This window comes from Scatophagus argus, chromosome 18, assembly GCF_020382885.2.
Source record: "Scatophagus argus isolate fScaArg1 chromosome 18, fScaArg1.pri, whole genome shotgun sequence".
Taxonomy (NCBI): domain Eukaryota; kingdom Metazoa; phylum Chordata; class Actinopteri; family Scatophagidae; genus Scatophagus; species Scatophagus argus.
In genome coordinates, this window is record NC_058510.1 from 3,579,843 (window position 1) to 3,724,021 (window position 144,179).

The 144,179-nt window shown below is 40.4% G+C and overlaps 5 protein-coding genes across 9 annotated transcripts in view; 4 read left to right on the plus strand and 1 right to left on the minus strand.

The window, feature by feature from the left end:
- The first annotated feature begins 327 nt into the window (after positions 1-327).
- On the plus strand, positions 328-4,040 carry si:dkey-73n8.3 (uncharacterized protein LOC100150965 homolog). Its single transcript, XM_046371414.1, has 8 exons — positions 328-426; positions 800-915; positions 1,385-1,500; positions 1,893-2,048; positions 2,142-2,246; positions 2,515-2,724; positions 3,344-3,536; positions 3,899-4,040. Exons 2-8 carry the CDS (start codon positions 902-904, stop codon positions 3,999-4,001), a joined length of 897 nt encoding a protein of 298 aa, XP_046227370.1. The 5' UTR covers positions 328-426; positions 800-901; the 3' UTR covers positions 4,002-4,040.
- A 576-nt stretch (positions 4,041-4,616) lies between these two features.
- Positions 4,617-11,749, plus strand: zgc:112332 (uncharacterized protein LOC553712 homolog). Its single transcript, XM_046371415.1, has 7 exons — positions 4,617-4,863; positions 5,354-5,469; positions 7,909-8,064; positions 8,330-8,434; positions 9,265-9,474; positions 9,932-10,124; positions 10,296-11,749. The coding sequence occupies exons 1-7, from the start codon at positions 4,853-4,855 to the stop codon at positions 10,396-10,398; spliced, it is 894 nt and encodes a 297-aa protein (XP_046227371.1). The 5' UTR covers positions 4,617-4,852; the 3' UTR covers positions 10,399-11,749.
- A 921-nt stretch (positions 11,750-12,670) lies between these two features.
- On the plus strand, positions 12,671-14,869 carry sec61g (SEC61 translocon subunit gamma). The gene is made up of 4 exons (XM_046371222.1): positions 12,671-12,830; positions 13,214-13,317; positions 13,498-13,600; positions 14,695-14,869. The coding sequence occupies exons 2-4, from the start codon at positions 13,224-13,226 to the stop codon at positions 14,702-14,704; spliced, it is 207 nt and encodes a 68-aa protein (XP_046227178.1). The 5' UTR covers positions 12,671-12,830; positions 13,214-13,223; the 3' UTR covers positions 14,705-14,869.
- On the minus strand, positions 14,697-71,193 carry tpk1 (thiamin pyrophosphokinase 1). Of its 5 annotated transcripts, none has more exons than XR_006841418.1 (10): positions 70,932-71,193; positions 68,978-69,069; positions 64,365-64,439; positions 56,927-56,996; positions 48,247-48,319; positions 45,530-45,625; positions 39,105-39,255; positions 35,186-35,294; positions 15,999-16,142; positions 15,468-15,607 (listed from the first exon to the last, which is right to left on the minus strand). XR_006841418.1 is itself a non-coding variant. In XM_046371221.1 (9 exons), exons 2-9 carry the CDS (start codon positions 69,027-69,029, stop codon positions 15,604-15,606), a joined length of 630 nt encoding a protein of 209 aa, XP_046227177.1. In that variant the 5' UTR covers positions 69,030-69,069; positions 70,932-71,192; the 3' UTR covers positions 14,697-15,603. The 5 variants fall into 5 exon arrangements, 3 of the variants coding, with proteins under 3 accessions (XP_046227177.1, XP_046227175.1, XP_046227176.1); XR_006841419.1 differs by having other exon boundaries at positions 39,109-39,255; positions 70,932-71,191; XM_046371221.1 differs by lacking the exon at positions 15,999-16,142 and having other exon boundaries at positions 14,697-15,607; positions 70,932-71,192.
- Positions 71,194-125,320: 54,127 nt separating this feature from the next.
- The window catches only part of cntnap2a (contactin associated protein 2a), a 274,377-nt gene continuing 255,518 nt past the window's right edge, over positions 125,321-144,179 (plus strand). Inside the window, exon 1 of the mRNA XM_046371619.1 lies at positions 125,321-125,838. Within this exon, the coding sequence (XP_046227575.1) occupies positions 125,736-125,838 (103 nt within the window). The 5' untranslated portion in view covers positions 125,321-125,735. The remainder of the gene's footprint in view (positions 125,839-144,179) is intronic.

Here is a 144,179-nt window from a genome sequence, read left to right on the forward strand (position 1 = left end):
GCTTCCTGTGGAAAGCACCAGAAAAACCACACTGGTGACATGCTGAAATTACAGTCGGCTCACCTGTGGATCCAATCTCTCAGTTTCAGATTAGTTAGTTTTCCCCAGTGGTAATCTTTCATTCCTCAGATGCTGTTTCTAGTTATTTCACAGATTTTGCGTGCAGAGCACATGAGGAGCTTGACACTATGATAAACTGCTCAAAAAGGTTGAATGAAATCACCAATGAGTATATAATTTCTCTTAGCAACACATGGACCAGCAGACCTTAAAGAACCTATGTAGGATGACATCTAGTGGTGACGTTGCAGATTGCAACCAAGTGAAGTTAGACCATCTTTTAAGTTTGTCCATTCTGGGCCACTGTAGAAACATGCTTTGCAACATGGTGGCCACAGCTGATCCTTTAAAATGCTGCTTGCTCCTGTATTGATCACAAAGTTTTTAATTCTGTTTTTTAATGTAAAACTGAGGAATTTTCTTTGTGTTTGTCTAGTAAAACTTCTTTTACTAGACAACAATGATGCTTTTTGCTGTGTGCCTGCTGAGTCAATATTCAGGGTTAATTCGTACAAATACACAACTAGTTCTTTGTTACATAGGCTTATAGCAGTACTTGTCATGTGATGGCTAACCAGGAAGACTGTTTGAAATTCTTTCTGATTGATTAGTTACGAAGACTTTTAACAGGGGAGGATTTGTATCCATTTGTGACTTCCAAATGTATTCTAAATCCTTGTCACGCCATTCCTTCTCTCCCTGGGTCATTTCTCTGTCATCCTCTCTGGCACATCTCTAGACTCCAGTCTTGAGACATCAGCAGTGAATTAAGAAGCCACTCAAACGCAGCTGTCTCGTCACAAAGGAGGGATATTACAAGTTGATTTCACATAATACAGAAATGCAAGCAGTCAGGTAAGAAGGCTCTGACGTATGATATCATCACCAGGAAACAAAAAGGTTTGAAAGTAGAATTATCTCTTTGAATAATTCTGTTTTTAGCGATGCAGTAAAATTTCAGTGTGCAAGATGTAATCCAAATTTCTCTTTGTTTTTACGGATGGAGATTGCTGCTTGAGCTGGTTTACCCAGACACTGAAATGTCAAATGAAATCAGTTCAAAACCTTTGACTTTTAACTTCATTTTATACGATGACTATGGTTGCTGGTATTTACTGTTTTGCCTTAAGTGGTTAACCTCACCCAGCCTGTAATTTAGTTGCAGGAAGGTCAAATAAACATGTCACATAAACAATCATTTATTCCCTTAATTTGCCTTACAAAGTTCCATTTTATCCTGTTGGATTTCACCATCGTGTTTGGTGTTATGAGATACTCTTTAATATCTCTCTAATCATTTATACCTTCATATCACACTCCTCAGGTCTCTGTTTTATCCCAAGTGGTCCTCAGATGTGCGTCTAGATGGGAAGACAGCGATTGTAACGGGGGCCAACGTTGGAATAGGCAAAGAGACAGCTAAAGACCTGGCCGGCCGGGGCAAGTAAATTGGTCAGATGGGTGCCATGATGACTTACAGGCTTTTACTTTTACTCTGCCATTCTTTCTTGTGCCTGTGTGGAAATTGTTTTAAGCTTAACAAGCTTGTGCAAGAAAAACAAATAAAAGGAGGTGGCTCAACTCTTAAACTGCTGCCTTAAACAAAATAATGCCTGTAAGCATGTGAACCAAAAAGATAAAGCTAAAAACATATGAGAGCAAAGCAGAGAACTGGAATCAGAACTTGCCATACAGAATATATTGACACATAAACACTTGGCATGAAGACAAATGTTTAAAAGTAAGCCCAGCAGCACCTTAACTTGTTAAATTGCTTAATTTTCAGCATGAACGTACATGTACAAACACAAAGTCACAGTTGATCTCTGCAGGTGCTCGGGTGATTTTGGCGTGCAGAGACATGGCGAAGGGAGAGCAAGCTGCTCGGGACATCATGAGGGAGGTGAAGGGAGCCAAGGTAGTCGCCAGGCTACTGGATCTGTCCGACACCAAATCGATCTGCCAGTTTGCTGAGAATGTCTACCAGAGTGCGTGTCACACACACTAACCCCAGAACACTGAATACAGCACACACTTTTCTTGAACATTGTGATTAGGATAACATATCTTTTGTTTTCCAGCTGAGAAGGCTCTGCACTACCTGATCAACAACGCAGGTGTGGCTATGTGCCCTTACAGCGTTACAGTGGATGGATATGAGATGCAGTTTGGAGTCAATCACTTGGGTACGAGATAAAAATATCTTCTGGGGAGTTTGCGAGTTTTTGTGAGATGGGAGTCTCGAATTGATTCAACTAAATATCCAGTGGCCTTCACAACTTTTGATTCTCGCAGTGAAGCGTTAGCACACAGCAACAGACCACATGATCAATCACTAATATCTAAGGTCTTTGTGTATTTTTCTTCCCCAAACTTCACTTTGCTCTTTCTGTGTCTTATCTGGCCAAACTCCTCGTCTTTCCTTCTGCTTCCAACCTCTTTCCCCCTCTTCAGGTCATTTCTTCCTGACTTTCCTGTTACTGGACCTGCTGAAGCACTCGGCTCCATCCCGGGTCATTAACTTGTCATCGGCCGCTCACGCTGTGGGCAAGATCAATTTTGACGACCTGAGAGGCGAGAAGGACTATCACCCTGTCAGGGCCTACGCACAGAGCAAGCTGGCCAACATCCTGTTTACCAGAGAGCTGGCCAAAAGGACTGAGGGTAGGGGGTGTGTGTGAGTGTGTGTGTGAGACACAGATCATGCATCATGTACTTTATGTTTGTATTCATGTGTCTGTGCCTCTTTGTCTGTTTCCCTGTGCATAAAAAATTGATCTGCATCTCTTGCCAGTGTGAGAGTCTCATGCCTCAACCACAACTGCTCTGAGCAAGAAGCAAAGCAAATAGAAACATGTTTATACAAAACAGCTGTTTTACAGAAATGATCAATGCTCCACTGATCAGGGCTGGAACCAGATGTTGTAAAACACAGGGATCATAGAACGCCAACCAATCTGTGCATCATTTGGGAAGAACATGATATTTGTCAAGGGAAAAAAACATCATTGTGTAGAGCTTTTATCCTGTTTGATATCTGAATGTTCTCCATCTGTCATCATCTTTCTGAATCCATAACACAACAACCGATGACAATGACTGCTTTTCACTCCTGCCATCTGAAAAGAGGCAAAAATCATCTGATGTTGTTGTTTGTAGGTTACATAAAACCAGAATGTATCTGTAATACTAATCGTGAAACTTGCTTTTGCAGAAAGGACAGAAGGAATGTTTAGCTGACAAGGAGAGACATCTGAGAGAGTTTATGTCCCTTTACCCACAGCTCTGGGTGTGATGGCCTACTCTGTGGACCCTGGCGTGGTGAACACTGACATAACAAGGCATCTAATGCGCCCTCTTGTGGGCATAATCGAGACCTTCAGGTTTCTGGTCAAGACCCCAGCAGAGGGAGCCTACACCAGCATCTACTGCGCCGTCGCCCCTGAGGACGAGCTGCTCACCGGAGGATACTACAAGTCAGTGTGAAATGCTGTCGCTGCAGCAGCGATGCTCATGATCAGTCAGTTCAAATGACCAGGCCACCTGCCTGCGTCACACCACACACGTTTAAACAGAGACTGTAGCTGCCATCAACAGCTGACAGAATATCCAACAGACTTCTGCTTTGTGGGTGACGCCGCTCACCTGAGATTCCCCCTAACAGCTCAGCTACGCCTGAAAGCCATCTTAGCTAAACCTGCATGGGCCACACTGAATGCACAAAATGCCCACATGAGTTAAACTGTTAAAGGAAACACGTGTAGAAGCCATCATTCAAATCTTACATGTGCAAAAGAGGTAATTCCTCTGTCGTTTCTGTCCGTCCCCTTCCTCACAGGGACTGTGCCATTGCAGAGAGCTCCTGGGCAGGTCGGGACGATGGCACCGCCTTGAAGCTGTGGGCTGTGAGCTGCCAGCTGCTGGGCATCCGCTGGAGATAAACATACAGACTCAGTCAGGCTTTCCTACATGACATAAAGGAGGTTTTATCAGAAATGTTATGCTGATGCTAGGTTTACTGGATGCTGACAGGTTAACACGTGATGCAAAAGTAGGTGACCGGGATACTAACGCAGTCACGTGACTGTAAGAGGTCGATTGGGAGAAATCAAGGTTTATGAACACCGAGCAAAGAGGTTGGAGAAAGAAGTGCAAAAAGCTGCAACTAATAAAAAGATCCCTGATAGTCCAATCTGCTGCTCTCATGTGGGGTTTCTTTCTTTGGTTCAAGAGCAAGTAAGCTTATATAAGATAATTATTTTTAAAATTATTGACTAATTATTAACTAATTCTGGAAATAATCATGACTGAGACTGGCAACCCGCTGAAATTTGGCTTGGAAGGACCTCAAGTGGCCAGGAAGCACTGCTGCAACATGATCACGATACATCAGTGTTTCTGATATTACATAACCACACTGAGGCTAATAATATTAAAATATTCATCTAGTGGGTAACATGAGCTTGTACTTTAAGTGTTTCTTCATGGGCTCTGTTGTACGTGATGCCTGAGATGTCGTGCGTCCCTCTTCGGGCAGCTCAGTCCACAACTTGAGCAGCAGGAGGCAGCAGGGGAGCCGCCTGTTGTTCCCCAACCCTGTGAACTTGGGAATCAATTATGCGTCAGCTCGCTGCTGATTGGCCCAGCCGTGATACTGCGATGACAAGCGCGACGGGGTTGGGGGCGAGATGACAAGCACGAAATCCAGTGATGAACTGCCGGGAGGATAAATGCATGTCTTGCTGAAGTGTCTCTCTGTTTCCTGAGGTGGAAATCTGTTGAGTGAGGAGGAATGTACTGCAGGTAAGAGAAGAACGGCTCATAACAAGCACTGTTCGCAATGTTTGGGAGATTAACAGCGCACCGTCCACCAGATTCGGCAGGAGGTTAGAAAAAAACATCTAGATTGTTTTTTCTTGCTTGTAAATTGTTACGCAGAGCAATTGAAAACAGCCCATTGGTCACTGTTTTGTTTTTTTCTTTCCTTCTCCTGTGAGGTTTTCTTTGACTTTTGCAGGAAATCCGCCAGGTTCAGAGAATATAAATACAGGTCACTGAAAATAACACACAGTGTCATCGTGTTCAGTGTGTTTGATTCTCCCGGGAGCAGCCATCCAAATTTCTTCAGTTTTGTGGAAAATTCCTCAAAGGATCACGTTTCTCACTGAGTGTACGGACAGACAAAGTAGATTACTGGAGTGGACTGGAAACTTATCCCTGTAGTTATTATGAAACAGTATTCATGACTTTTTTCCTCTTTATTGAAGCTTTATTTGCTGTGTGTGTTGTTCAGGAGTGTGTGCTGTAACCACTGGTCATCTGAGGAGAGGCTGGATGGGAAAACAGTCATCATCACTGGGGCCAACACTGGAATTGGCAAAGAAACGGCCAGGGACCTGGCAGGAAGAGGTACTGCTCAGGCTTGTCTGTCCAGCTGTGTGTTTGTCTCCACTTGCCTCCACAGTCTATTTCTGGCTCCGCCGCATCGATGTGTTCCAACCCTGCAATTTCTCTTTTTCCTTTCTTTTTCACTAACGTTCAAAGTGTACCCATTCCACTCTTTTCCCTGGAGTTAAGCACTTCTAAAGCGTGGGTGGTTTAAAGCTATGAAGCGTGATCTTTACGTGTGACCTCAGACCTCCTCCTCCTCACAATCAGGTTTAATCCTCCTGGTTTGCCTGTTCAGTGTGTTTGGGTGGGAATATCAGGCTGGATCAAGTGATTTTTTATATTGTTATATATGTGAAGACAAATGGCAGACAGGAAAGAGATCTGAGCCCATGTTAACCAAAGCGAGCATCAAGCAGCACTTCGCACCAATTGAAGGATGAATGGCAGTGATGAAAGACAGATGAGGAATCGAGGGGACAGAGGAAGCATTGTGAGGGTCTGCTCCCCCCCGAGCCAGACAGGCAACAAAGGGAGATGGGGGGTGCACACACACACACACACAAACACATGCATGGTGAGCACACACACACACACAAGCACATGCAGGGTGAGCATTAGAAAAACTGGTTCCACATATGTAATTCACTTTGTTAATTCGTCTGCATTCTGCACACACGTTAGACAATTACTTTGCAAGTGAATTTTTTTCCAATAATGTCAACAACTTTATTGTTGTGAAATGAATATAAATACAGAACAAGTGAGAAATAAAAAGTGGAAAAGAACAGGATATACAGAAGCGTCACTGCAGAGAAACATAATATTACTTTGCTCCTTGCTTCTGGACAATTCACTGTCAAATTACAATAACACCCTTCAGGAAATGAGATTATGTCATAACATGATAACAACGTGATTCGATTTGGAAGGATTCCTGCAGGCGTTGTATCAGCAAAGACAAACTGAATCTAATTTTTTTTTTAATCATTTGGTTATAACATTCACTTCACTTCAAGTTCAAGTTAAAGGTCAGATACGTGACACTCACTGTCGTCTCTAGATATAAAATATGCTCTACCAGCATCTCAGGCCAAAACAAGTGCACACACTGTTCACACAGTAAAGCTGGAAAAAAAGAAATCTTGACACATGTTGCTGACAAAACTCAGATCAAACTGTAAAATGATCAAATATGAATCAGGATTTTGTTACTGCATATTTAGTTAAAATGTTGTGTGCTGCTCAGCTCCAAAGTGAAAGCTTATGACGAGTCGGCTGCCATTTTGTGGTCTGCTTTGAAACGGAGGCTCCTGACGCTCACGTGGCTTATTTCTGCTTCAGAGTGTTTCCAGCAACATGTTTTAGTGAAATGAAAATGTTGAGCTGTAACAGGAGAGAGTTTCTGTTGGAAGCTGACCTCAGGACAGAACGGGGTTCCACAGAAGTAGTGTGATGTCATCCTCGGTTCAGGACTCCATTAGTCCACTAAATCTTTGCACGTAGTTGTCAGCTGTTCTATTAATGTTCAAAATGTCATATATTTAACCTTTTAAAAGGCAAAGTAATGGTAATAATTAGATATTATTATATGGTCCAAATGTACAGAATATGATCAGGCCTCCCTTTCGTCATTATGCATGCACAACACTGTGTAATCATCTGCAGGAAGATCTCTAACTTGACTCAGTATGATCTTTCATTCTCGCTTTGTACTATTTTATTTAATTGAGTGAACTTGGCTCCCAGGGAAACGCTGGAACAATTGAGTTTTCCCACATGGGAGCAGCAGGGGAGAAACAAAGACAGTGAGACGGGATGCAGACGCTTCGCTCTGTCTGATTAATGACTCTCCTCTTCCATAATTGCTGGGCACAGCAGCTACTTTGTATGTATGAGTGTGTGCATGTTTGTGTGAGTGTGTGTTGGACAGGGTATCCACTTGTTGTTTGTGTGGGCATGCATGTGTTTTTGCCTGTGTGTCTGTGGGTGAGAAAGTGTGTGTGCACATGTTCTCAAAGCCCATCTCCAGGCTCATTAAGGAAAATGCGTAATTTGCGTCAGAGGCGAATGAGAGCGACACAGTTGAGAGGGTGTTGTGTTCATGTGAGCAGAGCAGTTGGCTAAATGAGATGCTGAATGAGACTTTAGAGAACATTAGAGGAGGATCAAAAGCACACAGAGACATTTAGGTACTTCCTTCCTAAATGATGTAGGTGTCTGTAAGCTTTGGGAAACTTTGAAGGATTTAAACCTTATGTGTGTAGAATATTTGACTTTATGTAATGTCAGATGTGTATTCAGCACAGTATAATGGCTGTTTATAGCTTTTATCTTGTGATATCTTAGTGTATGAAGAATTTAGACGATAATGAAAATAATCATTGCAGCCTAAGCTGTATGCCTTCAGAGTGGGAAAGGAAAAGAACATGAACCGATCATATGGCCTTTGTTTTTCAGGAGCACGTATTGTCATGGCGTGCAGGGACCTGGAGAGGGCAGATGAGGCACGGACGGAGATTTTGGAAGACACAGGAAATGAGAATGTGGTCATCAGAAAGCTGGATCTATCTGACACCAAGTCCATCAGAGCGTTTGCTGAACTCATCAACAAAGGTGGGTGACTGACCATCATGCGGCTTCACTTATTGCACACACACTTCCTTTCAATGTCCTCCTCCTGACACTGTGTTGAATAGGGCAGCTCTGGTTCAGGAAGCTCAGTGGTTTGTCCATTAATCACACGGTTGGCAGTTCGATCCCTGGCTGCTCCTGTCCACGTGTCTGTGAGCAGGAGAGTTTCAGGGAGAATCGCTGGACTCCAAATGTTTGATGTTACTTGCTAACTCTTCCTTGTGTTTGTTTGGGATGTTCTTTTCAGAGGAGAAACAAGTGAATATCCTGATTAACAATGCAGGCATCATGATGTGTCCCTACTCCAAGACTGCTGACGGCTATGAAATGCAGTTAGGGGTCAATCATTTGGGTGAGTCGTGCTGTACATTGATTTGAAATTTCATTTACATTTTTTGAGAATCCGGCGAGCAGTCGTGAAATGCAGTGAAGCAGTTTAGTTGGCTGTCACGTTTGTCAGTGAGAGAAATAATGGAGAGACTTCAAAGTGCCAACTGCTCAGCCAGCTGGCATCAGTGCATAATGATAGGAGGGATTTTCCTGCTAAAGAAGGTAAAAAAAATATTGTTTTTCCTTATTAAGTGGTATTCACAGGCTTGTGTACAACCAAACTGACCAACATAGCAGCCAGGAAAATGAACAGAAGCCACTGTTTTCTTCAAGCTGTCAGTGTTAGACTGTGGCTTCCTTCCAAATAATTCTTTGGTGGTATTTTTGCCACAAGCTAACAAAGAGAACACTGTGCTCGAATTTGGTCGCCCTCATGCATACATATGAATACAGACTGTACCTGCACATTCACAAACATCCTTTATATGTATATATGCACTTTAAATAAGGATCACCTCTGGTCATGTCATCGGTAAAACAGGAAAACACTGAACAATAGTAAGGGAAGCTCGCATCACATCTTTACGTGTCCTTCAGAGTTCACAAACACAGGAGCAGTAAAGAGAGTCCAGACAGTGTTTATGTTGTTTATGGTGAAAATGTTCTGGTACATTCATTAAACAGTCTATGAGTGTGAGTGGTGATAATTGCGTCACGTTTAAATTAGCCAATCGTATTGCTTTTCTGTTTACACCTGTCCTCCAGGAATGTTTTTCCAGACCACTTGAGGTGTAAAAATCATATCACAGTGTGGTAATGACACTGAAAAACCTGTCTTGTGACTTACCTCAGGTCACTTCCTGTTGACTTACCTGCTGCTGGACCTCATCAAACGCTCAGCTCCTGCCCGTATTGTTGTTGTGGCGTCGGTGGCCCACACCTGGACCGGGCTTCGATTGGATGACATCAACAGTGAGAGGAGCTACGATACCATGAAGGCCTATGGACAGAGCAAACTGGCTAATGTCCTCTTTGCACGCTCACTGGCCAAACGTTTGCAAGGTGAGGTGAGACAGTCACGTTTTTAAGGGATGCAGGCATAAGAACATGTTTCACAAGATGGAATACAAAAGAAAAAAAAATAAAATAGCTTAAAAAACTCAGATGCTGATTTTGAATTAGTTTTCTTAGGAAAGTCTTGAAGTCTATGGGCTTGATGGCTTTCTAAAGGGAGAATTTTTTAGATAGATAGATTGATCCCGAGGGAAATTCAAGAATATTATAAGATAGTTGCTGGAGAGAAGATAAGCAATTGTGCTTGCTAAGAAAGGTGAATCATAAACAGCACTGTATTCTGTTTTATATAAGAACATACTGATCACATTTTGATTTACACTTCTGAAAAAGAAGCATGTTTTGCACAGATGTGTAAATTATATGAAAAATCAGAGCAGAGCATGTGTTATCATTAACATCCAGTATGTGTGTAAAAATGTCAGTTCCTGTATGCTTGTTGCAGGAACTGGGGTGAGTGTGTTCTCTCTCCACCCGGGGGTGGTGCAGTCTGACCTGTGGAGGCACCAGCACCAGTGTATCCAGATGGCAGTGAAGATCTTCAGGATCTTCACCAAAACAACAGTGGAGGGAGCACAGACAACAATCTACTGTGCTGTGGAGCCACATCTGGAGAGCCAGAGTGGAGGATACTTCAGGTACATACAATACTTCAGCTAACCTTCAGTTGATTAAAGAGGAGCCTTCAGCTTCTGCTTCATATTACTGTGTGTGGACTAACAAAAGGGTGTAGTGTGTGTAGCTCAGAGTGAAGTACTCATGCAACACACAGTATGTAATGGCAATTCTCTGTCCCTATGTGTGCTTAGTGACTGCGCTGCTGCAAGGTGCTCACGGACTGCTTCTGACGATGACTTGGCCCAAAAGCTTTGGGAGATAAGCTGCAACATGCTTGGCATCACTTGGCAGTGAATAGTGAATAGTGCACAGCGAACGACATTCCTTTCTAGAGGCATTAATGTTACTGTTACTGTTGTGAAAAAGATGTATTTTATGACTTTAAGTACTTAACAATCCAAACATCACTGGATCACTGCTAAGAGCTCGTCAAATCTGACGTTTTGTCCAGCAAGATTGCTTGATGATTTAGCCATTTTCATAATATTTGTTAGCATTCACTGGCAGACAAATGATTTTCAGTACTTTCTGTAGAATATGAAAACTGTTGAAGGCATATAAAGTTTCTTTTTCTGTGCTTTTGCTAACTGATTTGTCAGTTTTGTCTCTGAAGTGCAGATGCTGTTCCATGTTATCTTGTAAAGATGTTAGCTAGCACAGTCTTACTTTGGAAGGGGCTCTCGTTGGCCCCAGGCTGAGAGTTGACCAAGGGATAACTTCTTTTCACGCACACATTGTTAACCCTGATTTAGCCTGGGCTCTGGGTTATATGGATCACACTGCATTTCTGCTAGCCTTAGATTAAATGTATGTTGGAACATTCCACAAAAGATTGAGTTCTAGAAAGATGCTTTACTACTCTACTTACTTTAGCCCTGTTTCATACCTTTTAGTCACGTGTTTAGTCAGGTTTCAGGGGATAATTCAGCAAAGTGCTTTCTGACCCTGCTTTGGAGCAGGCAAAAGTCAGTGTTAACGCACTGCACAACGTGTCCAGTTGTGCCAGTGTGAAGGTTTTCGTGGCCTAAAGCCAAACAGCATCTTATCTTGGGGCTAAGTTGGTTCCCAGAATGCTTGTAGCCTTGTGCCATGTGCAGTGTCAAAAGCCTTACATGATACTGTGGTAGACAGCTAAAGCAATCAAATGACAGCTAATATGAAGTAAGTGCTGCCCTGTTTTTGCGGTACTTAAAGTATCAAAATGCACATTTACTGATCAGTAAAACACAGGTCATTGGTCTACTTTGTTTCATTGATCTGTTTCATTGCACATCCTTGTATCATGCAATCTTAAGTTTAAGGTCTCTTCCTGAGGAAGGGGAACGTTAAAGCCTCTGTGGTATGGCTATGCTGGGGTAATATTTTTATCTCCATACCTTGCAGCCATGATATATTTACATTATGGTTTTCATTACAACGTTCAAACTGGGTATATTTTAATGTGACAACATATACAGAATGTAAGAATTTGACCTGTTATACTGGAAAAAAAATATTTGTTGGTTTACTTAGCAAGGACAGTGGACATTAATAAACATTAATGTAAATGCACCAGAGTTAACCAAGAGGTTATTTTTCATCTGTGGTCCCTATTGCAAAGTTGTGCTTACTTGTGACTTTTACATAAAAGTTACTGTGTATGTGAGATCTGAGTGTGTTTACTTAATGCAGTCATTTTAATCATTTTCCAACATGTTGGGTTGACCTTTGCAGATACAATAAGATGTGAATTTTTGAAAGTTAAAAGAGATTAGGTAAGTTTAGTGTATTAATAATGAGAGAAGTGAGGTTCTTAAATTCTTGAAGCCAGTGCCACCCAAACTGAATTTCAGTGTGGCTTACTCCATGGGTGATTCGTTAAAGTGACAAATTAAAAGAATAATGTTCACAAAAGCAGTGTGTAGAATGCAGTAGACTTGGCTTCTTTTTGTCTGTAGCTTGTCCCACTACATAATTCATTCAACAGAGAACAAAGATCAAGACAAAATGCCAGACTTTTATTTTAAAACCGTATCTTAATCTAAGTCACATGAGGAGGTATTTACAACTAAAGGAATGCGGCATGAGCAAGAGAGGTGGCTACAAGCAGTCTAGGACCAGTACTACTCTCTTGCTTAGCTCCATTGAATTACTTTTCTTTTTAATCAAGCCAGAGTATGATTCAGTATTTTATTTTTAGCAGATACAACAAACTTTAATTCTATTGAGCTTATGACACAAACATACAGTATTAACACGTATTCAAATGTAAGAAAAATAAGAGAAGACACAGAGCCATGTAATTAAATTATTACAAGTATAATTAGATTATTCAATTATAAAGATTACAAAGACAAAGGCACAGTTAAGTACAAATAAAATAGAGGTAAAAACATCTGTAATATATTAGTCTTAAATATTATTCAGGTCTCTAGTGATTTCCCATTTTGCAGCCTAACTAAAAAGTTGTGATAAAGTCGGACATAATTAAGATAATGAATAAAATGAGATTAACCTACGTTACTACTGCTGTAATCAAAACTGGCAGGCTTTCTCTGCATGTACACCTCCTAGCCTGTAGGCGGCCGTGTGGTCAATAATTCAAGCTCAAATAAAAAACAAGAGAAAGATCATACGCATGCGCGGCTAAAGTCTACGTCAGCTCTTCTTTTTTACTAGCAAGCTGCCTGAAAGCTACGTGGCTCTCACTCCTCTGATTGTCTTCATAGCTAACAGGATAGAAACAGGTAAGCTAGGTGCTACTTTATTCAAGATTTGTGCATTTTTTTACATATATGTAACCCACTAACTGCTGTAAAACGTAATTCACTTTTATTTGTTTTGTTTATTGGATTTCCAGTTGACCCAACGTTACGTCAACCTTGTATATTCTCTTACGATAACGTTAGCTAGCAACTAACAGAACAAACTTTCGGCAATAAGCACTCATATCTTTGATTGAATATTCAGCATAATGTTTGATGGAAAAAGAGAAAATGTGCGGTACATGAACGATTATTACGTCGAGTGGGAGTCGTGAAGAGAGTCAGGCTGTCGAAGTCAACGTCAGCACTGAAGGCAGTCCGAGCTTTAACACTGATAACGTTGATGGTTTTGATTCTGTCCGCAGCCTAAACACCATGGATCAAGTAATGCAGTTTGTCGAGCCCAGTCGGCAGTTCGTCAAAGACTCCATAAGGCTCGTAAAGAGATGCACAAAACCCGACAGAAAAGGTAGGTTCACACTTCTTTCCCTCAATTTGGCCCACTCTTTGTTGTGTTGATAGCAGCGTTTAAACCTTCCTATCCACTTTCAAACCCGAGTTGCTTTGATAACACATTTAGGATCCAACGAGCAGGATTAATTATCACTTGGTTTTTGTTGTATTTGACATTTGTTTCGTCTCTTTCCAGAATTCCAGAAGATTGCCATGGCCACAGCGATTGGGTTTGCTATCATGGGTTTCATTGGTTTCTTCGTCAAACTCATTCACATCCCCATCAACAACATCATTGTGTGAGTAGTAGTAACACACATCTTATTTACATGGGAAATTAAATCATGCAGTTGGTGTCTGATGGCTATTTAAGTGGAAGAGTTAGGAGAAGGAGGATTGTCTTGAGAAGGAAAGCGCGGTCTAAACATTTTGTCCCAATGTTCCACTGATATCACTGATGACTCCTCAGAGAGAGACGGGGTGTCTGATCACCAGGCCCACTCCCCTTTCCTCTGCTTTAATTGTCTCTATCTATTCATTGCAAAAATGTGTAAATAACAGTCAAATGCAATTCAGTGTATTATGGCTGTTCATCTGACACATTGAGATTTTTATATTGAGACTGAGATACTGATTCATTCTTTCAATTTTGAATAGAGTAGAACAGTTAATGAAAGTATTATGTCAATGGAAATATAGTCAAGTGCAATATCCATATTACAGAAGCTGCAATTCTTGTGATAAAGGTAAACTTGGTGACAAAATGGCACTGCTGCAAATGCACTAGCTTACAATGCTTGTTCTTTAAATGTTTTTTTTAGTGTTTATGATTTTTATGCATCTCATGATTCTGATGACTTTATTGTAAACACCCTAATTTATTTGCCAGAGCTAGAAGAGACTCTTATATTATTAATTGCCTGTTTAAGTGTCATTATCATCATTATTATCATTAAAAATAACCTCCAAAGGGGCAGCGTTTCCTGAACTTAGAATTATGTGTAGTGAATAGTGAAAAGTTTAGTCTTTACAGAGCAGATGAGAGGAAAAAAGAAGTCACACTGGTAGCACCCATGATTTTATTTTTGTGTACAGTAGGATGTCACATTTAAATACCATTCATTTAGGCAGCTGTCATCAGTCAGATTGTACAGTGTCCCAAAGTGCAGAAATTGGATTGTCTATTTTCGGAAGAAAATGGTGGTACAATGAAAAAACTTTTACAGCTATTACACATAATAGTGATAATTGTGTTTAGGGGAATAGATTTCTTAAGTAGGGAATAATTTGTTTGTTTGATCAAAAAAAACTGATTATCACAGTGAAATATGTTCCTGTATCATTTTGATTTTTCCAATCACTAACATCACATTTCTCTTTTGTCTTTTTCTAGTGGTGGTTAGATCCTGGTTGAGCAAAAACACAAACTTTGATATCGGGGGGCAGGAGAGGATCTGGAGACAAACGTTATCGGGCTGGTGTGATCGGGAACTGAAGGGATGGCATTTCTACATTCTGTACACAACATTTATATTTCGCTGTGTAAATAAAACAAATTGAAACCCAGAGATTCGCTTGTGCTGTCTGTCCACATCTCCTGTTTGTTAACTGCAGCATGCAGCACGTTACCTTACCTGTCTGACTTTCAGAACCACAGCATGAAACTGTTGTCAAAAGGCACAAATACTTAGACTAGATCATGTTAATGTGGCATCCACAAGAAGACCGTGGATCAGTCCTGATTAAAGGCACATACTGTAGACTGTGATATAAAGCAGATACCTAAGGAAGATATGCTGGCAGCTCAGTCATTAACTAAAAGCTATCTGGTATGAAAAATGTGTTTACATCTAGGTGACCAGACACTGATTGGGAGTCAGGTTCAGAAGCAGGAATTAATCCATACATGGCTCATGAACTGAACCTTTTACAATCGAGTGTTGGGTAAAAACTAAACATTAAACTAGTACAGTAGATACACAAGATACACAACTTTCAAGGGTGGTCACTAAGATATAAATACTAAAAATAGTCATCAGGTCAGTTTTGAATTTTCCTGCTTTCCACCATTATATCATTTTAAAAACAATTAAATGAGGTTTTTGACCACTTGAGATTAGACTATGAAACTAATTTATCAAGAAGAATAGATCCTCTGAGTCATCCCCTGTCCTTGCATATCCCCATGCTCCAGACCAGGGACTGGTCTGTTGTCACCGTCACAGGCTTCCTGGGCTCTCCAGGGGCAACGGGTTCATAGGTGTTGGAGGTGCTGACCAGCTTCCCAAACTGCAGGACTTGGTTATCTGGACAGAGGAGACAAGACATGTAACTAAATGCAGCAATGATGAAGACTGAATGATATCAGACCTCAGCAGCCACTAACAGGACTAACAGCGACCACTGAGGTGTATGAGTCACATTAGGCTTCTTGTTTGGCATTCCTACAAGAGAGGAATCAATTCAGTCCAGATGCAGCTCTTATACTAATAGGTTTTCAGCCATTTGATTAACACAGATGTAATTTCACGTTCAAGCACCAATGCTCTTTGTGCTCCGCTGGTGCTCTCTCCAGGAAAAAAGGATGAGTTTAAAAATTCAAAATGCAAGGTGATTTACTTTTTTTAAGGGTGAACACAACAATGTAGCTCTATCAGTCCAACTAGAAGTGATTTTATTCAAAAGAAAAATTTAGACCTGAAAGGGCACCTGGCCAACACTGACATCAAGTGGTCAAACTTGGTAGTTCAGTAGTATCTGCAGTGAAGGGGCATCTAGATCCATCTGTGAGCCTGCGTGAGTGGCAGGACCACAGTCAACAGTCAAGTTATTTCAAGTAACCTGAAATAAATATATAATTGGACCATGAATACACTTAATAACATATAAACTGTGAAGATAAACTTCTAAACAACTGCACAAAGTAATGTCAGGAAATGTAGTACAATTGAGTTTAAGTTTAAAACAATGATTTAAGAAAAAAAAAAAAGCCTAGCAGAAAAGTGAATCTGCATGTCACTTTTCCCATTAAGAGTTACATTTGTCCATGCAACACTGGCTCTGAATAAGCTGAGCTGACAAACGCCCTGAGAGTGGAGCTGTTGGATCGTGTCTAACATGTAAAGGGCAGACTCACCTCAGGAGGTTTACACCTGGGGCTTTCTGTTATTCATTCACCTTTATCTGTCACTAATTTTCTTAAAGTCTGCAGCAAATGAAAAAGTAAAACATTTCCAACTAAATCTCTGACCCTGCAGGTCATCAGAAATCTGGTTCTGCGGCAGCTTTCGGCTCTAACTCAAACTGTTATTTTAGCTTCCACCTGTTTATGGCTTCTTTTCAGTGTCTAAGCAGTCTGTAACTCAGCTCTCTGGCTGCCGTGAGCACTTATGTTACTGTTTTAGCCATCATGATCTAATTATCTGGTTTTCCTGCCTCAGTGTCAGTGGACCAGTGCTTGAAAGTGGGTTTGAGGATTAGTGCTCTGAGTGGCACAAATCACAGATGTAACTAGGTGGGCCAGATGAGGTTTTGTTCCTACCTGCCAATCATTTCCACCCTGTTAATAACTCTATTTTATGTTCATTTGTGGGAATAGCATTGCCATCTGCTCTTCTGAATATGCTGTACCTCAACTGTGTGCTGATTTGTAACTCTTAAAGGTGTAGTGTGAAAGATTTAGGGGGATTTTGTTACTGTGTTCAGGGCACTCCACTAGCATTTACTACATACAAAACATGTACAGTGTTGTATGTGATACCTTGAAAGACAAAAGCATTGCCTTAGCAAAAGTCTAAATTAATCATGAAGCTGTGAGTCCAGGGGCATTTAAAGGGATAAAATCCTCCCCGAAAATTGGGGGCCAAGGAAACTGTGTGCATCATTAGAGCAAAATATCTTTGATTGGACCAAGTTTCTGTGGGCTTTGCAAGAAATGAAGTCCAATACTCTGCACTCAGACCCCTGAATTCTGCATCTTACAAATGAAATACATACATACATTCTTTGTGAACAGGTTAGTACAGACAGTGGACTCTGTTTTCTTATAAAGATAAGGGAGATTAATTACTCAATCTGGTAAACAAGCGTTAGGCCTCAAACATCGTACAGTACATTGTACACTATTCACCTGAACCAACACCTGATAATGCATTGTTTCAAAATCCTCTAAAAGGGGCGACACACAGAGAGCATTAAAAAACAAGGAGTTTTTGAATATGCAAAAACAGTTGTGGGGCAATCGCTTCATACAAAGGCGACAATGAACACAAAGGAACAGACAGACAGGAGAGAATGAAGCGAATCACATGTCTACAGGCGCCTGCACACACATCAAACAGGGACAATAAAAAGACCTATTCCGCTTCAAAGACTGCCACACAAGCACGGTATTAGACCACCGTGACTCAGAACAGAGAGGAAAATAAGCCGTATGTGAATTTGTGGCGCTTAATAATTGAGTGGGTACAGAGTCACAGTCACTAATGCTACGGGTGTGGGAGAATAATGTCCAGCTGTGTCAAAGTGCTGGTCTGAAGTTTCCACTCTGCAGGGTAAAGTGTTTCCACCAGATTTGTACCAGCAGAGCAACAAGGGTTATCAAGAGCTGGAAAAATACAGAGAAGTCGAGGTGGATATTACTATGTGTGAGCGTGCAGGTACGCTTTTATAGCTGTCTCTGGGAGGATCAAAAAGTCCTGAACAGTCAAGAACAAAGAGCTTCTGTGTGGATTCTCATAAACAAATGGGAATTTTAGAGGCCCTGAAAATTTTGTTTCAAAATCAGCCTGATGTTATAAGCATTAATTTTCTGCCAAAGTTGGGGTAGATTTTTGAATTTGTGCTCTTCTCACTAGTTTATTGTGCACTGGGCTCAGAATTTAGAAATATCTGCATCAAGTTGTGGTAACAGTTGGTGGGTAATTTGCTGATTCTGCAAGCCCAAAATCAATCAAACCTCATCAGATCTACTTTGTCATCAAAATGTTTCAGTTTTGCTTTCAGATCTTTATGTGACCAGTTTAGTCATAATATTAAATGAAAAAAACAAACAAACAAAACAAAACAAAACACTCCTACAACTAACTTTTTCAAAAACACCAAAGTCACCAGTGTGTGTGGGGTGACAGGACTCCATAGCTATAAAGTTACCATAATAATCCTACCTCAGCACACCGTGATTATATTACAATCAGGAAATCGAAAACATCAAAAAATGAGTTTTCGTCGGCAAAAAGTGGTGGCTGGTGTAATTATCAAAACTACCACCAGAGGCAGCAGAGCTCTACAACAGGAAGCATTGGGAGTCAAGCTTAACACAGGATGGCATCGTGGCGCCTACATTTACTAACACACATTATCTCTCTCTGCCCCTCATACACAGCCATTTACAAACACACACACACACAAGCTCTTTACTGAGCACAAAGGGTTTTCAGATGGCTTCATTAGTAATCCCCTCCTCAAAGCTGATACCGATCAATAACGGCCCCCTTTGCAGAGGGGACCGAAATGAGCGTCACACCCTCCAGTGATAACAATGGAGATGTTTGCTGCTTGTAATTGCATTTCCAGCACCACAGCTGAAAGGGCCCGTCAGCTGTAAGTAGACCGTATTTACACAACAAATTACCCAGGGGAGAGGGTGGGCGAGGAGAGAAGAGACTCACAGACAGAGAGGGGAATTATGGGTGTCAGGGGCCATTTTTGAAAGGGAAAGAAGACTAGTGTTGCTCTATTTTGCCTTTCCATGTTTTTTTTTTTGTAGACAGCTTCTCAAACGACGCGTTAAAGGTGCGGCATGAAGCATTTTTAAACACTGCAACAGAACTGAGTTATAAACTCACAGATGAGTTTATAACTTTATAAACTCATCTGTGGTATATTAGTGCACTGTAATGACAAATGGGGCCGCAGTGAAGGTAGCTGGTTTGTATATGAAGCTTCCATTTATGTTAATATTTTTAAGAAGTAATTTTATTCCTTTCACAAATATTATTCCTATCTGTGAACCTCTGTTTCACTGTGCTTTACTGTACAGTTTGTACCTGTTAATCACTTGTAATGAAGAGTAAAATTATTCGCTGACTGAGAAATGTGACACACTGAGATAGTTACTGTGCCTCCAGTTGTTCCGGCACAAACAGATCATTTTCTCTTCCCATCATATCTCAAAGTGTTCGGCGTCAAACACGGGTCCACATTTCAACCGTCGTGCCATCGACAGGCAACGTGAACTCATTCAGTCAGGGGGTAGATCCTCCACTCCTTCACACCAATGTGCTATCAAATTTCATCACGCTTCACAGTTTGAGAGAGAAAATCGTTTTGTGTAAATCATGTTTGTTCAATACTGAGCTGTCCAATTACTAAAACGAGGTGAACGCCTGGCTGTGTTTTGCAGAGATTCTGCCGTTCTCTTGCCACCTTCAGAACGCCACTATAATGTAATGTCAATGAAATAAATAGACTGTGCAGAATCTATACTTGTTTAAGGTAAGACAGGAGAGTAATACGAAAAGAAATGCAGATATTTAATAGGTCCCACACTGATCCAAGGCCCAGATCAACCAAACAGGGAGTAGCATACAGGGAAAAATGACACAAGAAGCTCAAGACCTACAGGGTGTAGCGTTTCTGACTCAGAATCAGGATTTAGGTTTTTGAATCAAAGATTTATTACAAATAGAGGACTCAGGCTACTGTGTGCTATGGCCACGCCAAACACTACAAAAGACTTTTCCATAACAGCAATCCACAACACCGGAGAGAATTAATGAAATAAAATGAGGGGCCTCACCCACCCATCACTGACTGGGTATATTTCGTAAATATAACACGGAAGGTTACTGATACTCATTACATATTATAAAAGAAAGTGATGGCAGAACAGTTTCTCCTCTGATCTTCGCAGATCTTGTAGCTGACCTGTTTAGAACACAGCATTCAGCCGAGTTATATGGTTGCACAGTCAAATCTTTATCTTTTCATCAGGACCTGCCTATAGCACTGTCATAAGAGTTGGTTTTTCCTTCCTGGAGTCCATACACATTCAGTCAAACACATTTATACATACTAAACACAACAAACAAAGCAGCTCATCTCAATCGCAACTCATACTGGGGCGGTGGGAACTGAAATAACCCAGTACCAAGTAATAAAACTGAAACCTCTCCAGTCAAATTATCCCTGCATTAGATTCATTTTGTACCTAAATCTAGAAAAAAAGACCATGTGTATAGTTTTGCTCTCAGACAATAAGTGCAAACTTTCTTTGATTTAATACAACGTATAATTTGCCCAAGAATGCAGCAGCTTTAACCCATACAGTCTGTGGTGCATTGAATTCCAGCTCAGTGTAGCCTGCCAAGATGCACCTAAAACACTACAGCTATGCTACACTCTTGTGGTGTCCGATAAAAATTAATGCTTAAAATTCAGAAGGATTGTCAGGAAAAACACAAGCAACATTATAAAGAACCTCATCAAGCATGGGGAAAAAACAAAGGGATCAAATAAACAATGACAACACTAAAAAAACCCCCAAAACTCAGCAGATATACAACATGTACAAGTACCTACAAATTTGGTTGTGGCAATAAACTACAACAAACAACATGAAATATGTTTGATATGAAAAATAAGGTTGTTCTATTAAAGAAATTGTGTGCTGTGCATTTTATATCAGCCTGTAATTTTAATATAGCAGTGTCCTTCGTTTTCTCCAGCTGACGTTCTCCTTATATTTAAGGCTATTTATTGGCCACGACATGAGCCAAGGCGTGCACAAGCACTGTTAACACCATCTGCTGTGCCATGATAGCCGCTTCCATTAAATGTTTATGATGGCACTGCTGGGTTTGTCGAAGAGTGTAAGGTGACAAACACTGTTCTGGCTTAAGCTGACCTTCAGATAAGAAAACTCGTCTGCTGAGAATGTGGTATCAGCCAGTAGAGAAACAAAAGTGCAAACAGACGCAAATCACATCTTTATATATTAGAGGGCATTTGTGGGGATGTGTCGTCGTTCATGTATTTTTCTTGAAGGAGGAGTGGAGTAGATAAATTGATAGGGTTTATGTGTTTGCGCAAATTAATATCCTGTCAAGAATACATGAGTTTATTGTGTATGTGAGGGAGTGCTGTCTCCATGTAAGGTCAGAGCTAATGCATATTTGGTCCAAAATATGTGAATGTGTGCACTCCTCCTCTGCCTCCTTGCTAGTCTGCAGCTCCACTGGGGGTACTAGCAGCAGTTCACATCAGGCTGCTCTTCATTCCCCTTCTGCCCCCTCACCCGCGTGTGATGTGCACAGCGTCAGAAATCTACAGATCCATAAATATAACCATAAAACAGCAGTTTCCCCTCCCGCTGCCACATTGCACGGCTACAGAATACACACACTTTTCATTTCCCCTCTCTGGGACCTTGGTGAGTGGGAGCGAAGGAGAGAGGGAGGAAATGAGAGGGACGAAGAGTTTGGAGGGGTAAAACGGGGACAGAGGGACAGAGTGCGCCGGTGTCATTATGTAGAAATGTGTAGTGGAGGAAAGGAACATGTGTGGTGAGGGATATGAAATGAAAAAGCAAGACAGAGAGATAAAGGCAGGATAGATTAATTTCTTTAAACTCAATCCATGAAGGAATGAGACAAAAAACACGAGGTGAGACTACATACAGAAAAACGCCAGGCAGGGAAAGAAGAAAACATATGAAAGGAAGAGGAGAAGGTCAAGGTGTGTGTTTGCATCTTGAGAAACACAAGGAAAAGGAGAGATCTTACAGTAAAGATGTCTGCCTCTGGCAGGGACACTGGGTAAGACCTCAGTGAACCAAGTTTGTCAGACACATCTATCTGTGTGACTACAAGATAAAGTACATTTCTTTACCCTCCTTTGAAAACTATCTTTTCCAGTATTTAGAACACTTCCTGAATGCTGAAATCTCAGGCTGCACACATCGCTAACAGCTTGAGCTGCAGCACTTTATCTCAACAGCGAAAGCAAAACTTTAAAGACAGTCCTGTCACCTCCTTGTTGGATTTATTGTTCCTGAATTCATATCAAAATGCTTTTCCCAAGTTATGTCACAGATACAAAAAAGGAATCCAAATGCCTTGCCTATTTTTATAATAAGGCTGTTGTGTGTTCTGGGAGAGTTTGAACCAGATATCACAACACAAAATGTCACTTCAAAGATAAACACAAGGAAAATCCCTGCTGTCTTAGTCAGTGGAGTCTGTATATGTAACATATTCATGAAGCCTATCTCCTGTTAAAGCAAAGAGGCCATCAGGGAGGCTGTCTATGAATTATTTTCACTACAGCCTGCAAAGATGGATCAAAGGTCAGGAGTAGTTAGAAAAAAATGCCCTAATGGTGTTTTAGGATTAGGGCCTGGCGACACTGATGAAATCAAATATCAATATTTTTGACCAAATACCTAAATATCGAGACAATATTTTATTGATGACGACTGGGGCTTTCACAAAATATTAACACAATCAGATTTTTGATATATAATCATCACTGACGTGGAAATAACGACAAAGTGGGTAAAGGCAACATCTTTAGTCTGGTAAGCTCAGAAAATGACATCACTTTCCACTGTAATGCAGCCTTTAAGATCAGGAGAAGACAGCACTGATGCCATATCGTGATATAACGATATCCAAATTAAAGACGATATCAAGCCTCATATCACAATATTTACATAATATTGATATAAAGCTCGGCCCTTGACTGGCGACCAGTCCAGGGTATGCCCCGCCTCTCGCCTGATGCCAGCTGGGATGGGCTCCAGCCCCCCCGCGACCCTGACGGGTATAGAAAATGGATGAATGGATGTTCCATTGAGAAGTACTGGCTAATTAGGTGACATCCTACTCATACCGCATGTCTAAATAGTCAAAATATCGTGCATCTGTAACCTCACATTCAGTGTGAAATTAAAAATATGGAACATGTAGTGAAGTCCTTATTAAAACACATCCTCATTTGCATGCCGATATGTTTGTGAAGGCTTACATTTCATAAACAGCATGCTCTCATTAACAGTGCGGGCAAGCTTTCTAATCTTGCCCAAAGTTTACTTTTAATTAAGATTTCTCAATTGCTTCAGCACTCGGAGAGACTTCGCTGCAGAAATCCATCTGTGTTCATGTATTTGTTTTTTATCACACTCTGCACCTGTGTCAGATGTGCGTGCGTGCGTGTGTGTGTGTGTGTGTGTGTGTGTGTGTGTATGAGTCTTATGTTGCACTAGTTTATGGGCTGATGAGCAAGGAAGGAACCGGTGCCTTGAAAGGTTGTGCATGTCTCTTTGTTCAGCACAGGGAGAACGAGTCAAGAAACCCCATCTGGTTTGGTCGTTTAAAGGTATTTTTACCATTCTGAGGACATTTTGAAAACTGTGTTTGTATATTCGTTTGTGAGTGTATATTACATGTATTTGAGACTGGGGGAAACACTCATGAATGTTTCTGTATGCATGTCTCAGACTGTGTGTATCAGGAGTGAACAACATTATTCTTCCATTATGGTCCATGTAAATTTAGATCATGACATACATGATAAAATATATTTTCTGAAATGAGAAACTACTTATTGATAAAAAAAAAAAGGTCAGCAGTGATGTGGACAAACTGCTTTGAAATTCTTGATTTTCTTTATATATAAATGAACATCTGTTGGCCTTGCCAAATAAGTTCACACAATGCTGGTTAAGTCAGTCACGGCCAGATAAATCCCTATGTATCCCACTATGTGCTGTTTTTAAATGCACCACCTTTTCAAGGCGCTGGACCAGGTTGCAGCCATGGGATGCAGACAACAGCAACTAGAACTGTGGGTGAGTATGGCGTCTTTAACATGTTGACAGTCTTTGTGTGATTACTCTCACTGCCAGAAGAGGGAGACAGAAGTTTAAAGGCCTTCACGTGAACAGGTAACTATATCCTTCAAGGCAGCGGTCCCCAACCTTTTTATGCGCCACGGACCCGTTTAATATCAGACCGTATTTTCACGGACCGGCCTTTACGGTGTGGCGGATAAATACAACAAAATAAAAAGATAAGATCGGCATAAAACTGTAGTATTTTTTAAATATAACAACGTGAATCCAACGTGTACCCGCAACTTTATTAGTAGCGTCTTCGTAACATCGCGCCAGTAACATAACATTTGTAACATCCTCTCTGCTCTCAACACTCTCGGGTCGCTATGGCTGCTTCTTTGTGACGAGACGGTCCCACCTAGAGCCTTTCCCCTTTCCAGAGACGTTTGTTTTTTACTCATTTTGCTAGCTTGTGCGTTTATTGTTAGCGGTAACGTATCACGTGACCGAGACAAGCGTCTTGACATGCGTCAAGAGTGAGTCGTGGACGGATGTAACGAAGAGAATCCGGTCATTTTTCAAAATAAAACATCATTCAGACTCAGATAATCAATAAAACGGAAATAATGCAAGTTACTTATTCTTCGGCCGCGGTCCGGGGGTTGGGGACCCCTGCTTTAAGGAATGAAATGATATTTTATCTGTCACCGACAACTCTATAAACTCCATCTACTAATGAAGATCCTGTGATATGATTAAAATCTCGAGAAGGGCTACCTCAAAGATTAAAGCTATTAAAAAGCTACTAAGTAATTCATAAGGTGAATATGATGGCAAAAGATTCACTGCTCATTTTATTGGAGCAGTACACTCAAATAAGCTCCAGGAATCACTTGATACAGCCTGAAAGTCGTTATCCTAAAGATATTCATAACAAACCTAATCTGTGATACTATTTATGGCTTACATTTTTTCCAGCAAGAACCATTCAGTGTATCTGTATTCTGCAATTGACTCTCTTTATAGCATTAAAGCACACTGTTGTACAAAATTTAAGGTATATCTAAGACTGAGTCAGATGCATCTTAATATTACAATACAAAATTCTACACTTGACTGAATTTAATGTCACGTTATGAGTTTTGTACTGATTTATAACCCAACTCAACCCAACTGATGCCCGTAATTGTGTGGATGTAAGAATAGGATGATGCTGAAGTTATAAGGAACAGGGCTGGAACTGGTGTTGTGAAGTACTAGCAACTTATTTGCATATCAAACTGAATGGAAACGTCACAGAGGAAAACCTCTATGGGCTGACAGCCATTGTTCATGGTCCACACAAGTTTCTCTTGCTCTTTGTCGCATGTGTAATGAACACACACACACACATTTATCTACTTACCCATACATAAAAAGAAACTACCACACAGTGAAACACATACAAGAGCATAATGAAACAACTGCACACTAACACACACACACACGCACGCCCACGAATACAAAATACAAGCATATAAAAGATACATTCAAAAACACCCACACGCCCACCCACACACGCTACACAGGCAAGAGTTGGTTTGTCGATGACAGCTATTTAAATTTGTTGTTCATTATTATCCACGCTAAGCTGAAAACATCATGACGAAGCAGGTTTTAACACACACATGCGTGCGCGCGCGCACGCGCACACACACACACACACACACACACACAGTGCCAAAAGCCATAGCTCAGACTGTGTTGCTGCAGGATGAAGGCTTTTTAATATTAAGCTGTCAGATGTGAGAGGTCTGAGTCACAAAGAAATGACTAAGGAGGTTTTCTGCACGTCAGCACGTAAAACACACAAACACACACACACATATAGGATAGTTGTACTGTCAATCACAGAGGGAGACTTATTGTCTCACTGACCTTCAATAACCATAATTATCCATAACAGCTTTGCTTTTCACTTGTTGGTATAAAGTTTTGTGGTGATTTAAAAGTCCTCAAAATGTGCACTTGAAGGAACTTGATCTGCTGACAATAGCTCTTGACCCCCATTTACTTTTTAAGGAACATAATAGACAGCAGCCAATGAGGAGCACAGTGGGAAATGACTTCAAAGACAAAGCATAAAGCATGAGGCATGTGTTGGTCATTTAAGCTGCGGGTGCTGTTGTTTTGACAGAGCTCCACGTGGTATTTCAGCCACTGGAGGGATGTTTCTGTGTGTGAGACTGGAGGTTAAGATTTTGTGTATTTCACTCATGACAAGTTAATGCAGCAGCAGCGGCCTCTGACCTCCACCCAGGACAAAGACTAAGCTCCAAGTATAGGTCACAATCAAAGTTAAGAAATCGTACACATGCTATTCCTTCAATATTAGAAAGTCCTAAAAACAAACATTAGCATAAAGTCTCTATAACAGATAAAAAAAGAGAGCCAATATGTCTGATTTTGGAACTGATCAACTATGGGGGGCACATTTACAGCATGGGCTGATTTGGGTAAGAGATTTCCACATCTTTTAAGTAGCACTTAAATAAAACATTACTAGCACATAAAATCCCAAATCACCAAAAAGTAAGAATTCTTTGTCTTTTGGCATCAAGCCCTAGGAGACAGCAATAATATTGATTTAACTGTCAAAGATAATAAGACTGTCATTAATTCACATGTATAATTTTCACTTTAAAAATACACAGGCTGTAAAAGCCATGGGAGGCAGCTGTCCTCAAAGACATCGCCTGAAGCCCGAGGCAACAGATTTAACGTGTCAGATATTTAAACTGAGTAAAATGTGTTTGATTTTAAACATTGAGTTGTCTTCCAAAAGAAGACATATAGTCCTTTCATAACTTCCCCTCACAGTGCGTGTGCCTGTTAACGTCTTTTGTAAATGAAAATATCTGGGTATTACAAATCATTCTTATGACTGCCAAGGAATGTTTTATCTCCCAAAAGTAGCCTCCATATTACTAGAGTAAATGCACTGCAACAACTGCAGAAAAGCAATATCCATAAAAACAATAGAAAGGGGAGAAATTTTAATATTAAAGCTGAGACAGGACTTTCCACCAGGCTCTGGGTTTGACAATGTTTGAGAATTGTGGAAGTCCAATGCATCAATAAAGATTTATAAACTGTGTCAAAATGTCTTGATGACTTAATGTAAACCTGTGCACATGCAGTATATTCCAAACAAATACAACAAATATGTTTTGTCTTGCCTCTTTCACCCTCTGACACCAACTTCTCTCCCAGAGCACGACCACAAGACGAAACGTGACCCCATGTTTGTGGCAAAAGAAAACAGTCACGCTGCATGAATTCATGAAGACGTTTAATAAAAATACGCCTGCCTTTAAGACATGCAAGTTAAATAATATCATGGGTTCATGTTTTTGATTCAAGGACCCCATAGCTCTGCGTCATCCAACCAGCAGCTGCAATCTTTTCCTGAGTAAATATTATTATAACTTCATGTAGGGAATTTTCACAAACTAAATTTTTAGGCAGTTAAAATGTTGAATTCTGAATGGCACATGGTTTTAGTGGGTTAAATACCGAGCTTCTTAATCAATGAGCTGCTCATTACATATTATCTTTAATCTGTGTGTACATGTGCATAAGGCGTCAACTGTTCGCAGAAGCTAATAGGGGATCTTTGGTGCCTGCTTACTACATGTGTGGCCATCTCTGGTCCTCCTGATGCTTTAAGAGAAAACATTAATGCATCAATATGTAGGTGTGTGCTGAGGAAACAAATAATGCCCTCGGCTTCATGAGTTTACCACAGTGGTTTCTTATGCGGAAAACGCTGGAAATAATTCAGGTCATTTACATCTCAAGTACAGTACTTAGTGACTTCAATATGCAATATCAGCATGTGTATGAGGCCAAGCTGAATATATCTCTGACTCTGCAAGATTTAATGCCAAACACTGCTAAACATCATAATCAGAGTAAAAATAAAATCCACAGAGTGCAGTGTAACCCAGTCTCTCAATAGCTGCAGACATTCATGTGGCTTAACATTTACACATGAGCACAGTTTGATCTGAAGGTTGCTGTGCTCGAGCTGAGCATGTCAGTGGTTTCCAGTGGCTCCTGCTTCCTAGGCTGTTCTGACTCAATGGCTTCCCCGTTATGTCAGATTAATGTTTACAGTGGTTATTTTCTGCAAGCAGTCCTCTGCCACTGATTTTCTGCAGGGTAGAGCAAGGGCAATGGAAAGCACAAGAGCGAAGAAAATGAGCAGGGAAAAGCAGAGGTTAGGGCTATTTAATGCAAATAAATTGGCAGGGGTCTTCACGTGTTACTGCAGGCGACACCAATCAAGAATCAGAGCCTGGCCAGCAAGAGCTTGGTGAAGGTTTATGTGCCTGGGCATGACCAATCAAGAGTGCAAAGAACTCACCCTTAGTTTGCATAATCATTGGTATCAACAACACAGTTTGAGCTTGTACAGTAAAGGATATGAGGAAAAACGGTTTGAGTCTAAGTCTGCTACTGCTTCTACTCCAAGTATTTAAGGCTGAAAGAAAGTGCAGGACTTTGCAATGTTTTGGAACAAAATGAGGGCCATATTTAAAATGAGATGGAAAATTATGCTCGCCATTACTGACCCTGCAGTCCTTGTCATTTTATCTTTATACCTCCTTAAACAGCAGACTAAAGCAGTAATGGACTGTGTGTCCACCTTCACATATGCAACTAACAACATTTAAAACAGTCTGAGGGTAAGTGCAAAAGACCTGAAAAACTTCTTATCAAGTCTTCAGGTCACCCTTTAAGGGTTTTCACACTTTGTCTGTCTCTCAAGAAAACCAAACAGAGCTGTGTGCAGATATTTTATGAACAAAATCAGATCTTAGCGAAGCAAGTCGAACTCACACAGTGTGTGGTTCATTCAAGTCTGAAGTGAAACGTGTAATGTCAACTCTAACCCACGGCTTTATGTATTTGCTTTTACAGCTAAAAATCCTAAGGCTGAATTATATGCAGGTGAAATAAACAAATTGAGCTAAATACATCAGAGAAGCTTCCACAGATGGTCGTGGTATTATTTGGTCCAACGAAGGAACAGATGCACAGAATAAGGACAATTTAAACAAAGAAAACCAGAGAAGAGGAATTTGCCTCCTCGAAGAAAAAACAGTAATTACAGAAGAAGTTGCTGAGGTATAAGGTAAGAGTATGAAATTTGAGAAACTGTTGAATTAAAATAAAATTTTCAAAATAAAACACTGGCACACCATCAACTGCCAAGCCATCAAGCAGGCTGACTGGGAGAGAATTTGAGCCTATCTAGTGTTTGCAATCTCAGTTAATGCTGCCCAGGCTCATCTATGATTTCCTGTTCCAAAACACATTAGAAAAAAACAACTTCTCCTCAGAGAGGCAGCCTTTAGAAAGAGTGGAGACTGCCTCATTCCCTACCTCCAGGTTGTTGGTTAAAGGCAACAAACAGGAAGCCTGAAGCATGTCTTGCAACGGCAGACGCCACAAGATTCTGCCGCGGTGAGAACAGGAAAAGTAGCATCAATGAAAGAAAGTATTCTTTATTACAAGTAATCGTTTCATTTGTCTCAACTGAAAGAGGGTGTATGCCTGTTCCAATATATAGCAAATCATCAACATGACTGTGCAGGAAAATAGAATCAAATCTGCATTACTTCTGTCTGAAATTGTAAATAATAGGAGACTGGAGGAAAATGAATTAAAAGTAATAAATAAATAAACTGGATGAAGCATTTTTTCTGGCCAATGTACTGGCAAGCGTCTGCCGTGGTGAAGTGTGCTAGAGAAAGAAAGTGAATCCTTTCCAGTCTGTCTACTTACAAACTCACACTACTACAAAAAACACACCTGTGCCATCTTCTGTAATCTGATATCAAGTAATTGGAACAAAAAACGAAGTGAGCCCAGAAGAGGACTACCAGATGAGGCAATCAGGTAACAAGAAAATATCTGAAACTGACGACAGAGTCTCTCTCTCTCTCTATATATATATATGTGTGTGTGTGTGTGTGCGTGTGTGTGTGCACGTGCATTCAAGCTCCTGCTAAAGGCTCCTCGGTGCTTCCCAACACTTTTCATAATCCTCTACTTCCTGCTGTGTGTCAGCATGCTCAAACATCAAAAAGCGACTGAAATGTCTCTTTCTCTCCCTCTCATCTCATCACAGTTGTTTTTCATCCCGCTTTTCTTTCCCCAAATCCATCTTTTCCCCACCACGGCTGATGTCTCCCTTTATCTCTCTAATGCTCCTTCTTCACATCCCACCTCACTAAACCACCCTGCATATTGCATGTGCATGAACACAATTGCGCAGGGCCTTGTTCTCGGTCACATGACCAGTCACTTTGCTCTGGTGATTGCATTAGAGCCTTTGTTGGAGAATAAGAATTAGACGTGACACCACGCAAATTAGCCTGTAGCTTAAAGATACGTCTTCCACACAGGCTGCTGGCAACTCATGATCAACACATGTATATACAGTGAATATACAAAATTAACTTTAACTTCATTTAAAAATGTTTTTGCAGACGATACGTGTGATAGTAAGTATATTTGTTTTCCCCCTAGACAGTATGACATATTCAACCACAGGGCTTCTCCTGATTAAAGACATTTATATCCAAACAACTAGTCTGAGGAATTAATCTGAGTAATTAGTAAAATCTATATCACATCAGCCCACATAATTTTCCTCACGCAGTGACTGCAAAATAGTATAGAAACATCTCCTTAGAAGAAATGCTGTGCCCATACACTATGTGAGATATGTATTTATAGCCAACCTGGTATTAGAATGTACACATGTGTGTACTTTCTCAAGCTTGTGTTTTCACGTGTTGGTTTCTTTCCCTGGCGAGATGACAGAAACAGAGATATTCTGCAGACAGCCCTTTCTGCTTATCACATTTAAATTGGGGTGTGTAATGGAGTGTGTGCATGTGATGTATTGTCATGACTTTTAAAAATCTGTAAGGGGAAATTATATCAATAAGCAATACTGCCTTCAGTTACTGTCAAAGTCTGAAGTATATATAGAAACACACACACAATAACAGTCTTTACGGACAGTTTTCCATTAGTATTTTAGAACTAATGATTGAAAATGAATGCAACATATAGCAGGCGATAATTAGCCCAGTTGTCATGGTTTCAAATAACAAACGGGAAGAGACAGCAGCAGTGAGAGTGGATTGGAGTAAGAGCAAATTCCAAAGTAAAGGCAACGAACAAAGTGAAAAAGCACACACTCAACAACTACAACTTACTATGTGAGTGAGACCGAGGTTATACATGCCAGATTCATGCCAGCTCACGTCCATCCGTCTCTCCCGTCAGCACTCATCATCAGTGCATTAACTACACTCCACACAATGTCCACCCACACATAAGGGACACTTCATTACAAAGTTGTTCATTCTGCTCGTACTTTGTTACCTTTACTACACCGCAGTCCCTTCATTATTTAGTAGTACACTCCTCTCCTTTGGTATCATTACCGCAGTGCAGGCCTTTCATTAGACAGCAACAACAAAGACAAGAGCCGCGGCCATCCAGCAGCTTGCTCCACTGCCTCTGTAACGTCGCAGACTGCCCCTCCTGCTCTCTTTTTTCTCATTCGCTGCCCTACAGGCCAGACGTTTGGTCGAGTTTGTTTTGCAAACCTTGTGGATTCAAACTCTCCTGCAGGTGCGGGGTGACTACGAGCGAAAATCGATACAACAACAGCCTAAAATATTTACCCTGACAAAGATAAATTCTAAAGTTCAAAATTTGTATATTTTTTAAAGTATAAATGTTACCCCCAGGCAGCTACAGTACAAGTATGCATCAAATCTTGCTAAAACTATTGTTTTAAGTATGCTAAATCATTAGTGTTTATTTGCTGCATCATTTTTAAGACAAAGAACTAGCACAAAAAAGGTGAGTGCGGTCAGGGTGTTTTTGTATTATGGAGAACCCTGGAAAGCAGCAAACTCTAAGTAATAAACTAACTTATTATTTGCAAATTTCATGCATCGGTTTCTAAGGAGATTGCATCTGCCATGACCTTCAGGAGTTGACTGTGCCGCCAGCAGTATTTCCTTTCACAACGAAGCATGGGGCATCCAGCCATGTGCTCCAAGGTTCCAGCTTACACACTGTGGCAGGCCCTTGTGTCTTAAAGAGTCAATTAAGCAAAAGAAGCAAAGCTGATTTTAATAACTGGTAAAGTAGTCATAGTAGTAGTAGTAGTAGTGGTATTTTCTTGAGGCTTTGTACAGCTAAACTTCTGCCCCTAATTCAGTCTGAGGCAGGTGAATGGAATTTTGCTCATGTAGGTGGTGTGAGGTTTTCCCCATTTCCACAGTTCCCAGTGTAAAACATTTAAGAGAAATTTCAAAATTGCAAACTCTTACAACTCTTATGAGTGAAAGTGATTCTTTTGGGCCTTGTCTGTCTCCAAATCCTTACAGCTTCGCTATTTTATTCGACTAGCAACCATTTTGACACAGAAAACCATACATGACAGAAACTGAAGACTGACAAAAATTCAACAAGACAAAACCAGTATCTTCTCGCTGCAAGCTCAAGCTCATCTCTGTGAGCACACGTGTACCGCATCTGATCTAACTTCACAACAACATAAATTATTGATCAACTGACATAAAAAAAAATCAACACATCATATAATTAACTTGGTCCAAGGGTATTTCAGCTCATCCTGCACATTCCCCTGGAGTACAACAACCAGGAAAAAGAGAAAGTTTGCTCAATAACTGACTAGTCATCCCAAATGTACACTCTGGATCAAAACAGTATGAATCATTACTCAATTTTATTTTTTAAAGCAAAAGTTAAAACAAGCTCTGGATGCAAGCAAAAAGTCTCCTTTGGGCCAACAAGGCTTTAATGGCTGACAGCCTAAAACTCCCTTCTTTATAGAAAGATCATATATTTTTCATCACAGACTGGCTTTGAACCAAAGTGTGGGGGATCATTTCACTGGACTTCTAAAGAGTCTTAGGGTCCTATCTCCCACCCGGTGCACAGCGCAGAGCACGTGCTATGATTTTGGCTGAGGCGGTCGTCATTTTCACACATCGCGCTCATGTTTGCTTACGTAGCAAATGCATGCCCATGGGCATGTTGTTCTTCAAGCGAGGTGTGGTGACTGCACAACGCCATCTTGAGGCATCAGAAAGCTACTGCACCACTAACCAACATAAACCTGGCCTAAAGTCAGTGCCACAGCACAGTGATTCTGGTGTACAGAGAAGGAAGTTGCACTGAAGTCCCTACACAGACACAGATTTAAACAGTAAAATCAAATGCACAGATCAATAAAAGATGGCATTAGAATATGCACTCTTCCCATATGAACACTCACACGTGCAACACCCAAACATATGAGTATTTCCTAATTTTTGTTTCATATTCTAGTCCTTCCTCCCAAGCCCAATGGGAAATCATTACTTCAAGCCTTCTAAATATGCATGTGATTAATTAAGCATCTTGTTATCACTGGCTAATCTGCATAGGACTCTCATGTATAAAAGTCCCCCTCATTACCATTCAGAAGGCCATCTCACAGGTGTGCTGAGTAAATATACAACACACAGAAGCTGATCAAAAACACACACACAAAAAGGAAGTTAATAAACAGGGCTGAGGGCACAGCGCACACTTGCATGCTCAAACATGCACACAGGTATGTTGAAACAAGCGCGGACACACAAGCGTGCTCACTCAAGCGTATAGCCTCCCAAAAACATACGCACACGCAAACATAGACTGGACACCCACCAAGAAGCAGACACATTATGCAACCCCACTGACAGAAGGTCCAGGTTTCCCTCGTACTGGTGGCAGTTTGGTCTGTGCCAACTCATTAAGAACACAGCTGGTCATAAGGCTTAGAGTGAGGTAAGACTACAGGGGTCCTCAGACGGCTGTCTGATTGAATTTTCACACAATATTCAGGATTATATTTATAAAAAAACCAGTGGTATTTGTATCTTCAAAATATGAAACTTGTTTAAAATGCAGCTTCATTTGATTAAAGAAAATTAAGCTACTTTACTGTATCCTATTATGCATGTTGAAAATTCCACTGTGAATGCAAATTTAAATTTGCAGTATCTGCAGCTAATGGTTATGTGTAGGGAAGGGAGCTGCTCTTTTCTCAGCACTTCATATTAAATTCCCCCTGTGATATCAGGAGAGTAGCCTTCAGTGTCTGCTAGAATATCAAGAAGGCCCTCTCCTTCACTACAGACCTGAAACATTTCTCTTCAGGCTACCGCCGCCAGTCTTCCAAACACAAATCTTTTCTCACAGGTGCAAACAAAATTCACTTCTGGTCCAGACCTGTCACTAAAAGTTGGGATGCTGGGAAGCTACGTAAAACGTAAATAAAAATCACTATTCTGGTCACTATAAAATCATCATCGTGGCTTACAAATTTAATGAGGATTATTTCTTCTTTTTACTCTTTAGTGACATTGTCCTGACTGAAAACCGTCCCCTAAACAGAGTGGAAGATGTAACCTTACACTGTAAGGCGACTTCAGGGGCACTGATTCTAGTAACGATCAAATTTCATGAATGTGCTCCTCCTTGTGAACAGCTGGCATTCATCTGGCTGAAAACAGGAATTTATGACCAAGTTTGTCCAGTTAAAAGGTGGTGAATCTCAGGTGGAACATTCATATGAGCAAGCCTCACAGGAAAAAAGTTTTGAGGTAAGAACACAAGTGTTTTTCTTTTCTTCCTTTCTCACATCACACATATATTTCCTTGACAGCTGTAGAATAGCTGTATTAATAATAAATCACAAAATGTCTCTTTTTAACAGGAGACAAATAGCTTTAAAGTTCAGTGGTTTTTGACTTTGATTTTTTACTTTGTTTCAAAGTTCAAAAATGAACTTCTATACTTTAGTACATGTTGTTTTTATATAAGCTAGCAAATGAACTTCAGTGACAAAGGAGTAGAAGACTAATTATTGGCTGTTGAGCATAATTCAAATGCTAAAAATAAAATCAATGAAGTGACTCACTCAGGTTCCATTTGAGTCCGGTGGTGATTGTTTGGCAGGGTCCACCTACTGGAATGAGGCTGCACCAGTCGCCCTCCAGGCCTGTGTTCACCCCCAGTCTGTGGCTGCCCTGCCCACACACAGCATGAGTGAAAACGGATGAGGATTTATCTGCTCGATGGGTATGTAAACCAAACATGATAACAGGTGTAAGCAATGAGATAGAAAAAGTAAATATATAAAAAGAGAAAACAAATGTGGAGCAAGACTTTTCCAGCCCCGCATGAGAAAATGAGCTTCTCTGCACAGAGAACACAGCTCATTACAATAAATTATTGCTCTTGTCAGTGCTGCAACCCATTTTCAGTTCCTATCCATATTTAAAAAAATACCTTGCCATTTTGAATTATAGTCTATTTTACTGTGTGTCACAGGGTGTCAAAAGATTTTTACACTGACACAATGTAACTGTACAAACAACCAGCTTTTCACTTGAACACTGAAGCCACTGGTTATGAATACTTCACTTTGAGTCAGCGGGCAGTGTACACTGTATCATTTTATCAGCTTGGAAAGAACAACATCAATCAGTGGAGGTGGATATTTGACATTGTTAAGAAGTCTTAGAGATAGATGAAGAAATGTTTTTGAAATACAGCAGAAGTCTTTTTATGAAGTGCTCTACAAAAATAAAATAAACATGAACACAATCTCAAAATGTCACAATATTCTTTTGAGAAACTAGTGCTTAGAGGAAAAAAGCAAGCATCACAGTGTAGATGCAAGGTTGTATCAGACTCTTCAAGCTGAATAGTGACTTTGCTCTGAATGCACCAGTTATAATGAAACCTGATCCTGGAATGTGAAAAGGTCAAACAAAAGTTCTCTCATTCACAGTGTCCAAATCAAAGATAGAAAGAAACCACAATTTATTTCAGCACAAATACATGTTTTTGGAAAGGAAATGTTTCAACTGCAGAAAACCAAGCATGAATGCTCAAACTGTCAGACACCCAGGCATGAACACAAAAACACACAAAAAGCGTTGACAGCTAGAATACACATCAATCACCTAAAAAGATCACATAGACAGAGACAAAGACAGCAAAGACAGACACATTCAATTAACAGTTTGAAATCTTGAAAGTGTGACATGTTTAAAGCTTAAAGTTTCCTTTGCTTGGCTTCCTGGAGCTACGGACCCAGAGGGGAGGAATGACGGGAGAATTTGAAGCTTTGGAGAGTTTCGTGTTCAGGAAAGATCCCTGAGGTTGTTTTCTATACATAAGCACAGTCTCTTTGTGTAAGTTTGTCAGAGAAGGCTGTGTGATGAACAGAGGGAAAGGAAAACAAATGCACCTGCACATGAACGCACACCGACACACATCCTGTGTGCAGGAGAGCCTGTAAACAGAGAAAGGTTGCCCCTTTTGCTGGCTGTACAGCTCGATGGTGAGAGCAATAACAACTTTTCAGCTGTGACATGGAGAAGAAGAAGAAGAGGGAATGAAGGTGGAATTTGTACAGGGAAATTTCTGTTTTAAAAGCTGCCTGGTGACTGTTTGGTCAAATCTGATTTTTTTTTTTTAAATCTATTTAAAACGACTTAAGTTTGAGGCACAGTAAACAAAATATTGTTAGAGCATATAATGTTGTACATTTTACATGTTTTAGTTTCATCATATCTCCTTTGTGTTAAGACCACAACAATTTAGTGGTTGTGTTCCAATCTGTTCCCAAAATGTAGTTTGGAATTAAAAGGTCATTCTTATCAGTTGAGACACTTTTGCACGTCATTTCTTTCTACATGGAACAGACCATCTAGGTCATTCTTTTACCGCTATATTTCTTTTATATTTGAATGTCACATTGCTGCGAACTTGTTCCAGCACAGCAAAAGTTAGGATGAGCTAACAAACCTCAGCTATCACACTTTATCATTTAAATCGGCTCTTGTGGTGACAAGTTTCACTCCTCAAAAGGGCATCAGGAAAACAAGCTCGTACAACTGACCCACAGTGCATGTGCTTATAGAATGATTTATAGCATGGATTGCGCTGAAATAGCACTGTACATTTCATGTCCCACAAAACAGGTGGTGAAATGCTAACTTGAGCAAATGTGGCTCTGCTTGGCCCTCCAACCGAGACTCACACAGACAACGAGAGAAAAACACACAATAAAACAGATTAACTCGTTTTTGTGTTTCTTTAGTTCCAAATAGAGTAAATTTAGCACCACCTTGAGACCTCGACTGATTAAAACGTCTTCTTGTCGTGTAGGGACTCAAAATAAACCAGCCTGCAGTCCTTGCAGTGCCCCTACCCATAATTTAATAAACGACATGAGAATTATGCAATGCCCTGAGATAGCTATAGAAAACACAAGACTTCTGCATATTTCCCAAAGATAGCACAATAACACTTTGACACCTCATCTGGGAAACAAACCTAAAACAAACAGGCACAATCCTGATTAAATCAGGGCATGTCTGTTGCTCAGGCTTATAGTGATTTACCCTAGAATGAAGCTATGAGGCTATAGAAGGTATATTTTCAGGCGACATAATCCCCACTTGTCAAACTTGCAAAATGAACATAACTGGTCATTCTTCTCTAGTCTTAATCTATTATCTGTGTTTGTGTGAGATCGTACACAGAGAATGAACAACTGTCTACATACTGACTGTACCACCAAATCCCAAAGCTAAGCACGTAACAAAGCCGTGATTGCATGGAATAGGGGTGGTGAGGATATTTGGCAAAAGTTGTAAACACTTCAATTACAGATGTAACTTGAACAAATAGCACTGGGTCTTTCGAAGGTTGCGTTCACCTTCATGTACAAGCGTCTGCGTTCATCAGTCACTAGCGAATTGCAGCTGCGTTGACAAACGAGCTTAATTTACCCTCACTGAAGTAAGATTAATTGGAGGTGTCGAGGTATGAAGCAGCAAATGACATCGCGTCTTTGGAATAATGACAAGAAGTAGGGAGGGAGTGCATGAAAGAAAGGTTTACTCAACGTATTACAAGGTGTCATCAGAAAGTATGACGGTTAGTTGTTTGTCCTGAATATCCTGCAAATAAACAACATAGAGAAAAAAAAATGTTTGGGAAAAAAAAGAAAAAAACAACAGTGTGTTTCCCAAATGCCGGCTGCTCAGCCCACTTGTAAACTCAATCAACTGAGGAGCATGAGAAAGTGGCTGGCATTGAGGAAAAACAATTTGGGAGTATCAAAAGAGACTCTCTCTTGCTGCACAATAGCAAATTGGGGCACCAAAAGAGCAGTGAAGAGTGAGTGTGTGTGTCTTGTTTCTTGAAGTGATTACTTAACAAAGAAACAAAGTGTTCAACACTCCACTCAAGGTGGAAGCAGAGCAGAGAAAAGAACATTTCTGAGAAATGCAAAGGCAGACTGGGACAGCAGAGTAGAAGAAGAAGGGCTGGAGGATGCTGGAGGTAGAGCAGAGTGTTAGTCGAGCGTGGTGAACATACATGGTGTTTCTGCCTGTGCACGTAGTCTCCATGTGTGGCTTAAAATGCACACCCAGACATAACAAGTTCACCGTAAGCTTCATGAAAAGTTCATTAAAACGAGATGAAGCAACCAGTTCACAGAGGTTACTGAAGTTACTGAGATTAAATTTATTTTTAATTTTACTTTTACTCAAGTACTTTTTATAACCAGTGTGGCAGTTCACTACATTTCAAACTTTGCGGGGTGCAGTGAGACAGAGAGGTTGAGTGAACTGGTTATACTGTGATATTATAGTGTGGTAGTTCATGTGTGTGCAGCACGCTTTGCATTGCAGTGCCAACTATTTCATATCTTTCAGTTGCCTTTTGTGCCTGCTGGACTGACGACACAGAATCACTGTGCAATGGTTTGTCTATGCATACACGTGAAGGCTAAGTGCTGTGTGTTTGTAGTACACCTACAGGTCTGAGTAGACATGCCAGGCTGCTCCCCTGTATGATGAACAAGGGGAGTTTTGTCATGGACAGAGCGTGGTGGAGGGTCTCAACAGATGCCATGGTCTGGTCAAATCTGCCAGCCAGACCGCCAAGCGTCACTATGGCATCCACCTGGAAAAACAAACACAAGAAAAGAAACAGAAAGAATGGTTTGATATACTGGACGGGTTCTCTGACAAGATGCTGCTATTTGTTTCAATGAAGAAAAGAGACAGGAAAAGTTCCAGAAAAAACAAAGACAAAAGAAACAAAAAGTCTGATCTGCATTTTGGATCCAAATAATAGAATGTGAGAGACAATTGTGCTGATATGCTTGCATGAGGCCTAATTTGGGGAGAAAACAAATGTCAGAAATATAAAGATTTTAGAAACAGTTGAATTACAATTAGAGTAAGGCCATCTAAATTTAAAAAGGGACAACTAAGAACCATTTACAAAAGAAATGTGGTGAAATGTTTTGATCAGAGAAGATGTGTAAAATAAACTGCAACTAGAAGAATCTGGCATCCAAGGAAAGGAGTTTGGATATAGAAAAACAAATAAACAGCTGTTTCTCAAGCATATCCAAATATTTTCTACATCAGATTCAGTGAGAGTCGGATGAAATTCAATTAACATGTTTTGAAAATATGAACAAATAAAGAACATGAAGAGCTTTATTACTTTCATCAAATTACACTGAAATCTGTTGAGTAATTTTTTAAGATATCCCGCAAAAAGACCAAACTGATGATTTAATCCTACTAGAAAGCACTGCTTGTGTAGTCAAAACCTGATATAACTTATTCCTCTGTGACTGCCATGGAGGTCCGATGTTGTCTATGAACTATTAAAAATGCAACAGTGAGCCACACTGTCTCACTTGGGGGCTTGCTCCCTCATTACCATACCATAAAGTCAGAATGTAATAAGAGACGGACTAATGCATTACTGGCTTTGGTCTTTTTATGGATTTGTTGACAATAATAAAAAATGAAGGATATCGCCAGCCGTATCATTTAATGAAGGTAAAAAACAAGCACAACAAAAAATGCCACTGGGAAAAGTAAACACTGAAAGAAGGGAAACAGCAAGGACCCAGAGCTTCGGGAGAGAGCTGAGATGCAGGGAAAATAAACAATCAACGACAGATCAAAGAATGAATTTGGGCCACTACAATGAGGGTAAACACCAGCCTCTTGATTCACAAGGTGAACATGTTAACAGCACATCAAGTAAGCTAAGTGGATTACTTAAACTAATACCATTTCCTGCAACCCCAGAGCTAAAATAAGGCTCCTCCCAACTTTGAGCCAGCAGTTCACTTACCGTAAGTACAATATTTACCACTCTCAGCACTTATATCTTTATACAAAGTCTCTGAGCAGTCAAGCACCAGTGCTGACAGCCTTAAAACCCAACAGAGTCTGGAGGGCAGAGGGGCTGTCAGAGGGTGACGACTGACAGTCACTCCAGCACAGAAAACGAACAAAATACCATCAATCACACATCACTTCAGTACTTTAGCGAAAACCTCCTTCTGTAAAGAAATAAATAAGCAAACACATTGTAAGAGGCCAATAATGTATGGTTTAGCAACCAAATTTCTAACCTTGAGAAATCATCATGTGTTTAAGTGCACGTGCATGCATTACCCTATTTAGTAAATTACTGCAAACAGAACTCCTACACTGTCACTTAGCAACTCTGAAATGCATTTTCATTTATTGCTTCTGCTTCGACAAAGTGCCATATCTTCAGTGCATTCAACATTTCCAGAAGGCGAAAGAGCTCACATAAAATTTGTGCTCCTCACTGTACATCAGGGGAGTGGACTATTTTTCAAACTGAATGTATCTTTACAAACTCCCTGCTTTAGGCAGTGGAGTTAAAACAGAGTGCTGAGGGTTAGTCCAACATCTGGCTGACGCCCCCACATGCAGAGGCATCGTCTAAACTGTAAACAACAACACTCGGTAAACAAACTCTCCTCTGCGAGATAGAGGGAGAGAGAAAGAGAGAGGGAGGTCATAAAGTAGAAAAACGTAAACCTTGCAGTCAAACCCTTCTCTCTGATTTAATAAAATTTACAAAACAATAAACAAATCTGAAAGTCATTGCATTAACCCACACAGAGAGCTCCATCCCCGTGTTACTCCAAGCAAGGGGGAACAAAAACACTTTACAACATATTTCTAATTTGAACCTGGTCATGCATGAAAAATCTCTTATTTGTTAACATAGTGTCAACAAAAACCAAAACCAACAAGACCTTAGTCAGTCTCTCACTCGAACAGTGTCAGCCTGAAGCTCATTCATTCCTATAAAACAGGGGTGTCAAAACTCAAAGCACCTTAGATCACTTTGAACACATTTTTAAACATACAGAATAAAAACAGACAGGAATATCATTCCAAAATAAATCAATAAATACATAAATATGTACGTATATATACGTACATATACTATATGTACGTATATGTAATAAAATCTCCTGTCAAAACATGTGTCGGTTGATTGTGCTGACAGTGATGTTAGGTCGTCTCACGGCTGCTCTCCAGGCCATTCGGCGTCTCCTCGTTAGCTCACAGATCCGACGTCCTCGGCTTTGCGTGCACGTAGGAAATGAGACAAAAACTCACCCGATCGTTTGTTTTACCGAAGCGATCATGTGAACGACTGTGGCAGTTAACGACACATAACGTTGGCACCATGTTTTAACTTGTTGAAACAAAACAACAGAGCACAAGAGCAGCATCACCCAAGCAGCCGGCGTAAACACACGTTTCAGGTGCCCGAAAAGCCCACAATGCATTGCGGTTTCCCCACTCCGTTACACCACCCTTTCGAGCCCGGGGCGGCACAGATGAGCGTGTCGTGACCGCTTTCCGACAGGAGGAAGCAGTGCGCTAATTGCGCAAGTAGGGACGTTGTTGTTGTGCTGAAAGTAATCATAAAAAAGCAAACTAAGCCAACAAAGTCAACAGCCTCGGCTGTATACGGCAGCAGAGCTCGACTTGACTGACGCGGTAATGTTCCCAGGTAGCCAATGGTAAGGCAAGGCGGCAGTTGCGCTGCATTATGGGACCTGTAGTTTGTGTGTTATCAGTGCTTCATATTGGCGGGCCATTGGTAACAATAATAATAGATCTATATGAAATGAGCTCGGATGTATTTATACGCCGGGCCGGATGTGGCCCGCAGGCCTTGAGTTTGACACATAGTTTTTAGTAATTATTACTCAAACAGTACTAAATTGTACATTTGTTGGGGACCATTTTCAGCCAATATGATCTCTTATTAGTGTTGGCTCTTTTGTCCATCAGTCAAATAATCTTCCAAATTCACCTCTGCTGTCCTTCCCATCTTTCTCATTGCTTATCAAAAGATTTTTGACACAACAATGTGCTAAAAGGAGCAGCTTCCAGAGGGAGGAATAAGAGAGGTGTGGAGGGTTCAAACCAACAGCGAACAGTATCAGTGAAGAGAATCAGTTCCAGAGCGCCGAACAGCTCAAGGAAAAAACAACAACAAAAAAACAGTGCTGAAAGAAAACAAGGCGCACTGAGAATAAAAGAGTGTACCGTGTTTCAGCATCCAATGACACACTAACTTGCACAATCTTCCATTTCACATGAAACTTCTGTTGTGTCCGCTACACATATCAAACTCTCTATAACCAAAATTTTTATTTGTTCCTATTTCACGTTTGTTTACTATAAACAAAAAACAAGCAGGGGAAGTAGAATCTCATGACTGAATGAATGAAATTGCACAAGCTGGCTCAACAGATCCGACCAAACTCTCTCTTGATCAGCTGGAAGAGCCAGAGCGGGTGTCTCTGGCTCAGAGATCAATACAAAAATCTCACATCCATTTATTAATAATATGCTAATAATATAATTAACAGCTAACCAGAGAAAAGGGAAGAAAACAAAAACAGTGTTGCTGTAGTGAAGCAAGGAGAGAGAGAACCTAACCAGGACAAAGCTGTGAGAAGACAGAAAACAGACTTGTGCACACACACTTACAAGTACACAATCAGAAGTAAACAGGCACCAAATGCTCACGCACACACACATACACACAAGCCTTTCACAAACACTTGCACAATATAGCGAGGCAAATACACACTGGGACACACTTTCAAATGCAGACACACTGTGATGTAAACACACAAATACACACATGTATAAATATATGTATACACACAAACACATACTCCCACCATAATCCTCTGATACCTTTCTTTGGGATTTAATCCAACATAATACGTGAAATTCCCTAAATCGAGCACTAAGATGTGTGGAGGAAAACATTCAGAGGCTAATATGTTGAATCTTAAACAGGCAAATGGAAGCACAATGCTCAGTAATCTGCAAGTCACCCTGTTATTATTTCATCTAAGTCTTTAATTCATTTAAACAGGCTAAGTGGATGGAAATTAGTGAAGGGGAGCAAGAGAGAAAATGACAGGGCATGATATTAAATCATTAAAAAAGTTCAGCTTTAATATAACCTACTGCTACTCACAAAGTGTTGGCAAGAACAAAAGTTCAAACAAGATAAGACAAGATAAGATAAAATTAGCTTCTATTAGTCCTCTGGTAAAGCAATTCTCAAACAAGAGCCATAGTTGGTAAAGAAAAATGAAAAAATCAAAACCTGAATAAACAAAAATAAATCATCATCAGCAACTCTTACAGAATGTTAAAAACCGATTGGCAGGCTACTATCTCTCACAAGCAGATAAGACGGATAAACAATCAGGACCAGTTCAAAGGCACAGCAAAAGTGCACAATGTTGCAATATGTGTGCATTCAGTATGAGATGAAGCACATTTTTGTGTGTCTGCGGGCATCATTTCCATGGTGTTTCATCAGATGTGAAGTGATTGGGGCACTTGGCAGTGATTGCACCAACACTCAGCATGCTGCTAAAAAAGTGTAATATTGGATAAAATCGAGAGACAGAGAAAAAGCGCGAGAGAGAGATAGAGGGGGGTAAGAGACAGGAAGGGGGCAGATAAATCGATAAACATACACATATATGGACAAATGGACCGACAAACACCACTTCCCTGTGTTTGTTATTGAGGGTGTGAGGAAAATATTAATACACCTGAGTGTCCTGGTATTTTCTTTTGTGATACTGCATCAGTTTTTAACTGATAGTTAATATGCAAAGACTCGCGGCTGTGGTTCAATTTGTGCTACGTTCAAAGACAGCAGTGTTGTAATCTTTCTTCAGCCATTTGACTCTTCTACTCCAACACAACATGAAATGATGGAGGAAGTTACATCGTTACTATAACCACAAACAACACAGGCCTGTAAAACAATATTTCACCTTATTTACAGTATCACAATATACTGAATCGTAACCCCTGTATCGTGATGCGTATCATATTGCCATTACACAGCCCCTATTTATTTTATCCATGTTTTTTCTCCGATGTACATTCTGTGCAATTCAGCTGACATTTTGCTAATCAGAATGGAAATGGAGTCAGTCTTTGGATCAGATCACTGTGTGTCTGGCTCTGCAGCAGCTGACTGGGCACAGGGCTTCGCTCTGGCTGGCAGCTCATTTCGCAGTTCTGGATATCAGGCTGTTAGGAGATGCTTTACACTTTGACAAAGATCACAACAAAAGTAAAGTACTTCATTTTAAAATCAGGAAAGCCACAATTACACTTTGCATTTTGTGTGTAGGAGTAAATGTAGCCGATGTTACTGAAATATTTCTCAACACTTCAGGGAATGTTGAGGAAGCATGCATGTTCTTTTCCTGCAGCACACTGTTTTCATATTCATACACCCACACACACTCACACCTCTGTTCCGCCTGCAGTCAACCACAGTCCAACGCTATTGACCTCTGAACAGCTCATTTTGAGTACCTGAGGACTAAATGCCTTGCTTAGGGCCCTAAACTGTCAGAGGCTGAGGAAGAGGAGATCTTTACTTATTCATTCTACCCAGTGCTATAACTACTGTTACTCTTTTTAATGATAACAACAATATCTGTATCATTTGTAAAACAATTTTTGACAGTGACATGCCTAGGAAGTCAGAAGTTGTTACATTCATACACAGCCAGACAAGCTGCTCCCCCCCCCGCTTTCCATCTTTATGCTAAGCTAACCGTTTCCTGGCTGTAGCCTCATATTCTCACACACAGAATGTAGTTTCTGCTGCTGGTTCCTCAATAAAAACGAAAGATTTAAGTAGTGAGGGATCACGGGAGTTGTTATCTTCATCGCTGAACAGTCGGACCGTTGAACACTCACCTGACGTGACTCCAGCAGAAATGTTCACAGTCGAGGAAATGTTTTTAAGTTTTATTTGCATTAGATTTACACACAATAAAAATGTATTTGTAAGGTGTGCGGTGGATTTTTACCTGTAACTTCCGTGTCTCAATTTCCTCCACCATGATTGCAAGACACTTGGTGAAGTCTGTTAGATCCTGGTCGGCTGTTTCTATCAGCCTGCACCCCTGTAAACCAAGTAAAATGGAAACACAAATGAAAACAGGCAAGAAAACTTAATCAGATAGATGTACACATACGCAAACAGCAAAACAAAAACCCAGGAAGAGATAAGGGATAGGGGGATAACAGAGCACAGAAATACAGATAGAGAGATGGAGAGAGGTATAAATCAGTGTTTTAGTCTTGCCTGGCTGTCTGTGGGCTGTGTTGCTGAATAATGCAGAGGCTCCAGTCAGTGGCCCTAAACTACAGCATCCAGGTAAACAATAGCACTCTGGCATTCTCTCCCTCTCTCTCCTTCTCTATCCACACTTTCCTCATGAACCACACCAACTTTCCTATTACACACACACAGACACACGGTGCAGTCAGTTCACACAAACTTGTTCGCCGTGCTCTGTTTGATCCCATCCATCCTCCTTCCCCTCCCTTTCTCATCCCCTACTCTCTGCCTCCCCCTGTCTCGCTCCCTCCCTTGCGGATGCTTTTCTGTTCTCTTCCACTTATGCAGAATTATTCACCGTTTCCGACAAATCTCTGAGGGAACGCCTCAAACTTTCCCATTGTTCTGCTCCTAAAGCATTACCATAAAAGTATGTTCTTTCTCATGGAATAAAAAAGGTATTGCTCTCTTTTGCAGGCAACCTGTGTGATATTGGTGAAAAACACCCTGTCTGTGTGTATGTGTGTGTGTGTACATGGCAAAGTATTGGATCTGCATTTCAAACTGTGCATCAGTGGAGCTCTGATCAGTGTAGCACACTGAGCAACACAGCACAAAGATCACACAAGTACAACATTTTCTTTTGTCTAAAGTAAGGGTGTGTGTGGGTGTATGCCTCTCTGTGTGTGGGTGCTTATTTATCCTGTATTTATTACTTACTGAAATGAACTTCGCATCTCAAGTGCTCTGGTGTGGCATTTTGCTTGTTGTAATCAACTGAAAGTCCATTTCATTGAAGCTTTGAAACTTTGCATTTTATTTTCTTGACCTTAGACCCTTCCAAAAATACGGACTGCTGTTCATATCACTTCCCCGTCTAGTATCCCAATGATGCATAGTCTTTAATGCCTGACATTAGTCAGCTACCCTTAGACATATTGCATAAAGTATTTTATGGTTATATCCTGTATCCTGTTTTTTTACAGGTTACATTCCTAAAGCAGAAACTTTTTACTTGTAATCCTTTACATTTTGGCATCTTGCATAATATTCATTTAAGATGCAGCATATATTTCTTAATTGCAACAACAACATACGATACTGCATAAACTATTACAGCATATAGCACTAGAAGTCTTAGATGAGGTGTGAATAGGTGAGTAGTCATAATGTAATATTATGAATAAGACCCTTGAACTTAGAATTCATCATAAGTATCATCTAAAATGTTTTATAATAAAGTCCATCAGTAGCCATTGTGTGTTTATGACTGCAGTCAAGTATAAGGAATACATTATAATGCACTAGGTATGATTAAGACTATGAAATAATAAGGCTCTACAGATGCAGTCTGCAGAAATTTTGAATTATTAGAGATTTCACGTGTTCACGTAAAAGAAGCAAAGACTAGAAAAAAGTCTGGAAAACATGGTACAACAGAATTTATTTTTTTTCTTTATTTCTGCATGTGCATTCTTCTTGTGAGCAGTGATCTAACAGACAGATTTCCACAAGTACAACCAGGTAGTGACTGTTAGAAGCAGAAGGTCTGCTTGATGCAGTGTGAGCTGGAGGAGAATTACACCTGCAAAATGTAACTCTAACCACCTTCACAGGTGGTGTTTGATGACTGGGTCTAAATGCATCTTGAGAGCACTGACAGCTGAAGGCATGTCAGACTGCACAATTGTACCCACTTTGATGATTCAGTGTGCAGGTTCTTGTCACTGCAGGTGGAACTCCTGAGCATAAAAGCTCTTTAACCCTAGTCAACTCTGGATAGAATCTTATCCACTTAGGCAGCGTGACCTCAGCTCTGTCACCCTGCGAAGCTGAGGTCACGCTGCCTCAGCTCCGTCACCCTATGACAACACAGCCAGAAAGCATGTTTGCTTAGCCTCAGGCTCAAGTGAGTTGTAGTTAATCTTTTGTTAGATTGCTGAGAGGTTTCCTGAATGCACTGACAATGGAGGGTCATTTTGGGAGATGTGCCAACATTCATACACATAACAGATGACATATATAATATGTGACATTAACTTTTTTCCTTAACTGTCCCATACAGTCACTGCTCCGCTGCTTTCTACTGTTCCCTGCTTTTGGTTGCATTACACACCACAAAAAAGAGGAGCAGAAAGGCAAATGCACCAAATGGCATTGGGAAAGGAGTCAATCATTTACTTCTAGCAGGTTTACTCGCATTTAATTTTGGTGTGAAATGGTACTGGAGTCTTTGTTCAGCGGCACTTTCACCCTGATGGAACGTCCTGCCTCAAAGCCATGTTGGAAAAGTCATCTTCTTACTAAAGTTGCCTGTCATGTGGTTAAGGAGCAAAGGTTCAAGCTAAAGTTAGCATGGAGTTGTTTAGTCCAAACTTTAATATTATTTCTACTTTTTTATTTATGAGTGTTTCTGTGCGTACAACTATAGCTCAGCGTGTGTGTACGTTGTGTTCCACTTACCTTGTCTGAAAAGAAAGCTTTGACCTCTGCAGTAATGGAATCAAAATCTCCACTGATATAGTCGGGGAGGAAGCTGGATGTAAGGACAGAAAGAGAGGATGAGTGACAGAAGGAGAGGGTTATGATTGCAAGAAAGACAGAGAGACAGAGAGTGTGAGGCAGAGATAGAAGAGAAAAGGAGAGAGGACATCAGGGCATGTGTCAGCGCTTTGATCTGTGCAGCAAGGGAGAGGAGTGACGCTGCCGGGGGGAAGACGAAGAGACATGGAGAGTGACAGGGTGATTCTCTGTGGCACTGACACTGCCCCTTTTAGACACACACACACACACGGCTGCACAGATACACAGACTGACATGGAAAAACACACACAACTGTATAGTGTAGCATATGCAAGCAGAACAGATAGTTTGATACATACATAAACACAATATAGTAGTGAAAGAAAATGTAATCTTAAATTACTCTCTGTCACTGTTAAACTTACACACACAGACAAACACACAGATGGACCAGATATTCATTGGATATTGACCTAAGCTCATGAGGGGGAAAATGGGGGGGGAACACAAAACGCAAGTTGATTACCAAAAAAATAACAATAAAACAGTCAAATGAGCCCATGAGAACGCATGAGCATGTATCAGTGCTGACAGTTAGTGTGCATTAAATGAATGCGCTATCATCTTTCAGGAAACACCTGTGCTAGATGATGCACATGAACTTGACTGCTGGGTTTTCTGAAGCTTATTGATCTTTAAAAGTTTGAATTTGTACGAAGGAGAGAAAAAAAATCAAAACGCAGTTTATTGGCATTACAATGATTTCAACCACTGCTACTTCCCCTCTGGTTTTGGCTCACACACTCCAAAGCTGAACAGGAACAATGAACTCAAAATGAAGTCATACAGAATGTCAGTTGCTACATAAACCTGGCAGAAATACCATGTTAACAAGGGCAATTAAGAGGATTACAACTGAAAATTAAACTGGGCAGGATGAGGTGTGGGGATATCTGTGCATGTAGGCTTTCCATTCTGACTTTCAAACGTATTTCATCCATCCAAACACAACTTTGTTTTCAAGGCAACGTGCATTCCCAGGAGGTATGAATTAACAAGGTCTGTTGGAGATATCAGTGAAAACAGCCAAAAATCTTCCAGCAACTACTGAGTAGAACATTCCTGTCAGAGAAAGACAGATAGCTCTCTGTTTATTCTGTGTGCGTGTTTATGTGTGAGGAGCAGGACCACGCAGGGATGCGGTTGCCACTATCTAGAGGCATTAACAGGTCTGACATTACGATTTTATGGTTGGTTGGGTGGTGTGTTTGTTTTTGTGTGTGTGTGTGTGTGTATGCTCACCAGTGAGAGGCGAGAGCAATGTTCCGGTTGGTTGAAGAAAGAGATACAGAAGGATTATTCCCTCCCTCCCTCCTCAGTGTTCCCATTTACAACAACAAGATACAGCAAGACAAACAGAACAGCAATTGTATGCAACCTGCTGCTACAAACAGACACACACACACACATACCGCAAGCATGAATAAAGACAGTCAAACACAAAACCATCTGAGCTGGACAAAAAAAAAAAAGTGATCCAGGTGAAAACTTTCCCCATCCACGCAAACACATTCATGGAAACTACACACACATGACAACATGCACACACAAACACAAACACACTTTCTCCAGCATGCCACAATTGCATCTCCATTCAGAAATAACCTTCATGTGACAGATGGGACGAGATGTGACACTGGGCCTGATCAGAGCTTTACACACACACGCGCATGCGCACACACATCCCATTGTAACCTGTGTGCATGACTCCATCGGCTGATAGTAATTGACCAGGCGAGACTCTAAATTTTGTATTTGTGTCTGTGTGTGCGAGCGTAAATGCTGTTTGCCTGTGTGTTTGTGTGTTTGCGTGCTGTGCATCTGACAGTCTTCACTTCCACATTAATATTAACTGACACTTTAATTTGGATGGGAAATAGAGCATTTTACCACCAGTTTGTCTGAGTATCGGGTGGCGCGGATGGCTGTGTGACCTTTGCCTGTGTTTGTGTGTGCGTGTGTGTGTGTGTTTGCTTGTTTGTGTCCTTTTCTCTGCATCTTCTTTGTCTTGCTGTTCCTCTTCTCTCTGCCATCTCTCTCCTTCCCATGCTGCCTTCTCCTTCACACCGTCCTCCAATCTCATCGCATTTCTGCTCTGCTATACTTAATTTCCTTTGTAAGGCAACTTCCGTCCATCTCACCCCTTCATTAAGCCACACAAAGACTTTGTCTTCCTCTATTATTTTCGTCATGTCTTTCCTCAGTCTTTGTTTCCACCAAACCTGATATATGACTCTTTCCTCTTTCCATATGACCACTTAATTACAACTAAATGTTGTTTTGTTTACATTCTCTCTCTTTCATCACCTCCTGGATCACAGCGCAATGAGCACTCTTCTCTCTTCTCTCATCTTTTCATCACTTGAGGACATGCAGTTCTGATTACTCCCTCTCATCCCTCCTATCTCCCAATCAAAGGAGGAGAGCCAGTGAAGGGGTGGAGGAATTATTTTGGATGACATCATTACCAAGCCAAATACATAAACAAGCCCCAGCAAAGCGCGTTGACACATTCAGTTTTCTGACTCACACTGACACTGAGATGAACTGTATCAATGGTTCACAAAATCACATACAATCTCTGGACATATGACATAAGTCATTTTTGACTTGATATCACTTCAACTTTTTTGTGCTGGAGAAGACTGGCCGATTTGTAAGATCATAATTTCATCAGTAAAACAACATAACCAGTCATTTCTCCAAATGCAACCTCTTGTGCTCATGCAAAAACATTTCTTGCTGTAAGAAGAACAAGTTTATACATTTAAAATTCTTAAAATAGATTAAGTAATAGAAACTGAAGAGGAGAATGTGGGAAAAACGCAAATTGTGCACTGATCATGGACCACGGTTCCTCTTTTAGACAACAACAACAGAAAAAAAAACAATAAAGACAAGTTTATAAATGCAAATTTCAGCAAATTTAAATGATTAAAATAGAAAATTAATTCCCTATTCTTTAATAAAAGCTGAAAAATAATAAACCCTGAGAATACAGTATGTATTAATGTTGACAGCATTTTGCCATTGGTACGCATGAAATTAATGAGCATGTGTGCTGGAGGATGCAAATGAAAACCTGGACTACTGGGTTTGTGAAAGCTTGTTGTTTGCAGGCCACTATGCATGCAGGTTATTTAGATGACTAATTATGAAATGGAGAAAAAAAAAGTTAAATGCTATTTATTGGCACTAAAATTATTCAACTAAGGACTGAATAGGTACAATGATCACACAACGAGGTTATACAGAATATTAATTTCCTAAAACTGGCAGAAATATTATGTTAATACAGACAATTAGTAGAGTAATAACTGAAAATTAAAATGTGTTTTAAATTGAGGTTTGAGAATATAAGCACATACAGACTTTGCCTTCTGAACTACATGCATGCAGGCTTTCCATTCTGACTTTCAAAATGTATTTTATTCTTCCAAATACAATTTTGTTTTCAAGGCAACGTGTATTCCCAGGGTGTGGGAATTAACAAGCTCTGTTGGAGATATCAGTCAAGACAGCAAGAAACCTACCAGCAACCACTGACAAGAACATTCCTGTCAGAGAAAGACAGATAGCTCTCCGTTTACTCTGTGTGTGAGTTTTTGTGTGAGGAGCAGGCTTGTAGGTGTGAGCTGTATGTGGTTTAATAATAAAGCAGTAAGGTAGGCATGGAAAAACAACAGTCAGTGCTAATAGAGATCTGATTATCCCTGCAACAAATATTCTAATTAGCAAGACCTCAAGGAACTCATGAGTATGAGCTTGGTTGCATGCTGATGTATAACATTTTCAAACAATTAAAAAAATAACTATTTTCCCATGGTTGAGTGTACGATTATGTATGTTTGTGAAAGCATGTGTGTGTGTGTGTGTGTGTGTGTGTGTGTGTGTGTGTGTGTGTAGTGTCTGGATTGGTTCATCCACTGGTGATCCAGTGATTTGTGAACCAACAGTGTCTAATCCCAAAGTTAATCAGCCTGATGCCTGTGGGCTGCCAGGCTAATAACCAGACATAGTCATTATTCCACACACTCCTCATCCCCAAAACACACACACACACACACACTTTATTAACTCTCAGAATTACTCTTAGGACTACTATCTGTACTATAGAGAGAGAGAGAGAGAGAGAGAGAGCAGGGGGGTAATTGTAAATTTTAATTAACCTTAATTGTTATAATTCTAATACAATAAAATTAACAAAAACTAATGATAACACAACACACATTGTGTAAAAACAAAAGCCCTCATGTTAAAGGGTAAAGGCCCAGTTCCCCATGCTCATCAACTCATCCCAGCATGTCAGTTTCCAACACAGAGCAATAAACGCAGAGGGGAATTTTCAATCAGTCTATAATAGACAAACTCTACTTGGAGAGTAAAAGCACAGCAAGTGAAGAAACTTGGTCTAAAAAATACAAAAAGGAGTTTGGCTACAAGCTTCTTGTTCAAGGATGATGGGATAATACTGAACAAAAATAGCCCTGAATTCATTAGGATAAGAACTAAAATTACTGTCACATTACATATCAAGCAAATTGCACCCAAATACTACGAAAAGAAATTACGGACAAAGAACAATCAAACAAGGTACGACTATAAAATGACCCAGCACACTGCTTCAATTTACGCTGAGTGTAAAATGAAAAACTTTTTGTAAACGGCACTGAAAGGAATTAGGAGGATGGAGCCATTAGTTACCGGTCATAAGCTGGTCCACGAGTATCTCGACTCTCTGCCCAGTTTAATTTGCAATGTAAACCTCTTAATTGTTAGTCTGTGACCCCGTTTTCACGTTACGCAATTCTCGCTACTCCAGCAACAGTCCCCAAGCTGTACGACTTTGATTACATTTGACGGGAGGTTTGGATAGGCCAAGACCAAGCTCATGATCCATTTCAAACCAATTTATGGTCTTGTTAAAATATGTTAAACACATATCAACAATTCAGTCTTCTTTATATAAAGTCAGCTAACATGTGGTCGCCCTAAGCACAACTGACAGATACTGACCTAATTAAAATCCGATAATCCTCACACATAGACTGTCTGGTGAGCACCGCGAGTAAAATGTGTGAGGTGTGAATAAGAACGCACAGAATGACAGACAAATAGAAAGTGACTGTCAGAGATATCTCTTTGCCACTAAGACTTAGAAAATAAGTACTCTTGCTCTTGACAACTTCATTTGCCAAGGCTGACAGCATTAGATTCCCCAAACCAAAATGCATACGCAATGCTGACTATAACAATGCTCTGAAAATCTCTTCCACATGTACATATGCCTTGTCAAACACAGGCACATTCACAGTCTGCACACACACACACACACACACACACACACACACACACAGAAGTGACTACACACAGCTGCAAATGCTATCAGCTCTGCCTGTGAACAATTACCTCCTCCCACATTGAGCTGTGTTCCCCTCCCTGTTCATCCATCTCTTGACTTCTTATCCTCTCAGAGGATTTGATTAGATGCACAAATTATACAAAATGGAATTTTCATTTAGAAATGGAGAAGATACGGGGCTACATACACAGGAGAGCCAGGAGGTCTCAGCTCTGACAAAGGAGCCTAAGCCTTTTTGAAAGTAATTTCAGTGAAAGTTAGGCAATAATTTAGCAATTTACTTTTTGAGGTGAAAGGCTTTACATGGCTGGTTTGTTCTGTGGCTTCATCTGCAAGCTTACAATGTTTTGTGAGTGGGAACAGCTACATGGATTCCATTGACTAGTTTCTGTGGACAGAATTAAATCATTGACTGATAATAATGCATATGCTATAGTATAAAGCCGCTGCAGTGCCCTTGTGTGTGAAACAACCTACAATAAGCATAGGCACAGCAAAACAAAACCTTAATCTAAATCAGTACAGTTTTGAAGTTCACAGCAGCCTTGCTGAGACACAGTCACCTGACCTCCTACTGGTAGTGAGTCCCAGTACTCAGTACTATCAGGATACTGTGTTTTGATTAGTTCTTATTGGCCAATTTATCAATCTCAATCTTTATATATATCTTTATATATAACAACAATACCACATGTTTATCCTCCAGCAGCCCATACAGTGAAGTCCAATCATTGTCACTTGTCTTAGGCTGATGCACCCCTTCCTCCCTTCTTCCCTAAAGGACTACCATTAAAGTTGTTTTGACAGGAAATTAAGTGGCACCTTTCTTTTAACTGTGGAAGGCCATCCGCCCACTCTGTTCTTGTGGCAGAGCAAGAGGCTGTTGAAGCTGACCAGGAACTTTATTATCCTTATTATCTTCTGATGGAAATGCACAGTTATAGACAGATAGTGAACAGTGGGAGTGGGGGATACTAATTTCCACTTTTTTGTTTGCCCTCTAAAGTGCCACCTCAGACACAGGTTTCCTATAGGCAAAGGAAATGCCTTAACATAACTTTTATTTCCACCAACTCAACTTCAGTAAATGCGGCCAAAGTAATGTCAGCACACAGACTGTGGAACACTCTTTCTGGCTTCCCTTTGTAAAACTGTACCTTAAATGGTGACACGTTTCCCCCCACAGTGAGGCAGCACAAGCCAGCATTACTTGCAGAAGTTTAGGGTGGAGCTGGGGGGTGGGGGGGGGGGGGGTGTCTGTTGATGTGAAAACAACAATTTAGATGTTTAGTTAGCCTACGTTTCATATTTTGAACTTCAATATTGCACTGTAATATCGGGGGTGGAATAAACGCCCCAGTAATAAGTCATAAGATGTACACCCACACAGGAACTGGCAAATGCACAACAACACACAGATCTACACACAGGCACAGCTTAGCTATTACATCTTCATCTTGGTTCCATAACAATATTTATCAAGCAATCCGTCTGTCGTTTTTGTTAATATTTTCTTTTGTTTTCCTGCATCTCTCTTACACCTCTGTCTACTTGATTATATGGTTGCTGCTGTTGTCCAGGTTGCTACATAAAATGTGGCTTTGATTGATTACTTGCACCTCCGTCTCCCTTCATCTCCTCCTCTCCTTCTCTGTAGTCCATTAGTTATGGTAATGTTAGGTTAAATACATCTTAACTTGCTGGTGATTGATTTACACATCCCCATCCATAAACAGCCCCCCCACCTCATCCTGTCTGTGTAATGTCTGACTTTTCAGGAGAGATGCTGATGTTGTTGGGAGCGGTCTGGCTAAAAGGGAAGTCTGGCTGTCAGTCCCACTGTGCAGGCTGCTGACACAGCTCGGGCTGGAGGATCAGAAGATGAATCTGCTGTGTCACACAAGCAGACAGAAATATGAGTGATGCCTCTGGGGCCTAACATGCTCAAGCTCACTCTGAGACAGAGATACATGACTAGTTTAATTCTGAAAAAGTACATACAGTATAAAAGTACGTGTACGTGACATGTGCATTGTTGTCCTTCTATATTAACGAGGATCTAAATTAATTCTCACATCTCCAACAAAAAGTAGCCCTCAGTACTTACATAGTATTAACCCAAGCATAATTATAATCCTTGTTTTAACTTTACAGCCTGACTCCCATCTAGAAGCAGAGCTCAACATTACCAAACTACTGCTGCTGGTTAAGGATTTACCGTAGTAATCTGAGTCATTACGACAGTACGCAATTAAATTATTCCGCCTCTTTGTCATCTTGATTGGCTGAGACTGTCTGTTTTCCCAAACACATTAAAACTTAGCAATTTCTTGTTTGCTAATGCCTCATCATGCAACTTGGGGATAGACAATAAACCTTGACTTTCTCTTTCATCATTTGTCAAACTTTTGGCACATTTTACCTTTATTAAAGTATCTAGTGCTGCTTTTATGAAGTTGTTTTACATAAATGTTATTGATTTGCAGTGAATATTGACCAATCAGGTAGAGACGACATCAGCATTATGCTACTTGTGCCATTTCCTGAAGCGGTGTCAATGCGTATCAATGGGTATAGCTTCATTATTTTGACATGACCAACATTAACTTAATAGCACACAGGGATCTGCAACCACCGCATAGTCAACCATATATACAGCATTACTGAATTCAGCTTGCAAAAATGTCCTCATCTCAAATGTCTACAACCTAAAATGGCTGGTAGGGCGACAGAATTGCAAGAACATTCGCACAGACAAACATGGACACACATAACATCGAATTCACACCCTGACAAAATACACACTCTTGCTCACACTCTGGGTGTTAATGTGAAAGCCTCAACACTTCAGGGACACGGTGAACCCCAGATCCATCTCTGTCCTGACAGCAGTCCTCCATTAGCCACACACACAAAAAATGTGGCTGCAGAATACAGCACTTTGTCAGGAACATACACAACGCTAATACATTAACAAGGTGCAAACACACACACACAAACTCATGCAATTGCAACCAAACACAGAGATGCTGAATGCACGATACCTTTGCTAAAAAACAAACACAAAGAAACAATGTGCAATTTCTCAATTTTCTCATATTTCTCTCAAACAAAACCACGTGACTGCATGAACAGAAGAAGACATACCAGTGAAAGCACAAATTATCTAATGCAAATGGAAACACAAGACAGGCTCACCTGTCTCTAACTCCAGCAGTGATGGTGTAAAGGTGATTGGCAGCTCCATCAGCACATGCCTTCAAGAGAGCTGCACAAAGACAGACGGAGAGATACTTCAGTCTGCATAACCGAAGGCAATTAGATGTAAATGAATAGCACATTCACCGAAAGCTCGCAGGTTTCTCGAGAACTGCTCATCCAAACTACTTCACCGTTAGGGTTATCAGAACATTCACATTAAAACTCAAATTAGCTGACGCCTTATTAGGTATAACCAACGCTGCTGAGAGAGGGTTAACCTAACCCTGGTTACATGGCTCTGGGTTTAATGTAGTGAAGGCCTGCAACTAATGATAAGTTCTTTATCATTTGGTGTGGTTTCCTTTCAAAACGTGTCTGAGGTTTTTGTGTGTACTTCTTCAGCATCTGGATCTGGTCCCACCAAACAAAGTAATTCACTGACTCAGGTTCAAATCTGTGGCTGTATGCATGTGGCTGTCAGAGCACTGAGTGAAGAACCAAACACACAAACAAACAAATTCAAAGAAAAAGGAAAAATATAACGACACTGGGTGGTTTGAACACAACACTAGTTTGGACAAAAACATGAGCAACACCAAGGTTTTTGAAAAATAAAGAGGTTTACGTCAATCACAGACAATTCTTGAATAATTTGAATAAGATCTAAATTATGTAGAAAGAATCAACATCCCTGCCATAGAAAACACAAACAGTGCACCACACAGACAAGTTTCAATAAAAAACGATTTGACCTTTTAAAGGAAAAGCAAGTGAAAGAGCACTTACTTCTGATTTTCAGAACAGAACAAAATGAGGTGGTTATTTGCTATTCTTAAAATGATACTCAAGTTGCACTAAATTAGATGCAAACTATTTGCAAATGTATGCTCTTTCAAGGCCTCTATTCTATTCAAATTGAACAGGCAGCCTATTTTTTAAGAGTCATTTGCTATTTGGGACTGTTGTGGTGCGCACAAGGGGAAAAACTTCAAAGAATCAGATGTGGTTTTCTTCCTGTATCTTATTTAAAACTAACTTAAGCCTGCACCAAAGAGACTGGCAACTGATGTACACCTGTGATCTGTCTCGTCAGCTTTCTTTCTCCAACTCTGTTGGAGAATTTCCCAAAAACGTCACTGAGTGCATACAAACCTGTGTGGATGCCACCCGTGCTGTACCAACAGCACTTGGGTTGCAATTCTTCCTGATCTAGCATGTAGCTGACAAGTGTTCTAGTATGCCCTTAAATGCCAAAGGAAGAAGAAGAACGCCTACCATCACGGAAGAACAACAGTGGTTACGGCAAGCGCAGCAACAGCTCCACCCCCAAAAGAAAACAGTAGGAGTCGTATGTGAAAACGCTTTGCTTTCAAGGCGCCTCATCAGGGATTAATAATAACAAATAAAGAAAAATATCACATTTTAGAGTATTTAATTATCAACAAGACAATACTGATTATGTTTCATTGTGACAACATACCTTGCACTTCAAGGTGAAACTCATTACAAACATCACAGACATTAATTACATATTAAAACTCACACTTCTGCTCTCAACAAGTGCAGAGTTTACACTTCATAACTAACAACCATCTCCACAGCCATCATTTCAACGCATCAAACAACTTTATTATGGCCATGGCCCCTGCTCAGCATGCAGCAATGCATACTGTGCCAAACCTACACACTGTAAATTCACATGCACATGGACTGAAGTAGCAGAATTAAAGAGAGCAGAGGAATGGGTTTTCATACAGAGGGAGGTATCCTTCTCAGTGTGCCTATCCCTGCCTTGAGTGCAGCAAAAGCAGACACATTTGCATTGATGTAAATAAGACACTTAAGGTAGTGCTTTTATTCACAACCCCCACCACCTGCTGTCAATGTTTTGCGTCAAGAAATGATTGGAATGTAAATGACTCATTATCCCTGACAGAGTGCAAAGGCTGAGAAACTTTTCAAATGACAACTTCTCGAAAAACAGAGAAACTCTTCTTTAAGCCTGGTAAAGCTATCAGTCATTATCTGTGTATAAGAAACCATACACACATACACAGGATAATTTTCAGACTTAGGGTTCTAGAACAGTTACTTCTGTCTGTCAATCATTTACTCAGCTTATATCCAGTCCTTGAATTCTGCATCCACACTGCAATGTAATAAAATGCCCGTCAATCAGCCACAAACTGCAACATTTTATCATGGCAGACTCATTGCCAGTGCTTGTTTTGATAAGCAAAAGGTCCCTTCCTGTGCTTCATGAAAGAAGAGCTCATAAATATCAATGCTAAATATTAATATTGTGCTTCAGGATGTGCCTGATTTTGCTCAGCAGGTGATTATTAGGTTGATTACATCCTTTGTGAACAGTTAATGGTTCCCTGTGCAGTTTTCTTGTTAACTATAAGTGCCAAACTCAAAGGCTTGGCTGTGAATATAAGACTATATAAACGTTATCACTGTATGACATAATTGCCTCTACATTCTATTATTAAACACGTTGTGACTTTAATCATCCTTGTATCTGCAAGTCAAACAGTCAAGAGGTTTTTCTGTGATTTTAAGGTTGCTGTTCTTTATTTTTTACATAAAACATGTCACTTAAAAGTTTGTTTACCTTCTAATAGAAACTTTCTCAAAAAGCTGTAGATCCCTCAAAATTCAATTTGTGTTTATCACAGTAAATGGCAGAAGTCTATAAACTGAACTTGAAAAAGATAATTTTTCCATCTGCACTCCATTCCACAGGCAGTGAGGGTACAATTACTGTCATTCGCCCACTGAAGACAATGAATTGCTGGCTGTTTGAAGTTTGCCACAAGTGTGAAAGGAACAGACTAACCAATTCAATCTTCTCCTCCTCATCAGAGCATATGAGTTTAACAAACAAGCTTGTCAGAAAATCTCATACCAAGACACAAATGCCTTATGAGTCCCGAGGGTGATATGATGTGAGCTGAACAGGGACAGCAGATGCAGTCGGGGGACATGACCTTGTAAATTAACTAGCCATAATAATCCCTCCCTGCAGTTCCAGCTCCTCCTGTCACTCACACTGCTCTGTTATATGTATATATATGTTGTAGGAATTTCCACACACACACAGTACCAAATCTGCAATTTCAGTCTTTTGCTTTTTTTAATCATCTATTTGACTTTCAAGCAGAAAAGGTGCATGTTCACATTCATGCAGATGCACACACACAGTAGGGGTGCAACAATCCGTCAATCTACATCAATTCAGTGATGAATGATCCAGTATGATCAATGCAAAGTGAAAACATCGATCCATGTCATCATCTTTAAGATACGCCTTTATTTTGAAATTACTATGGCACATGTGCATCTTCATTTCTGCAAAAGCACAGCTTTTTTCCTAAACATTCAAACTAAGCTACCCACCCAGATAATGTCAAGCAGACAAAACAAACAAACAAACAAAAAAACACTTTTCTGCTCCCTTCTCTGGAGTGAGGAAATATTTTAGATTTCTGAAAAAAGACGGCTTGTTACAAGATCAGAAAATATGATGAACCTGTCTGGGCATCTGACTCGGCAGTCTGCTAACTTGATACTCTGATATTGTTGATATTGTCTCATGTCAGTCACAGGCTGAACTGAATTAAAATGGTATCATGGTAGATTTGATATAGAATAATATCCTATTGTGATGAAACTGACAATTTACACCCCTAACACACAGTGATGTGGAGTATATTCCATAGCAGGTCGGTATTGATGAAGTTAGAGGTGAGGATTAACGCCTGTCAGGTTGGGGCTTTAGCGCAGTACAGGAGAGGGCAAACGGTCACAGAGAGCAGTGAAAAGATTATTATCCTTATTATGATGCCTTGACGCCTTCCCTTCATCTATCAGTCCACCTCTCCCCCCTCCATCTGTCACCCTGTCTCCAGATCCACCTTGCTCTCTACACCTTGCCTCAATTTTGATTGATTTCCTGAACAAACATCTCATTTTCTTTCTCTCAGGCTCCACACTGTTACTCTTTACTTTTCACCTCTGTCCTTCTCTTTCTTACTCTAGGTCACACAGTTTCACCAGCTTTTCCCCTATTCTCCTTCTGTGTTCCACTGATGGTCTTACAGGAGTTTAGTTGTCATTATTTGCCCTAAGTAATAGCTCCCCGTACCTATTTATTCCACCTGTACACACCAACACACTGCAGACACAACCAGCCTTAATAAGCTGATATTGACTATGTTATGCCCATAAACTTCAGCACCCTGCTCCACATCAACAAATGAAGAAACAAAGCACTGGAATTAAACACAGGCCTGTTCTCTTGTCTTGTAGAGACTTGCCTTCACTGATTACTTTATTGATTTGCTTGTTTATGTTGTTACACAGTGTGAGATCTGTGAGAAAGTAAATGAGTGACTGATCGAGTGAACGAATGAGTGGGTGACTGATGGACTAGATTAGTGAGAGGGTGCGTTAGTGAGATAAGCAGCTTGATCCCTCTTCACAACATCACACTCGGCACCTGTAAATGAGTTTCCCTTTGATCAGCGTTGCACTCTTCCAGCTTCCATCGCTCCTTTGCTCCCTGCTGCTCCCCGTCTCCCACAGGTGATGAGGGGGCCCAGGGGCTGCACATCAGAAGACCTGAGAGTGCTGGGTCCATGTGTGTGTGTGTGCGCGAGTGTGCAGATGTCTGTAAGGGTGGAGACCTGGCTACAAAGCCTCCAGGTGAACTGCCATCTGGAGAGTGACACACTCAGGCGTGGTCACACACACATACACCTCATCTCATAAACAACATTAAAAATCCATGGCATGTCAAGTGAGGAATGATAAACTTGCTACAAGCGTGTTTACCATCACACTGCGAGAGATCTGAGATCTGCCATTCGTGCATCTTCATCATCCTGTCAAAACTTCTTCAAGTCTCATGTGCACTGCAGCCAAGAGCAAAACTGATCGAGAAAGCTTCCATTTCTGACATCCACACCACAGCATTGCCCGTGGGAGGTAGGAAACCACCCAGTATTTTTATTTATTTATTTATTTTTTAAACAAGCAGGACTTATATGAGAGGGAGCAAAATCTTAAATCTGCCGTGTGACACTATCAAGTGGCATCATATTGTTGAAGTGGATCTGATATGTCCATATATCTCACAATGGTTGCCAAAAGGTTGTATTTGGTTGCTTTGATCATTCGACACAGTGCTTGCCTCATGATTTTTCTTCCTGTATGACTGGGAGCAGTCAGCATAAGGCTATGCTAAAAACCCTACAATGCATTTGTGTAAAACTGAATCAGTTACACTTTGCTGGACCGGCCACAGCTTGCATTTTAAATATTGATATTACACCAAAAATATCAATCTGCAAATACTGTTGAGGGTTAGTTATAATCAACAATGTGTAAAGAAATCTAACCTCCCCCATTCTGGTCACAAACCAACAATTTAAATTGAATATTGAAAAATGTCCTTGTTAGATGTTGTTTCCACTGCAATTACAAATGGGTGTTCTGATGCAAATCATTTAAATACTGAAATTTTCTGAAAAAAAAAAAAAAAACATGTGATACTTAATGGTATTGTGTAGATCTACAGAAAACTTTCAGGCTTTGCTTTTCACTCTGCAACAGGCACTGGGGTCATTTTGATGAATATTTTTAATGATTTTCCTTCTTTAAATTCCATATTTTCCATTCTCACTTAACAGACTACTAATCTTTATCTTGGGGCAGCAGGCAACCTTTGGTGTAAAATCAGATTAGAAAATTACTTTGTCTAATGCCATTAAACATTTTCTAGATGTCCTTAGCTATAGAGAAGAAAATCCAGCGCGCCTGTCTAACCACGCTGTGTAACTGCTGTGCGATGGAAAGAACTCAGGTGCCTCTTGGGTTTTTGTTAAGTTGATAAGAATATCAAAGTCATATTCATTAAAATTCAGTCTGATGTGGTGTTAAACACAAGTTTGCCTTCAAAGTTACTTTGTTTACTAACCTTCTCTCATTATGTAAGTCTATGAATTAAATTTTTCATAAATTAGTATGTCTACAGTTTTTGTTGTTGTTGTTGTTGTTTCATGGTCTGAGCTTCAAAACTGTGAAGAACCAGAGATCCAGGTCACTTCTCTCCACTTTCTCCTCCTCTGTCTTTAATAAAAACGACTAAATGTCTAAGGAATTCAGCAGAGTTTTCATTCAAGTTCTTCTTGATCAGCTCTGTTTCTGATCAAGTCACCATATTTCAAAGAAGAACAATGTTGCAGGATACAGGTTGAGATGACACTGACTGGTTTAAAGGCTCAAAGTCAGATTTGCATATTTAATACATCACAGCCAAGTAGCACAAACGCTTTGCATCAACACATCTCATAAGCAACACCTCAGGGACCCTGGAGCTCAACTTCGCTTTTAATTTTTCCTCTTTTAACAATGACCCCATTGTGCATGCTTCTGAATTTTCTGAATTTCTGTTTTTCTTTGTCTCTGGTAAGGGGCCTTAGCAAATTCATGAAGCAGAAAGAAAATCAAATCCATTTTATATCCTCTAGTTCCCAACAGCAAAAACTGAACATCATCTAGTTCCTTGGTTCATAAACTGCCATCAAATTTGTGACCAGCAGTTTGCTGATGTGAAAGTGATTGAGCACAGTTCTAACCATCTTCAAGTATAATCACCACACTGCCCCTGGGCATGACTGTTTTGCCAACACTGCCTAAGTAGAGCCATTTGGTGAGCTCTTACTACACAACATGTACTTAATGTTTGAATACCAATGTCCTGCTTGAAATATTCTGTCCTTTTCACTGAAAACTGTGTGATTTTCCAGTATTTCTATGTATAAGGAAGGGCTGTTGATTAGTAGGACACAACTAAGATTTCCTACCTTTCCATATCTTGCACTAACCAGACTGTTAGTGAAAGGATGCAAGAGGTCCCACAGGTACAAGCAACAGCTTATAGTCAGCATGAGGATGATTTTTTTGGCATTTTTGTATGCATTTTTTTGCTGAAAAATCATATCAAATATAATTATTATTCAAAGAAGGGTATTTTATATACATCTTAAATCATATCTGGAAGGGATATTTAAATGACCGTTTCAAATGTGTAATAGCTTTGTATTTTGCTGATTCGTTCATTAGTTCAGATCATGCAGCCACAGGAGTTATTGAAAAAAAATTACAAAAAGTCACCCTTGCAGAAAGGCAAACTATTCTGCACAAAAAATAACATGATGTCATCTGTAACTTCATTAAAAAACATCTCACAGGAAGTGTGGACAGAGGGCAGGAAGAGGGCATTTTCAATGACATGGAAGCACAGTGGAGGCCACACAGAATAGAGAGCATAGTTAAAAGACAAAAAGGGAACACATGCTCAGTGCAAACCAATGAAGACGAGATCTAAACTGGGGGCTGGTTTGATCTGTGATGAATTATTGTATACCTTTATTCCAGAGGATATGTAGGTAGTCCTTATCCAGAGGCTGGTTCAGAATGATCAGACAGATCCTCTGTGTGCCTGCAGAAGACGACAGAAAGACATGAAGGGGAAAAGGGTTTGAGTCATACACAATCAGATAGAGACACAGAACAAAAAAACAACATCACCGCTTGAATGTTAAAAAATACCTTTCAAATACAGGTTGGAGGATGTTTTGGATTTTTTTTGTGACACCAAGGAGCAAATTAAAACAATGGCCTGATAATGAAGTCATTATCATGTTCCATATGGAGACAGCAAAATAAGATATAAAAACAGAAACCATTCAAAACATGTCTGGATGCTGAATCACGGTTTTAAAAAAGTTCAAAATGCTCTCCCACTAGATTCAGTTAAGCTGTGAGAGGTTTATTTGCAACATCAGAACAAAATATAACCAATTTCCTTCAAATAAAGAACCTTTACTCTCCCCAACTATAATCACGATCAATATCAAAGTCCATATAATAAGTAGTTATTTTTGGTTTAAAAGGGAAATATATGAAATCACATGGGCTCCCACATACCTTCTGATCAGCGCTCATTTGAATACCTTGCCCATGGTGACACACTATTTGTTAATTACATGACAACAGAGGAAAGCCCTTTCAAAAACAAATGAACTACCTAATATCATATACCATCATATAGCATCTCTCTTTTTTCCTCAGTTTACCTCCATGTGTCTTTGTCAAAGTCTCTGTCCCAGGGTGCACCATTTCACAAATCTATTTCCTCCCTCAACTCCTCATCCATCTTGCTTTTAGCTTTTCTTTTGCTCTGCTGCTAATGCAGATCCCCTGACTAACACTTTACAATTGTCATTTTTCTATCCGTAGGAGATGGAAAAAATAATGGAATACTCTGCATTCACTGAAAAAAGTGTAAAAAGAAAAGCCTTAATGGACCAAAGACTAAAGCACAATCTCTCCTCTCCCTGTCATCACGCTTTCACTGCTTGCTCATTTATCTTTCACTCTCATGTATGCCTTTATGAATGACTTTTCTGCCATTTTTTAAACTTGTTGCCTTTTGTAGCAAAGCCAAAATGTCATATAAGCTCAATTGACACTCTGTGGTGACAATGTCCTCTTTCCTGTCTCCTGCTCTTCCGCACATCTGGATTCCAGTTTCATAATGGCATTACACGATGTATCTAACAACACCTGTATCTCTCCCATTACACCTTTCTTAATGCATTGTGAATGCAGTATGAAGCTAGAAAAGGCAATGAAGAAAGAAAAAGAATATACTTTCAGGTTTCATGAAATTCTCATTGCAAAATGTGCCTCACCTTGTGTCCTGAAAAAAGAAATCTTTTTTGGATTATACCCTCAAGAGAGTGCATTTTGGCTTGGCTGAGACAGTATGGAGAAAAAAATGTCCTTTGGGTTTGTGACTTTGTTGCAGCAGCAGGCTTGATGTTGTTAAAAATTTCACATCACTGGAAGGTCATTTCCAAGACGAAAAGTCAACCCCAGCAGAGTATGGTAAAAGGAAGAGGAAGGGAAGAGAGGATAAAGAGCAGGAGGATAAAGAGGAGATGCCCAAAAAGGAAGAAAAGAAAGGAGGACACAAGAACGGGTGGAGGAGGTGGAGGAGGAGCAGATTTGTCAGTCTTGTCTCTTAATTGGCTGGAGGTGTACAGAGAACAAAAGACAAACTCAACCAGCCGTGACTTTTCCGATAACCCCTCGTCACACAAACACTCACCACCACCACACACACACAAGAGGGGAGGTGCGCGGCCTTTTGTGCACTTCGTTCAAATAAATGTCACCTTGGGATTCTTTTAAAAGTGCCAGACAGCATAAATAACACAAATACACACATAGACACACATACAAAATCTCAGCACATAACCTAGCACATACATATTCCAGAAGACGGCATTTATAATTCAAATAGTGAAATTTAAAAGGCTAACCATGCACACTAGGGACTTAAAATGCAGACATCCAGGGGCTGTTTTTTTATTCTCCAACGAGAGTCTAGATAAGCATTTCCTGCATGAGATTAAACCAAAGAAGCCACAGAAATACAGCACTCTAACTTGAATTGGGGGGGAGGGGTGTTTCACTATACGCTACAGTAGGGGGGAATATTTTTAAAGGTGTATGATACAGCGATATCTTTAGACACGTTTTGATAGCAAGTGACAGATTTATCAACAAAATTATATCATCAGGAGGATGTGTGTGTGTGTGTGTGTGTGTGTGTGTGTGTGTGTGTATTCTGATCTGTTCTGTTTTGCAAACGTCTGGGGGATTATTTGCACACCCTGTGAAATCTTTAGAATAAATCTTGGATTTGTACAGTGAGCAAACTCAAGAGTGTAGCCTGTAATGCGTAGCTAACGTCTCTGAGCAAACATTTGATTCAACGGATGCTTCAAAACCGCTGATAGCTTCCTATCAGAAGTGAGGGCATCTTGACTGATGTTGGCCTTTGTGTGCTATTGATTTACGAGCTGTACAAGCATTGAAGATGAGCACTGCTTCCATGTTCCTGCCTCGTGCAAATTACACACACATGCAAGAATGTCAAGTACATACAAACATACGTAGATAAAAAGAAGCACGATTACAGTGGCCTTTGTACTCTAACAAGGGGATTAATAAATTTGTGGAGAGAGAGAGGAACACAAGGGAGCAAGAGCGAGGAGAGCAATCTATCATAATGCAAATTCTAAAATTAGAAATATATGGTTAATCCTTGACAAATGACTTAAGTACCATTAACTGATTATCAGAGTTGTTGATAATTTTCTGTTCATGGACTAACTGGTTAATTTCTCACAACACAGTAGAATCCTCCCTTTAAAAACTTTTTTCCTTTAGTTCATTTAAGAATGAAGAGAATGATTTAGGTTAATACCTGCTTAATTGTGTCAGTTCTGTTATGTTCAAGTTTGTCTCAACTAAAGAACAGATTGTACTCATATCAGATGGGAACCAAACACAATCTGGAGCCTCAGATGAAGCTCAGGCAGCAGTCAATGAAACTTAAGAGTCAAAGATCACTGGAAGACAATAAGCATGCTGTTTGATTGCCAGAGCCTGTACAGGTTAATTAATGACAAACAAGAGTGTAACAACAAACAAGGGTTTTTTTCTATCAATTATATTTCAGATTGTAGCTTTGTTTTTGTCAAATCAGTCATTTAAATCTTAATTAAAAAGAAGTTGCAATTAATCATTTGGTTTATGTTTATCAAAATGAGAAATTCGTGCTCAGAACTCTAAAAAACACATCAAACTGTGAACGGACAAACACAGACAAAAGGAGGTCAAGACAGGATATTTCATGTTCAACAAAAGTACAGCTTGATACAAGACTCAGCAAGTTAAAGGAAAATGGTTGCACCAAATTACGACACTTCTTTGTAAAATAAATCCAAGAATGCAACAGCAGAGATTACAGAGATATAAAAAAAAGAGTGGATTTTTCCAGGACTTCAAAACCTCAAATTTGTGTGTATCTTGTCAAAAGACTATACACAGCATGCTCACTGTTTGTTTACCAGTCAGGCTCATTTGTGGTCGCTGTATGCCAAAGAATCCGAGAAGGATGAGAGAGGAAGAGTCTGTGACACTGCTGAGCTTTCTGGGGACATTATGTTTGTTTTTCACACCGAAGTTCTCTATTTATATATACCTGTGGGTGGACGATATTTCCAGCCAGTGTCAAAACCCCAGAAGACAATTTAATTTGGACAAACAGAGTGCCTGTCTCTTTTATTATAACGTAAAAGCGTGTAAGCCAAGAATATTTTTCAAGTACGGCACAAAATTTGCCCCTCACAAAAAAGATAGGAAGAAGAGATGGAAGAAACTAATGTGTAGTTTCTGCTGTCTTCCCTACAGACCAAACCGCTGTACGATCCCCTTGACCTTTACAGCTCTGTGGTAAACCCGCCCTTAGGCTCTTATCAGCTCGCCTTCCTCCACACTTCCATGCACCACTAGGGAGCTTGCATAAACCTTGGTCAGAGAGCAGTGGCTAAAGGCAGCTGCAGCCAGCCTCCTCCTTAGGTCTGGAGAACAGCCCAAAACGTGCCAAATAAATGTTCAGTGGTGGGATGGTTTCTTTTGGTCAAATGTCAGAAAGTGAGTTTATATGATGACAGGGTCTTTAATCACAGGTAAGATTATTTTTAGAAATACTGGATCTTCAAAGTATGTTTTGCTAGAAACCTTACAAGCAAACACATCAAGTCGTATTTCACTAAAGATTCATTACGTAGGCAGCCTAACAAAAAGAAGCAGGGAAGTGCATCTCATACATACATACATGAAAGTGCCAGTGATTTGTTTGTGAGTTTCAAATCCCCCAAGACTGTTTGTGTGTGTCAGAGCGACAGGGAGAAACAGAGAGAAAAAGACAAGTGTGACAGTGATGTGCGTAAGTGCGTGTTTTTGATCCGACGAATACAGATTGTCTGTTTTTGGATGCCTCGCACAAAGACGCAGCATTTGGGTGAGCATATTGTATGTGTCTGTGCATGGACCAGCCTGTATGATTGATTGTGTGGTTGTGTGTTTGCGTCGAGGGAATGTGTGTTTGAAAGACAGTACCTGAGGGCAGCAGGCAGTCCAAAGGCAATAGCTCTTCATCCATGGCCAACATCCACAGGAGCCTCGTCGTCAATCAGCTGACTCACCTGGAACTGAGGAGAAGAGGACAGACACTGTTGCTACTCTTCTTCTTCTTTCCATTTTATACTTCCTCAAAGGAAAAGTCTTCATTTTCTAACTCTCTCTAACACCAGTTAATCATCAGAATTCCTGGGCTCTTTACTCCCCCTGAAACAAACAGACTGAACACAAACTACACCAAGGTGGGAAATAACACTTTGCTGTTGATTAATGTGCAGTCTATTTTCTTGATTAATCATTTGGTCTATAAAATGTATCTAAATGTAAATGAAAAGAGTGTTGGATACCCATCACATGATACTGGCATATGATAATGATAATATCACCACAGAGGCATGTCACGTCAGTCGGTACACTGTCTGCAGATGATAAGGCTAACCTCTAAAAAGCAACAACATTTCTCAGAAGAATAATTAGAGCTGAAGCTAATCAATTAATCAATCAAATGTTTTGATAGGTGATTCATAATTTCACTGATATTTGCAGATTTCTCTTTCTCATATGTGTGTTTTCAGCTTTTCTTCAACACATATGATAAGTGAATTGAATGCTTTCTGAGTTCTGGACAGTTGTTTGGAAAATTATCATGAGCTGCAGCCCTAAAAATTCTTTTTTTGTTGTTTTACTGAGCAGAAAAAAAAAATCACATAATCATTTACTGTATTGAGCTTCAGATTTCACAGTTTTATGAGTCACTGATGAAACAGTAACAAAGTGCCTGGAGTGTGAATATTTTACAACTCACATGAAGCAAAGAACCATTAGCTGCGGAAAGGCTAAACGATTAAATCACAATTAAAATAAAGGTTACACATAACGTAGGGACTATATGTATCACTGTTTGCCAACTGAGTTTAACAGTAAATATGAAATTACAAATAATATCTAAAACCAACCTTTAGTCAAAACAGCATTAAATACTGTGCATGTATCACAATATATGCAGTGTACACACCATATTCCTTCCACCGCTTTGAAACATATGTGATCAACAAAAAAGACAAAGCAAACACAATTCCCCTGGCCAACCTTCCCTTTGCTCACCTTTCAGTTTTACAGTACAGCTGGCAGAACTCAACCACTCATATGCCTCCCCTCTTTCTTTTCTCTTCCTCACATGAACCTGGCTGAGTCAAGTCTATTTTCCTCCAAATCGAAAGATAAGTGTTTGCCAATTACTATTAAGTATAGCACATGTACCACTACAATGGACTATATTACCTATTCTGAAAACAGAGGCTCCTTTCTACAATCCTCGTAAACAATAATAGTCATAATAAATTGAAACTCAAGACTAACACCTAAATATTATTCATTGTAAGCAAAAACTGTCACCACAATCATAAGGGGATAAGGATCTTGAGAACCAGATCACAGATCAACAATAGAGTGATATTAATGAGAAATCACAGAGAACATGCATTAAGACGAAGTATAACGTCTGTAGTTACAAACTTACACATAAAACATATCTGATAACTGAGAGACTGGACTGAGTACTATAACAAACATTTGCTGCAATAGATTGGCTATCAACATCGTGTTTTACATATGTAAAAAAAACAAAACAAAAAAAACTAGTCCATTATTTTTGGTGCAATGTATTTTAAGGTAATCAAAGAAAAAAAGCTGATTATATGTGAGATACAAGTTAATGCAACAACCCACACCATTCAACCACTGTATTTTCCTTCCAGGGTCTAGAAATAAACCACCACAATTTGAGCTGTGCTGATGCGTAACTGGGTTAAAGGCAGCAGCACGTGATGCTAAGACTACAACATCGTTAGACAAGTGAAAAATAAAGCTCCTTCAACAGTAACCAACATATAACGCAACGCTGTCGTTGAAAACTGGACTTGAACATCCTTACCAGCAGATTTTCATTCAGGCTCTCAGCATTTGAAGGCAGCCAACTCGTGAGACGAAGCAATGAGCCAGGCTGCTTCGCGTTTTCACAGATAAAACCGGACTATTCAGACAAAATAACGGTACTATTCTTCTCTACCAACAAAGCGACTTCACAAGTCAAAACTGTTATTGCTGTGTTTTGCGAATATTCAATAAAACCTTTCAGAATGAAGACACTTCCGCTACAGACATTGTAAACGGTCAAAGAGAACACAGGGAGGGCACGCAGCAGGACCGAAGAGTGGCGGCGATTTGTTATGGGGACACCTTGAGGCCAAAAGTGAAAAAGCGTTTTCTTTGTACATTGCTCTAAAACGGGGATTCTCAAAGGAAGCCCCTAAGGTTTTTAAAGGAGACTCTCGGGTTCTCTAGCAAATTGAAAAATAGTTTAATTTCACTCTGAGGTTCATTCAGTGGAAATTATTCTAATAGAAGAGCAACTATTCCAGTCTCTGCCTTCACTTTTCACTGTAATATGTACCCCACCACAATGTAGATACTGAGCAGGTGTCCACTTTAATACTAAATTCACTAAACCTCAACAAAATTCTAAGAATAAAGGGAGCAAAATACATCTGATTAAACAGGGTCTACAGGTGGTTATATTATGGGTATATGTTAACCTTAAAATCTTTAAAATGTCAAGAACCCCCGGAACAGCTCTGCATTAACACCACTGACCCATACATGATGAGGGTTTTATTGAAGGAGACTATTTTAATCTTTAATTCTAATTTAATTTAATGGAGCATTAGCAGTCAGACAATTAGATGCTTCATTGAACCCCCTCCACATCGAGATCTACGGGGTCTTGCTTAAAGAAAGCACAGTAAGGTGAATGAACCAAGATATTCCCAACTATCTCAGCAGCCCTGCCGTCTAAAGGCGGGATGATAAAAAAAAGGGGAGAAATTGTAAAATGACATGAAACAGTTATTAATTTCTCCAGTGTCTTCTAACTGGCATAACAAAATGAAATTTTATTAATTAAATATTGAGTCGTGGTGGTCACACTGTGGAACTATAATTTAATTAATTAACAAATTAATTACTCAATTGAATTCATATTTAAAAAAGTAGAGGCAGTGAGATTAAGATTTTTTTGGGTGAGCTAATGATCTACAATCAATAATCCAATGCACACACACACACACACACACTCTTACTCACCCTACTCATGCAAACAATAGCTGGACTTACATACTAACACACACAGGCAGCACCAAAAATGCAGGCACACCAGATGAACCATACTGGACAAACACACACACAGGTAAACAAACATAATGAGCGCGCACACACATACACACAACCAGCAGAGTGATGGTGTATGCTTCAGATATCTACAGACAGCAGTAGAACCAGTGTAAAGTGAAAACCAAATCTCTCTCAAGGTGAATCCACTCCGGAGGCTCGTTAAAGCAAACGTTCTCTCATCAATCAGCGCCTTTCCTGTCCCCCAGACAGGAAACACATGGGGCGAAATCATACGCACACTCCACATGCAGCTTTGCACAGGCATGTAAGGGCTGCGCACACACACACACACACACACACACACACACACACGAGCACACACAAGCACACATGCTGCATGGGAAGTCATTCCTTCTGTGGGCATGCATTATAAATACAACTATGAATAAATTCCAGGCTGAGTGCATTCTTCATTGGCAGGATTTTTTTTTGTTTTTTTACAAGGCCACATCACCTGAGTGCTTGATCAAATCTCTCTCTCCTTTCTGCATCTATCTTACCAGCTCACCTTTACTTGCCCATCAATCTTTCTAATATTTACCCTCTTCTTTTTTCCTCATTTTGCACCTTTCTCCTTTACAACATCATCTTGTCTTTCTCTTACTCTCCTTCCATTTCTGTGGGCTCAGCTCTCTTCCACTCACTTCATTGGTTTGGAATTTAAAAATATGATATATACACCACCAGAGTTTGGACACACCTTCTTATTTAATGGTTCTTCTTTATTTTCATGACTATTTACATTGCAGATTCTCACTGAAGGCATCAAAGCTATGAATGAACACATATGGGATTATGTAGTAAACAAAAAAGTGTGAAATTGCTCAAAATATGTTTTATATTTTAGATTCTTCAAAATAGCCACCCTTTGCTTTGATTACTGCTTTGCACACTCTTGGCATTGCAGCACTGTCAACAAAGCAAATGGTGGCTACTTTGAGTAATCTAAAATATAAAACATATTTAGAGTTATTTCACTTTTTTTTGTTAAATAATTCCATCTATCCTGCTTCATATATGTGATGTCTTCAGTAGGTATCTACAATGTAGGAAGTAGTAAAAATAAAGAAAAAACACTGAATGAGAAGGTCTGGTAGTATATATATCTATATACATATATATATATATATATATATATATATATATATATATATATATATATATATATATATATATATTTGATTATTCAGGGGAAGGTCATGAGTTAGGAAGAAAAGTGGGTCAGTGGAGTTTGCAAGGAAACAGACTTCATTTGATTTCAGTGTAGCCACATTCTTCTGGCAGGAAGCAGGTGTACTTCATGGCCTTATTTTAAACAGAAGACTGATGAACATGGAAAGTGTTAAAGCATTTATACCTCAGACACTACAAATTCTGTGCAATCCCACACCTACCAATTATAGCAAATATGTGAGGCTGAATTGTAAGAGAATTGAATGATACACATAACGTAAAGAACAATTCTACTGGATGGGATATTGCACTTGTCTTAAAGTACGATATGAATTAGTCGTTGTTTCAATATTTCACAAAGTGTAAACATGATAAAGCTTAAATAAAGATCTGGAAAAAGCAGACACTAATTCACTATGGATGCCTTTTATTTTTAATCTGTTTTAACTTTTAACCCGATCATTATACTTCATTATAATTACACGGATGTTAATATGGAATTGCTCCCATGTTTGTAACTGTAACAGCTTCCACTCTTCTGTGAAGGCTTTCCACAACATGTTGGAGTGTTTCTGTGGGAATTTGTGCCCATTCATGCAGTAGAGCATTTGTGAGGTCACACACTGATGTTGGACCAAAAGGTCTGGCTCACAATCTCCATTTCAGTTCATCCCAAAGGCGTTAGATGGAGTTGAGGTCAGGGCTCTGTGTGGGCCACAAAATATGCTGGAATGCTGAATCATTAAGATTTGCCTTGACTGTAAGTAAGGGCCTGAGCCTAACCCCTGGAAAACAGCCCATACCACCCCTGAATTCAATAAAAAAGATGCATGTCCCAATATTTTTGTCTAAATAGTGTATCCACAAAGAATCAAATAAGTGTATTTCTCACATTGCTTACGTGGTAGAAATATTGTCAATAAAATACACAGATGTAAAACAAGACCATAGCTGTGGAAAATCTAGGAATATATAGCTTCTTCTGTCTTCCACTTGTCTCCATGATATCTGTACAAGACTGACCAATGTTGAAAAGTCTCTCAATTAAAATAAAGCTACATCCGAATCCCAATCTCAATACTGGCAGATGGTTGAACCACAGAAAAACATCATTCCCAAGACATGAACCTCTGCCAGGCATTTCCTGTCTTTCTTTTTACTGTGGAAGGTAATAATAGAAGTGTATCAAAATCTCTTGCCAAATGCTTTTCAATTATCTCTTTGCAGAACATTGTGGTTGGTCTCTAGGTTTTGGCTTTCTACCTTGTGCAGCTAATTACCTTCAATATTTGGCACATCAGAATCAGACTGTGCTGTTGCCAGTTTCTCACCCTCAATAAACGGTGAGGTAAAGCTGGGTCACATACACCAGTGTTAGTCTCTAAAGCTCAGGCAACCATGCTCGGCCATTTCTCCTCAAATTACCACCTACTTACAGAGCAGAGCGTGTAGTGAGAGACTATGGCTGTGGACATTTTTATTTCATTTTGTCCTCAAGGTCATTCACGGTAAAGTGAGTGTGTTTGTCTTGAGTTCAATTTAATATCTCCTATCAGCAGATACACGGTCACATTATTACCCTGTTCACCTCTGGCAGAATACACCTGTTATTGTGATAGATAATAAAACAACAGAAAAAGGGACACACTAACTGACATGCAAATTCATACTCTCTCTCCCTTTTATGTACTCTCTCTACCTTTAATACTCCCTATCATTACTTCCACTCTTTTCTGTCATTTCTCCTTTACCTGCTTTTTTTCCTCTCTAATGCACTTTCTCTTTGTCTGTCCTTTTATTCCTTTTTTATCTGTCCCTTTTTTTCCCCCTCCTCTCCCCGCTTTTGTCTCTTTCTGTGCTTTCAGCTTTACTCCACTTCTTTGTGCCTGTCTGTTCTTTTCCGTCATGCTCATGGGTTTTGTGCTCATGCAACACTTTATTTCACCTATGATGATTTTTCTGTAATGTTTGATAGAGGCAGATAGCAGCCCAAACAAGCCATCTCAGGTTATACAGTTCTGCTCAGTCTAGGTTCAAGTCCTCTCACCGGCTCCTGTTTAGGAAGTAGTTGCAAGGGATATGTACAGCTGAATTTGGGCTAAGTAGGCCATTTTTCTTTTTTATCTGCCAATGATGATGACCCATTTTAGTTAGGAATGAACAAGACACAAGGGCAATAGAGGACAGTCGCCTCTTTTTCAGTTGTTGTGGAGGTAGAGTTTCCTGCCATGGTCAAATAGGGCAAAAACAACATAGTGCAATATGCTGCTTGAATGGGGATTTCTCTCTCACAGCTAGCAAATGGCCCTCAGAGGAAAGAGACAGGGCTTAAATTACTCTGGGTATACCTCAGCTCTGAAGAATGGGCCACTAAGAACAAGCAGGGCATATTACAGGTGATTGAATCCAGGGTGTTGAAGTATATGTGGCTGCACTTTTAACTCCAATACATGGGCGGGGTGGTGATTATCAACAACTTGGCAGCTTTTTCCTTGTGGCATTACCTTGCTGTATTTAATCCCCCACCCAGAGACTTTCTGTCATATATCCAGGGGAAACTGGTGAATTTCTTTTTGTTCACCATATCTTTCCCTAAGGTTTGATGTCCCTCACCAGAAGAGGGGATGAAAACTGACCTTGAGTGTGGGGGTGGCACTCTTCCAGGAGTTCATGAACTCATATCTGTTGACTTGGCCATCAGCTGTGCTCTTAGAGAGGGCTGTGGCAGCTTTGTGATTTCTTTCCCCACATGAAGCCATTAATGAGCACTATGGGCTATTAATCATCATGCCTATTATTCCTCTGCCCTGAGGGCTTCACACCCACAGAGGTATACATTAGTGTAATATGGTGTTGAAAGTGTATAGATGGGTTGTGGCGGAAGCCCGTCATCCAAAAAATGAATATCTCCACTTGTGTGTCCGGAAGCCCTAAGGAAGATTTCTGTGAAGGCCAATATCAAAGTTGGAGCACAACCTCTGTCACCTAGGGGCACCAAAAAAGAACTGGACTGGACTGACCTCCCAGAAACTGCTGGAGGGGTTCATGGGGGAGCTGCTGTGGGCCCTGCCAGACGCTGTGCAGGATCATGCAGATGGTGCCTGGTCATGCCACCGGGGAGGACATTTCTGAGCTCCCTGTGGCACCAGCAGAAATTGGGGTTTGGCAGACAGGGATGGAGGCAAACTTTCAGTGCTGTGTTCATGGGTTATTTTAGACGGACGCAGAGAGAGGGCTTATACACCGCATGTGTGAGGGTCAGGAAGACAGCCCAGTGAGCACTTTGATGTTGATCAAATGTTGAAGACAACCTGTAAGAACACCGAATACCTGTTAAAATACACTGCAAATAAGAATGTTGAAAACAACAACAACACACTTTTGCTATCCTGTGCCATTTGAATATTCAATTTTCATTTCCATAACTCAAAATGTAGTGAACTTTTGAACCTCTGTGAAACTTGAACAGCTTGCCAAGACCACCAGTGGCAGAAGGGCACCAGAGGTCAATAAGTCTGCAGATGGCTGCAATTTTAGAAAATAACCAATAAACTGTTGCATAATTTCATACTGTAGCTTCATTGCCTGCAGGCCACATGTGTTGGAACTGAGTCAGAGTGAGAAGGAAACTTTGGGTAGGTGTCATCAGGAATATGTGCTGTGTTCTTTAAGTAAAAAACAAAACAAAACAATGTGTTTCACTGAATATTTTTATTTGAGGCCAAGTACACCACTTGGGTGATGCACAAGATGAAGATGAGTGGTTAGATCCTGGGCTGTGCGAGAGAGGGTCTCATCAAGCCTTTGGTTGAGGAAAACTTGAAAAGATATTCTCATGGGTTCAATATATTTAGGGGCTATGAAATGCAATATATATACTGGAAAGAAGAAGTGAAGAGGATTAGAGAAGAGGACTGTTTGCAATTGTCAATGATGCTTGTGTGCTTCTGCTGACAAGGCGGATTTCTGGACTCTCTTCTCAGTTTTGAGGTCGGGTCTGTGTTTCTACGTGTGTAATGGATTGAACTAGAGCTGGAAATCAAAATAAAGTATATCATATATCATATTGTCTATACTCAACTCAAATAAAGCAACATCGTCAATATGCTATCAGGTTGTGACCTTATGCTTTCATTGTATTCTAAGCTGAGAAGAATGTTGTAACTGACAACCCGTAATCAAGAAAAAAGATAAAATAATGCAGACAGGTGTAGTTAACTAAAAGCCATCAGTTTATACGTCTGTGTTTTCCACATCCCATTTCACTCTTTCACACACACTCTATCTATTTCACTTTCTCCTTTCCAACTTCATTCCTCCCTTGAAATGCCATTGATCTTTTTGCCTCTTACCTGCCCAATCTCTTGGGTTCTGTGTTGTCTGAACACACAGACCAACAGAAACTCTGACAATGAATCAGTCAGTTTAATGAATGAAGTGTCCTCTGACTCTCAGCTGCTATTTCATTGGTCTGGTCAGGACTATTGGCAGACCCCCTCTTGTCCTCATGTTTTGTCTATCTTCTCTCCTCCTGTTTTATTTGTTAACCTTCTCTTGCTGACAATCTAAAGTGATCTGAACCAAAGTCCAGATACTTCTTTTTATTGTCCGTTGGATCGTTGCATTCTCTTTCTCTCCTCCATCTCCCCTCCTCCTCCTCCCATGTTGTTGATTGAAATGTTGATTCATGCTTAATATCTATTTTTTAAAATATGCTTAGAATATCTCCCACTTACCGTCTGAAGGCTCACTCAGTGCAGGAGCGAGAAAATGATGTTGGTTCTTTTACTGAGTCCCAGAAGATGAAATCAACAAAGTGGAAATTGCCTTTTGCCTATGAGATTAAAGTTGCTGGGAAAATTTGCTGTGTGACAGGAGCACCTCAACTCACAACATAACACTGAAAATTGAAATGTAACAAATGTTCTGAAAGATAAAATGTAAAGTTTTAGCACATCTATGCTTTAAAGAAGGATGGCGTCAACATTTATTCTGGTGATTGGGTTGGCAGAACCAGTTTTTTGGGTTTTTTTTTCCTGCTCTGTGCGATGCTTCTTTTTATTTATTCCAAGCAGATGCAATCACAACATTACAGATGATCTTATATTGATTTGTAGATGTGAAAATTTGTTGGAAAGCACAGATATGATGTTATACAATCTATCAACGCAGTTCACATCTTAAAGTGTGAATGAGGTCAACTTTAGAAGAACCACAGAAACCCATACAATCTGCCTTCTGGTGAGATGGTGCACTGAAATGCTGACACACAGGGTGTGCCTTGAGAACAGAGGTTGTTACCTACTGCAGATAAACTCAGCAGTTATTTACAGCCGCTCACAACTGTTGAGAAGTCTTTAGACATTATTATTGTCTCAGGGTGCCTATTTTGTAAGTCTTTTTATTCACCACAAAGCCCGCTGTTGTTGTGGTGCTCAAATGCATACTAAAGTTGTCTTGCCTGTCAGTTTATGATTATTACACAAAATTTCTTTGCTCCTACAAACCTTGAGTGATGTGTAACTGCCAATGAATGAGTTCCATTGCCGCCTGGATTATCAACAACTCAAATGCACTAGTCAGATGAAACCTCTCGCGACACAGAGCTGATGGCCTCCAGGGAGGGCTATTTGAGATTCCCATGTTTGTCTTACCTTCTGTGCTCTCTTTCATGGATGATGAGAACATAAAAGACACTTATTCCTCTTTTTTGTCACACTGAATAGAGTGTTGAAATCTCAGGAGAGGGTTTTTCTGGGGATATTTGTGTGTGTGTGTGTGTGTGTCTATGTGTGAGTGTGTGAACATTTCCCGTGGGATTTTCTTTTTACTGTAAGGAATTGAGAATAAGATTAGCATGTTACATTTTGTCTTACCTTTCAGACCTGACAACTCAGTCACTGCATGGTGAATTTACTGTCAAGAAAATTAGAAAAAAGTGCACAAGAGGAGGTCTGTGAATTTGTAGTTTTTTAATTAAATTCAGGCCTGAACGGGGAAAGGGAGGATCCACAACACAGGATATGGACCTGAACCACTGACCTTTTGTAGCTCAGCCTGCTGAGACTATCTATTCTGGTTTGGATCTGGGTTATATTCTTCTTGTTCACAGTCCTTAAGGGAGGAGAAGCCCATCCTCTGTGGCATAACAGTAACATTTTGATTTCCCTAAATCCAGTAACCGTAGCCCTCTGGAAGAAAAAATAATTGAAAGATTTTCAGATGGTTCCAGGTTTGGATTGTATTTCAGAACATGGGATGCACCGATGTCATTGAGTCCGTTAGCTGAAATTCAGGAAGCCCTTCTCTTTAAATGCTTTTATGACTGAGGGGAGGTTTTCTGAGTGTATCCATCCAGTCATACCAAGAAGCTGCTAAGTCCAAATACAGACAGGCTTTTACTACTGGAGCTTCAGTGGAAAAGATGAGGGTCAAGTACTCTGCCTAAGGCCACTCTTTAAATGATACTTTTTCTACATGGGATAAAGAATTCCTTCTCCTCTTCCCCTGTTCACATTTTCACAGCTGGTCTAGGAATTCGAACTGGTAATCTTGTGGTCCCAAACTCAGGTCTCTAATCCTCTGCCCAAATTTATGTGGAAAAAATAGCAGGTTAAAGAAGGAAAGAGTTGGTGAAATCCTCCCACTTCAGCAACAGGGAGAATGTGTGACATGTGACAGAACAGCAACATCACAATTTTGCTCTTCTTAAAATATGTCTCAAGGCCATGGCTTAAATCTTCGATCAGTCCGCGCTCACACAGATTGAGTTTTAAACTCAAGGCAACGCGAAGTATGAGTTGGAGACTTTTCACTTACTTATCTGCGCCATTGATTACTTGGGTTTGACTCTCCTCCATAAATCTGCATCCCCACCAAATTACTGTTTACCTAAACTCCAACTCTGTCTGAAAAATATTCCATCAGTAATATGCTGGATGTGGTTTTACTGCATCATAAAAATAGTGTCAGAGAAAAAAGCCAAGTGCAGGAGAGACACTTCTTGTGCCTGAAGTCCTTTGTCACTCAGAACAAGGTGCTTAAGATGCAGACACTGAACAGCTGGTTTTTAGCTGCCTTTGTTTACTTTGTTTGTACTGATGAATAAAGAGAAAGTGTGTGTGTTTTATCAGACATCAACACATTTTAGTTAGTTTAGTGTTCAGCAAGCAAGTCACCCATTAAATAACTGTGTGTTCCCCTGTCTCAGCCACTTACACTCTCATAAATTCACAATAACACAATACTTTAAGACAGCATACCATCCTGGTCTCAGGGAAAAAAGCTGGCACTGAGCATGTCTACAAACCCAGAATATGTTTTAAAATGCTGATATGGCCAGGTAACCACACAGAGAACAGGACTCAACAGGACATGTCTGGATGCATCAGTTGAGACTTAGGGAATTTAATGTTTAGTTGGGTTAAGGAAGAAAAACATTCCTAATCTTTAAAAATACAAACTTTTGTTGCATACACAAACAGGCGGGAAACTCTCCTGATGTGTCATTCTTATATCCACTTCTGGTGCCACAGAAATAGCCACAAAACAGTCGCTAAAGTGAAAATGAAAAATGTTGGTTGAGGTGGTGTTGAAAAATGGTTGCTTTCTTAGCCACTACTGACCACTTCATGTCCCAGTGAGGAAAGCAGTGAGTGAGTGAGAAAAACAAACTAACATTTATGTGGTTTGCACAATTGTACAACTAGAAATGGCTAACAATTCATTCTGGCAACTGGCCTGAACAGACATATATTTTGACAAAAATCATCTAAAATCAATTGGTGCTCAGTCTTCAAAAAAAAGAAAAAGAAAAAGAAAAAGATGTGTTACACAGATGTGTTATAAAATACAACAACAACATGCAGATGCCTTTCCTCGGTCTTCTACTCTTCTACACTCACACATACTTCAGTGTTAAATCTGCAGTTGTTCAAGAAGGATGCTGAGGTCATTGCTTCTTCCACTTCATAAATAAGAGCTCTAGATTAAGTCAGCACTCTGTGATGACATCATTATAAAGTGCAGAGGATTACTTGGATTTAGCATATGTGCTTGTGATGTTTATTCAACGTGTACACTCACCTTGGGAGTCTCTAGTCTTAATCAGTAGGTGAAAGTAATTCAAATTTGCTATTGGTTTGGTGTAATTTGTTTCTGGTTCTGGTTGGAGGTCAAGGTGGAATGAAAAGGATTAAGAGGTAAACTATATAAAAAATATTGAGATGGGGCTGTTTTTCAGGTGATTGGCTCAGCCCCTGACTTCCACTGAAGGCAAATCTTAATGCTTCAGCACACCAAGACATTTTGGACAATGCTATGCTTCCAACTTTGTGGCAACAGTTTGTTGAAGGCCCTTTTCTATTCCAGCATGACTGTGCCCCAGTGCACAAAGCAAAGCTCCATAAAGACATGGTTGGATGAGTTTGGTGTGGAAGAACTTGACTGGCCCACACAGAGCCCTGACCTCAACCCCATCCAACACCTTTGGGATGAACTGCAACAGAGATTATGAGCCAGGACTTTTGGTCCAACATCAGTGTGTGACCTCTCAAATGCTCTACTGCATGAATGGGCACAAATTCCCACAGAAACACTCCAACATGTTGTGGAAAGCCTTCACAGAAGAGTGGAAGCCGGTGTGATGGTCAGGTGTCACAATACTTTTGACTATATAGAGTATGTTAGTAAGAAAAGATGGAAAAGATGTGCAAAAGAGAAAAAAAAATCCAAAACTTTTAGCAACTTAGTTTCAATTAGTTTCAGAGAGTTTGGGTAACAAAAACTGGAGTTTGAAATCCAGACAGATGAGTCAGCAGATCAGGCAGCCATCAGTGCAGGCAAGCAGGCTGTAGGACAGACAGAGGTTGGGTGGAGAAACTAGAAAGTAGAGACAAGATCCTTGATAGTTCCTCTCAGACCATTTTGACTGTTGACATTTTACTGTAGAAGACTAAAAAAAAATAAACATCACACTTTCCCAACAGTGTTGATGTTAAAAGAATGAAAACTCACCCAAGATTCCTGTGTTTTAATGCTATATTCATGCATTGTTATATAGCAGTTTATCACAGCTTTACTGGTAATGAGTGATTACAGTTTCACAGCAGCACCTACAGGCTTTGAATGGAACAGGTCAGGGAGATTTAAACAGTTTTTCAGACACTGATGGTGTTTTATTTTTCTTGAGGTTTATTGTATATTTCATAGTCTTCTCTTCATGTACATCTGATGTTAGAAAGCAAAGAGCCAAATGGAGTGAAGAGGAGTGAAGGAACAACCAGGCAGGCAGGAGAAAAGAAATGAAGAGAAGAAGGAACAAAGGAAGGAAAAAAGATTTCTTATGTCAGATACAGAGCAGAATAGATTACCCTGCAGGAGCTGCTGTTGAGGCTGGATTTAACCTACAAGCAGTCTTCCTGGAGAGTGTCTGCATGTTTGTGTGAGTGTGTCTGTGTGTGTGTGTGTGTGTTGTACCTTGCAGTCCCTTGGGGCAGCTCTTTTATCCCTCAGCACAACACACCACACACAGTCTCTGCCCTCCATCTTTTTCTTTTTCTCTCTTCTATCTTTTCTTTCTCACAAATGCAAACACACACACACACACACACTTAAGTTCCCATGTTACACCTCCTCACACTCTTCTTTCTTCTGCAGACGCAATGCATCTGTCAGAATACGACCTCCGTGGTCATGCATTACACTCTGACCTTGTAATGTGAATTGCACTCAAAGAAAATCTCATTTTGCATCAGTTGGAAAATGTTCTTGAACAAATTAATGAAAACCATTTCGATTAACAAAAACTGCTTTTGAGCTGGGTCATGATTGGGTCGTCAGCTGCTGGGTGGTACTGTGTGGCTGGCAATTAACATTTCAGCTCACCATTGATATACTGAAACTTCATACTTCAAAAACCACTTGGTTACTAGTGATGTGCGGTCAAGGTAGGCAGGAGGAGCAGTACATCACCAAAGCTAAAAAGAAACAGATAAATAAATGGATAAGTAGTCGCTTAAGACATTCAGTGTTGGATTTCTCATTACAGATTTGAAGCATTTGAACAGCACAAAGTTTATTTTCTGGACAAAGATGTTAAACTGTTAAAGGAATAGTTGAGATTATAAGATACACGCCTCTCTCATGTCTTTAAGGTAAATATGAAGCTAACAGCACATTAGCTTAGCTTGAGATAAAGACTTAAAAACAGGGAGCTAACACCTAACCTGCTCTGCCAACAAACGCCCTGAAGCTCAAAATGAGAAACTATTCCTTTAATAATGTGCTTTTTTTTTCCCGTACTTGAATAACTTTGTCTTAATTCTGCCTTTTATCTCTTGTTGGAAAAGCATATTAATAAGACTGCTTTACTACATATTTACATATTTATAGAGCTGGAAACGCAAAAATACTCACTCACTTCAGGGGGATGTAAGTCAGTATGCCTCATTACAAATACTTGTTTCCATATGTTGAACAGTTCAATACTTGTTTCATGAGTTTACCCTGAAGGTATTCGGTACGTCATACACACTCTTCTTCTCTCCGGTAGTGCACCAGACGCTTTTGTTTGTTGTTTCTGGTGGATGTTATTCAATAGCAGAATAATGATGCAAGAAAATGTTTGACTGACTGGGACACTGGCAGGCTGTTTTCTAATTCCATGGGCATTTGAGATGCTGACTTGCAGATGGGAAGCTCTGTTGGTTGGCAGACTCGCTGCCTTGATTGACTGTTTTGCCTGCATTGCTGACTGGCGGACTGCTGAAGTGACGTACCGGCAGCTGAAAAATTATGCTTCGTACCAGGTCTACATTCAATCAATAGCTACTGATGATGTGTAAATAAAATGCAGCTTTAGGAGTATTTTCACATGTACTGATAGATTTTCTGGCTAGATCAGCTAAACAAAATAAATGATAAGGGTAATATAGATATTTACTGAAAATGGTGATGCAGTATGAAAGCAAAGTACTTCCCTCACCTTGAGATGGTGGACCAGCACAGGTTAACTCTTCTACAAAGACTACTGACCAGAAGCAGGTCTAGAGTTTGGTGTAAAACATATAATAGAATTTGATTATTGGACCTGCAATGCTGACTGGATGACTGACTGGCTGGTTTGCAAGCTGACTGAATGGAAGCAAATGCTGTGACAAACAGACGCTTCATCACTACAGGAAACATATTGAACAAATGGGAGTTTGGAAATTAGCTTCTTTCTCCAGGCTTGGATGCTAAAAGTCAGACATTTTACCCAACCTCTTGCCCCGGTGGAAGAGTTTCGATCAACATGTCAGCATTCCCAGAAACACATCAAATGTGGGAGGTTTGGCAAGATGAACATTGTGCATAATTACTCTCTTGCTCTCATGTGGTCAATAAAGATTACTGAAAGCTACTGAAGTGTGACATTTTGGACTGGATCATCTAGAAATCCTCAGCTGGCTCAGCTGTCTGCCTGCCAGCCATCACCATTATTGATTCTTTACAGTTACAGCTACTTTAGAGTTTTGTTTTTGCACCACTATTAAATGTGTCACATTGTGTTTGACAGTCATATTTTCATTTTTTCTGCAAAACAAAAATCTATAAGCTGTGACGTGAAAATGGACAATGTTTTAGGGATCCCCCTAAAGGTTTAAGGGGAGCTCATGTCCTTTCCAGAGGGGCTCCCCTTATCTCGACTGCAATTTCAAACATGAGATTAACTGTTTGTTTTAGTGCACAAGCTAATGAGGCAAGAGAAGGAGAGAGAGAGAGAGAGAAAGACACTGAGTCCTTCCTTGTGTTCAATTCAAAAGAACTTTGCGTGAGGCTGGATTAGTTCAGTCTCTGTTCAATTGTACAGTTTGCTCATTCCGTACTGCTAAGATATTGACCCTCCACAGACTCACACGCAAAATTATCATTTCTAGGCTACTGGATAATTTACTAGCATCTCTGCAAGGCTGTAAAATTGATATGCATCATCATTATTGCCCAAGAGGAAAGTGTAAGACCATTAGAATACTGGGAAGATGAAAGATAAAAACACAAACTGATTCCTCACTCCTGCCTCAACATAGAAAGATAGAAAAATTGCAATATGCAAATGTAGAAAAATATGCAATAAACAAGTATTATTTGCATGAAGCACAGCCACTGTCAGGAAGTGCTACACTTAGGCTATAACTGGGCATATGCTGAGAAGAAGAAAAAAAAAAACCCATAAAATATATGTTACACATTGAGAAGAGTTATTGAAGCTCTTCCTGCCAGTTATTTTTTTTTTCTCACATAATGAAATATTTCACACAGATCTCAATATCGGCCTCATAACACATGTGTGGCACATTGAGAGCACTCAAGAGATAACAGGTGTCGGCTTTGCGTGTATCAGACGTAAAAGAGAAAAGTGAGAGACAAATAAGCAAGCAGAGAAGAAAACTATCAAGTCTTGATAAGGTGGTATCCAGCAGACCTCATACGTGATCCCGGGGATAATGGTCTCGGCTGGTGTGGGAAGTCTCCCTCGTAGAGTGCAGTTCCTTCACTCGGGAAACAAACCGAGTCAAAGGAAATCTCAGATGTCATTCATAATGAGCTGTCCCATCCTGTAGAATGCTATATGAACCAGTGCCCCTCACTGCAAAAGAAAGAGGCGGAAGGATTTTTGTCTCAGCAGAAGTATTTCTTTCTGCAGAAAGAAACCCTGACACAGTACAGCAACAGGTTGTGTGTGAAAAAATAATACCTGACCTGTGGCATGGATGTTTTTTTTCTTTTGTTTTCTACACTCTAGTTCACACATTTGTCTCAAACAGCAAGAATTGTAGTTTATCGGTCCATCAGGCAATTTTTATCCAATCCTCCAGAACCCTAAGTTTTCACTCTACTGAAACAGTGCTTTTCTTATTTTGATTCTGACAGATGTTGAACTCTGCAAAGTTTTCAGCTGCCATAACCTGTTTGTGTCATAGTGCAGCAATTTGGACATTCTTTTACAGGTCTTTCAGCGCAATTATTGAGCTGGATACCAAAAATAACTAGACTGTCTGTTACTGAGCTCAGTGTGTCAACCTCCTGTGACCTCTTTCATTAATGAATCATTTTGACCACAGTCCTGCTGTTAGCCACATGTCCTGTGGGAGGCACACCAATCTAGATACACACAGGACAGTGCTGAAAGCCCTGCAGTGGAACGTTCTATCAAGCTGTTCAAAAGCACATAAATCTCGTTTTGTTGGTTCCCTTACTCACAATCCAGAGTCCCAAAGGTCTGAAGACTTTAAATTCTTTATTGAAGTTATCTCTCTCCCTTCATCTGCTCTGACTGAGGTGGATTTAACAGGTGGAATTAAATAGGGATCACAACTTTCACGTGGATTTACCTGATCAGTCAGTTTCAGGGAAAGAAAGAGAACATTAAGGTTTTGTTATTATTTTGTACATCAGCATAGCCCAATTAAAAATAAATATGCAACACACTGAAAACTGATCCTGTTTTAAAATGCTGTTTAGCAGCCAATTTCCTTTGTTCAACAATGCATCACAAATTCTGCCATCCAGATGTCACTGCTGCCAAGCAGCTGATGTACAGAATATTTAACTGTGTAATCTGGATTGGTCCAAATTACCGTAAACCACATATTCTGTAAGTATTGCTGAACATGGTGTAAATGCCCTGTGGAAGCATCCCAGTTTGTGTTCAGTATTTTGGTGTGAAGGCACATTCAGGTTACTCACTTTTAGTTTGAAAATGCTTATCAAATTTCAGTAAAGAATATTTTTTATCAGGATGCCCATTTTGCATACATAAATCTGTTTTGTGCTGCAGATCCATCATCTGGAGGGCCTGTTTAATAAGATCCTGAGGACAAGATGGCATGTGGACAGAGACAACTACAATATAGTTCTTAACAACTCCTTTTCTGGAGTTAACAGATGTGAGAAGAGGATGTTTACAAGCCAGGGGCACGTTATCTATTCAGTTTCTTACAAGCTAATCCATATGGAGCATTCCAAGCTTCAAGCCTTCGCTTCTCAGACACTACAAAGGCACGCATTTGTGAAACACTACGGCTGCTCTCAGTGTGCACCCTGATGTGAGAACCCAGCCAGTAAAAGCGCGCTCAAGTTAGGGGGGCATGTAGGCAAATTCGTCGTCACGCACACACACAGTAAGCCCACACATTTAACCAGATACACCAGTAAATTCCCTCACATGCACCCACACAGTGAGGGCACTTGCAAAGCCGGCAGAGTAATCATCGGACTGACAGTAAAAAGACGAGGACGTACTGTGAAAACGGCTTTGTCAAAATAACCCTCTGACACGCACAAACTTCCACACATATGCTCATACACACATAATCCTCCAAACATGAATTGCAAATATTGCAGCTCATGGTTTGAAGGTTAAACTAGTAATAACAGTGTTTTACAGATGTAAAGTTGCTGCTTTAAACACCTTAAATACCTTGTGATAGCTACGAAACAATTTCACTTTTCACCTGAAGCTTATGTTTAATTTAAATTGCTTTGCTTGGGGGCATTCAATGACAGTAGAGCAACGCGCCATCAGTCTCACAGTGCTTCTCACCTTTTTCAATAACAGGAAAACAAACTGGTGTTTAACAATTTTCTCCAACTTATAGCAGTGATGCATACATCTGACGTGGTTCATGGTTCATATGCTCTGATTTTTTTCCCCCCATTTTGCCCTGATGGATTAAACTCTCTGGGGAATTTTGGCTTGAAAGTGCAACAACAGATTGATTTAAACACAAAGAAAAAGAGGGACCACAGGCGATTTACAAACTGTTAAATCACAAACAGAATAGATGGTTTAAGTTGAAGCTCACAACGCATGCACAAAGAGCCTGTGGATGGGCGGGTTAAACAGAATGAAATTAGACAGAGGCTGGGTACTTTTAAAATCCCATCTGGGGCTCAGTCGAGCAGTCATGACACCAAATTAGCATTTATGGCGAGGAGCAATTACAGAGAGAAAAGCTAACTGCGCTCAGCGTTCTGCAACTGCCTTTAAAACCTGGGACACCATCTCTTTCTGTCACACACAAAGACTCTGCACACACACACACACACACACACACACACACACACACACACACACACACACACACACACACATACTCTCTCTCTCTCACACACGCCCACACACTTATACATTTGTTCTTTTGCTTTTTGACTCCCTTTTTCTTGCAATCAGATTTGCACAATTTCTAATTCATCACATGCCCACGATCCTGCTATGACATCAGTTTTACGAGCTGTTCAACCAGAAGCAAATGCGAGATGTGGAAGGAGGGCAGGGAGGCGGGATGAGAGGAATTAGAGTGAATAAGTGGCAAACGAGTGGACGTGTGGAAGAAATTCATTTTATGCATTACGCGCTAAGCCAAGGCTCCTCATCCCCGGGTTTTCTTTTTGGTCCCTTATGCATTTGGAACAATATAGGGTCACCCTCCCATAGACACTAAGCCCCTGAATCTCTCTCCATGTCCCTCGCTGCTTTTGTCTGTCCGCTGCTGAGACAGCATGTAGCTCTCTACTAGGAAATGGCAGGGTATTAAAAAGTATTAAGAAAGAGTCAGAGTGGGAATTGGAAGCGATAAGAAATGAAAGTTTACATACAGCACAGCCATATTTGAGGCTTTTCACTTACAAAAGAGATTAGCGAAAGTAGGGAAGGCATCGGAGGGGGTGGTCATGTATCAAAATTCTTGAGAAGATAAACTGATGAGTATAATGAACAGACATTTATGATGATCTAAAATTAAGCTAATCATGTTGCATCAGTGAAGTGGAGAAAACTTAAAATTGTAAATTTGTCCACCAAAGTGCCATAACTTGAAGCTGAATTTAAATTAAAAGAATCCTATCATCTCAAAGTAGTGCTGCAGCCAAAGGTCCATCATAAACTTACCCTTACAGAATGAGTGTGGGATGCAGAGTCATATCTCGACGCCACGTACCATATGCTCCTGAGCAAACTCTAATGCACTTCGATTATTCTCACATACATTCATCATCAGAGGGTTATTTTTGCTGTCGTCCAAGCAATAATGAATTCCGAGTGTTTCTAATCAGGGGCAGATAACATGGCCGAGCTGTGATTAGCACCTGCTTAGCCGCGAGTCTTTTCCTCCTCCTCGCAATGTTGACCACAGACTTTGTCTATCAGCGATCGCCTGTGTTTGCTGTGTTTACAAGGGCAAAATCTGATGCATTTGGTCATTTACATGCTAGTCACACCTTTACCTTTTTGCATATATACGAGCCCATTTCCTTACCGTAGCCATCAATGAGTGCTCTTAGGCAAACTTATGACTCGCCTCAGTGAATGGCAATTGGCACGCATGGTGGAAGTGCAGTGCTGAAGAAGTTTGCCAGCAAAGTCTGGCTCCAAGGGATCACTTCTGTTTGTCAACAGATTTGTTGTTTGTTATTCAGGTAAATATTGTTTTTGATCTCTCAAATGTTTATTATAACATGTCATTCACCAAACACCTTTGAAAGACTTAAAGATCATTGGATTGGATTGGATTCAGCACTAAAGAATTGCACTAATATCCGTTTAGCAGCTGTTCGGCACATCACATGATCTTCCTAAAGAATTGCATTGATAATGAAAAGTTCACCATCTAAAACAACATGTTAGCTTTAATCCAAACTCATTTATTTACATGTTTCAAATAATTCTTTTGTGTAAGGGTGTTTTGAACTGTGGCAGTGATGGAAAGCCACTACAGTACTTGCAGTGAGCATTTGAGCACTTGTTTGTATTTCAAATATGGACAACATAGACCTCACAGTGAAAGAAATATTGACTATCAAGACAACAGTGCTAATCACACAGCTTCTGGTCTTCTGCAGCCATACCGATCTGTCCCTAAACAAGTGGACACAAACAGTGGACACCGTTTCAGTCCTGGCGTCCTCTTCATTTGTTTTGGAATACTTTTCACACAAGCGGTGCCTTGATCCTGCAGGCTAAAGTGATGATGAAAGCTCTAAAACATATTCCTCAGTCAAAACAAGTTCAGTCTCTTGAAACTTTCCTCCACAGACAGAGATCTGGCAGAAACAGATGCATCCTCAGCTTTGTACAGCAAACAGACGCCCATCATTGAAAAACAATTGCAAACAAACATTGCTGTGCCCTAAATCCAGATTTAAATTCAGTCTTTCAGGTTTCAAGGACTGGATCACCTTCCAAAATACTGCCCAAGTGGAAATGTATTCTCAGTAAATCCCCAGTGGTTTATGCATAAAAGCACCCTTTGTCTGCTCTCACAATTTGATATCATAATGACACATGTTACGCAGTCCTCCAGTCAGCCAGTGTACAGATTGTGATTGCCTTTCTTTTGGCTGTTAACGCTTAAAAGTGAGGAGCTTCTAGGTATCTAAGTCAGCTTTTCTACAGCTCTTTTTTTTGCTCCATCTCTCTAAGGTCCATTCTAGTGCATGTGGATCACTCATATTTTATTGGAAACTATGACAAAATCATCTGTGGCTCTACATCAAAATGGGGACTCGCTTCACAGTTTGAGCACCTTTAAAAATTTGGGCACACTCTCTTTTTTCCCAGCTGAAAATTTGAGCCTCTGCAAGACCTCAACCTCAGTTAGAGCTCTCTCCTGACCCCTGTCCCTCAGTGCCGAAGATCCCAGTCTGACCACCGGCAACCTTTTAAACCTCACTTTGCCATGACTCGAATCAGAAGATTTACAGCATCTGTCAAATCCAGCCTTTTCTCACCAGGAAGTCAGCTCAAGTCCTTGTCCAAGCCCAAGTCATTTCCTGACAAGACCCCCTGTTGGCTCGGCTCGCTGTGCACTTGTCTGTGCCGTGCAATTGGCCCATTACACTACCTTCGTTCTCCATTCTAAATTTCTACGAGTCAACTTAGTGCTGACAACAATATGAAGCATCCAGCAGGAACTACACCCCCTGCCTCCAGGCAATGGTTCAACCTTATATTCCAGTTTTGCACTCTGTAGTTAATAGGTGCTCAGCATTCTCTTCCCTGTGGCGAACTGGCTATCACTGTGCTGTCTGGACTTTTTGCCCTCCTGGGTTCTCAGCGCTGAAATGATCCTTCTGTCAGCTGCAAGACAGCAGAATCACTCCTTATTATCTATTGTATAATGAAAACTGAACCCCAGCTACACCTCACCCCAACTTTGTCCGGCCTTCTCATTCCTCACTCTTTCTTTGTTTCCCCCTCTTATACTTATGGCAAAAACTGAACTGGAATAAACCCTTAGTAATGCGTTTAACACACTTGACTTCCAACAAAACTGAAGTGAGTTTATTGGAAGTGAGATAAGATCTCAGATGGTCACACAAGGTTCATGTTAAGACAGATTCTAAGGCCAGATGTGAAGTGATGTACTAAAAGCAGTCCAACAGCTTCTATTCTCTACATTTGTTTATCTTAGTCAATGTCAGTAAAGGGGCTAGTAATGACCTTGAAAATGTAAATACATTATGACGTTATGTGGCTACAGTCCTCCACCACACAAGACAGACACACTTGCACTTTCCTGTCAGGGGCTTTCCTATCAGCCCAAACATTTTTATCGCCCCTTTACAATTACTCCATATGCATAGAATATATTGGTCTCTATTTCATGCAGAGTGCATGCTGTCAGCATGATGTAGTATGTATGAATTATTATTTATGAACATGATAGCATGTCAGCCCCAAGACTTAACAGGAACTGGAAGGTAAGCCGTGACAGTTTAAAAATCTGAAATGTGAGTGCTGGACTGTCAGATGAGGAATATTTCTCTACTGCACTTCATGCAATTGTTTTCACTCTGCAGTAAAGATAGCTTATTTCCCAAATGTTAACCAGGATTAGGTTAGGATCCCAAAAGTATGTGTTTGCCTCTCTTTCTCTCTCTCCCTCTCTCCCTCTCTCTCTCTCTCTCTCTCTCTCTGTGTGTGTGTGTGTGTGTGTGTGGTGAGGGTTCATAGACTACATTCGCTGCCACAGGAGAATCAGACAGAGCTAAATAAGATAAGGCATTCACATCCATCCCAGTCCCTTCCCATCACAGGAGATGACAGACAGAATGCTGACACCACCCTCTTCTCAAATTGAATTTGAGATATAATATATTCCTGTTTTAATATGTGTGGTAAATCATGTGGGGATAACAGGCCCTTTTGTGCTCTCTCTTTCTATGGATCAGTGGGTGGATGGATGGATAGATGGATGGATGGATGGATGGAGAGGTTAAATGTGATTTGACACAAATATTGCTTTCTCTCTGTCATATGCAGACAGGCAAACATCAGTAGGATACACACATACATACACAGCAAATTCAGAGTGAAAGTCCATCGCCTGTTTACATTACAGCGTCTTCCTCCTTGGCTGTGCTTGTCTAATGGCTCTCACACCCCATTTAGACCTACAGAAAAGCAAAGGTTTGTATTCTGTTGAAAACTGATTACAACTGTTATACCCCCAGACTCCTGTGCTTAAAGGAACATACAGTTATTTGCTTTTTCGCTCTGCTGTTATGGAATAGTAACAATTTCATATGCGATCACATGATCTCATCTCAAATGTCAACATGCGAAGGAAAAAATGATGTCATATGCGGACTGGAAATTTTCACAGTTTGAATTCCTACATGCAGAATTTGAGAATATGGCATATGAAGTCAAGTGAAATTTGCTTCTTTGCTTGTGAATTTTATGTCAAGTGAATTCAGTGCTTTCACGTGCGATTAGATACTTATGTGGATTAGTTTCCACACATGGATATGAAAAACAGATGAAATATCAGTGAGCTGGAGAAGTGCTGGCAGTTGGATGGATTTTGTTGCTTCAAGAGCCACACTAGCAATTTTCCCCTGTTGAAAGTCGCTGTGCTGAGTTAAGTTAGCAAGCTGCTGCCAGTAGCTCGTGTTTATCATAGAGACGTGAGAGTGGCATCAGGTTTCTCATTTAACTCCTTACATGAATCAAATGATAAAACCACAGATTACATTTGTACATTTCATGTGTACTGGATATGTTGAAACTTTATGTCTTTCTTTACATTTCCGTTTTCTGATTTCATGTTTGACATCACTGACAGGAAAAGAAGTCAAGAGCAAAACAGACACGCTTTGCACCTGAAGTGTCTTGCTGTCATCCAGAACACGGTGTGTAAGACGCAGACACTGAACAGCTGGCTTTGTTTTCTTTCTTTGCACTGATGAGTAAAGAGTGTGTGTGGGTTTTATCAGACATCAACACATTTGGTCGCATTAGATAACCATGTGTGTCCCTGTCTCAGTCACTCACAGTAACATAATGCTTATGACAACATACCAACCCAATGGAGCTGTACATCTCTGCAAACCAGGGTTACAATGACAGTTTACATTTCTTTACATTTCCATTCTCAGTTTTATGTTGTAACAAGACTGTGCTTAAGGTCGGGTTAGGTTAAGGTACAAAAACAACTTAACAACTTGCTTAGATTAAGATAAAATCATGCTTTGGCAAAATATCTACTTTTGTTGCAGGAAAAGCCAGACATCTTGTTGGTTTGTCTCAAACAGTGATATGCTGCTCGTCCTGGTGTCACACCAGCACCTTCCCCTCCTTCGCCAGAGCTCATATACATGTGATGTGAAGTATGTCACCGCAGAATGTTGATATGATATGTATGAAGCATGTAACTGTAACAGATTATGGTTTGCAGTGGAGACTGGGCCGTGAACTGAGACAGCTGAACCCGACAATGTAAAGCTCTGCAGTGTTTTGCATTTGCGCTGTCCCATTTGTTTAAAGACGAGGTAGAAGGTAAAGGCAGAAAATGAAAGGACAGGAGGAGTTGGGCCAAACTTCGGTTGAAATCTGTGATTTACTTGACCAAACAACCAGTCCGAGAGCTCTTTCATGGACCGCACTGATGCTTACTAAACATGCTCAGTTGGCAAATAAGATCCAACTTGTGCCAACAGTACCAGACACACTGCAAAAACAATGGCCCAACAGCAGCCAGTGGCCAGCTGTCAGCTTGCTGGGTAAGAGCTCTGAAACAACAGCAAAGCCAGGAAAAACAGCCTTGAGCTGATAATACCGTGTCTGCTGAGCCATCAGTCAAATTGACATCCTGGAGTTTAAAACTGTTTGACTTTCTTATTTGTTCAGAATTTGGCCATTCATCACACTTCCCATCAGCCACAGAAAGCCATCAATAACTGAGAAAGAAAATATGGAAAAGAATGTACTTTTCATGTTCAACAGGAAAATCAGTAAACTCTGGGAGCTTAATAGCAGCATAATGTGTTAAAATTCTTAAATCAATTCTTTTGACAGCACATATTAATGTCCTCAACTTCCCGAGTCACACTTAGGATGCAGAATGAAAACGACCTCTTTCAGTAATGTGTCAGATTTTAATACTTACCTCCTGGTGATTGTTTTTCTTTCCTTCATATTGACATTGAATCTGTCACATACACAAATACTGCACACACACGCGCACACACAAAATGCTGAGATGAGTTTGAATAAATACATTCGATTATACATACAAACCAAAGACCTAATGTGCGCACACACACACCCACACACACACACACACACAGACACGCATGACACACTGGTGCTGAGTCCTCTCTGTGTTGTGATAATTACTGTAGGCAGAGCGTGTAGTTTAGCAGCGAGAGGCAGAAATGTGATGTGGCCTGCAGTCTTACCTGGCATTCGTTCCTCTCAACAGAGCTTATGGAGACATTAGGCAGAAGTCATTAACTACAGCAGAGACAAGGAGAGATGGGGAGAGAATCCGACTCATTCGCTGAGCTGAATGCGCTAAAGCACTGGTGCATGAAGGTGTGTGTGTGTGTGTTTCAGTGTATATTCATAATCTGTACAGTAAGCCTCCGTATGTGTGTGTGTGTGTGTGTGCGCAGAGAATGACTCCATGTTCATGACTCAAACGCCATAAGCTATGTTTTGTTTATGCTGTGATGCAGCACAGAGCTGTGATGCTGTCAGTGTTGAGATCCACTGTGAGTGATTGGAGGAATACGAATTCACTCTGTTCATCTGTGCAAAAAGCAACAGACACCATACAGCAGTCTTACAGAGCATGCAGCGAGGTTCACACATGAAAAAACAAGTGCCCTTGTGCACCTTGACAGCATTTTTACTCTTGAACATTATATATTCAGTCTTTTAAAATAAAAATAGAGATGGATTAAATCTCTGCAAATGTCAACGTATGCCAGATATAATTTGCATTTGCATTCATAGTCAAACCCCTTTTCCCATGATGTGCAGTTAAAGGCGAAAAAGCTGCAGCATAAACAACATCTAGCAGAATATAACATGGAGATCTGTGCTCACAGCAACCTCTGTTTTGATGCATGTATTTCATTACATTCAAACGGGCCTATCTATGATTTGCAGTATAAGAAATGATTTATATCTATAAGGGTGGAATAAAAACATCCAGTGGTGCCATCATTCAAAACCGGTTTTCCTTTTTTCATCTCTTTTCCATATTTTAAGCCTGGCTTAGTTTTAATCTAAAATAGCAGAAGTATTGGTTAGTAAAATGGTTTTGTATGTCTGTGTGAGCATGAGTGTGTGTGTGTCTACGGTACAAAATGAGCGAGACTTAAGAAGCATTTATCATGATTAGTCTTTCATCAGTGGACCAGAAGAGGCCTTTAATATCTTTGACAGTCATTCCCTGGTTTTTCCATCTTCATTTTTTATCCCTCTCCTCCCTGAATCATTCAACTCTGCTTTCCAGAGGCTGTTTTCATCAAAGAAGCTCAATAATCAGCACCCACCATGGCCCCCTCCACCCCTATCCTCAGGCCTGTAAGAGCACTCATTAGCTTGACCTTAGCTTGTTGTTGGGGCGTAGGGGTGAGGGGTTGTGATCCTTATCAGGCATCGTAGGCTGAGCTGAGCAAGCCGACATGATACCATGATTGACTGAGCATTTTTCTCTCTATGAATTGTGAAGACGGCACAGAATAAAGCATAGCTGCCATTTCTGCCTCTTTTTTACTGGAGGCTTATCAAAATGATGTCAGAGATGTATGGGAACAGTATGTGAAATCACAGGTATTGCAAAACATAACATTTTATTATCTCACATACAGTGCTATGCATTTTAGCTTGAGTAACATGCAGAAACAGTCATCAGGTTTAGCACTGCAGTAGATAAAGTCTGGATTTAATTTAGCATTTAATATTTCATAAAATAAACTAGAATAACCAGCTCATGCTGTGTCCCCTCCTACCATCAAATCCAATCAGCTTGTGGCCAAATGCAATGCCTTAAAAAATGGATGTTGCCTCAAAGACACTACAAATTCAAAACCGTGGATGCTTCACACAGGTTAAACTGTCAGCACAGTTTTAAGGTGCACATCCTGCATTAGTGTCACCGGTTCAGTATCTGACCACATGTGAAACGGTCACAATCTGCCCTTCTGTCACTGAGTTTTGCTGTTGAATAATGGACAGAAAAGTGTGTCAACACACAAATTCTCAGCGTGTAAAGTGATGTGACCATCATTCCAAAACCTGAAGGTGATTTTGCATGCTGATACCAGTGAAAGTCAGATGTTTTGCTTGATAAATTAAATGAAATTTCCAACTGATCAGCTAATCACTTACTTTACTATACTATAGATCAAGAAAGTAGTGACTTACTCCAGAATATTGGTGAAAATTCACTGCTGAATATATAAAATCTTGGGTGAAGGCAGGGGACATTTTTCTATATGTAAAATGCAACAATTGCATCATTATGTGATATTAAAATTATTAGATAAACACTTGGAAGAGCAGCCATTTATTTACAGGACTAATCAGGAAGTCTCATGCTATGAAGGAAGCCCACTTTATTTATCATCACTTCACTAGCTGAGAAACACCGGGAAGTGGCGAAGTGGAAAGACAGAGTCACATAAAGCCGGGTCCCTGTTCTCACTCTTCGTGGTTCTCAGGAGCAGCAGTAGCTACCAGCACTGAGCCCTTTATGTGTCTTTTAACAACACAGTATCTGTCTAGTTCACTTTTGATCTCCAGCGAGACAAAGAGGTGGCAGAGAAACGCTAGACAGTCATTTCTTACCTTTCTTGGAGGGCTCAGAAAATCAAGTGCGGTGTTAAATCTGATCCTGTCAGTGCAGTTGACGGCTAGAGGGGACTCTGTAAGAGGCTTTATTTCTGCTGTGGATCTGTCTTTAAAGACTAAAGGAAAGAGAAGAGAAGAGGAAGTGGGAGTGAGGGCTCATGGTCTAAAGAAATTCCTTTTTTATTTCTACCAGGAAAAAAACATTAATACTTGTTTACTGTGTTTGGATTATGATAACAAAAGGCACTGCACACACCTGCTGCATGCAGGATGTGAACAACCTAAACACACGCACACACACAAACAAACAAAGTCAACAACTTGCACACATATGGTATACTCTTATCCCCTTTTCCTTTCGGTCTTTGTTTCAAGGTGTCCTTCCTCTATCCTTGCAAAATATTTACATCATCATCAGCTCCACTTTTTTATCATTGCTTGGTGAAGAGTCATAAATACATGGTAAAATGTCTCAAAATAAGCCCAGTGTTCATGTTAAATAGAGTTTTGTCCTGTCACTCGTCTCTGCTGTGGCTATCAGGCTGTTCCACCTACTGGGCCTTCTGACTTGTCATGTCTGCAAGGCTACACCTGCCTTTAACTCCTGCACTCAGCTGAGCAAAGAGCAGCATGACCTGCATGGCCTTAAATGGTTTTAGGTTGTTCTTACTACACTGATGTATTTATGTATTTTATTATTTTATTTTTTATTTATTCAGTCAATCATTTTCTATACCGCTTATCTGTAAGGGTCGCGGGGAGCTGGAGCCCAACCCGGCTAACTACGGGAGGTGGGGTACACCTTGGGCTGGTCGCCAGCCAATCACAGGGCCAACACACAAAGACAGATAACCACACACTCACACCTCGGGGCAATGTAGACCTAACGTGCGTGTTTTTGGGATTGTGGGAGGAAGCCGGAGAACCCGGAGAAAACCCACGCAGGCACAGGTAGAACATGCAAACTCCACACAAAAGGGTCCAGACCAGGATTCAAACCTGGAACCCCTCGCTATGAGGCGACAGTGCTAACCACTGCACCACTGTGATGTTATAAAGAGGGGAGAAACATCATGATTGAGAGCTGAGCCCCCTGTCTTGACTGGGTCCACGGATACAGACTCTAAATGATGTCACCAGCCATCTTGGCAGCCCTTGTATCCGGGACTTTTAGGATTCGTTTGTGGACGTGGAGACACACTGTCCATCTTTCTGTACAGCCGATGATTCTACCAGTCACTAATTATAACCCTTCTGCTATGAGAAACATCTAAAATGATGCCTGCCCATCTTACCACAGAGGAGCACATGGTATCAAAGTGTATGTTCCAGCACCCCAAAACCACTTCCTCTTTACCTGCTCCCCACACTGAACACAATCCTCCATAGCAGATTTTGTCTGCAATGTCACCAGCTGATAGCAGCATGCTAATCAACTACAACCAGCTTACACCATGTCAAGTTTGCCAGCATGCCCAACCCACCAGGCAACAGGCAAATAATTACCCTCGGTTACCTCATCTTTGGAGGCAACAAAGCATACAGTCCGTTTCAGGCTGGGTGACAGACTGCCCAGACAATTACTTTTAACAAGCTGGAAGGAAAGTAGGGCAAAAATACTAATGTCTCGCCTCACCGATCCATTCCATCTCAATACATATTTTCTTTTGCTCTCTATAATTTATAAATGGACGCTTCATCCCTACATGTCTCACAAGCATGTGTGTGTGTACACACAGGCACACACACACACACACACAGGCACACACACACACACCAGTACAAACGTATGTGAATACTACTGTGAATGCTCACCTCTGAGCATGGCAGACAGAGAAGCGGCAGGTTGCAGCCATTTTATGTCTGTTTTTATTGTGACAAGGTATATTCCAACAGCCCAGGAGAGATGTTACGTCTTGATTTGGAATTTATGTGTTTGTGCATGTATGCATATGTGTTTCTGCCTGTATGACTGTATGCTGTCTGCCTGTCTATTTGCATGCTACAAAAACTCCAGACCACTGGGACCAGCTGAAGAGGGCTCGGCCAGATGATAAAGGAAGACAGTAAAAAATGAATTTGGTTTCTGTAACAGGTAGACTGCGAGGTTGGCAAAGCATTGTCTTCTGTTTGTTCTACCTGGCAAAACAGGAAAATTAGATATTGACTGCAGAATAATGTTTTTCATTTCAATGAAAGCAGGGACATGCCAGCAGAGAACAAGCTGGTGCCTTAAACATTTACTGAACACACATAAACACAAACAGTAATATCACCCACCAGGAAACCAGAATAGCTTTTCTATTTCTATCTCACCTTTCAGTATAGTTTTTTCATGCAATCATGAAAGCACTGATAATCTGCATAACAAGCATTGTCTGCTACAGTAGCAATTGATCTAAAATCAAATTTTTCTGCCGAGAACGAAGTATACTATTCATTCCATGTATTTATTTCTGAGCTTTTAACAAGATCACATAACAACAGCAGAACAGTTGCTTCAATGGGGCTCATTCAGAACAGTAGTGGAAAAGGGGAGGGGAACAGTAAAAACTAGGATCCCAGTAAAAACTGAGTGTAATTAAAGGGCATAAATTGATCCTTTCTATGTTTTTGCCAAGCAACTGACAATCTGCACATGACTTGAACTGTGGAAGAAAAAAGTTATTCTTAGTAAAAAAAAACCAACAAAAAAACCAAACAAAAAAAAACGTTATTCTTATTACCAAGAAAGAGCATAATTCAATCTGCTGTTGCTAGGTGATTTACAGTAAAATAGGTGCAGCAATGGTTTAAAGTTGCTAAATTTATTAATTTTATCAGATGATTTATAGACGGAGCGAGCATGTTATCTCTGAACTGTCCAACACGGGATCATTTGTCAGAATTGCTGGAGTCGTGTTGTCAACTGTCTGGATTCCAATAAAATGATTCAAACTAGAGCTGTTGTGACTGCAAAGTAAATGTTAAGAATACTAATTTACTATTTTGATTCTGGTAAACTGTTGTTTTTCAGTCACTTTCATATTGACTTGCACCTTGCATTTTCTGACTTTATCGACAAGTGGACATACACAGTAAGAGTTTTTCCAGCTAATTAAAAATATGGCAGCTGCTTTCTCTCACAATCAAAAATGTCAAAGCTGTTCCCACAATTAATTAAATCAATTAGGAAATTCATTCAAATTTATTCTAAGTTTCTTTGAAAAACATTTGGGTTCAGTCCAGCTCAGTCCTGCTCATGCAAAGGCTGAGGGAGGAGAACCTGGGATGTTATCATACATTTGAATATGTATATGTTTACAAATACGAGTACTGCTAACCTCCTCGTATCTGCTGCTCTTCTTGTCTGCCTCTGCCACAATCTGCTCTCTTTCTGCCCCTGGTGTGCTCTGTTTCAGCTGAGGCTGAGTATCAATCCATGCATAAATGATTTGAGAGTTTTGTTACAAAAGGATTATCGTTTCTATCTCTCCTGCACAAGTGCCTTTGATCGCGTCTCATAAATCGACTCACACACAGAGCACAAACATTCACACGTTCGACTTGCACAGGGTGTGCATATGCATTGATCTGCAGGAAATGCCACCGCTGGTCAAAAATGTAAGAATGTGTGTGTGTGTGTGTGTGTGTGTGTGTGACAGGATCAAAGGTGCTTGCACAGAAGGGGTAGAAATGATAATCCCTCAGCAACAAAAGTCTCTCATCATTTATGCATGGGGTAAAACTTTTGCTCTCCTCTAATGTTGCATCCCAGAGAAAGAGACAGAGAGACAGATCCTTGACACTGTTAATATATGGATTCATTTTAAGCACAGTCACCATAACAGCCGCAAACACTGCTGAAAAGATAACCAACTTGAAAGACCAAAGAAATTTTTAACTAGAAACAGCATAGGGTGCTGTTTTAAATTTAGAATTCAACTTTAAATTGTCCCTCAAATGCATTAGAGGCTGTCAACTACATTGAGCTTTTTAAGATTTGCAACAAAGCATATGCAATTGTGGTGCGAGAGCTTCAATTCAAAGAACTTTATTTTAACAGCATGGAAGTACTCATTGCCAGTCAAACAATTTTGGCCAACATTATTTTTTTTTTTCACTTGGGAACTTAACTTGACATAAAATGAAACACCATTATTTCTCTTTGAAACAACATTTGCACTGACATTTTCAGAGTTATTGCAAATAAATGTACTCATTATCACATTTTCTGTGCTCAAGCTATTCTGCAACTAGAATCACCTGCAAATCTAACCTGATTTTAGCTGATCTACTATGAAAGACAACATCAGTCCATACGCACAACTTCCACCATTGCAGAAGTCAAGGCCCATTTGAGTGTGTGAGGGTATACAGAGTGTCTCTGCATGTTAATCCATGGAAATGAAAAGGTTTGTCTTTCTGACATTACTTTGAACTGCGAAATGTGGACAGTTTGAAATCATCATCCATCATCCATGCAAATCTGGAGTAATCTCTAAGAAACACTTTGTGCCTCTGTGCCAGCGTTAGCCTTGGTTGAAGACAGAATGTTTCTGTGTTGTCTGTTCATCCCAATCTTACAAACAAGATTTCAGGAACGCCTGGAGGAATTTTTAGGTATCATCATCGTCCTCTTAGAGTCAAAGATGAACTGATTTGAATTTGGTGGTCAAGGGTCACTGTGACCTAATGTTTGTGATTATAACCCAAGAATTCATACACTGATCATAACAAAATTTCACACAAATGTATGACTGGACAAATGATGAAGTGACGACATTTTATTTTCAAAAGGTGAAAGGTCAACTTCACTGTGACATCATAATATTTTCTGTCTGTTATTCAAACCATAGCTCAGAAGCAGCGGGGCAGACTGTGACCATATTTTATGTTTGGTCAGGTGCTGAAGTGATAAACATACACACTCATAGACGTGCAGCAGTAGCCCAACACAAGCTCATTTTGGTTTCGTCACACCATGTGATGAAGCTCTCAGCTCTCAGCTATCAGTCCTCTGTCCTCATTTTATTAAATTTTCCTTTTTTAGCGGACAGACATGGGTGTAAACTGCAGCTTAACTGTTGCACGGAGGCACACAACTGTGTGGTCGTAATTCTAGTTTAAAACACAGAGGAAAGGCTAATCACAGCAAGGACGGCAAATCCATTTTGCTCATTTTTCATTTGAAAGAAAATAATGGTAATTATTACACCAGGAATCAATTTAGACGATTTTGTTCCAATTGTGACTCATGACAACAGGACTTGGTGAAGTTAAACGAAAAATGGCACAAAAAATGTATTAAGATTCAATTTAGGCCACAAATGGATCCAAATGGGCCGAACACCACACTAAAAAGTTTAATAAACAAAATACTCAAAAATTTCCATAACTGGAAGTCTTGAGAGCACAGAAAACTGAATATGCACTGAGGTGATGCTCCTTTGCTGTCTGTACCTGCAGAAGGCAGGAAAGGAATAAAGTTAAAAAATATTAAGTTCTGAAGAAAACAACGAGAGCTGTACAGGTGGATCAAGAGGTTGAATCTGAACAGAGTTCGAGGTGCTGACTCAGCCACTTAAGTGCTCAGTACCAAACTCAGACACAGAAAATCCTTCTCAGCACATAAGTGAACTAAAGAATCTAATGATGATGATAACTCTAAAACATGGATGCTTCCCAGACATCTTCGACCACACACAGAAGATCTGAACGGTCAAGGGGAATGTGCTTGTTGTCTTTGATGTTAATCACACACATGCTTTTCCTACAGTGACTTGCCAAAATGACCGGTGTGAAAAGGCACTGAAAGGTCTGCAAAAAACTGTCCTTTTCAAAATAATATCCCAAAACAACAATAACAGCTTTGGCAAAAATCTTCCCCACCTGTCCCATAGATAGCGTGGGTCTTATAAAACACAAAAACCTTCCCTGACATACTGATGAAATCCTGGTAGCTTTTCTTTCGATAAACATGTAAGTCAATCCACACAAATACTACCTGGCTGTCTCTGATAGAACTCTTAAGTGGCTTTGTAAAATGCCTTCTCTGCCTTTGTGTGAATAACATACAGTAAAATGGTTTGTTGGCTGTTGAGGTGTGTGTCTGATCAGTTGGGATGGGTGTATTCTCACATTCCCACCTCCCTTAACACAGATAACATGCAGTAGCCAAGGTGCTATTCCCAGTTTTAATTTGGCCATGCACTGACCTGGTTAAACCAATGATTAGTTTATAATTATCCAGGACCAGGCCAGAATATCAGCATCAGCAAGGTGGATTTTACTGCGAGATTTTAATAGAACCTTAACAGCATTCGGGAAAACACAACTAAATGTCTCCCAGAACAAGAATGAAGTGAAAAGCTACTCTGGAACGTAGTTTGCTTTTGTCCATTTAATGTTTATTTGAGCATTGACGTGAAGGGATTTTCGCACAAGCCCTGCATCAGATATTTTCAGCAACTGTGTGCATGCAAAGTTAGTCCATCAGTCGTTGTTAACGGAACTGAGCAGTTCCAGCTCAGTGATGATCTTTCTTGTATCAGAACAACACAAGAGAAACAGGTCAAATGTAATGGCTTTTTGGAATTTTTTGTGCTGGTTCTTGAGTGTTGGTTCTTGTCTCCTTGTAATGTTAAAATCCACACAGTGACTGACGCTATCAGTGGCACACTTCTTCATATTTCAAATGTGACATCTGTGTATTGTTGGCAAAAAGTCTGGCTGTCTTGTGCATATGTGTGTGTGTTTGTGTGTGTGAGCAGATGTGCATGTGTCTTGAGAAGGCTCCCCCATGGCTGTGAGGTTTAAATGAAAAACAGATGTCTCAGAAAGAAGAAAATACAGGCTGTCAAACACAATTAAAAAGAAGAAAACACAAGCACGCACACACACATAATGCACTGGCTTTTTCGCTGTCATCACTGTAGGGAAACTGTGACTGAATTCATTTTGTAACATTGCCATGCTCACTTGAATGAGTGGATATGGATAAGCTATACAAATCTGCAGGAATCACTGTGTTATGCAAAAAAATCCTGTGAAGAAGTTAATTTGGATGAACACCACAGGTAAAAGTAGCTTCAAGGACAAACCAAGGAGAAAAGAGAATTCCTCTCTGTGTCACCCGCTTTCAGGCTTTTCCTTTGTGACTTTTAAGGCTGATGAAAATTTCCCTCCCTCCATCTGCCCATCCATCCACTGTGTGTGCTGCTTCGCTAACAGCTAATTGCAATTTGAATACATAATGACATCTATATGTTTACCCACTCAACTCAAAAATAACATACACACTCACACAAAATGAAAAAATTAAAAGTAAAATGAAAAAATAAAAACATTAGATGGATAGCAGATGTGCAATCATGTTTACAAAAATACATGAATTTGTAAGGACTCGCAAGAGTCACAAAGTTCTGGACTTGTGTTTACTTGAACAAGTCAGTGAGTTTACTTTCACCATAAAGTCCTCTCGGGTTTTTGCTGGTCCTGCCTGTTTCTTTCAGTTTATCAGCGCGCCATCATCACCGGGTGGCAGCGCTGCTGGCTGCTTTACCCGGATCATTAGCTCATTAGATCATTAGACTTAGCCACTGGCATCCAGCATTGTTTCAACAACAAGCTGAGTTACTATGCTGCAGTGAGTTTCATGTGAACTGCTGTGGTCAAATACTGTTGCCAATGCTAGAAGAGACAGTATCCATGTGGGTAACAGAGGGATTAATTGTGCAAGAGGAATAAGCTTGAAGACACAACCAGTGCTATTATGTACAAGACTGATCTTTAAAAGAAACCCCAAAACTGAATCACATGGCTACCTGTACATGAAAAAGGTTGCAGCTAGAGTTCTCCTCAGCACCGCCATCACCTGACTCTGCAGTCCCATCACCACCATGGGCCGTTTCAGAGTCATTCATCTCATTGTTCTGATAAGTTCCTGTTTTTCTTTGCTCTGACTGCACTCGTCAGCACAGGAGGCAGCTGTCCTAAAAACCTGTTGTATGATACCTGATCTTCACCAAAAGGCAAACAAACAGTCGGGTTATTGGTGGCCTAAAGGGAACAGAAACGAGGTTGTGATAAGAAAGTCGCTGGCTCAGTCCAGATGCCAGCATATAAACTTATGTAACTTATATAACTCATAACTTATATATGTTGTGACTGATGTGTTGTGTTTGCCGCTTGTCTCTGCTGCATCCAAGTTGTAGAACAAAGTCAGCTTTAAATGTTTCTAGTGAATAATTACATTTGTGGTCAGGACATGCTGAATCAAGCTGGTTATAGCGACTGAAAGTATAGACGAAAGATGTATTTATCTTTCACACTGACATTTGTCCTCGTTAGCATGTAAATTCTGCTAGCATAAAATTCAAAATAACGAGGGTAAATACTTCTTTGAGCCTCTGCCACACAGTGCCACATATCCTCTGCCAGCAACCGAGACAAATGCTTTTCTGCTTAGCCTGGGCTGATTTTTTTTAGCTAACACAACACATTTCACCCCCGACACACTGCTGAAAAACGAGGTCCGCCAACAGTACATAATCTCTCCATCTTTATCTGCCTCTCTATCTTTTCCTATTTTCTATTATGTATTTCTACCCTTTCATTTTCACATTTCTCAACTTTTTTTTTTTTTTTTGCTCTCTCCCACTCCATTTTCCTTGTTTCCATTTTCTCCCCCATTCTGCTTCACAATCACAAAAACAGCTGCGATACAGTAGGAAAAAGCATATGAGCGGTTTGAAAATATTTCTCCTTCCTGGTGTTTCTCTACAGGATCTTCACATATCCTTGGCCTTTTTTCTCATGTGTTCAATAGGCTGCTTTTAAGATCTGGCTCCAGATCGAGATGTTACTGAGGAAAAAATACTGCTGTCCTCTGTGTGTGTGTGTGTATACAATGCACACCTGCCTCTGGATAGTGCTGTGTGTGTGTGTGTGTGAGTGCGTGTCTCAGTTTGCCTGTAATGTGTGCTTCCTTCTGATAGGGTTTTCAGTCGTCTGTAACGGCTGAAATTGTATTTGCTAATGGAGCCATTTTAGGACAAGCGGGCTCAGACAGAAACAGAGCTATCTGACCCGAGATAACACCTTTGTTTGTTGGCATTTCTTTCCATTGCTGCACCTAATTCATCAGGCTTGTGGACTGTGCTATTTATTCTCTATTAAACTCACATGGCATAGAAATTCCCTTCGGTTAAAATACATCCAAGGGCCTCATTTGTAAAAATGTTCTTATATTTATACTTGAAATTAGTCTTAAGACTGTGTGCTTACATAAAACTTGAATAGCCCTGCACCAGAGGATCAATTCACTTTTTAGAAGACAAGATCACACGGTCACACGGAGGAGACTGAAGCCACTCAACACATATTATTCAGTTGACTAAATAGTGGAATGACAGTCAAAGCCAAATAAACAGCTTGGGAGCCACTGCAGTGAATGAGGTGGCCCAGAAAGACACAACTGTGGCTGGTGATTTGGCATTTCATTTCTCACAAGTTTAAACGATAAATCCTTTCACACCTTTTATAAAGCTCATGCAAAGTTCATGACAGGCTTGGGTGCATATGCATCCTAAATTGATTGTAAGTGCATTTTAGAAATGAGGCCTCTGATCAGATTTATCTGTTACAGCCTGAGATGCGTTGAGCAAGGCACTTGCATTGAACGGTGCTTTAAAATGCAACATGTGTGCGACCGTGTGGATACAAAATGGGGTGATGCTGGGCAACAACACATTAGCAGTGAAACTTTGAGAGATTTATAAAAGCAAACTGCCACATTTTGAGTTCTCCCTGTGATGTTCTGTGTCCTAATTGCTAATACCAATCTCAGTACACAGATAATGGTATTTATTCTCACGGGAGATAATGATGGATCATCGGTTCATCAGTTTAACGTGGTTGCCATTAAAAATAAAACAAACCAAAAAAACACAAGCACCTGCCATTAAATTGCCAGCAAGTGACATCTGCAGGCACATCTGGAGTTTAAAAGTGGTTTGGTGTGAGTGCAGCATACAGCATTATGCAACACTGAGTTACCACCTACACTTAGTCCAATTGGGTGAATGAGGAAATCTGTTCTAAAATGAGAAATCAACAGCCTGAAGAAGCAAAACCTTGCATAGCAATTGATTACTTAAAATTAAAAACAAAATGGTATTTTGTTGATGAATATAACACTGGTCCCTTAACTCCTTATTAGACAGTGTTACATTTGTAAAACAGATGTTAGAAATGCTCAGTACTGTCTGTGTAAGATACTGAATGCTGACCTTTGGGTATTTACTCTTTAAATAAGCTTTTACCTGACAATCTGCAGATATGCTTTTAGAAATACATAATTTTCTACAACAGATGGCAAATGGTAGGAGGAAAAGAAGAGATTCTTAGTTACACAGGATGCCGAGCTAATTATTGCAAATATAACATAAGATTTCCCATTTAATCATGCTGACATATATAGTATAATAGTCTTCTGCAGAAGTTGATCCAGTCCCTCCAGTTTTACCCCTTAGTGGCAAAGCCCCCTGGCATTTATATTAATAAAAATAGTACATGAGTGTGAAATTATCCTGGTCTTCCTGCTTCCTGATTATTATGGTGTTATTGCCAATCATATATATAGTGGAAAGGGTCGTTCTCTCACCTCCAAAGTAATTGAAAAGGTCTCTATCTTTCTTCAGCCCTGGTCACTTTCCCATTACCCCCACTCTCCCTTGCACTGAAATGAGTGTCAGTCGTCCCAACTGGAATTACCTGGGACAAGACATTATCATCATTGGGGAAAATATTACATCGTCATAGTTTTAATAATCATGTGTGGGCAAGGTGGTGATGGTGAGAAGAGGCGATAATGATAGTGAAAGGTATGAGGTGAGCTTGAGTTCATGGTTGAAATAATGAGGGTTTTAGGTGAATTCATATTTTTTGGGTGGGGGTGTGAATACATGAATGTGAAAGGTAGCTCTATGAATTTCTACCTACTAAATCTATGCATATTTTAAAATGTGAGATGGCTTGGCTAATTCTCAGAGGAAAATATTGCTGTAATATTGAGAAGCCTTTTGTGCCCATTACATTTTTTATGCCATTGAGTAATGTACCAATTATTAAATGTAATTGTGAAAGTTACACTCTCTCTACGGGTTCAAGTTTAAGTTCAATGGACTGAGTATTACAATACATGAAAAAAGAAAAATTATTATGCAGCAAAAATACACGGGCAGAATCAGATCAATTTGCTTTGTCTTTTATTTTTAATGAACTTGATTGAAGTTCCTTAACGTGCAGTAACTAACTATGAGAAAGAGTAGACAGAAACAGTATTGACTTTTTTATCTCTTGAGCATATTTTCTTGATTTTACACCCATTCTCACTCTAGGAAAGACAAATCAATCGATGACATAACACTTTCGTGTTTAAAGCTGCATTTGTCAACCCAAAACTAGAGCTAAAACAGGAAGATGATAAATTATTCAATCATGCAGTAATATTGTTGTTGAAATTGCCCAGTACATATTCAGTGGAGAATGGCTGCACTGGAGAGATTTGGCAGGAGGATGTAAGGGAAGAGAGAGAGAGAGAGAGAGAGAGAGAGAGAGAGACAGAGAGAGAGAGAGAGTGTGTGTGTGTGTGTGTGGGGGGGATACAGGAACAAGTAGGAGCAGGATATGGGATTTTAATCTTGAGGACTGCAGCATCACAAGGGCAAAAAGGCAGCTGTCCACATTTGGAGGCAGCCAGAGGCCAGCCAATCATCACAGATTAGGACGCATCATGACCTTCAGCCTCCAATGAGAAGTAAAATCCTGGAACAATTATTGCATACGTGCCCATACACACACAATTTTAAATTTATTTATTTTCTCTGTGTGACACACATTAGTTGAGAGTGAGAAAAAGCTGGTAAAGAAAGCCTTGGATTTGGTACCATAAATCCAGTTTATGGACAAATGGGCACCACAAACAGAGAAAATGCCTTCACAGCAAAATCATAAATGCTGAGGTCTAGAAAGAGCAGGAGAGTCCATTTTACACTTTGCGGGAGCGAGTGATAAAGACCGGAACGATGACAAAAGAGGGGAGGCATTTCAAGGAAGAAAATAAATAAATGTGGTACATGAAAAAGAGCAGATTTCTCCTTCCTACCCCATGGCCTCTCCAGGTTCCACCTTATCATCTAGCTGAAGGAGGGAAGCCATTTAGATATTTAAAAAGACGAAAACTAAGCCATAGCTCTTCAAGACTATACTTTAGAATCTGCAGTACCTTGAGCTACAGCAAATACTACTATAACATGCTAATGTTCAGCAGGCATAATGAACCATGTTCAGCATTTTAGTGCAGCACATGAGCATGATAACTTTTTGTTATAACACACTGTCATCCAGAGGGAAAGCTTTTTTAAACAAACTTTCTGCCCCCTTTCAGATATCCTATAACTGACATATTGTCACACATTTCCGTCCTTTTCTCTGCATCGTTTAAGAGAGCACAGTGGATGAGGGACATTCAGATCTGATGGTGATCAACCCACTAATTCCATTTTGATTGGCCATCTTTTAGGGCGTGGGCCACACCTGCTCGGACACGCGTCACCACCTCATCTCCTCGTCAAGGGAAGAGCGCTCCATTATTAACGAGGCGCCCAATAACCACAGTGACCTGGTAGCACATTCCCAAAACATTCCATCAGTCAGTAGAGCATGTGCACAAGATCGTTAACAGGATGCTCATTAATAACAAGGCGATGGGATTGGCTAGGTTTGGGGTCGCGATGGCACTTGAAATGATAAAGGATATGGCTAATGTGATTAGTCATTAGCATTTAGCAGGAAGCGGCTGAGATGAAACATGCTTTTTAATCATCTCATCGCAAGAGAGGGTGAAGTGAGTAGAACAAGGTGATGCAAGTTTCTGAGGTGGAAAGTATTTAACAGAGAAGGATGGAAGGGAGAAAGCATGTGAGTAAAAAAGTTAGAATAGATCACAAGGAAGAAAAACCAGAGAAGGAAAAGAGGAAAAGTTAATGAGCTCGACAGCTTTTATTATTCCAGCTCCTTTGCGAACTTTAATGTTCTTTACAGGTCTCTGACTCGAGCAGTTGTCCTTCTTTTATCACATACTGAAAATGCAATTAGTGTTTTCAATTTTCCAGGTCCTTCATGACCACTCAGTCATAAAGCGAGACCAGCTAGTGTCCGAAAATGTTGCTTCGTAAACATAATTGGATGACTGTTTTCACATTAAAAAAATACTGTTTCTCATTAATGTAAATTGTTATAGATTAAAATGTATTACTTTGAGGTGAGCTGAACAAAACTCAGGCGTCATTTTGTCACGCCCCTCTGCATCCCGTCCAGACAAACGAGACACCCTTGAACCTGTGAGCAACGTGCAAAGCCTTTCCAATACGTGCTTGTTTTGTTCTATTACTTGCTGGATACACTCACCACGGTGCACCAGCCTGTCCACCTACGTAACTGGCACCTACCAAATGGGAAGTTAAAAGCAGACATTGTGGTTAGAGGAACATCTCCCTCCTTGTTACATCACTCGTAGTGTCTAGCACATCTCCCAGCACCCATGTTCTTCATGATAGTACCTGTGAGATTTTTATAGCTGCAAACTCATTACTGTGCTGAGCAGAAAATGAAAGTGACCACACTCTGAGGCCATTGTCTTGAAATCGCAGCATATCTCTCAGATATGACTGTGGCACCCAATAAGCCTGACTCACAGAAAACTGCAATCTTGACAAGTATCAATTTCTGTATTATAGCGTATGTCATTATTGTAATGTTGCATGTTAAGCCAATCACTTCAATCGTCTTCAGCCTCGTAGATGGAACTTTGTTCTAATCTTTCCGCCTCACCAAAAGGAAGGCTGAGATTGTTTTCTTCCTAAGCAACTCTGGCATTTTGGTTCAGTTTATCTTATTTGTGCTAAACTCATGTCACAGATAAAATATGCAAAAACTCCAGTGCTGAACTGTACTGAACATTAGCAGCATCTGCCTGTGGATTAGATTTTAAGCTTTTAATGTAAAAAAATATGTATCATGTTTTAGGTTAGATTAGTTAAAATTCTTTTGGGTCAATAATGCATAATCACTGTGTAGCTTCCCGAGATGCTAATGTGGAAGCAAAAACCCATCACAGGCATCAGCACTATTCTGAACAAAATATGTGCTGTCCTGTTTGCAGTACAACCATATGAAAAGATACAGCCCACACATGAACATAATCACTCCTGTAATGAGATAAAACATCAACTTGATTGGACCAAAATGCCATTCCTTCTGCCAGCACTGAGCCCAGTCTAATCCCGGTTTTATTTGTTTCTTTAATGTACTTGCTTTGCATACATAAAGCAGAGACACACACAGATCCCGTAGTAGTAGTAGTAGTGGTAATATTGGTAGTAGTAGTACCACCACACAAAACAGGAATCAGTCAATAACTAAGGAGCTTAAAAAAATCCTCTTTATCATATTAAATAACCAAATCTCCAATAGCAGTTTTGCATTGGCATTTATTTTGTAAAGGACTGCTCCAAAATGTTATCATGTTTGAATTTTTGAATTTGTAAAACAAAAGAGAGGGGAAAAAATGAATGAATTTGAAATTTAGTTAAGTGCATCTTTCAGCTCCGGTTTTTTTCCCCTTGCATAAAAATGTAATTTGTGGGAGACCAGACGGAATGGAAACTCACACAAATCAGCCCTTGAGGTAGAAACTCTAGCAGTCCATTAGGGACATGAAAAATCTCATGGTCTCCACTTGTTACTTAGTAGCACTGAGGCTACAGTGAAATATGTGAAGAGCAAATTCAGCAGCAAATTTTTACCCAGCGTGTGCTAGACAGAGCCTGTGAATGTGAAGAACATTAGCTTGAGTTGAGAGAGGCAAACCTATTGAGAATGTGGGTGCAGAGCTGAGAGGAGAGTGAATGAAGAGCAGATGTGTGAACTGAGGAGATAAGGTATCTGATCTCTATTGGTTGTATTACTCCTTGCTCGGCCTCTCTTTTCTCTTCTTCCTGAGCCCCTTACTGATTCCTTTAGGCTCATTTAGTTAATTAAGGCCATGAAATGTTTCAGAAACCAATTATGCTGTGACATTATTAAAAGACCACCCTTCCCTGTAAGTGCAGATTGTGTCTGTCTCTTGTCTTCCAAGAGAAAGGAAACTTGTCTGACCTAAGCGGTCATTTAAATAGGATTTGGATTTATATGCAAAATCAGCAACTTTCAGTTTCCTTTGTCTATTTTCTTTTTCACTTGTGGATCCACATTATCTTTTTTGCTATATTCCTTGAGAAAGTCTTACGTTGCAGACCTTGACATTCTATGCAACTGGGTTTCCTATCAGGATAAGAAGGGCCCGACATCAGATTGCAGACAATGCAAAGCCCTGATAGGATCAGTTCTTAATTTGGGAGGTGTGGATGACAGGTTGAAATCAGAAGCTGGAGGGTTTTTTTTCTAAGAAATCCTGCTGAGACAGCAAGGGGAATCCATCCTTAATATTATGCATTGTTATGGATGTGAACAATAAAGTTTGAGAGTCTGGTTGCAATATGAGGACCTTTTATTTCCTCTGCATGATATCAGTGACTCTGAAAATGAAAACTGAGTTTTTTACACACAACTGTTGCCTTTTTGTCTCGAACTAAAATGATGGTGATTCTGTCCCTCAGCCACCACGATGCTCAGTCATGACCCTAGTTCTCCAATGCTAGACACTGATATAATGTTGTATACAACAGCTACTAACATCATAACTTGCCTTACTGGTAAAACGTGTAAATGCACAGTATAGGTGCAAGACCCAACTCATCTCCTAGAAATTATGTTTAATTTAAAAATTTCACAATAATTTTATTTGGGAAACATAACTGTTGCCTGCATTATATTCAGAAATAATGTTGATTTATCTGAAGTCCTGGACTCTGACGCCAAAAGCAACAATTCAAGTCCAAATTCTGGTCTGTGGTTTGATTTGACAACAAAAACACTTTGGTTTGGATTAGGGAAACGTCGGGTTTGCGTATGTTCTGGAAAACAAATGAAATTCACTGTCACTGAATATTTTACTGGTATGTTCTGTATCAACATTTTTGAAACTTGTCATGTATATGAATTAATTGCATTTCCTCATTATGTAAAGAGAAAACGCAATTGGCTCGGATTGGCTGTGATCTCTAGGACACAGGGCTGGAATACAGTGGAATATACATGTGAAACGACATCCCATGGGTGGCTTGAAATTCCTACACCATCCATGAGTTTTCTTGTATACAGTGAGCACTTTGGTTCATGATCCTGCATGTTTGGTGCACAGAAAAAGACAATAAAGTACCAAGACAGGTATGATTAAGGGAATTTGTTCATGCTAATCAGCGCCCTGCATAAGTTACAGTGATTTGTTCTACATGCATAGTGATTTGTAGTGCAGTGCTATGATGTGTTTGAAAGGAGGGAAGCAAGGAGAGTTTCACACAAGTACAGATGTTGATTTTCCTTCTTCTAGAGCTATTTTGAGAATATGCAAATAATCCCTGGAACGGCTGACACCAAAGGTCGTTAATTAACATAAGTCAATTCCACTGTGCTTCTTCTGGGAGTCAAATGTAGCAGCATCCTAACTTCTCTCTCAGTGCACGTACCATGCAAATAAAAGTAAGTCACTTGGCGTATACAACAAGCGTACCAAGTTGAAAGAGGCAGGGATGGGATGTTTTACTTTTAATTATAGATCTGAAACACTGTATTCATTACATACATCTGTTAAGTGGCTGTGAGGCATTTTATTACCAGTTTGCTTCTCAACTGTTCACTCTGTTGAAGGTCACAGGGGGGATGGACACTCTTCCAGTGGTGCCAGAGACTGGACAGTTCACCTACAAAACGTTAACGTGTCAACAAGCACTGCTGTTCTAGGACCACTATCGTAAGCTACTGCCAGTGTTGTCGTCATTAGGTGACACTGAAGCTCAACAAGAGAGATCTCTAGAGAACGGCCACCTACTCTAAACCTGCATTCACATGCTCCTCGAGTTAAAAAGCTGTTCTTCCGACTTCAGTGTGCTCAAGAGCTTTGAATTTGTAATGAGGGAACAACATTTTATTTCTCAGAGTGTTTAGGTAACATGCTGATAGCTGTTTGAAGTTTCATATATTACAAATTATTTTGTCCCATCATGTTTAGGAATATATGATGTCAAAGTCAGCAAGTCGTATAATTTCCACCTAGTTATGAATATTTAATGATAGATGATGGTTTCTGAATAGTTCTTCTTAGCTGAGTGTTCACCTGTATTTTTCTGGGGGCAGACAGTGCATTTCATCCTGTTGTTGCAACACCACATAAATGCACCATTATTTTAAAATCTCGCTGTCTTGTGCACACCGTCTGTTAAGATTGTTCTGATCAAATCAATCACTGTTTCGGTCCACATACTGTTGTCACAAATGTGTGTACAAGTCAATAGGATTGAGGAGCCAAATCCAGACACTGAAGCAGAACAGGTGGAAGAAAAAGGACTTTGCTAAACCAATGTTCAAAATAACTGGCTTATAGTCAGGCATGAGGCAGAAGGCAGTCAAAAGAAGCAAACAAATCCAGAAAGGCATGACAGGCAACAGGGGATAAGACAGGAAGCAGACACCAGGCAGGAAATCTGGTATAGGTACAGATGGCTGAAACACAATGCACATGAATGACAAGATGAAAAACTAGCAGAAGGGGAGAGCTGGTGAGTCAGTTATACGCTGAAAGAATGGTGAGATAATGACAGGCAGGTGTGGGTCAGCAGGCAGGGATGATGGTGAACAGGTGAGCAGATGACCAGGATTTGTGGGAAAGTCTGAGGACATCTGGTGGGCAGGTGGAGAACTGCAGGTCTGGAAAGTTCATCAGGAATGCATGGGCCTGGGAGAAGTGATGAGAGGCTGGAGGCAGGGGGAGAGCAGCAGACTGAACAAAATGAAAAGAAGTGAGCTGCCGTCACAGCAGCACACAGCTCTATACAGTCAGTTCATGCTGTTTCTCCAGGGATTGTATATTCATTCACAAATGTAATGGAAAAGTGATAAAATGGTGTGTAGGAACCTCTGTGGCTGAGCACCGGGCTCATACTTGTTGATAGTGAAGAATTCCAGCTGTGCAGTAATCGGTCTGAATGTCACATTTATTAGGGAGTTTACAACAATGATACTCAGAATAGATCACTAAAGTGTTGGTGACATTTTCAGATCATGTCTTGAACTTTCTTTTTTTTCATGCCAGATGTGAACTGAGCATCTGGTTTATGCTTTCCTTCATTGTTGTGAAATGTGAAATAAATGTGAGATGAAAAACATTTGAACACTTATTTACAAAAACCTTCAAGAATAGCTAATACAACAGCTTTATCTGCTAGCACGTGACGCTGGTAACAGCAGCAGGTCTGATGTATTGCCTTTTTCTCTACACGTGTAAGTAATCGCTTTAATGATAATTGCACTCAGGTGTGCCTGTTAGGGCTCTGGTGTTGTGAGTGCTGGCTCATTGGCATTGCTTATTGGCATGTCTGAATGGAAAGGAGTCAGATTAGTTATCCCAGTGCCTTTGCTGATATGACAAGTCAAAACAGGAAACTCAATAGCTTGATGTATGAGGATTGCAAACTAAGATTTTTTTTTTTTTGACTAAGAATTGTCTTTTTTGCAACTGAAGTGGTACAGCCCTGTTTTCTTCAGTTGAGGCAGCTAACCAAGATCCGACCATTGCTGTCCTTGCTATCCTGCAGACAAGGTAGTAGTAAATGTTATGCTATTTTGAGATTTCACTGCTTGTTTGTAAAGTCTTGAATGGTTGAGTTCCTGTCTAAATCTGTAATTTGTTCACTCTCTATGAACCTGATTGCTGCTTGAGAGGATACAGACCTGTAACAGCTACAGGCACCAGATTTTCTTTCTTTATTTTTTGGTTAGAGCATCTAAATTATTGATTGCTGTCTGGTTGTTAAGACATGGTCAGCAAATGTAACAGAAATTGCTACTAAGATAAGATACATTGGCAATCTTTTCTTGAACTGTTGGTCGCATTAGCTGTAACATGAGTCTCAAACACACTTCAAGCCTGAAGCTTGAAGACCTTCTTGTCCTGCTGTTTTTGAGGTCTTGTTCAGTCTGCTTGCTTGTTTGTGTTGTGTTGGAAAGCTATGAACATGGCGTCTGCTGGGTGATATGCTGTTATGCTGCTGCTGCAACATTTGCACTTGTATTGGTTGTTACACTGATTTCTAAAAGTGACTGAACTTCGTATCCATTTGGTGTTTGTCATTTTGATGCTTTAATTCTGCTACATGGTGCTGAAATGTAAATGTTAATCTTGGAGGCCTTGTTTTCCTTTAAGTTGTTGTTTAACTTTGATTTTTAGAAATGTAAGCATGAGTGTTTTCAGGGCTTCTGCCACTCAAATGGTACTGCATTTATTTTTGTCAAATTTGACAATATATCAACAAAAGTATTAGGACACCAACAGGGAATTGAATGACACCACATTCTAAACACACAGACAGCTTTGTTGCTATAAGAGCTTCCACTCCTCTGTGAAGGCTTTCCACAACATGTTGGAGTGTTTCTGTGGGAATTTTTGCCCATTCATGCAGTAGAGCATTTGTGAGGTCACACACTGATGTTGGACCAAAAGGCCTGGCTCATAATCTCCGTTCCAGTTCATCCCAAAGTTGTCGGATGGGGTTGAGGTCAGGCGTGGGTGGGCCAGTCAAGTTCTTCCACACCAAACTCATCCAACCATGTCTTTATGGAGCTTTGCTTTGTGCACTGGGGCACAGTCATGCTGGAATAGAAAAGGGCCTTCAACAAACTGTTGCCACAAAGATGGAAGCATAGCATTGTCCAAAATGTCTTGGTGTGTTGAAGTATTAAGATTTCCCTTCACTGGAAGTGAGGGGCCGAGCCCAAACACCTGAAAAGCAGCCTCATCCCAATACTTTTGTCTAGTATATGTGCTTAACTGACAATAAACTGTGGACTTATGTGATGAGTCGCTTTACTACTCCAATTGCTATGATTGCATCTGCAGTAAACTGAGCATCTGTTCTGTGGGTTATACTTTCAATTACACTCATACACACTTAATGCCAAATATTTTGCAGCACATAATGACAATCATCTGCTGCTTATCAACACCACATTCAAACTATGGATTCTTAAGAACTTAATGTGTGAGCAGCTAATTGGCTGCTGCTGGGAGGTTTTGATGTGTCATAACTGATCGATCTGAAGTGACATTTGGTGTCGCTTCAGATCATGGTGTCACATCCTGGCAAGTGGCATAAATCTGCAAGTGCCTCTGAGCAAAGCAGTGAATCCCAGCTTCCTGTGGGGTATGTAACAGATGCAAGGGAATATTGTCTGTGTGCCTTCAGCAGGAATTCATAAAGCAAAAGTTTCTCACAGTCAAGTTTATCTTATAAAGGAAAGACAGCTACACCATATCTAAATTATCTGCTGTAATCGCACAATGAACACGGTTGACCAGAGATGCATTTGACCTGGAACAGCTTCCACTCGGTCTCTCTAATCTGGTTTCTATCCAAAATGGATCGTTCACGTGAACATTTTAGGTGTGAAGACTCTCATATCCCTTCAGATCTTTGCCTTTTATATTTGTGTGAATGTGTAGTGCATCTTAGGGGTGCTGCTTTTGGGTTTTGTGTGACCATGGGTATTTTTCTGTGTGTGTGTTTTTGTGAATCAGAGCATATGTGACTGTGTGCATGACTTTGGAGAGTGGTGGACAGTCTGTCAGGTTATGCTGACACTGAGTGGCCACACCTCAGGGGTGTGCAGGCCTGTGAAGTGGTCTCTCTCTCTCTCTCTCTCTCTCTCTCTCTCTCTCTCTCTCTCTCTCTCTCTCTCTCTCTCTCTCTCTTCCCCCCCCCCTTGTCAACAGTGTGAGGCCACTGTGTGTGATGGCTGCTGACCCCTGGCGGAGCATTGGCCATGACGGTTGGGCACTGATAATGCCAGGTTCTGGGCTCACTTCCTGCCAGGAGCTCTCCTGCTGTCAAATAGGTTGCAGTGATTGCAAAGATGGCACTAATTTGTGCTGGGCTTCATCTTGTTAAATTGTCCCATGTCTCTGAGTCATATGATTCTGTCTGGAAGTTTTCTGTATTGGTCTATTCTGTACACACAACAGCCAATGCGTGTCTGATCTTCCCGGGAGAGGGAACCCTCGTCTTTTGCTCTATCTTTGGGGAGTTTTTCCTTATCTGAATCAAGGGTCCATGGATAGATTGTTTTGGATACTGTACAGTTTTGTGACTTGTGATACTGGCCTACATATTGACTTGAGTGGACAAACAGTAAAATTATCCTCATGCTAACAGCAAACATCAGCCACAAGTTGTCCTGATGGTTCTGCTTTATGTAATGTATGTTAAAAATACCTCATTGGTTTGTTTATATCATGTCCTGTGTTCATAATTTGGCACTTGATTTTAGAGCTGCTGCAGCATTCACCGAAAGAGATCTCAGCAATTACCTTAGTGAGCAGTCTTATTATAACGGACAGAAACTATGGCCAAAACTACAGAAGCCTGAAACAAAAAGTTTGGCTTTGAAAGGTCAGACTTGGCAAGTTTACACTACTTTCTAGTTCAGGCCTCCTCTAATCCTTGAACAGTGACATTTGGCTCCCTGTTGTGTGGTGGTCAACAGCTGCAGCAGGGAGGCAGGTCCACCACCACAAAGTAAATAAGCACTGTCATTAACTTAAAGTAAATATACAAGTTTTATTTATTTCATTTTTTTTCTCCATCTATTGTCATTGTGCCAGTGCTGCAACAAAGCCGTGCCTGGCATGAGATGAAGAAATCACTTCAGCGTGTAATATTTATGAGTGTGACTGAACAGTTATTGACCACTCTAGACCAGGCTAACTGCAAGACCTGATTAGTCCTTATTTTATTTTATTTTTTTTTTATTCTATGTCCTTATTTATTTATTTTGCTTTATTTTTCATAGTCATATTTACTGTGATAATGTTTATAAAGACTGCAGTTCTTAGTTGACTGCAGTTTTTATCAGTGGGTTGATTATATTATGGTAGCTGTTGAGATGACTACCAAAGGCTCATGCACTCTTCCATGTGTAATTCATTCAGCACTGGTGCACAATTTGTGGCTTTTAGGTTTCATAATTGTATAATCCTCCAAAATTATAGTCCCAATTTACTGGACCAATAACTACAGGGTGAACTGTTAAACAGAAAAAATCAAGAAGAAAAAAATCGCTGTACTCTACAGTACAGCGAGTACTACTGTGTTGTGCAGATTTTATTATTTGTGAGATAGTGTAAGGAGAATCTGTTGAAACCCTGAATTGCTGTTTCAAAAATAACCCCACATCTTCTTGCCGTGGAGTCTTTGAGATATTGCGAGGCCTATTTAAATTTTTATGTGTGAGCTTTCTCTGACCTAAACAGGGCCTTTCTGTCTCTCTGGGAGTGCTGTGTTTGTATCATTTTCCTTGACAACAAGACATCAACATGTCAAAACAATGTGGATGGATAAGTAACACAACCTGTAAGAGAAAAAAACATATTTTGGATTCTGTGATGAACAGTTCCTTTTTAAACACAGCTGGATTTGGTGTATATGGTTTAATGTCCTGCCACTGAATTTGCCAGAGATGGTCACTTAGACAAAACATTTCTTTACTGCACTTCAGAAAAGTAGAGCCTTGTGTCATACATAAAATATTTTCCTTCCCCCTTCTTATCTTCATGAGGATCTTCCCATCTTTACTTCAGATGCCTGAAACAGATGCCTGTATGACAAATAAAACAGGTAGTGTTATCTTACTCCATGACTGAGTTTGCCACAATAACTCAATATCTGATGAGAGTGAGGTGAAAGGAGTCTCGTGTTCCTTTCCTTTCCTTTGCCCACAGCAGTGAATCACTCTGTGGAACATTCCTGATTTCCTCCCTGGGGCAGCAATCCATTCACATCATTCTCTAACCCTCCAACTCTATCGGGTATTTCAACAGTGAATTCCTTTTTCACCTCAGACCATCACATTGTTTATCCAATCGTTTACTGTCCAGTCTATATTTAAAAAGGGTCTGGTGTCTTCAGCTTATTGAGAGTCTGCTTTATCGTGCTGAGTCAGGATCTATAATAATGCATGTTATCTTCACAGTAATTTCCTCTCGTAAAACAGAACGCAGTTTCTTATTAAAGTCTTGTTCAGGTGTCTTTAGAGAAACTCTTACTTAAGAGAACTCTGGAGCCCTCACAGCAGACATTTCCTCATATTGTTTGTGAGAGATAAAGGCGGGCCCTTTTCTAATGATCCCACAAACACTATGTGACACCACCTCGCAGCCTTATTTTTTCAGCCCTACAGTAGCTGGATAAAAGCAGGGAGGCAGCTAGGATAGTGTCTGTCTGTGAAAATCACTCTTTTTTCACAAGCGTTTTACTTAACAAAACAACCTTCCTCAGGAGATTTATCACTGCTGCTGTCTTTTTTTTGTTGTTGTTCAAAATCTATGGGCCATCTGTCATCACAGCCTTTTTTTGTCTTTTATGAGATGAATGATGGCTGTAAATGACCATGCATGACATATTGACAAACCCATTTGCAGTCCTAGTGGAGAAAGAGCAGTGTCATGCAGCAAAAAGAATGGGGGGGGCAGTCATCAACGAGCACAGGAGGGAGACACAGGGTGAGAGAAGCAGGTGACAAGAAAGAGAGGACAAGGAGAGAGAGGAAAACCTTTATAAAGAAGTCCGATACATCCTACAGAAAGGAAGTCATACTCATCATACACACTGAGATGCTCAGATGCCCAGTCCACCACTTTTGCCCAGGTTGAAATATCCCAGCAACAATTGGATGGACTGAAATTCTAAACAGTCACTCGTGGTTGCCATGTGATAAATCCTACCAACTTTGGCTCTCTCCTGACTTTTTCTCTAGCGCCACCTTGAGGTTGACATTTTTACTTTTGAGTAAAATATCTTGGCAGCTATTGGATGGCTTGTGGCAGAAAGCCTACTGGGGATAAGCACTTGTGTAGGGAGAGGGAAGCAAAACATGTTGGTTTTAACTGATTGGCTACAAAGCTGACTTAACACCACGCTTACCCTCACCAGCGACATTAAGCGTCCGGTCCATCTGCTCCAGTAGATGGGCTCGTACTACATGCTACTACTTACTGCACATACTTTTCTTTTATCTATCAGACACAGCAGAAGAAGCTTCTCCTCCATTTTCTTGGTTAACAGGGTGACAGGTGATGAGTCCTGCTCTAAGACATGACTGATGCTCTTTTTCAGGCAACCACTGACTCCATCGCCTTTCTGAAAAGTTTCGGTATTTTTAGCTTGAAGCAACTGAAGTGACCACACTCTGAAAAAAGATGTCTAGGAGGCCATGCACTTCTCCATATGCTCTCCCTGAGCTGTATGACACAAGTCTATCATTTTCCACAAACGAATCCAACTGAAACAACTGACTTCATAGACGACGACCCCAACATGAAGAGTGAAGTGGACATCTACTGTAAGAGATGCTCAAGAGATACTCCTTGTACTCTTGTGTTTGAGATTGGAAGTGCATCAGAGACGCAGAATATCTGAAGTATTGGAAGAAAATCTGGACCAAGCAGTGCTTATTAAGACAACACAAGGGAGCTTTTTATCTTTGTAGGCTGGAAAATGAAACCCATCTGGTTTGTAATCTTCTTTTCAGTTGTACCAGAACAGTACTACAGGTTGTTGGAAAACTGCACGACAATTACAACAAATCTACAGCTCATCTAATCAGTGTACCACTAATATTAAGTTGGCACAAGCTGTGTTCCTACCGATACATGTACTGTCTATATATTGTTGGGGTAATGGTCCATTTCAAAGTATTTCAAATTAGCCAAACTCTATAAAAACATGGCCATACACAGATTGGATGTGTTGAATCTGACCAAACATCTCCAAACAATTCCAGACACAGACGGACAGCCATGGCACACCAATCGAACATCTGTGTTTGTGTTTGTTCAAGAATATTGGTGTGCCATGGCCTTTACGTGATCAGGTTTTATCATGCTTTCATTATATTCCCCTCAGTAACTGTGTGCTATGAGGAACAATGGAACGTCTGCCTTGTTCTATAACTGATGCTATGCCAGTGCACTCATGGTATTTATGCTTGATTCACTGTGATATATGTATGTGTGTATATATACAGAGTCAGCCAAAATAATGTATAAAAAAAGAAAAACATGCATGAATATTTCATTTGTAGAAGTACTTCTATACATATAGAAACTTCTTTCAAAGTTTGATCATATTACGATAACACTGTGTACTGTTGTGCAACGTTTTCCCAACAGATGGCATTACCCTTTTTTCCTGATGCGTGTATAATACATTATTTTGGCTGATTCTGTATATATAGACATATATAGAGAGAGAGAGCCTAGATTGTGCTGAGCAGAAAGTTTGCACTTGAGATTGCTTTGAGGGATGTGTGCTACTGAAAAGAAGAAGATAACAGGGCAGCGTTCACTCTGATCAATCTCAGCCAACATCAGGAACTTGAGAAGATGCAAGCTACCAACCACAGTTTTTACAGTCTTTACATGGTATCTTTGTGGCTGCCGTAGCCCTGATACGCAGTTACATTTCTAGTTGCGCGCCTGCGGCACAGTTTTAGGGCCTACACAGTGCACTTGGGTATAGTGTAACCCTTTAGCGCAGAAGTATAAATCCATTTTTATAATGTGAACAACATGCTTTCATGCTGTTTCTTTCACAGTACATGAAGCGGCCTGCTCACACAGCAATTTGTGCCTTCATCTTTTACAATCCTGATTCTCAAAAAGCTGTGACACTGTTTGAATAAATAGAAGCGAACGTGATCATTTGTTATTCCTTTGCGACATGCGCTCAGTTGAAAATAGTAGAAAGGCAATATACTCGATGCTTTACCTCTTTGACGTCATCCATTTTTGTAAATATGCTTATTCTGAGTTTGATGTTGCACACCTTGATGATGCAAGTTGGGACAAGGGCAAGAGATACAAAAGATGTAAATACCTAATATAGCCGTTTCCTGACGAAAGACATTGCTACTCAGCTTTGTGTAGCAGCAACTGCTGATCAAATGAAATGTTTCTGTACCAAGGTCCGGCATCTGTGACGATAGCATGGCTTACTGTAAACGTAAATCCTTCGTTTGAAGGAATAATAAGTGAGACATCACCACCGATGGAGCTGTCAATTATGATTTTTTTTTTTTTACATTTCCATTATCTCCATTTAGAAAAATGATCCTCCCAGTAATTATTATCACAGATTATATTCTCAACAGTTAATGGTGAAAGAGACATGGTAGGGACAAAATGGACAGCCAGGAATGGAGGGCAATTCGTCTTTCCTTTCAATTGCTTCTTGAGGATTTTTTTTTTTCCTGTATTCTTACAAAAAAACTTACAACAACTTCACCATGAATGAACCACTGTCATTTCATGTGGAAAGTAACAAACATGTGAACAGCGCTTGGAAATTTTTCAAGGTGAAAAAACAAAAAATTATCTCAACAGTTCATATGCAGAATTAAATGGAGGCATGCAAGTGGGGGGAAATGGAGAACATTTTTAAGGGCTTGGGAGCTCAGCTCAGTCAGTCCATCAGTCACTCTGAGTCTACAAATTGAGACTAAAGTCTTCCAGAGCTGTTTACACACTGGGCAAGCAGAAGACGACCAGCAGATTTTTCATAAACCAATACTCCAGCCTGAAAGAACATAGTTTGGCTGAAAATTATTTTTACAGGACGAATGTCAGCAGTGTGGCTTCATAAAACGGAAATTCTAAAAGACAGTAGGCTTGTGCAGTCTGGCAGCAATACAACTGGAATGCACCAAGCTGTTGCAGATAGATCAAAAAGGAATTAAAGATGTAATTCGTAAGATATGGACCTAACATCATCAACAGAAATGTAATGGGTTCCACAGTTCCAGGTACAATCCAGTCAGCGATAAAGCCACCAACTCCAGAGCTAACTGATGGTAACTCATGGTAGTTATTGCATGGTAGTTAAGTGGCCCCTTTTAAAGAGCAACTAATATGCAACTTCTATAATTTCATTTTTAATGACGTATTATAAACTGTATTTTTGTGTAGATTACACAAACCAAACGTTAACATATTTTCTCTGCAGCCTTGTAACTTTTCAGAACAAGTTGTGAGGCTGGTAATCTCAATGAACCTGTAAGACAAGTCATGTAACATTTTGCATTTAACGCTCGATAACGTATTCACTTAGACTAACAATAACTAAAAACTAATCTGGGAGGAGAAACTGCACATCACTAATGTTCAAGACTAATGTGACTAATGTCTCCTCATGCTGCACATATCATCACATCCATCTTTTTAGTTTTTTTTGTTTGTTTGTTTTGTTGCTGTTGTTGTTTTTACAATGAAAGCAGGTAAAAAGGGGACATAAGGCACAGACATGTTGGTCCAGTTGTTGTTCAAGCCTTTTTTTTAGGAAGAAAAGAGGCGAATGCACTGAGTGCAAGCCTACCACCACCTGGAGAAGGAGGGGGGCACTGTCTGGCTTTAAGAAACGGAAAGACATTTACAGAGGTAGAGAGAGACAGAAAGATATTAAGTTCAGCACCACGAACAGCGCGCCGGTGCGCTGGAGAGGAGAAATCAGTTCAGTGGATTTGAACTGCGCGCAGTCAAGCCTTCTTGAACCACTGGAGCCTGCACTGCACGCACTACAGTCGCACCCAGACACTGTCGTCCCGTGCAGGTGGAGACACGGCTGTTGTTGTTGTCATGTTTTATTCTGGAATCGCTAAATAAGGGGGCGAGATAGCTGCGGAGAGAAGTGCGTTGCGCTCGCAAGTACAGGCCAGCCTGTTTTTCTGCGCGATCCTTACATCATCTCTTTATTGGCGAGAGAGAGAGAGAGAGAGAGACAGACAGAGACCCAGAGAGGGAGAGAGAGGGGAGAGAGAGTCCGTGCAGCCAGGCTCCTCTTCGCCAGTCCTCAACTGAGAAGCGAGTCTGACGGATCGGCTGGCTTTACCACCACTCCGCTGTTTTTGTTCCCTGAGTGTCTCCTCTGCCTCTCCCGTTCTGCTGCGTCCACACCGGCCGTGAAGATGCAGCGGCACCGTCCTGCCCAGGGATTGACGTTGTTTTTGCCGGTCGTTTTGTGGATTTTCAGTCTTGTCAGCAGTGTGCACGGAGCTTTGCCAACAACCCGTAAGTTGTTCATCTTAATTTTTGGATGTGTCTCCCGGCGCCGAACGGGTGAGTTTGCGTATGTTTGAGGAAGCAGTCCGAGCCTGCCTCTGGAGCAGAAGGGACAGAGTCGGTGCGTGGACCGACCGGGCTGCAGGCATCCCCACGGTGGTGCCAGCTGGGGCTCTCGGGAGCTTAGAAGAGCCAGGCTGCTCACGAGAAAGGGAGAGGGAGCGGGGATGCCGTCCGAGTTTAGACCTACACGTGTTCACTCTCTGGCCCATTCATTCCAGCGCACGGGGTTTTATGCCCGTTGGCTTATTCTGATCAGGGGTTTCGGGGCTTCCAGAAGGGGGTGGCATATGAAATGACATTTCAATATGTCAGTTGTGTTTGTTGCTTAATGTGCAGTCTCAGTCATCGAGCAGAGTATATTTTAGAGAAGAACAGTCGTGACACAATTTCATAAATGTTTATGAAAATCGCCTTTTCAGATTTTTTTCCGATGAACGTTATAGAAAATCATTGTATCTGAGCATTAGCATTGTTGTGAATTTGCACAAAAGAAATCCAAACAGGTTTTGTTGAATCTCCAAGTATTTCTCAGGAAGTTTTCTTATAATGAACTTCGTGGAAGCTCAGTCTTCTGACCAGAGACACATCAAATATTTTTGTTTTTTGTCTTGACTACGAAGTTTTTATGCATTTTGAACTTCAAATAGTCTCTACTGGGTTACCAGGTCTGTTGTCTGTTTTTTGCCAATTTTGCCAATTTTGTTCTTTGTTCTTTTGACAACTCACATGGCTCAGCTCAATGCAGTGGGTCTACTTGGACTGGTTAAAGCCTTTCACTTTATAGTTTAAGGCTTGAACTGCGAGAAGATGATGATTTTTGCTTGTTGACCGGTAACAATTTATATTTTGCCATCTGGGTTTGCATGAAGACTTTAAACACTGCATGATGTTAGTGCCCTGATGTTTTAACTGGCGCTGTTCATGTCATTCGTGCTTATTTCTATCTCGTGGAACCATCTTCCTGATGCTTGTAGCTTTAAAGTGTTATTATTGGTGCCTTCTAACTTGAACAGCTTCCTGGACTCGTCCACACTTGGTTCGGTGTTTTTCCGATGTTGCTGACGGTGTGGCTGAGCCGGGGTGACTGATTTCCCCCGGTGATCGCCAGGGCTTGTGGGTCCCGGGGACGCGCCTCATTAATCATCCCATCCGACAGACAGCAACCACCGCGAGTCGTTTGCCCGTGCACGCACGTACACTCTGCGTCTGTGTGCGTGCGTGAGTGAGTGTTGCAGAAAGGAGATGGAGGAGAAGGGCAATGCGTTTTCCTTTCATAAAGCCGTTGCTCATAAGGGCGACCTCGCAGCAAACGGGTTTCACCTGGCAACGCTTAAGAAATAAAGAACTTTGTTGATCCCTTTATGGAAATCCTACGTCCTCTCAGATAAAATGACTTCTTAATATGCAAATGTTGTTGCATAGATTTTGCTGCTTTAAATATCAAGTTGCTACCAAACTGATAAGCCCCAGAAGTGTTTCAGATAGAATTAAGTAACGTGGGAGGCAAAAATTAGAAAGAAAAAGTCACTGCAAATTTAGTTTGAGATATATTCTGCAATAAACTGTGAGGTAAAATGTGTTTTTATACATACAGTATGCCACGTAAAACAAAAATGTTGCATCATCCAGTGTAAGACAACAGTACACAAAAGCAGGAATATCAAAGTGTGGATCAGGATTTGCAAGCAAGTGTGTGTGTGTGTGTGTGTGTGTGTGTGTGTGAGAGAGAGAGAGAGAGAGAGAGAGACAGAGAGAGAGCGAGAGTGTGAGCGCACACATGCAAGAGTGTCATACAAACAGTGTGTGGAATCAGACCAACATTTCCACCCCTTAAATCTGTGGACTTTGTCCCCTGGACTGGATGCGAAACCCACGGGGGAATGGACGGTGTCATTGTGACCAATGGTCTGAGGCACAGGCTAAAACAGATTAACATTTCTGTCCTAGTGGAGCAAACACATTCACACACTAAAAGTCAATGGGCTGGTTGACCCAGCGACTGTGTGGAGTGCACACTGAAACTGCTTTTGTGAGGCATGTGGACCAATGACAGGAGAGATTTGTGTGTTTTTCTCCTTCATCTATATGTTCATGCATGCATGGATCTACAAATTATTGCATGCTGAGCAGTGATCCAGGGATTTTCTCCTACACAAGGTTGGCCTGCAGGCGTTTGTCAGATTCGTGTTCCATTCCAGTATCATTTCACATCTACGGCCGTGCAACACATTTAATTGAACATACAGTACACACGAGTACATTAGATAGATCTCATGAGATACATGAGAACTCTGAGAGGTAGGCTACAAAACAACCACAGCCATTTGCACTCCAGGAAAATGAAATATTTACTTGACAGTCGCTCTCACAACTGAAGAAAAGTAGATTTCATTTGACCTTGTTGTACTTCAGCTGTGCGTTCTAATGACCTGTCGCTGTACAGTATGTAAATTTGTTGTTGTAGTGTGTCTGAAGCAAGGTCTCTCACCAGCGACGGTACCGTGAGGTCTTATAATCATCTGGACATCCCCTCTTCCCATTTGCAATTCAAATCAACACGTTGCTCTGAATAAGACGGTTCACTGAGGAAATATCTGACAGGAATATCGGCTCAGTACCTGCTCAGCTTTTTACATCTCGGGGCTAACGTCTGCACATGTGCTGTTATTACTGATATGTTGTCATTGTAATGAATGGGATGACGCAGCAGGGTCCTTAACCAACAATAAAGTGACCTTAACCTTAATGTGTGACATGCTGACATCTGGAACATCTGCACAGCATTGCAGAATGCTAACAGTTTATTTTAACCTTGTTGTTTTGAAACAGCCGATATTTCCTCTAATCAGCGTTGAATTCCTCAGCTCTGTGCCATTGCGATTCATCACTCCCTGTGTAAAGGGCAGCATTTTTTAACATTCTCAGCACCAACGTGTGAAAAGTAAAGGATGTGCCTTAAGTCGGTGTCTTCTTGACAGCGTGGGTGGCTAAATGGAATGCCCCTAGAGTCTGTCTGATATAGAATGAGATTAGCCTTTTCTTATCTCATTAAGCATGCCAGGCCATTTGACACAGACATCAGTCTGGTTGCACCTCCAAGGCCACTCAGGGCAAGACAGGGTTTCTTCTTGTTCTTCAATATGATTCATTGTGTCTCCTGTGAAGGCATTTAGTTGCATCCTGTTGCTAACACAAACCTTAGTTTACTTTAAGGCATTAATAGTTCTTCCCCATTATGTTCGACTAAGGGAAGCCCATTTATTTATATGTTGTGTGTCAAATTAGTAACTTTTAAGATTTGACAGGATGTTGCTGTTCAAATGCAAACAAGACAAAACATTTTGTATCACCTCATATGGGTGAAAGCAGCGTTGTTTATTTCCCCTACCAACAATTGAGTCGTTGTGATTGTTATCATCAGTCATTGTGGGAATAATGTCAATGAGATATGCCAAGACTTTCTAACCCTCCCACAAACAAAACCCTGATGCCTGGCCTGTGTTTTGTCTTTGTCTGTGTGAATGTGTGCATGCATGGATGCTTGTGTGTGTGTGTGGTGGCTCCCAATAGGAGGTGGTAATAATAGGATTAGGGCTGGAGGAAGCAGACTGGTTTGGTTCGGATCAGATCAGCTCAACACTTGGTGTTTAGCTGCATTTGGCCCCTGTGTATTTATTTGTGTGCACCTGCCTGTGCTTTGGGTGCGTGCGTGTCCACGTTAGATTTATCAGGCTTCAAGTCAAGTGAGTCAGAGTTAGGAAACAAGGTCTAGTTGTTAATTGCACTGCCATTTCACTCTTCCGCCGTGTCTTCCTCTGTCTAAATTGCTCTCTTCCTCATGCTTTTTTAATCTATCGCTCCTTTGCACTCTCTAGTTTCAATAAATCCCTCTCAGCCTCTTCTCCTTATACTGTAGCTATTCCTTGCTCTTCTCACCTGCCCTTTTGCCTCTTTAAAAAAGAAATCCAATAACAAAAACCTTTCATGACCTGCCTTTTCTCCCCACCTGTCTCATACCTGACTGCCCCCATTGATTCCTTTTGCTCTTTCCCATTCGTTCCTCTCGTATTCCTCTGATTCTGTATTCTTTTCTTTATCATTTGATTCCCCTCCCAACTCCTGACCTTTCTTTCTGTCTCTAATTCTTTCTATCCCTGCTTGGCTCTCCTCAGTGGTTTTATCATGTGGACATAATCACTTCCCTCCCTCTGGTATTTTTCATCCACCCATTCTGTCACAATCGTTCCCCTTTTCATTCCGCTCCTGATTATAAACATGTTAGATAAAAAAAAAAAGGTCCCCACAAGCTACTTTTCAAGCAAGTAATGTGATGCATCTGCTTGTGCATGCTCATGCAAACTCTCAAAGCAGCACCTGCTCTGTGTGTGTGTGTGTGTGTGTGTGTGTGTGTGTGTGAGAGAGAGAGAGAGAGAGAGAGAGAGAGAGACCATTGCTACGACCAGACTCGCATGGATAGCAGCCAAACAGAAGCAGCCACACTGCAGTCTCCTCTTTCAGCCTCATGCAGCTCCTAAATTTTGCCTGCCCCACCAGCATATGAATATTTCAGCTCGCTAAAACACGAAGCCATGACAAGTCAGTGCTTTCCAAAAAGCATTTTATTTTCATAGCACAAGGAATCAAAATTGCTTCATTTCACAGCAGACCCTAATAAATGGATATAAATTTAGCTTGAAAAGAATATTTTAACTAACCCTGTCTCTGAGAAATCACATTCACACATCAACAGCAAATGCATTCATAATCAAAACATAATGCCAACCAATTATATTTTCTCTTAATGTCATGAGGATTAATTAATGAATATCAGTAAAATATTCCCTGACAATGTGTTTCATTTGTTTTCTTAATCAGTTAAGTGCAAATAAAAAAGAAAAGTTTCTCTCACATCAATCAGAGTGCTTTTGTTGCATAAAAGTATCTATAAAAGATATATAAAAGTATATAAAAGAATCTGGGCTCCTTTGCATGTCCTCCGTCCACTTCGACCATCTCCTTGTGGCTCCAGTGCAGCACATATATGTAGTGTTTCATTCAGCCAAATAGACACCATCTCTGAACATAATCCAGGATTACATCCTGCTTATGAACGCATATTTCTAAATACAATCTCTAGGAAATGTGAACATGAACAACTCGCATGGCAACACATTACGATAATGGATAAGAAAAGACAAACCCTTTTCTGGTTAAAAACCAAAAAACCCGGCATTATCAGGGTACCATGTTGTCTTTCTTCTCTTCTCGCTCAGCTTCATACTTTGACTTTGGCATTGACCTCGTTGAAGAACTGAAATTTCTTCGAGTGCAACTGCAAGGCTATCTATGTTTTCTCATGGGAGCAAGGCCAAGTGATTCAAATGTACACTGACAAGTCATGCAGCATAATTCCCTTAACAATGTCAGTAACTTAACATGATCACACACTCCCACACACACAAAGAGGCCTGCACCATGCAGCTCACACAGACACACAGACTTCTCCTGAGTCCTCCTCTTCCCTCCTCAACCACACACACGCACGCACACAGACAAACCTGTCCCCATAAAGGCTACTGTAGTACAGGTACATAATTTGATAATTTTGCATCTGCAGATACAAACATTTGCATGCTGGCTTCTCTCTATGAAACACTGGAAGTATGCGTGTGGGCATGTGCATGTGAGAGTTATTCTAGTGGAATGTGTTCTCATTAGAATCCATCAGAATCTGTCCACATCATTAGACAAGAGTCCCTGAGATGGAGAGTGGACTGGCATGACGGAGGGAGGAAGAGAGAAGGAAATTTAGAGGAGGAGGCAGCATTCATCAGAAAAGAGAGAAGGATGAGGAGCGACAGCTCTAGGAGAGATGGTCAGGAGGCAAAGACTTTCTCTGACACCTTGTCATTCAATATTACCACTGTTATTATAATCTGTAGTTGTAGCTGCATCAGAATCTTGAATTTCCCTCGGGATCAATAAACCATCCATCCATCCATCCATCCATCCATCCATCCATCCATCGCACAGCTGTTACATTAGTCAGACCTGACTATGTCACCCAATACTGCACGTTCCTGTGGTGATGCCTGATTCAGATTACTACTAGACTAATAATATTCGATTTCATAATTGCTTTGGCAGTTAATGTGAATATCTACATAAAATTCACTTATCGTTCCTCATCATCATCCTGAACATTGTTTAAAATTTGTCTCTATTTGACCTACCGTGTCAGAGGATACGGAATGGAGGAAAACACCTGAAACCAAATGATACCTGAATGACTGCAAATGAATAGTGAAATAAGAGTCAGATCTCAAAATAAGATTACTTTTTGTTTTTGTTTAGTTGTTGTTCTTTTCTGTAAAATAAGGTTGTAACCTGGAACATACAAAGTGATACTCTGCCAACCTGTAGTTCGTCTTGAACTGTGAGCTTTGGGTTTGACATCGCTGAGCTTTGAAAGACCAGCCTTTCAAAGCCAGCTGAAATCTCAGGAGCTCCGTTTTTGCTACACCATTTTAAATCCACTGGGAGTCATTTGAGTGGGGCATGTGATGCAACTCCATCAGCACACTGTGAGAGGTTTAGATAATGACATGACTTTCCAGCCTTTGAAATCTCTGAACCTTATCAACAGCAGCAAGGTTTTGCAACTGCAATGCCTCTGTGTTTTTTGCTTCACATTTATTTATAAACCAGTTCTACTGGCTAATTAGGACAAATTTAATCTCCATAACAGTCACATGAGTGCCCATCTTTAAAACCTTTTTCATATCGCTGCTGGAGAATGCCAAAGTTGAACTTCACTGTGACACTGGAGGTGTTAGAGCAGTTAAAAGCAGCGCTTTTGTGAATCCGACCCAAATCATCAGTGTCAAAACAACAGAGTCAGAAACAGCACAAAATAAAACGGGGCACTCACCTCTGTCAGCAGCAGGGACAAAGTTTAGACACACAGACCAGAGCAGTGTTGTAGGTGCTCTGAATCCAGTGCTCGGGAAGCGATCAGTACAAAAGGCTTGGTCAGCATCCAGCGAGGCGTTGATAGTGCAACAATGAGGACATGATCCTTTCGCTGGCATCCCACCCACACAAACTGTCAGTCATGTTTTGATGTAGCTGGCCAGGCCACAGCCAGGGACTGAATCCAAGGTGCTGTCATGGTGGGCAGCCATTTCTCGTCAGGTGCCTTTGGTCTCCACTTGTCATTATCTGAACTGCATGCAAAATATTACAAAATAATTTGCCCGTTTGATCGTGCAACAGTTGACTGAAAATCTATACTGATACTACAGGCACTATATTACTTGGTGGAATAATAACATCAGTGTATAATTGTGTCTTTTAATTGTTATTGATAAATGTATAGCATCTATTGAAAATTTGGAGCATGTTTTAATTGCAGTGGCCTGTTATTGCTTCAGTACATACTGCTGTTTTAAGCACAGCATCTCATCAGTAACTGATCGATTTTTGCCTTCCTTTGCCTTTGGTGACTGGGTATGCTGTAGTTTGAGTTGCCTTCACTTAGAGTTCCTTTGCCACATAGAGGCAGTAAACTCTTATTCTGGGATTGCTCTCCAGAACACCACCCTACTGGCAATTAAACTGTTATATTACTATTATTATCTTCTTTTTCTTATATACAGAGGTCAACAAAAAAGACATAAGATGAATAGGGATTGAACTTTTTTATCATTAGCCTAATTAAAAAATACAATATGATGTAATAGTTAGAGAGATGTAATTATGTCATAATGGGAACTTTAAATGATACTGGACTACCGTACTATTAAGTGTGTCCACTGCTCTGCATTAGCAGAGTCTGTTTGTGTCTGGTGAGTGTTAGCAATTGGAAAAAAGCTTCAGTTTCACTTTGCTGTGAATATTCCTTATGCTGATTTGCCACAAATATTAAACATTGTAGAAGAAGAGATGTTGAGTTCTTTGCAGGACACCAATACAAGCCTAAATGAGTTTCAAATATATGGCATGGTGAGTATATTACATAGTGATTACAATGATTTAATGAGACTTTTAACTAATTACGGTAACTAATTAGTTACTTCTCATGTGCAGAATAATCAACATACATCACTAAGTCATTAGCCAAGAGTTTTCTGCTGATCTAGCAATAAAAAGTTGTAATCTTGTAAAGCACGGAATTGAGCGAATTGTCTGTGGAGAATTAAACTATTGCTTTTACAACTCTCTTGTGTTTAATCTATACTCTGCAACATTAACCCTTTGATCTGCACATGTCTAATGGGTAGCATGATGAATCTGGGGATTACACATTAAAAACCGCAGCACAACATCTGTTCAACTTAAGCGCGCATGCCCACACACTCACACACGCTTCATAAACATGAAGTCTCACCATATCCATGTCATTCATGCTCCTTATTTTTGTCTCTTCACATCGTAGGCAGCACAGTCAAAAAGTGTGTATATGTGTTTGTCAGACCGTGCATGTGCATGCATGAGCATATGCACAAGTCCCTTTCTGTCATAATGGATGCTGGAAATCTAGCCACCAGCTCATGTGGAAGAGTGCTGTGGAAAAGGGCATTGTGCCGCAGCAAAGACAAATGTTGTTATTACTCTCAGCCTTTGCATTCAATTTGTTTTTTAAGCCGCTTGAATACCCCATTTACAGCCCAAGATTAAGTGAATTAATCTTTGGGCTACTTCCATTGAAGAAACTCTCCTCCTTTTTCCTTTTAGACTCAAAGGGAAAGTAGAATGGGGACAAACGGAAGCCAGCGTGTGTCTCTGTTTCGGTGTAGTGAAGCTACAGTATACGCCTGCACATGTCCTGGTTGTGTGCATGACTTGCTCAGTCTGGGTGGATGTTTTGGCCCTGTTGGCCCTGTTGGCCCTTTAATACCAAGTTTTGATACCCATACCTAGTGCTTTTTGACTTTGTGAGAAATAAATCTGAGTGTGTATGTGTTTGCATGTGTGTTTGGATCTGTTGGTCTGTGCTGTAAATGTACAAATGTTCACTGTGTTCACACTGTGTATGCTTGGATGAACATGAATGTTTGTGAGGAAATGAATTTGAGGGTGAAAAGCGATGTGTGTGTGTGTGTGTGTTTCTTTCTGTTTGGTTGCATGCAGTATGCACATATGTTGGTGTGTGTGTGTGTCTGTATGTGTAGCTCAGCCAAGAGGAAAGTGTGGTTAAAGTGCACAGTAATTGGGATGTCAGACAGGCCTGGTCTCTGTAGATTCCTGAAACAACCTTGAGCAGAACTGCTAGACTCATGTGTTCTCTATTTACCTTTTCTGTATTTTATGCATTCATTACATATGTAATATTTTGTATTTTGTTACCTGCTTAATTGAAAATTTGCAAAAAGGTAAACAGAGGGAGAAAAATAATCAAATATGAATAAATAAATTTTATAAATCAAATTGTGATAAGAAATTGGTCGATGTGGTCCTTTAGCTAGATGAATGAGTGATGCAGTCCACTCAAGAGAAGCCAAATCACTCTGTTGAAGCAGATGGGATGACAGAAACGCTCATGGTTGTATAGCTGGCTGCAGACTGCAGAGTATGGAAAGTATGGAAATCAGCTTGCAGAGAGCCCACAAACCAAAAACAACAGGAAGCTTTGCATGTAGGTATGGACAACCTTTTCTGTGTGTAACAGATGGAGAGAAAGCGAGTTGAGGTTAGATGTGGATGTGGTCCATTATCTCTGGTTCAAGGTGCTGTTACTGTGTGAGCCAAGATTAGTCAGACACAGGTCACTGCTTCCTCTTTATGCCTTTCTTTCACCGCAGCTTTCTTTGTCATTTTGTTCCCCTCCTGGTTTCGGTCTGTCTTTGTCTATGTGCTTGCCAGACTGTTTTATTCACTCAGGTTGCCTCTTATTCTTACCAGCTTCATACTTTTTTCTCTCTATTTAATGCATGTAATACTTTTATATCTCATTCATCTGACTTTCCTTAACTATTTTGTCTCTCCTTATTTTGCAGTCTGTATTCAGTACATTTCATCTTTCCCTCAAGCTTTCAAGATTATCAGGTCCAGACAACAACAATTAAAGTTACTTGACAAAAGCAGTGAGTACTGTTTTACAGACCATGACACCAACGCTGGGCCCAGAGCTCATCAAGCAAACGTGTGAAGCTGTTAGACCTTGTGGATCTTTTGTTTATCATCTGGTTGCCTTTTCACTGTTCATGAAGTCCAGTTGTTCTTTTTGTACACTTTTGTACACTTATGCGTAATGAGAATTAAGAGTACTGTAATTTCTGGACTATAAGCCCCTACTTTTTCACACGCTTTGAGCCCTGAGGCTTAAACAATATGATGCAGCTAGTTTATGGATTTTTTGAAGATGAAAGTGACACTGAGAGCGACAACGAAAGACAGACTGACAGTGTGGACACCTGCGGCTTATAGACAATTGCGTACAAGTTTATATGTATAAGTTTTTTTTTTTTTCTTTTTAAATTTAGTGGGTGCGGCTTATATTGGGGTGCGCTCAATAGTCTGGAAATTACGGTAATTTCTTAGAGAAATAAGAGACAAAACACACAATAAAAAAGTTAAAGTTGAATTTGATTGATCGCTTTTTCTTTTTCAGATTTTGTATATTGCAAATATATCATTGTTGTGATTTCATTTGGCCACGATAATCATAAGCTGGTAATCTAACATCGTGATGGGCCTGATTGTGAATTGTTTCTGTTCTGCCACCGTTTCTCCACCCACACACAGTGCAGTCAATTAATATGCTCTTCAGCAATAGTTCCGGTTATTCCCGCCCTTTGTGGAAGGAGGTCAAAGTGCTAATTAATATAGGCTGGATGAGTTTATTAACAATGAGCTCAATTTAGAGCTGCAGGAAGTGCCACAAAGACAATATTAAAGACAGCAGCACAGTTGTAGATTGAGTTAGGTCAATCCTTTAGCGGCTCAGTCGATTAATTTGGAATTTCATTAAATCCCCATCAAACTGTTGGCTAATGAGTGCAGACCATTTGAAATTCCCGCTATGCTTCACATTTCCAAATTGTGATTCCAAATGGAAATATCTGGGAATTAGTATTAATATCATTACTTAATATGTGCTCATTCTGTCTGCTGGCACCAGTCGTCTAGAGATGAAATGATGGTGGCCAACATGGAGGGGATTACAGCATGGCTGATCACAGATCAGTTTCAGCTCCTTAATCTGTGTCTGGGATGAACGCGGATGCTGACTGAGTATGTGATGGAGCAATGTGCACGCACACACACAAACACAAGCAGGCAGACAGGAAACATCAAATCTGATTTATAGTTTTATCTACTCAGCCAGCACCCTGCCATGCTCTTGTATTTCAGCATCTTGGGTGATGGATAGAATATATAAGCATTTGTCTTCCTGGGTACACATCTACGCATGCATGGATTAGTGAGTGTGTATGCATGTGTGGTTGCATCTGCATGTACCCAGGTATGTTACTGCATGTGTTGTTCAGGTAATGCACAATTTACACGCGACAGCAGAAACTAAGGAGACAGAAAAGTGTGCTATCGATTGACTGTGGGAGCAGAGGAAAGGTGAAAGCTCTTTGGCGTTCCTTGAAGGACATGGTGCAAAGTGTTGCCTTAAAAGCTCCGTGTGGGGTCTGATCGCTGGCTGGAGGAGGCTACTGTACAGTCTGCGCATCCAGGTGTGCACTGAAGTCCTTACAGTCCCTGGTGGTCAGTGGCAGAGGCAGTCGACCTCCCTGTAAGGTGGCTGTGGGCAGTAGAGGAAAAATTATTCATTTCATTTCACTTGTCTTGTTTGTTAGAATAGTTTCCTGCTGTGTGTGGCGTTCAACTCATCAGCTGTTCTGTAGCAGGCAATTGATGATCAGGGGGCATAAACATGTTTGGAATGTCCTTATCTTAATCAGTGTTAAAATGTTATCATAACTTCACATGTACACATTACTTCACAGTGAAAGAGGCTGTTGTGGATCAGTAGCTTAAATGCTGAACTTGATTTCAGTCCTGTTCAAATGTGGAAAGTGTGTTGGTTTTGAGTGTGAACAGTTCATTGAAGCAGTCAGCTTTTATTTGCTGTTTTACACAACGCAAGTTCAAAAATAACCACAGTTTCTGAACAGATAAGTACATTAGTTGGAACAGAGAGAAACTCAAATTGCCAATTATAAATGTGAATCAGGTGAAACCATTACAATGAAACAGATCAGAAAAAGTTCCTTTAAAGAATCAGTCCTCCCACAAACACTTTAAACTTTACCAAGAGATTGAAGCAAGATTCACCAACTTGATAAGGGCGATATAGTCTGATTTCTGCCTGCTCAGGCTTAATTTAATGTAGATGATGTCAAGTGCAGTTAATGACTTAGAAAAGTGCACTGTTTGCATTATCTTGCGGCAAGATATTTTGGATTAAACAGGCTTACATTTAACGCACACCAAATGCACACAGTAAATAAAAGAGTCATGATTCAGTCAGTCAGAGAGGGATCAAAATCCGCACTCAGTCAACAGTTTAACCAAACCAAAAGTGTTAAACATCCTCTGCCCTGTCAAAACCAGGAAATTAAACTTACACCTGTAATTTGTGTGTGCAGACATATAGTAACACACAAATTTGGTGGGCTACCTTTGAAGGAACAGAGGACAGGGGCACTGGAAGTGTTGTGTTTAGTCAGCAGAGTGTGCCAGCCAGCTAATGGACAGACAGGCCATGGACTCTTCCTGAATGGGATCCAAAGCCATTAGCAACTCACACACTTCAAAGGGTGGTAATGGGTGATCCTCTGAAACCATGTGGAGTGTTTGTGTGCGTCTATGTGTTTGTGTGTGTCTTATTTACCTCTGTGCAGGCTTGTTTGCGCATGTGAGGTTCAGAGTGTTAAGCCCCTGACTCTCCCACAAAGACAGGTTGATGTGGACAGAAATTTGGAAAAACAGTTCCAAATGTTGGTCCCAGAGTCGATATTAATGACTGGAGATTGATCTGACATTAATTGTGTGCCATCCTCTGTTAATCCAGTAATTTTGGTTTATTACTGAATACCTGCAACACTAAAGGCACTTTAGGTACTTAGACGAGTTAGTGTTCTGTGCCAGTTAACAAACGTGAGCATGCTAGCCTCTTACAGCGTGCAAACACAGAAAGTGTTTCATTATCGTTTTTCAATCGTTCATCTCACGTGCTGCTGGCAGAGAGGATGCATCCCTGCTTTAATCAATCATCAATCCGCCTGTCTGCACAGGCCGTGTGACAGCTCAACGTGACCCGAAATGTGCTTTTATGCTCACGGCTATTTTTATTCATTTTACGTGAGTAACCACAATGTTGTTTTTTTTGGTTTTGTTTTTTTTGGTTTTGTGTTTTTGTCCCGGGCTCTGAGCACTGCCACAGTGCAAGTGACCTACAATACTCTGTCTGAACCAATTTGTGTGTGCCCACATGGACTGAGGACTGAAGCTGCTGCTTGCTGCTCTGATGTTGTGCTGCTTATGTTACACCTTCTATGCTAGCATGGAGCCAGTCTTCAGAGTAAGAAAACAGTGTTGTTGTGAGATTCAGTCACCTGAAAAAGCAGCTGAATGGACTAGAACAGTGTTTAACAGTACTGTGAATAAAGTGGCTCATTTGATGGATTGCAGAAACTCTACAGTAGATTTCAGTGTCTTTACCTTGTCTTCTGTCTTCAGCCTTCATTTCTTTGGTCTTGTCTTGCTTTCTTTCAAGATTTCGGCTACGCTGTTTGCTGTATGACCGTAATGTGAACATGTTGAATTGGGATAGTCTGTGAACAATTGCAATTTAATTATAGCAACATGTGATGCACGTCTCCCAGCCATAATTACTGAAACATCTACATGCGCTCTGGTAGCATTCAGAATTTTAGACTGTCAGCCTGTCTACTTACATTCACCTAAAGCTTTTATTCAGAATGACTTACAATACTGTAATCACAGCAAGATTATATGATGGCATGACAAGCAAATGTTACAGTGGGCATTAGAATAGTTCTGAAGTGCACTTACCTTTGCCAGCAATGACTCTCATAGTGCTCTCGAGCAATGCACTTAACCTCTAAATCCTCCAGTATCTCCGTCAGACTGTTCTGAGCAGCTGTCAAACGTATTTGTGTCATACCCTGTAACTGCCTATCCAGATCGTCACTGCAAATGCGTTCAGCCACCATGCATAGTGGCAACATTACAGCAAAACAGAGCACAGTTTTTAGGACGTCTTCGTTATACATCCGAGCGGCTGTTTATTCATGCACTGCATGTTTTATGCATATATATTGTCTTTACATAGTCATACGCTATATGAACAAATGTATTTGGACAGGGAGGTTTTTCAGCTGTTGGACTTGGCCCCTGACTTTCAGTGAAGGGAAATCTTAATGCTTCAGCATACGAAGACATTTTGGAAACTGCTATGCTTCGAACTTTGTGGTATCAGTTTGCTGAAGGCCTTCACAGAGGAGTGGAAGCTATTACAGATGCTAAGCTGTCTGTGTGTTTATAATGAGATGTCAATAAAGTCCCTTTTGGTGTAATGGTCAAGTGTCCTAACACTTTTGTCTATATATGATATATTGTGATATATATTGTCAATTTGTGATATATAGTGTATATCATAACAATGTTTCTTAATTGCATGGATGCTTTGGCATAAATCACACAAAGACACATGAGCCAAATGCATTACTGTCCAAAGTGCTTATGGTTAATAAATGTTGCACAAAATATAGTGTAATCAGTCAACAGTGTAACAAATCACATTACCTTCACAGAAATAATGTGATTTTAATTACATGTTGAAAAGGTTGAATGTACTATCTTTTGTTAGGCCTTGATATTATTTACTGTTGAGTAAAAAGTACCTGGAAAATATCATCCCACTTCCCACAAACCGCTTGTTGTACAATTCTACTTACAGACATACTTTATTTGTTTATTTATTTATTGTTTTTTTCCCTTTGTGCTATAGATACTTTTACACAAAGAAAGGATTTGAGTCCTTATTCCACTTCTGATACCAGTAGAGACGTATGACTTTTAGTCTCCGTCATTTCACTGACAAGTTGTTGCTTTGTCTGTGGCCGCAGTGGGAGTTGCTGCACTTGATTCTGCACCAAAACATGTTTCAACCATGAATTGCGCTGCTAAAGAACGGATCACAGGAGTTATGTAATGCAGCACAAATGCATTTGATTGTGGTGTACTGACAAAGACTTAGTGAATGAATACCCAGGAGGGGATCCGAATGTGTACTGTACAGTAGTGATAAATGAAATACATTGTAGTAGTCAACAACATGCCAACAGTATATCTAGTATGTAGAAGGTGTGCAGATGCAGTATTTTGTGAGAATGGACTGAACTTGTTTTCCATCTTTCTTGTCACCTTGCAGGCATCAAAACAAAAAGAGAGCAAATCGTTTCCTGCAGAAGGTCTGGGACTCTGTAAATTAAAAGAGGGTCTGTGGTTTGGACTTATATGAGAAGTGTCATGAGATAGTCTTTGTTGTGATTTGGTGCTATATAAATAAAATTGAGTTGACTAGGAAAGTATGGCTTAACTGTAATCTGCAAGACTGCAGATTTAGGAGCATTTGGAGATAACACTGAGTTCTGTTGAATAGACAAATCCTACTATATGCACTGTGTGGATACTGTAGGTCTGATTATGGCAGCACAAGCCTGATGTATTGTAATGCCATACAAACTTCCATTTGCATATCCAAAAACATGGCTTTGGTCTTTAGCTCACAGTAATATAGTGCATGGTCAAATGTAAAAAGAAACAGGTGGTTTTTGCTATTGTAATGGCTCTTCTCTAAAATGACCACAAAACTCACCAATTATTCTCCTGTTATCACACAGCTGCAGTGTAAAGTGCTGTTGAAAAACATACTTTGAAGCAAATATGACTTAAAACAAAATAAACATAGACCATTCCATCCAGGTTGCCACACACACATACTTTGTCTTTGTTCAACCTGTCTGAATGACTACCCACCATTTCAAGTGCAGCATAACAGCAGTAGGTCTGCCTCTTGACAAAACAGCGCCCCCCTTGACAACCATGAAAGAATGCCTGCTAGACAAATCCACTAAAACCAAAGTACCTCTACAGTGTCAAAAATGAAATCCTTTCGCCTCTTTTTTTTGTTTTTTACATCGAAGTGAACATAAAATCCTCCACCAGATAAAAACATACCCTGAGGATTCTACTTTGTAGTTCTCTTTAAAAGATGTAGCAAGCAGTCAACACTTCTTGGTAATATTTCTTTATTGCGGAAGTTGTGCAGATGAGTAGAGGAGGCACAAGAGAGGAGAATCAATCCTTGGCCAGTGGGTACATGTGGTTCCAGAAGTACAACTTTAGCTCCTAATTTCTTTTTCTACTGTTCAAAGTTATGTTTTGTCCAGAGCCAAGTATGCCCAGGGCCTTCTCTCCATCCCTGTGAGAGCTGTGAAAGAAATTTTATATGACTGTAAACACTGATGCTTTGAGAGCAGCATGGGACAGCAGAGCAGCCACAACCCGCTGTGGTGAAGGGGGAGGACAACGTGCAGGAGTGATCAAGAGTGTTTGAAGTTCTGCACGGCTTTCACTGTGTGATGACGTTTTCTTTGTCATATGCAGAACGCAGTGTGTTTGTGTGTGATGAGGGGGCTTGTGTGAGAGTGCGACTTTGTGTGATGTCTTTGGTGTATAAACTAGTAGGAAGGCATTTCTTCCAGACTCCCATTAATAACAAACGGGTGGCCGCAGGTAGCACCTTTCCACTGAGGTTGTGTTTGTTAAATAATGTACCAAGTCATCTAATTATGAATAATATATCAGTCCAGCTCTTTTGTTCCCTTTACTTTGCTTCCCCTTACAATGATTAAAATGTCCTCAGCTCATCACCTCTTCATTTCTCTCTCATTTTACAACATTCATCAACTCTTTATTTCTGCTCTTGTTTTGCTATCTGTCCGGGTTTCATTGTCTTTAGCACTGATTCATAACAATGGTTCTCCAGCTAATATAAAAGCACAATCATAATAAGATGAACTTTATTGATCCCACAGCAGGGAAATTCACTTGTCATGGCAGCTCACAATAACAGAGTGCAAAAAGCAAAGGTGTCCAGAACAGTTTCAAAAATAGAAAGAGTTCTTAATTAATGATTTTTAAATTAACACTGTGCAATATACTGCTATACAGGCTATATACATATCAGTATAGTGCTGGAAGGTGATGATTGTGGGTAAGTGCTGCACAGTTCGGTAAGGATAGGGAGGAAAAGAGGACCAGACTGTTGAGTCGTACAGTCTAACAGCAGTGGGAATGAAGAACCTGCTGTAGCTCCTTCCTACACTGAGGGTGTAGCAGTCTGCTGCTGAAGGAGCTGCTCAGAGCCTCCACTGTCTGATGCAGAGGGTGAGAGGTGTTGTCCATGATGGATGTCAGCTTGGCTAACATCCTCCTCTCACCCACCTCCTCCACAGAGTCCAGTGGGCAGCCCAGGACAGAGCAGGGCAGGTCTCTTCCTGTCCCCGTCAGTGCTGCGGTCCCCAACAGGCCACAGCGTAGTGAATAGCAGAGGCTACCACATTATGATATAATTTACAAAGCTTTATGATTACACTTTTTGTTCCAAGATTTTTATTGCATCATTAACACTATCAATGCACTTCTCATTTTGTTACCTGGCCTTGTTACTGAATGAAAATCTTCACATCCCTTCAAGAGTTGCTTTGACTGTTGCTTCTTTAAATCCTCCTCAAACTTTTCTTTTGTTAAAGCAACCCACTCACTGCCACTCAGTGCAGCGTCTCTCCTCTCCACCTTCACCACATGCAAGGCTCTCTTCTTTTCTCTAATTTCTCCTTGATTTGTCAGCTCTGTTATTCCTCTTTCAGCCTCACCTTCTCCTTTGTCAACTGCCACGGTGAGAAGAACACACGGAAAAACATTCTCTTGTGATCGCTCACATTCAGAAGACATGCATACGCACGCCAACGTGTGCAGAGACCAGCTGCAGGTTCAAACAGAGTGCGTGGTAACAAGGGACTGGCACAAAAAAATCTGAAAAAAGGTGAAAGAGAGAAAATAATCCTCAGCTGAAGTGGACGCTGATATGAATACTACGAGTGACAGCTAACATGCACACACACACACATGGAGGACCGAGACCTCAACTGATCTATTTTTGCAATTCCAAGTCCCATTTTACATTATTAATTGCATAGGTTTTTAATACTTAATAATATTTCATAACAAATATGACACTG

Coding starts and splice junctions, on each gene's coding strand:
- zgc:112332 (XM_046371415.1), top strand. Junction 8,065..8,329: donor TGCTGAACTCATCAACAAAG/GTGGGTGACTGA, acceptor TGTTCTTTTCAG/AGGAGAAACAAGTGAATATC. Junction 8,435..9,264: donor GTTAGGGGTCAATCATTTGG/GTGAGTCGTGCT, acceptor GACTTACCTCAG/GTCACTTCCTGTTGACTTAC.
- sec61g (XM_046371222.1), top strand. CDS start 13,224: ATGGATCAAGTAATGCAGTTTGTCGAGCCCAGTCGGCAGTTCGTCAAA. Junction 13,318..13,497: donor CACAAAACCCGACAGAAAAG/GTAGGTTCACAC, acceptor GTCTCTTTCCAG/AATTCCAGAAGATTGCCATG.
- si:dkey-73n8.3 (XM_046371414.1), top strand. Junction 1,501..1,892: donor TAAAGACCTGGCCGGCCGGG/GCAAGTAAATTG, acceptor TGATCTCTGCAG/GTGCTCGGGTGATTTTGGCG. Junction 3,537..3,898: donor CTCACCGGAGGATACTACAA/GTCAGTGTGAAA, acceptor CCTTCCTCACAG/GGACTGTGCCATTGCAGAGA.
- tpk1 (XM_046371219.1), bottom strand. CDS start 69,029: ATGTTGGCCATGGATGAAGAGCTATTGCCTTTGGACTGCCTGCTGCCC. Junction 56,997..64,364: donor ACATATCCTCTGGAATAAAG/GTATACAATAAT, acceptor GTCTTTGTGCAG/CTCTCTTGAAGGCATGTGCT. Junction 45,626..48,246: donor AAGCTTTCTTTTCAGACAAG/GTAAGTGGAACA, acceptor CTTGGTTTACAG/GGGTGCAGGCTGATAGAAAC.